This window comes from Mchenga conophoros, linkage group LG8, assembly GCF_057382185.1.
Source record: "Mchenga conophoros isolate Kocher_MC1m ecotype Shallow Benthic linkage group LG8, M_conophoros_male_GT1.1, whole genome shotgun sequence".
Taxonomy (NCBI): domain Eukaryota; kingdom Metazoa; phylum Chordata; class Actinopteri; order Cichliformes; family Cichlidae; genus Mchenga; species Mchenga conophoros.
The window spans coordinates 24,304,274-24,444,899 of NC_140533.1; the positions used below are offsets into that span (position 1 = coordinate 24,304,274).

A 140,626-nucleotide genomic window follows, 5' to 3' on the forward strand; every position below is an offset into this window, starting at 1 on the left:
CTATAACCTTTAATGATTGGGTAATGGTTGGGCATATAGTTGCAATGGTAAGTTGTGATGTGTGTGTGTGTGTGTGTGTGTGTGTGTGTGTGTGTGTGTGTGTGTGTGTGTGTGTGTGTGTGTGTGCATGTCTTGCTTATGAGGCATTAGTAAAAGGTCATTAGGTCGTGTATGGTGCTAGGATCTTTCACCCCATGACCCCACCCCACGTTGGTCACCCTGTGCCGACAGTTTGCCCTTCAGCAGTTTCAGCTCTAGATAAATCAGAGCAAACAGTTCAATTTGTCATTGCCTTTCTCATTAAGTTTTCATAATGAATTATGTTTTCTTAATGGTGACCTTTTGAAATATGAAAAAAATGACTGAAGACCAACCTCAGCGTGACCCTTTTGTTCTTGCGCGTTTGTGTAATTTATATGGGACGGCGTCACAACAGCTCACCACTCTTAAAAATAAAAAATTTTTAAAAATCCTTAAGCCCACAGTGCTGGAAATGGCTTGATACGCTGTGACGCTGCATTAGAAGACCCATGTGGCATGTGGCGCTGGCTGGTGCCGTTCCATGAGGAGATGGCACGAATTCAGATGTGTGAAATGGACCCGACTTTCAACATAAAATCATATAAATCAAATTCAAAACCTCCCTTGCTTATTCCCAATGACGAGTATCATTGGCAATAACTAGTAAGCAAATCTGTTCAGCATTATTCATGAAGCAGTTTTTGATCTTTTCCTTTTGGGCATGCCAAATTTCACAAAAGCATATTTTGTGTTTTACAGGCACTTTTATAGGCACACCTGGAAGTTGCCCCATATGGTCACAAATTGAAATATTACAAGTGTTAAAAACCTGCTCAGCACCTTTCACTCATGCACAAGCACAGTCCTGTTGAAACACTTTCGTCCTCTCTCCTGCTCCAGCCTGTTTGTCCTCACTTTGTCTCTGAATGATCTGAGTGACACAAACAAGATAGATTCCTTCACTGCACTCTGCACATCTACTTGGCTCTAACTCCATGCTATAGTATATATTCTCCATGCTATAAAAAGACAGGGTTATCTATCTTTTTAGTTGGGCCCAAGTAGTTTATGGTCACAGCAGTTCTTCTGGATCTTTGCCACTGTGTGAGAAGCCTGAAAGGCTCCACACTCATTGACTTTTACTGAGTGAGACAGCGACCGAGAGATACCCCAAGAAATGCATGCTGACCTCTTGAATGTCACTTAAAAGTTCTTTGTGCGTTTAGCTTTGGTTCACCGACTTGTATGTATACATGTATAATATATTGTGTTATTTATAGTGCAGCTCAGAAAGCAATCAAAGCAGAGATACCCAATATGAAATTCTGTCTTAATGTTGTCCATTAATCTCCATGACCGGCAAACCTATTCATCAGACTGTTGTTGTCATCACCATGTGTGTACTGTATTAGGCGTAGGGCTCTAGTGTCACTTCACTGTGGGGCTGCTGATGGCTGAGGAATGATAAGTGGAGGGATAAACCCTTTGTGGGGGTACACAACAGCAAATACACCCTCAGCCGTTGGTAAGAATCCAGTTTCAAGACTTCAGGAGTACACACAGACCCATTCAATGGCTCCTTCAGGCATAGGAACCCAAAGAAGAGTTACAATTTCCTTCAAACGCACAGGCTCAAGGCTGGGATGTCATTCAAAAGATTACACTTGTGTATTAGTTAGTTTGGCCAGATTTTCTAGGGTTGATGAAAACATTCACAAAATCACAGTAAAACTGCTGTAATAATTATTAGGTAATACGCAATATATTACTTATAAGCAATTATAAGATGCTTATTAGTATAATTGTGTTATTATATTATTTTCTGACTTACCTATCCATCGTTAAAAATACATTAAATCTTTACATTTTTCAATTCAAATCCAGTTTTTTTAAAAGCAAATAAACAAAAAACAACAACATTGGTAAATGTAAATAACTAATTTAGTTAAATGCTTGTTTAGGCTTATTAGTCTTTGGTAATAACTTTATAAGTGGCTAATTACTTACTAACTGACATTTATTACAGGGGGCTTAATAGAAAGCATTACCAAAATGGATTTTTAAGCCATTTAGTTATTCAATTCCTGAGTTACCTGAGATCAGTTTCCATGCATGTCAAAGTTTTTTATCACAAAGACTGAAAACAAAAGGAAGCTTTCATCTGCTTCCAGCTGTAACAAAAAGTGATATAATTATAGCAAGATTCCCTTTTTCCCTATAAGCTTCCTTTGCAGCTGGGGTTAGTTGCTGAAACATTTCTTTGCATGGCACAGTGGAGTCAAAGTGAGTCATAAAAGTTATCAGAAATTCCAGAAGATATAATATTTAAATAAGCAAGCCAGATGTGTAACGGATCAAAATCTGTCAGTTTGTATTTAGATGGTTAGTTAACCATTAATCAAGAACCTCACTGGCACGCTGTATTGTGTAACCCTGTTCTAACATGGAGTAGTTTTACAGCTTTAGACCATTCAAAGGTTTGCGTGTTTTCTGATATTTCATCGTGGCAGATTTTGTTACATTATGCCATGTTGTTTAGGAATCCAAGATGTCTGATTTTTACCCTGGGACACAAATGCAGCCAAATAATTAAAGTGGATCTGGAACATCGCTTAATCTAACTCTCTGATGCTTTAAGCCAAGGACTTTCAGCCCGCACATTTTCACATTTCCTCTTTTACAAACAAAGAGGCAGATGTGAAAACATTACCTTTTCCCAAAAATGGAGAAATATTTATAAAAAATATCACACTGATTTTTTTCAGGTTTACCAAACAAGAGTGAGTTTCCGAAAAATTCCCATTTTAAGAGATCTTTTAAATTTTACATGTCAGCTGGTGGTTGCTGATAAGTGAGTGATAGATCAAACTCTGACACATGAAAGAGTATTGACAACATCTCTCTAATGGATTTTCTCCAAAGTTCTGTTTGCACTTCAAAGGCTCAATTAAATATTTACATACAAAACATATTTATGCAGCCTGGCATATAAGATGATAGGTAAATATTGCCTTGTGACTCATATTGACAAACAGATCAACACTGCGTACCTGTGTTGGTTTTACATGTGGTATTAAACATGCCAGTTCTTTCTCCTCTACACACCATCAGGTTCAGTTTCTGCTGCTCCCACTTCAGTCTGATGAACAGCTGGGTCTCCCATCTCTGTTCCAATTCAGTCATTCCTTCTCCTACATTTCATTGTTATTCCCGAGACATGCACTTGTCAATTCACTGTTCACAGTGATGCTAACAAAGTCAGCAGAGGAAGCATGTCATCTGTATTGTCATTGTAAGGATGTACATTAGAAAATCATTTAATTAGCATTCACTCTCAACCTCTCAATTTCCACTGCATGTTGCTCAAAGGGCCATGTTGCCATGGCACCTATCTGGATTTTTCATTTGGTGCTTTATCATGTGGCCGTTCTCCACTTTGTGGGTCTGCAGATATAATTTCCTTTTATACAGTCGATTTTATGGTTGGCTTTGCTGTTAGCTTCACCCAGAGGGGTTGTTGCCTCGGAAAGTGATTGTGATTTTGTTTGTTCGCTGGCTATCTCTGAAGAAGCTGAGCAGGCTGGAAAGTCGGTACTTTAAAAAAAATCAATGTGCAAAAGAGGTTTATTGTATGCAGATTCAGATTTCCTTTGAAAAATATGAACCTGTTGACGTATGTTTGTTATTTTCAGTTATTTATTTATTTATTCTTTTAATTTGGTCAAAACCATGGACCAAACTCTACAAAACATCTGTAAAGAAAAAATATATGTAATACCCCCTAATTTGTATAAAATTATAATAAACAGGTACATTGAAGTTCTACAGATAAAAATGGTTATTATTAATAATGTTAACTAATTATCACTAGTACTTTTTTTTTTTTTTTTTTGTAAATAGTTACTGCCAACCGTTTCCAGAGTGTAGACCGCTTATCCCAGTGAGACATATTTCACTCCTAACTCTATGTATTTTGACCTAAATTGCAATCTTTTTAGCAGTTACGTGAATGAAGCAGGACACACCGTGATCTCCAGATTCATGGCTCACTGTGATTTGTTGTCAACACTAAAGAGATTCAAATGCAGGATAGAGATCAAATGGTTTAAAGGGATTTAATGAATGTTTCCAATAAGTGCAACAGAAGTTTAGGTTTAAGTTGAGCTTTCCAAACAGCATGATTTTACTCAGGTAAATCCCCCTCTTAACTATAATTCAGGTAAGTATTTCCCTTTTTCCAACACTGGTTCAATCTTCCAGCTTTTCACAGGCTTGAAGACAGAAAAGTCTCCAACTGAGACAATACCAGAGTTGTTCCCACAGAATTGCCGCAAGGAGCAAGGAGACAAATAAGTAAGCAGACAGCACAAAACAAAGGAAAGCAGATTTTATGCCATCACATGAGTAGAAAAACAACCTGCCATCGACTGGAGATGAGAAACTGGTGTCCCTGCCTGGGTCCTCTCTGGACCACAGCGACTCCTGTAAGAGAGTGGTTAGTGCCGCCCTCGGATATACTCACAGACAGGTCAACACCTGGGGAGTGACACCATGATATTTATGCTATATAACTACTATAACTGCTCTCTTAAACAACTTTAGAAAAGCCATTCAAATAATTTTATTATCTGCACTAAACAATATTTAAAATACATTTGAAGAGTCAGCTTTATATTAACCAATTAGCAACTATTATTAATTAACATTTCACTGTTTGTTAAAAATAAAAGAAAAACACTTAACAAAAGTTTCAGTAACTGTCAATTTACCACTTTCTACCGATTGGGTTTTATCATGTGTTACAATATATCCAGTCCTTTGGGTAAATGCCCAACTTATATATGTATTTTTGGACTTACAAAAAAGGTATACTGTTTAGTATACTTTTTATACTGCCTTGAGTCCTCTTTCACAGTTATAACGTAATGACCCAAGCAGATCCTTGTGCACTCTTTGATGCAGAAAGTGTAACTCAGCTCAGTTATTCAGGAGGGGCTCACACTAGAGTCGCTGCTCATGCACATTGAAAGGAGCCTAGTTAACCCAGGTTGCTCAGGCATGTGTCAAATCTGCCTCCTGAATGACTCCTCGGTAAGATGTTTCAGGTTTGTCCAACCAGACTGGCTAGAGCTGCGACATGCTGGAAAGTTTATGTTTCTCGGGGGATTTGGAGATCCTCCCCCCAAGAAGAGCTGGAGACGCCAGTGAGGACGTCTAGGCAGCTTTGCTTAGACTTCTACCCCAACAAAAATGAAGGAATAGATGGATGGATATGAATTACATGATGACATGCTTCTATAGGTGGTGCAGTGGTAGAGCAGTCACTTAATGGCAAGAATGCTTCTGGTTTGAACCCCAGCTGGGGGCTTTCTGTGTAGAATTTGTGTGTTCTCTCTGTGTCTGCGGGTGGTTCTACCTACAATCCAAAGACATCAATGTCAGGTTAATTGTTGTTTCTGAACTGTGAGGCAAAGTGCTTAATGTGGCTGGTAGTCTAAAGCACTTTGAGTGGTCAGTAAGATGAGAAAAATGCCATGCCAGTGCCAGTCTATTCCATGTGTGCAACATATTGCTTATCCTTGTTTTTGAATGGATCGAGACCAATTGATTGTTGTTTAGTCTTCCTTCGTGTTGTGGTACAAATCATTATCTGCCCTCTGCAAAAGAAAACTGTGCTGTCCTTTCACGCTCTGGGCCCTGTTAGCACCTTTTTCATCATCCAAGGTGTGTTTATATGTGCTGTAACAGCACAAGTGCTGTAGCCACTGACCTACAGCAGATTGTTTACACAGCAGAATGGGAATGATAAGTGATTCTTGTCCTTCACGCTGGTCTTGTATATTGCTCAGTGTGGTTTGATACGTGTTATTCTTTGCCTGTGTGCTCAAACCACATGGATGATGAGATGTCGGTGGGTAATGGTAAAAATAAATTAAGACTGATAAGAAATAATTAAAAAATATATAATTTTTATTGCTGTTGGAGCCATATGGAAGTGATGGCATGTCTGGAAGGCCAATCTGATAAACACTTCTCTTCAAAACTAACGTCTCATCTTGCATTTGAGCTTTCAGTAAAGAGTACCATTTAAGAATGAAACATGAAGTGGATGTGGGACTCTTCCTTTTCAAAATAAATGAAAACCTCAAAAATCGCATCAATGTACATGAAAAGTCTTCAGGGCCTGGCACTGTTCCCGCTGAAAGTGGTAAAAGCCTGAACAGTGAGTACAGGAACCTCCTGGCACAGTCGTGTTATTGTTGCAAAGAATGAAGAGAGTGCGAGCCAGGCATACAGAGTTAGTTCAATAAAACTATAACCAAAATCAGCAAATTGAGCCGGAAAGATTGAGACGAAGCCAATACCGTGTCTGTCTGGGAGTGTCCTTGGATATTTTTTTTTTTCTGTCAGTGTATATTCTGTTTTTGTAGGAATATTTGCAGGTATGCATGCTGATTTACTGCAAATGCATAAACTGTGAACAGACATATGGTCAGCAGTAATTTATGTGCATTTCCATAAAAGCCAGACTTTGCACAATTAAGTCCATGGCACACTCAACACATGCACAATCCAGTGGTGAAATGAGAAGATAGGAGGAGTCAGTTCTCTGCCAGTATCACTACCCGAATCTCAGGTTTGATGGTTCACCCCATCCCAGTCCTTCCTGGAATCTCTTTCTTTCCATGTGGGAAAGCTTTACTTCACATGAGATTTGAAGCATATTTGTTTTCACCTACTGTCACGTTGACGGCTCGCCCATTTGGGATGGATCAAGCGCGACGCCAAGATCCGCTGTCACGTCTTCATGCCACTTGTGAGGAGACATTACCAGAGGTAAACACTTCACTGAGAGGAAGCCAGTCAAATATGGAATATTCACATGCATGTTTGGAGAAATATTACAGGGCGCCTGTTTGTGTGGATATCTTAACATCTCCAGTGTTTTTCACGACACAGTGATCCCAGATGTGGCTTTTGAGTCATCGTCCAGCCCAGCACTTTCAGTCTAACCCGTCTTGGAAGTCTTCCACTGTTTTGGCCCTAAGAATCACGGGTTCCCTTTTTAAGGCAGCAGGGTGTTTATACGGCCTATGCCAACTGGCTCCATGATTGCAGGCCACTGGTTTATTTTAATTAGCCATGGAAAGCAGTTCCGATGGATTTTAGTGTGACTCACCCCTTTTTCAAAACATTAGTCTCCACCACGTCCCATTGTTGCCCTTTGAGGTTGGGTTTCGTTTCAGATTAATAAAAAGCAGGACCATCAGCGATGCTGTGCCATGTACTGTGTACTGTGAGTGTGTGTACATTTGTGCGTGTGCTGGCCTACTGGTGAAATGTTTAATATTAATCAGATGTGACGTAGTAGTTATGCAGAAATGTATTTTGTTTGACTTGCACTGCAGCAGTGTTTGTTGTGTCTCTTAAAATGCAAACCCCACTATAACATAATTTCTTATGTAAGGACTCAAAAAGTACTCAGGGATTTGTTTGTGGATGGCAAAACTTTTCCAAATTTTAGATACAGCTTCTAAGTGTAAATATTCATGAAATATTCTGCTTCAGCATCTCACGTCCTGAACAAAAGAGGCTGTGTGTGCTCTCTGTTTTGAAGAATGTATTGTCTTTTTGCAAGCAAGTGATCATTAGGTTGTCACCGCAGCAATATTTCAACCAATTCATCTCAAAATAATCACTTAATTATGATGCAAAAATCATCTCCATTTGTTTTCTGATGGCCACATTGTGTAATTACAGTGTGCAAACAAACACTGATGCCATTTCATATTATTTTTGGTTTATTTAACCTATTAGTTATACATTAAAAATCTCTTTTGCAAGAATATCAGTGGTTACTAAACAATAAGTCATAACAAAGTGTGCGAAACATGCACGTATAGAGAATATTAAACTGTAAGAATTTCTCAAGAGATCTATAGGGGCAAGCATAACATTTGTAGCCAGACTGCCAGCTCCATAACATTTAGCTGAGCTTTAAGTTCAGTCTAAGCAGAATGAGCCTCACATTTAAACAGCACTTTCCAGATTTCATGTACAGTTTACAGAGTTTTTTTTATATATTCTATTATATCAAATTTTGTGCTAAATAGACATGCTGACCTGTTTTGTATGACAATTTTTTCCCTACTGTTGCTGTTTATAGCTGCTTTCTCCCACATTATCTTAAAGTCATTGTTAGCGAGATAATACAACAATTATTTCCCCATTTATTGGTAAATTCAAGCGTGGGGGGAAAAGCCACAAAGTCCAACCATCAATGGACCATCACAATCTCGAAACTATGAAAGTAGAGCTGACGTTTCCAAGTCAAACCACTGGAATGGCAATATTTTCTTATGTTTTTCTGCTTTGTTTCTTTATCTCAAATATATAATTTTTTATTTGGAATTATATCGAAAATGAAATTTAAGCTCAAAATTATGTATCTTTGGAATTTTGGCAGTTTGGACTCAAGTGTTTATTGTTGCAAGTGTGAAATAAATCTCTGGATGTGATTTTTTTTTCCTTGGATTCCAAACATTTGCATACTGTAAAATCACTGTGGAATGCATTGACCCTGGCAGCTCATTTTCTCTGCCTCTCTGGCAGAGAGGTTTAAGTAAAGCCAGTTTATTCAAAACACATGAACTGCATTCAACAGACTAAGCCTCGGCTTCAGACTTGCAGTAAAGACGTCTTTTGATGTAGCCACATCAGTACACTGTGAATACAAACGTAGACACTTGCAAGAAGAAAAGTGTGGTCTGACATTTCCAACTTATCACATCAGGTATCAGGTTTCCTTTGTGTACACATGCAGTGGCTTGGTCTTTGGAAACAGCTTACTAAAATTGTCATGGACTCTGCTTTTATGTCATCGGCCAAAAGATTGCTTCTGATATCCTTCGTTCCTTGTGTAACCTTAATTTCTGCTCTCTCTATAACTCTGTGCAACCTTCAACATGTTGTTTAGATATTGGGTGAGCATAACAGGGCCATATCATAAACCAGCTTGCGTTCCATTGCAACCACTAAACATGAAATTTAGCTTTGGGGTCCTTAGGGACTAGAAAAGCGCTATACAAATACAGGCCATTTACCATTTACCATTTTTCACAGTCCCTGAGAGGAGTTGTAACTAGATGGCAGTCCAAGCCAACAGACACTCATTATCCCCTGCAAAATGTGAGCTTTTGTGCGCAGCTTGTGTAGGAAAGACAACCCCGGCTATGTCATTCTTACTTCATGCTTTTATCGTTGACGAAAAACACCACACTAACTCGAACGCCTCCACAGAGCACCTTTTACACACTCGTAACTGTTAAAAGCTGCAGCTGCATAAGGATCAGTTACATTCTTTATCTCACCTTATAGAGATTTTCTGAGTGAGAACTATAAACCTTCAGGCTTGTGCTGCTCACGAGAGGCTTCTTGTGATTCTGTAGTCATGTTTTATCTCTTTTTTTGTCTCCAGCTTTGGCTTCAAATTAATTTTCTTGCAGCTGTTAACAGATGTTGAAAGAAAAGGGGGATTGTAATTATTAAACGTCTACAGAGGGGAGGTTACATAAAACACCAACGTAGTGAGAAAGCGGCCAAGACCATAAAGCCATTGTGCTCCAATGAAGAAAAATTACTGGCAGACGGATTTGAAAGCAATGGCCAAGAAATTTCTGGTTAAATCGCTAAATCTTATTTAGTGATTAAGAAACATAAACACCTTTTAAAAGGGGTAAGAAAAAATGATTAATTAGCAATAAAGTTACGTAGTGAACACAAATGAAGGAGAAAAAGAACTCAAAACTGGACAAGAAACTCCTTTGGCTCCTTACTTCTGCTGAATGTTGGAAAAATTTGAAACTTTAAATTGTGAGTCACTAAAAAACCTCTTATTATAACCAAAAGGAAATACTTGAGAAACACATGTGTATCTTGGAGAACTTGTTAATTCATATCAGTCCATAAAGTCGCCATTATTTCTGAGAAAAGTTATCTGTGTTCGCTTCATTTTTACTCCTCCATATCAATTCCAGACTTTAAAAAATGCAAATCAGACATGTGAGTCTTCGCCAAACAGATGTGTCACAGTTAGTCTTGCTGCAATTGGAAGGAAAAAATATTACAGAAATGTTAAACATGGCAGACCCAGGCATGAATGTTTCTGGGTGACTTGTAATGCGTTTTACTTTGCGTCTGTCTATATGAAGCTGTATTTTGTTTTATACACTAAGGAATGTCAGTAGTCAAAAAACCACTTGCCTCACATGGGACAACGGTTTTCGATTCCCGACTCATCCAGCTTGGCACGTTAAAATAACGGCCCACACACTGAAACAATTATGGGAATAATGTGGGGTGTTTTAACAGCTGTAGACTGGGGGAGGGCAGGGCGAGAGGCTGCGGCATTCGATGAATCGAAATATGACAAGAGACAAGAGACCTGTCTTAATGCTTAGCAGCATCTCACTCACTGCTGGCACCAAAAAAAAGGTTCATTTTAATATGGAAAAATTTGGAAATGATAGATTGGTTGAGTTATTTCAACAGGGCACTGAGACATCTTTGGCTCAAAAGAAATGAGGTGGCCTGGATTTATTAATAGTTTTAATAAGTATATAAAGTCTTAGAAGTCTTAGAAGAAGTCTTAAAATACTTAGGGTTATAACCTTCTGTCTGAAGACATATATATGGTATTTTGATGTATAAGCCCTCTTTAGCTTTGCTGAATTTTATAGTGAGTTTCAGTTAAATGTAGAACCGTAAGACTCATAGAATATCTTCCAGTTTTGGTCTTTCGGTCTTGCTAATTCATTTATTCTGGCTTTTGTATTCCTGTAATTTATGTTCAGACCGACTCCAGCCTGCCTTGCACTGAAGCCAGCTGTATCACCTGAGTTCCCTGCCACTCTGCTTTCTCTCTTTTCTTTTGGCATTTTTCTTTTTAAACATGTTTTTACTATATATATATATATATTAAATATAATATATAAATATAATATAATATATAAATATAATATAATATATATATATATATATATATATATATATATATATATATATATATATATATATATATATATATATATATATATATACATATATATATGTATATATATATATATATACACACACACACACCTTTGGCTTTTCACTGTCATTGTATACTGTCTAACCAGACACGGTAAAAAAGTGAGCCTACAGATAGATACATTAGTGGCTAAAGGGAGAAAATACACGATGCTGTCAAAACTATTCACTCATCAATGAATACTACACAATAATGAACAACACACAAATAAACACAAACAAATAGGGTTTAATATGGGAAAGCCTGGCTTGCAGTCTCTGTTCTAATTCTTCCCAAAGGTGTTTTATCAGGTTGAGGTCAGGACTCTGTGCAGGTCAGTCAAGTTCTTCAACACCAAACTCGCTCATCCACGTCTTTATGAACCTTGCTTTGTGTAGTGGTGCACAATCATCTTGGAAAAGGAATGGGCCATCCCCAAACTATTCCCACAAACCAGAAGCTTTAAATTATCCAAAGTGTCTGAGTATGCTGAAGCACTAAGAGTTCCTTTCAGTGGAACTCAGGGGGCCAACTCCTGAAAAACAACCCCACACCATAACCCACCCTCCACCAAACTTTCCAAGTATCCGACAACTGCCAGATAAACGGTCATCTATCAGATAGCCAAAAGCATGATCCACCACTCCAGAAAACACATCTCCAGTGGCAGCGTGCTTTACACCACTGGATCCAACACACATTGCACTTGGTGATATAAGGCTTGGATACAGCTGCTCAGCCATGGAAACCCATTCCATGAAGCTCTTTATACTCTGTTCATGAGCTAATCTGAAAGCCACATGAAGCCTGAAGTTCTGTATCTACTTACTCATCAAAAAGTAGGCGGCCTCTACACACTATGCACTTCACCATCTGCTGCCACCACAACCCAGTCTTTCACAAGTGTTTGTAGAAGTCTACATACCTAGTTCATTTTATACACCTGAGGCCATGGAGGCGATTGGAATACCTGAACTGAATTATCTGGATGGGTGAGTGAATACTTTTGGAAATCATCATTAGTCATCTGAGAGAAAAGTCGAGGCAAAAATACATATTGCACCGGGTAGAGAGAAAGGAAAAATGGCAAAAGAATATTTGCGGATTTAATGAAAAAAAATTCTTAGGAAGAACTCTCATGCATGTATTTATACAGTATTGCAAGTAAGCATTTTCAAGCAAAGCAAATAAGCAGCAGTTTTTTCAAGCGGTTTGCCATTACATGGACATGGAACTAGGATTAACCTTCTCATTATCTTTTAGCAAGAAGTGATAAGGAAAAAATCCCAATATGTCTATTTCTGGCACAGTGCCATCTACACAAAGGCTTGGTGTTTGTCTTATGGGTGCAATGACTCTGCCAGCAAACATAAGTCAAACCTACACTCATTTTCTCAAACAAAATTATGCTTGATGTTTTGACTTGGGGTCTGCAGTGTGTTTCAAACACCAGTGTTAGCATGCAGCATGACAGTTGTTGATAAAACAGCCTTTTTAGTCTTTCACCTCTACCCCTCAAGATTATCCTGACTGGTCTAAGAGTTTAACTCGCTCCTTTCAAGTTGCAAAAGCTCTTCTTTTATCAAACAACTACCCCTCTGGTGGCCATGGTACGCCTCTCACCACGAACCTCTGGGAAAAACACATAATACACACTCGATGACCCAAAACATCTGCTGCTAATATGGGTCAGTTTTATCCCCAGGTCTTTTAAAAAATAATCCCACGCATGACAACTTAGTAAAAAACACAAATGCATGAATCAACTGCCCTGTGTGACATTTTCCAACACTTGTATCAACATGCTAAGGCACCCGCTGAGCTGTGAAGTGTCTAAACTAGAACACCCGTTGCTTCTCCTCAGCTCCAAAAATGGCTCTTCCTAGGCCAGGGTCAAACGAGGAGAGAGTGAGAAGCCCAGAGAGTATTTACTGTACAAACAACAGTCGAGTTATCGTGTCTGGAAAATGGTATTTGTTGTGACTGTTTTTTGCTGGGTTATAGGAAGTGTATTTAACTGCAGGACCAATCATCAGGGATTATTTTACAGGTTTCCTGAACTGCTTCAGTATTGTGGCAATTTATCTTGCTGCTAACGTGAGTTAGAAACGTGTTGCTGTGAAACAACCTCCTATAGAAGAGCCCCATCCATCAGATTTTCCATTTCAGAATCAAAATCCACCAATAAAGGCTCCCCTAAAAGTGTGCTCTCACTACACTGCTGGGGGCCTTTTCTTATCAGGTACCGTAACAGTGAGAGCCCTGTCTCTGTTGGAGAGAAAACATCTGCACTTGACATGACCAAGTGGCTAATTGTTTGTCAGGCTTTGAAGTTGAACTATGAAGATGAAGCACTGATATAGATGTCCATCAGCCATCCCAAACTTTCTGCCGCTGTCAGTGTGGTTTAAAACAGCGGTCCCCAACCCCCGGGCCTCGGACCGGTACCGGTCTGTGAGTCGTTTGGTACCAAGCCGTGAGAGTTGAGGCTCAGGTGTGAAAATGTATGGTTTTCTGGGTTTTTATCGGTTTTCGGCATTCTTTTGTTGTCATTTTTATTGTTAACTCGGTTTTCCTGGGTCTTTTCACATGTGTTATGAATAAATCTTCTTTTTTCGGTACTAGTTTTATTTTGTTGTATTTATCCGAGACACCTTAAAGGCCGGTCCGTGAAAATATTGTCGGGCATAAACTGGTCCGTGGCGCAAAAAAGGTTGGGGACCGCTGGTTTAAAAAATTTGAGCTGTAAATAGAAACAGTTGGTATTGCAACCAGCCACCACTCACGTACTCACTGAAGCAGAACTGCATCCAGCACAAGACCTCTAATCCTCCACTGCAGCTCTGGGCTCACTTAAGTATATTATTCTTCTTCTGTGGTGCATGAAGACCTTTGTAGTCTGTGTTACAATTAATTTTCTATTCGTCTTGTGGCAGGAAGTAGACCCAGATGCCATTTTTCCTAAACTCTTCCTCTGTGAATTGATTTCTTGTTCCAAGGTGCCACTCCACCCCCTCTCCCCAGACAATATTGCGTCTACTGACCTCTAAATAGAGAAGTTTTATGCAGTTGACCTTTGACTTTTACGTCTCTGCATTTATGTCTGAGAAAATAGTGAAATTATGACACTTAACACTGTCGCCTACAAGTGTCTGGAACAGCTCTGTGAAGACTGAGGGCCATTGAGATCGCAGGTCAATTCAAGACACCTTTCACTTTGGTTTAATAACCGTGTACTGAAACGCAATCGCGCTGACATGCAATGTAAGCCCACATAGAAGTGGGCTGGGAATCCTATTCAGTGGTTGCAGAGGCTATTTACACTAATATACACATGAAGCTTGCAGTAATTTAAAGATGTCTCTCATCAGTTCCTTAAGTTAACACAAACCACCTTACCAGAGACTGAGAGTCAGTTAAAAACACACAAATTGACTGGCTGACACACACAGGCTTGAAGATTTCTATAAATGGAGACAGTTGGCCCCCCAGAGGACGAGCGCCATAAATCAGTGGTACCTTAAAATACTAGTAAACGTAATACATGCTATAGCCTCTGCTGTTAAAGCAGTAGTGTGTTTAATTAAAGCTGTTTCTGTTTGTTTTGCATTTGTCTTTAGTATAAAGTAGAACTTGCAGAGGTAAAATAATCTCTTTGCAATTATCACAATACATTCCAGATGTCACGTTATAACAGCAGATGGTCTCGGAGGACAATCAGTCAATTCATAAATGGGAAACAAAAACGTTTCAACTTAATTAGACACACAAAAAATTTAGAGCGAGGAGTGGGGAAAAAAGTATCTGCGTCTTTTACAGTCCAACTGTATAATGACCGTTTAAATGGAGTGACCGGTACATGAGGTGTCGCTCATATCACTGCACTACGACATGTGTTAGCACTGAGCCCTCTGTGAGTAACAACTTTGCACAATCATCTGTTGGGGTTTAGCCTTGTATATGAGAAGCCAGAAGCCAGCAGTAGCCTCTTTGATCATCTTCCTGATGTGCGGTCACAGCGGTTTCACCCTACTCTCTTTTGGCTCAATCAAGGGGGCCTTGATATCCGCATGTTCCAACATCCAGAAAACAAGAACCTGCTTACTGAGGAGGCACCGCAGAGAAGCAGTCAATGAGCAATCAGATTCCCTCTTATCTATTTGGCTTGGCTGGATGCGGCTGTTAATCAGTCCCATATCTCAGTAATGGTGTTCCTGTTAATTGCCTCCCTTCACTGTGGCTGTATTCCCTTTCGCTTATGATCTCTATCTGCAAATGAGGTCAGAAAGGCATATGGATCTTGTTTCCAGCCTGGCTTTGTTGGATGCTAACAGGGGACGGTTGGAAAGAGTGCTGGCCGTGTGGCCTGGCATTTAAAGCTGTCCTGAGATCAAGGCACTTGTCATCGCTCCCATGTGTTGATGTCACTACTCTGTTGGAACTTGAACTTATTCATAAAGATCCTTGTTTAACCCCAAATTTCATTCTCCAACAACTTTTCTTTTCTTCCTTTTTTTTTCTTTAGATTCAGCAGTACATGGTTGTATGTCACTTGGAAACCATTTTCATCATGACTCAGTTCCCCATGAGAATGACGTGATTTGCATATTCATTGAGCTTTTGCATCTGATGCCCATATTGCTAGACTTAGTAACGCAGCGATATCTGACTGGCTCCGGGGCAAGGCAGCCACCCGTCTGAGTTACATGCAAATACAAAAGTAAAGCAGATTGTTATTTTCTTAATCACATTCTGTACCATGACTGACTTGGCCTGCAAAGATGGTACTATTCAAGATGAAGTTGGAAGCTCAAACCTGCCGCTGACACAGCATGACAACATTTGAAAAATTTATTTGACAAATGAACTATGATGCAAATATGCACCTTTGGAGATGCAGATCCATGTAGACTGATGTCAGCTGGGGCACACTGAATTGCCTTTTGTTACCTTCTCCCCCACTTCCAACCCTTCCAACCTTTTTTTTTTCTTTTAACTTTGAGCGTCTTACATGTCATTTCTTTCCCTCTTCTCCTCGTGCATAAATAAACCTGTGCCCTCCTCTCCCCAAGCAAACTCTAGGGCTAGCTCAAAGGTCTGGGAGCATTCCTACATGAAGACTTTTCTCTTTTCTAACTTTGTTTTGATTTTATGCTTGTTATCCACCCCTACAGCTCTGACACTCCTCAACAAGAGGCTCCGTACCTGATGAAACAAAAGGGGGGTTGTGCTGCCTGATGAACCTAAACTCAGCTTGTGGGGGTTCGGTTAAGCGCAGCAGGAAAAACGAAGGGAGCGCCATTCTCCCCAGTTCTCTGCAGACCAAATCAAATTATCTGCAGTGCGCTCATGAAAGAAGAGATTCCCCAAAGTGTTACTAAGACCGTTCTCCTCATAACCCCTTTGTTATTCAAAGGTGCCCAGCTGTTGTGCCGCTGCTCTTAAACCAGAGGGCCTTCTCTCTCTGATCTTCAGCCCTCGTGACTTCCAATGATGCCCTCGAGGCACCATGGCCTAGAGGGCAGGTGGCAGGGTGAAAGGTCTCTCTGGATAGGACAAACCCAGCTCACTCAGCTGGTTTACCTCTGTAGCTTCTGTAGTGCTTCAAAAGACTACAAAGATATGTTGCTTAATTTTATTTATTTATTCTTTTTGAGACAGATAAACTAAAATGGCCAGTGGTGATGTGAGTGACAGGTGAAAGTATAATAAGCTGCTGGAATCTGAGAATTTCATAGTTTCACTGGTTTCTATTCCTTGTAAAAACTAAACTACTATTAAAACGTCTACATTTTTGACACAGTCTAAGTACAAAACCAAATTAAACTTAGAAATAATCCCTCTTCTCATTAACTCAACCTTCATAAAAAGTATGCAAAAACTGAAAATTTTCTAAAGGAAACAAAATGTAATTATTTAAGAAAGTTAAAGTGATGATAAATGTAATTGTTACAAAAAACTCAAGCATACTGCAGAACCATACGCCTTTGTCACTGTTCAACCACCTATCACATGATACAATACTGACCTCTAGTGGAATTTTAATGAAACAACATATTTCAAGGTAAGGTTCATTGGATAAACAAATCTGCAAAGCATGCATTGTGCAGTGCTCAACATTTATTGATGCACATTTTGTAATGTATGCCTCTTGGACAGTTTTTGGTCAGTGCTTTGTGTGACCTCCCTCTTTGCTTCCACCAGTGTCACTGAGCAGTCCGAATCCTTTCCACTTAAAGAGTTAATCCTGGATAAACTGGGACTAGTTTTTATGTAACATTTTGGATTTATTTGTAATCTTATGAAGATGTATTGATAAGTCTATAGCCACCTTTTGATTGGCCTGAGTGTGTAAAGACTATAGGGTTCTTTTTGTGTCCCTAGGGGCAGTGGAAACCTGTCTGCCTTGTGGTTTGTTTGTCATATGTTCAGTGATAGTTCGTTTCACAACTGGGACACAGGTCTTGGCCCTGCTGGGATGACCATCATGCGTTTCCTGCAGTGAGCACATGTGCATGCTCTGTTTTGGAGATGAGTGCAGAGAAGCCTTAGCTGTGTGAGGACCCCACAAATCTCTCAGTCTAGCCTTGCTCTCCATGTTGATGCTGACTTCTTCCGTGCACTGAGACCTCAGGATAGTGTTAACCCGGAGGTGGATGCAGTCCCGTGTCAGAGGATGATGAAGGCCTCTCTTCTTTATCCGTTCAGTTGCAGCCTTCTCGCTAAGCTTCACTGACTGTTTAGCAATCTCACTGCACACTCTGGCTGTGAAGAAAAAAAATCCACTTACAACACAAATCAACTAATTTTAAAGTATATTTTTTCTTCCACCTTGAGCATGCTTACGTTGTATTTGGCATTTAATGGGGGAGGACAGGATGTGGGTCCGGTGAAGCCGCTCACCTCTCTCTGGCTTCATACAGTCATGGCTGTGAATCTTTTGGGTGGTTGAAGGCAACTGTGCCACGTGATCTCCCGCAGGAGCGGAAAGAGGAAACTTTCTGAGAGAAGCTGCAGATTTCTCAGAAACCAAACTATCCTGTGGCATCACATCACAGTGGTCTCCCCGTGAGGAACTGGCATAATCCCAGAACACTTTGGCAAACTGGAAGAGCTTCACGCTGTATATCGTGTTCACTAATATACTAAGGAACATTAGTGAGACAAAGTATAAAATCAAGCTAGAGATCGCACTAAGAAAAATTGTGTAATAAGAAAAAAATAATCAAGCTCATGCGAGTCATCCGACTCACCTTTGGTCAAGGAAGTGCAGGGACAGGAGACGACCTGTTCCGGTCTCTGCTGTGATCTCTCTTAAACAATCACCAGTGAGGAAATTAAATATGCGAATCTTTCCGTCCACACAGCCAGTAATAACACGAAGGTAGAGCAGCGTAAGAGATTTTACCTCCCTGCAGAACAATCAGAAGATCCTGTATTCCTAGTAAGATCCCATTTAAATTGTTCTACATGGCAGCTTCAGAGGTTACATGCTTACTTTTGGTGGCTGAATGTTATAAGACACTCCTCAACATTATGGTTGATGCTCCACACCATGACATTGCCAGTGCAGTCTCCAGATAGAAGGTGCCAGTCGTCAAGGAACAGGCACTTCACTGCACTCCTGTGGGCATCAATTGTCTTGTGGAAGATGGGACATTCATGAACAACATATGGAAAAACGGAAATGTTTCATCAGCTTCAGACAACACGAAGTGTTCTGTATTTGATTTTCCACAAATGTTTCTCACCCGGAGGAGTGCTGCATTTTCCATGTCCCATATTTTAACAAGGCCCTGTTTACAGCTGCTGTAGATAGTAGTTTTGCTGACCTTTACACATAGGACAGGACTGGGGTGCTTGAAATTAAAACCATTAAAAGGCTTCCCGGTCTGCAGACACCACACTGGCAAAGCAATGGTTCATTTCAGCTTGCTTACATATGAAAATGTTAACAGGAAGTTTTTTTTCTGAGGGTAAAAACATGACAATATACATACATTACACTGATTTCAATACACACATTTCCATTCACAGGACAGATGTAAACGATAAAAATAATGGGAGAAAGATTCAGGAAAAGCTAACCTATAAAAACTGTTTTCAGCAGTTCTTTAAAAGAAACCGCAGCTCACAGACCCTGATCAGCTGATCCACTGCTGTTTTAAGGTCTCAGTAGCTCTGCTATGTACACAGCAGCCCAGCCGTGGAAGGTTTGATATGTTATAAATAAAAATTTAAAATGGACTGAAATTCCCTGGAAACTCGTACAGGAGAGCGAGAATGAGAGTGACATGCCAGCGCTGGCTAGCAGCTTAGATGCTGCATTATTGTCCAGTTGAAGATGGGTATAATTAAAAGAAACACTGACAGTATTTTAGATGACATATAATCTTTTCTCCACAAATATGAGTGCAGGTATGTCTTAAATGGTTGGTTTGCATTTGGGTTTATCCAAAATACCTAAAAGAAACTCACTGATTAAGATAAGACATATGAATTGCTTCTTAGAAAAGACAATTTCTCAACAGGAAAATGAAAATATGTGATAAGTGTGTTTTTTGCTTTTTCTATTAAAGACAACGTGTGGTTATATTTACTCATGTAAATGTGAGCTCATGTAAAGATGGTGTATACCGATCAGTGGCCGCTTACCTTTAACTGCACAGTCTTTAGCTCCTGAGACAAGTTTATCAGCATCAGCATCCAGACAGTTGACGGTGCCAGTGTGACCGTACAGCGCCATGTCACACCGGTCTGTCTTCAAGTTCCAACACCTGAAAGTGTGATGACAGGAAAACTTCAAAACACAATCAATTAAATCAGATTCATTCATGCAAATGCATTGTCGTCAGCATCTTCTGCATAATCAATTATTACCTACTCACAGAATTCTACTCATAAATTAGATGATTTTTCACCTGATACTTGTGTCAAAGCTCGCGGTTATCAGCAGATCTCTGTCCTCACAGAGCAGCACTGCCCGAATGCTTCCAACGTGTCCTTTCAGCACCGACACGTCTTCTGTTTCTGATGACACATAAAACAGACGCACCAAACGGTCCTTTGAGCCGGTGGCCAGCAGCAGTCCTCCTCTATAGTCCAACACCCGATAAGGATCTTCGCTGCAAAAACACATAAGTGCACACCTCTGAATCACATCAGCTGTACCAGTAGAAACGTTTTCTCATTCCTGTTTTCAGAGTTTATTTGGGCACTATGAAAAATATAATAAAATAAAATACAGGGAAATCAACACTCACTTGTCCAGCAGCACTTTGGTAAAATATGCACCGCAGTAAACATTTCGCTCTTCCATTTGCACTGCTGTGGTTCTGATGTTTGCATAAGCGGAGTTAAATGGCTTGAGCTGCAGAACCAATCGAATAAACACACAATCACTGTGTTGAATATTCCGGCTGATTCCAAAAGCTGATGTTTACTGTGTAGATGGTACGACTCTGTGAAACCTTGTGGACAGTAGAATAAATATCTTCTTCCTTGTCATCCTTTACTGGTACAGGGATTTCAACAATGTTTGCATAAGTAGGACTCACAAAATTAACACTGCTGGACCCCTGTAACAGAGAAAAAAAGATTAGCACTGATCAGATTTTTTAAAATTATTCTAAAGAAGTCTGATTTTTTTTAAAGTATTTTCATTAATTAAAACCACTATAAATATTTATATAATTTAATGTGAAAAAAAAAATCTCAACCTCTATCATGGGAATAATTTGGCCCTGAAAATTTCTTCTGAATTTCATTTCCTCCATGGTTTCCTTCGCAAGTAGCTCCCAGTATTGACAAACTGCCGTGCAATGAATCAAAGTATGCTCACCTAACATTCCTACAAAACACACATACGGCATTGCACCTTTTCAATTTAACATTTACTGTATATTTAGTAAATGCAGACATAAGTGACATTGAAATTTTTACTTTAAGGACATATCGGCACACTTCACAAATTCAGGCTGCAGTAGTACAGTAGTATGCAAAGACTTGCCTAATATCCTCTTGGACAGATCAACAGGTAGGCAGCTTATGAAGTCTCTGTGTCGGCTGACCCCAGACACAGACTTGGAGGATCCCGGCACTACCATTAGAGCAGGGTCCTCAGACTCCTCCTGATTGTCATGATTGTTATTGTGGTTACTTACTGAAAAGATAAGACATACCTTATAGATCCCAAAAACTAGGAAATTAATTTGTTGGTGTGTCCCAAAATTAAATATAACATAATAAAATAATTAGTTATATCACAATAAAATAAAACACAGTTTTTCAGGATTGGGCTAATCTGAATACAATAAAATAAATAAATAGGTAAAATCTGATACTATAGAAATTACAGTTTAATAAAGTAAATATATCAATAATCTGAAATCCATATAAAATGTAATAACTAAATCTAAATCATCAATAAAAACAGAATTAAATAAAATCAGTATATGATCCAAGAAGATGGCTGGGGGGGGGGGGGGGGGGGGGGGTGCCTATTGTAATACGATACTAGTAACAGTTCAACTCAAAATTGCAAATGGGTTTAATTTCCTCAAGCATTATCAAATCATCTTCTTTTTCTGCAAATCATCTCAACTCTCTCTCTCCGTGTCCTCCTTCACTACAAATATGAATCTCCTCTGTGGTCTTCCTCTTTTCCTCTGCCTAGCAGCTCCATATTCAACATCTTTGTCCAATAAAACCCTCCTCTCTACATGTACATACCCTCTCAGCCTTCTTTTGTTTCCACAGTGCTTCACCTTAGCTGGACCAACCCACCAATTGGCCCAGATGGCATATTTGTAGAGGAATGTTTATTAAATGGCTCCAAATGGCAGTGATGTGATTAGACTTCTGTTAAGTAAGGTAACCCTGAGCTAAATGATAACTATATGGAGACTAACACTGGAGTCATTATGGGAGAAGACAACCCTTGTAACACAAAGCTTATAGAACAAGAATTTGCTTTTACTATAATTGTGTGTGTATATTCTATAACTGTATATGTGTCGTTGGTGGCCTCTAGTGGTCCGTAGCGGGAATTGCAGTGCAGTGGAAACCAAGTCCTTTCCCACTCCTGAGATCTTACCATTAAACTCCAGGAATCCACTTTTCTGTCTGATCAGGAGCACGTTGGTTAAGTTGGCGACCATCCGTAAAAGTTCGGAGTCACACAGTGAAAAAATACGGCAAACGTAGCTTGACTTGACCCAGTCCGGACTACTGCTGAACCACTTCCAGATTTCCTTCACGTTCACTCCCAGGGGTTTTCCATCATGACCTTGGTGGGAAAAGCGTAAGGGGTGTTCCTGAGGTGTGATGGGGCTTCTTGACCTAGCGTAGGTGTGCAGCGTCCACGACGTCGCGCCACGCAGCACACCTTGGATGTTCTCGAGGACTTGGACGCTCCTGCAGCGTAAAAGGAGCGTCAGCGCGAACCTCCTCTTGAACTCATCCGACACCTTCCACAGACACCGACTGGAACCCGGAGGACTGGAGGCAAAGACGCAGGTCGGACATATACCGCACATACTGACGCATCCCTCCGCTTTTTTGGTGCTGAAAGACTTCGAGGCATTAACAGACTTCATGTCGACGCTTTCAGTAGTTTCCTTTACATTCACCACGTCCGCGCCAGGCAACATTTTTTTCGTCTTTAAACATCACAACGAACACAAACATGCAGTGACAATTCAACTGGTTGCCATGCAACAAGTTCAGCGTGTCGGCAGCTGAATGGATGCTCGCGCGGGATTGTAGGCGAGACAGTTTATTAGGTACATAAGGTGGGCACTAAATCCAAGGGCCTTTAAGATTTAAATGCTTAGTGTGTCCTGGACTGATTTACAGAGGTGTTGGATTCTTATTCTTATTCTTATTCTTATTCGTATTCTTATTGCTGTTCCTGCTGTGTTGGTTGTTTTCCTTTCAGAAACATAAGGTAAAATAATAGGATAAAATGTACTTTTCTTATCCCAGACGTTGGCAAATTACCGTTTTACAGCATTCAAAACAAAAATTGGTTAAACAAATTATAACTATTCAGTAAAATGAATTGTAATATGACAAAGGAAATGGCTTGATTAAACATGAAAAGAAGCTCAATTAAATTTGAATATAAAAAACAACAGGAAAACATAATGTGAAATCAAAGTAAAAGAAATAAGAAATGAAATAAAACTCTGTAAAATGCAAATATTTTAGTTTAATAATAAAATGAAGTGTCTTTATAAAGAAAATTAGCTCAAATTAAATCAAGGGTGGTACAGTGACGGTGGCTGGGTGGTTTTGTGTGGAGTTTCTCACCATCCAAAGACATACATGCGATTAGGATAAGGTGATTAAGTTAAGGTGGTTTTAATTTGCGTGTGAAAGGCTGCCTGCCTCTATTTGTTTTGTTTGTTTGTTTGTTTGTTTGTTTGTTTGTTTGTTTGTTTGTTTGTTTGTTTGTTTGTTTGTTTGTTTGTTTGTTTCCAAACAAACACATTCAGAAATAAATAAGCATAATCAAAAAAGTGTCCAAGTGTATTGAACTCTTGTGATAATGTTTTTCACAGTGTCAAATACATCTTCAAAGATTAATAAAGGTAGTGTAAAAAAATGTAGAGAACCCAGAGGGGTATACCACAGAAAAGGAGGAGGGAACCTAAAATTAAAAAAATGTATTTTCACTCTTAATATAGTCTACAGTATACACACACTATATACACACTCGTGCCCTTTCGCACCAGGTTCGGTCACCTGAGATCACCTAGCTGCCTCTATAATTCAAACTTCCATAATATGGCTCAGGATCAAATGTTAATGTCAAATGTTAAGGGCATGAAATGGTTAATCTTAAGGTGAGCTTTGCAGTCTCTTTCAGAGGAAAACAAAAATACTCGTGCGCCGCCCGGGAATCGAACCCGGGTCGCAAGAATGGGAATCTTGCATGATACCACTACACCAGCGGCGCCGTTGTTAGCGGGGCTGATAGAAAGCAATTTATCGGCGTGAAGCTTGGTCGAGTTTTGGACCATTATGTGTACTTTTGTTTATGGATGCTCGCCTTATATATTACTGATATGTGAAAACGATAAAAGGAAGCGATAGTAGAAGAACAGCACATATTTGAAAAACGTTGCCACTTTTATTTAAAAAGAAGGAAACGTTTACTCTTATTCTGAAAGTGTGCTCTATTTTCTTCCGGGGGACCGTATCTTAGGGTTCGGATACTTTAGTTGTGGTTTCTAGTGAAGCGTCATGCGCTAACAGCTTAATCTTTCGTGTTTTGGACGGTAGTTACGAAACAACTCCAGAAATATAGCCGTTGAACGTCAGCTTGGTACAAAAGTTCTATTCTTTATATATTATTAACTACACATGCATTAATGCCATTTGTCATATTTTGTGCTGTGATAGCCACATTTTCGTTATTAGCTATCGGAGACTGATTTGATAGTACCTTTGCCACTGGTCCTTTTTTTTGTCTGTGTTAGTATTATAGCTGTAATGTTAAAGGCTAAAGAGGTTTAACGTGCTGAGATAATGTTAGCTAATGCTAGCTGTAGCTTCATGTTACTATGTTTTTGACAGTGTGCATGCATCCTGTGTAAGCAACTGCCGTAAAGACTGATCATTCCCACCAGCTATCCACAGTTTTTAACTCATGACGGACAGAAGCAGCAGCGTGGAGTGGGTTGAGACAACCGAGGAGGTGGTTGTAACTGAGGAGTGCATTCCCATTGAAAACAACCCCCCTGCAGGTACACTATAATGACATTACAAATAACGTTGACATCCAGTGCTGGGTTACAGGATCTTCTTAATGTCTGTACTGAATATGGTGTGCAATATGACATTGAGTACAATGCTGCTAAAAGTGCTGTTTTGATATGTAGAACCAAGCAGGATAAACAGCTAAATTTCCCTTTGTTTAAACTGGCACAAAAAACTCTTGAAGTTCATAAAAAGGTGAAATACCTCGGTCACTTTATTACTGAGCAAATGAATGATGATGATGACATATACAGACAACGATGTAAGCTCTATGTGCAGGCAAATACTATTGCACGCAAATTCAGCTTTTGTTCACTTCCAGTTAAAGTGGCTTTGTTTAAAGCGTATTGCACACCGCTATATACTGCCCCCTTGTGGTCATCCTACAAACAATGTAGCATGCAGAAGCTGCATGTTGCATATAATGATGCGATGAGAATCCTTTGCAGGATACCTAGAAGTGGTAGTGCCAGTCAGATGTTTGTAGCTGTGGGTGTCTGGACTTTTAAAGCACTTTTAAGAAAGTTAATGTTCAGTTTTAGAGAACGACTGGATGGTTCGAGTAACAGTATAATTTTAGCACTTACAGATCCGACAGTGAGTGGTTCCCGTTACTCATCCAGTCTCAGAAAGCACTGGTTAAAGTGTTTGTGTATTTATTGATTTATTTTAAGTAATTGTGTTTTATGTATATTATGGTTTTATATTTTTACAAATGCTTTATATACTTATTTATATACATATATATATTTAATGGTATACCTTGTGTTGTGTGTGTGTGTGTGTGTGTGTGTGTGTGTGGGGGGGGGGGGGGGGGGGAGTTGTGTGTGTGTGTTTCTTGTCTTGTTTTTATGGACATGTAGTCTGCCAATAAAGATTGAATTGAAAAAATTGAATTGAATTCAGTGCTGTAATATAGCCTTTAAAATAGTTTCTTTGTTCCTCTTGTGATGCCAGTTTTAGAGCCAGCAGACACGCCAATACAGAAGTTACTGGACGCTGTGGGGCAGGGAGAAAACCCAGATGGTGACGATGGCTTTTGTAAGCAAACCCCATGTTTACTCTTTTGCTATTGCAGTTTAGGTACAACTAATATCCAGCCAGAAATATGTCACAAGCCTGTCCATCGCTGCCAAAAGAGACTGGCCGAGCATGTTACAGGGCATTTAACCAAATGGGGGTAGGGATTTATTTGAACCTGTATGTATACTTTTAACCCTTTGTGGATTAGAGAAAATCCAAAATAAACTTGTGCGCCCAATTCTTGTTTTTTAAAGATGTATGCTGTACAATCATTTCACCCTGGAAATCGAATAATTCAAAGAAATGTTAAAAGTCAAAAATTAACTTGACATTCAGGCCCGTGATAAGTGTGTCAAAACTTCTGACCACAACTCCAGGACCATTGCTAAGTAAATATAATACGCTTAAATGAAAGTCAAAGTGTTTTGCTATGGTCTTATTCAGTAGTCTTTAAACTTACACATTTCAGTTTTCTATCCCATTAACCCTACCTCTCTGTCTGGTTATATCTTCTTTAGATTTTAATAGGGACACACCTGTAGATCAGTACATGTCTTTCTGAGCCACACATTTTTGTCATTTGTAAACTAGAGCTGAACTGTAGAATGTGTTAGATGGATGACTTAGCAGTGGTCTTCCCCATGAGGACCTAACCTACACAAATATTTGCAGTGTATACACATTCATTCAAAGATTTACTAATATTTAATAATAATAATGACAATATTTGACTGATAATTTGTCACTGTGGTATGTCCAGTAAAAATTACCCCAGATGAGCTTTTTTCTGTTTTTTTTCCCTTGTTTTTACATTTTTATAGATTGCGAGGAGTGCCTGACTCTCTTCCAGGACCAGAGTGATCCTGACAACATTAATGGCCCATCTTTTATTCTCGATTTTCCAACAAACATGGGCGTCATGCAGAGGGCCCTCCTGACTCTGCCTTTTGGCCTGATGATAGGCAGATCTAGTATTCCCAGTGCAGGGATTGGGGTCCTAAATTATGGGCCTGCAGTGTCTCCTGGAATGCATTTTGGACCATTTGAGGGGGAAGTGACAACAAGGGAGATTGCCATGGCAAGTGACTTCTCATGGGAGGTGAGCTGGGATGTATTAAACCCAAACAATAAAACAAGTTTAAACCTCTTGATGCATATTTTGTTCTTTGTGTGTATTTTGTGACAATATTCCAATTTACTGCAGATTTACAAAGATAAGGATGACTATGACTACATTGATGCTGCCAAAGAATCATACTCAAACTGGATGAGGTATTGAATTCTTTTCTGTTGTTTCCTGTTGAATTACAAAATTAATTTTTAATTATATTCTATAAAATAAATCACAGTTTGTACAGCTTGTACATTATTAGAAAATGCTTTTTTTTCCCTCCCTCCTGACACAGGTATGTCAACCATGCCCGTCATAGAGATGAGGCAAATCTGTTGGCAGTCCAGTACAAAGGTAGCATCCTCTTTCACTGCTGTCGCACCATAAATACTGGAGATGAGCTCTTGGTGTGGCCCAGCAGCAAACTTCATGCCCACTTTAGTGATCCTTGGGCCCAGATGTGGTATTTGAAGTTGAATGCAACAGGTACCCTGACTTTGCTAGTCTCAATAGTCCATAAAAGTGATCGTTGTAAGAGCCATAGTCATGTAAAATTTTCCTGACTGTGTTATTTAAAAATTTGATTTATAGTTTGTTTGTTTTTTTGTTGATGTTTTCGCCTTTTTCTCCTAAAATGCAGAGAGTACTGTATCCGGTACAACTCAGATCTTCCTGTGCGCCCACTGTCAGTTGTCTTTCACCACCAAAGCCTTCCTCCAGCGACACACAGAATACTTTCACACGCAGCCTGAAAGTGCTGAAGTAGCTGATGGAGAAAATAATGCCTCCAGTGCTGCAGGATCACTGGTGGTACTGTCTGTTGATCCTCTTGAATCTAAAACATGTGACGATTGCGGAAAGACATTCAAGCAAATACCTCATCTTAGGAGGCACAAGCTTTGTGTTCACTCCAACAAACGCCCCTATTGCTGCCCATGTTGCAGGCGAAGCTTTAGCCAGGCATCTGGCTTAATCAGACATCAGTTAGTTCATAGGAAGCAGGCTGTAGGAAAAGCTTCCAATCAGAAGCAAGTCCTCAGCAACAAAGAGAGTGTAACACCAGAGTCAGAACTTTTAAAGGCAGGAGATTCAGTTGTATCTGAAAAAATGAATGAAAATGAGAACCAACAAGAAGCTATGGATACAACTGAGGCTCCTGAGTCTTGTGCAGGTGAGTCAGAAACACTCCAGTCAAACTGTTTAGATTGTGGTAAGAGTTTCACAAAGGAATCATCCCTCAAAAAGCATAAGGTGACTGTCCATGAGAGGATACGTCCGTACGTCTGCGCTGTTTGTCAGAAATGCTTCGGTCAGTACAATGACCTGACCAGACACCTGCAGCGTCACCAGAAACAGAGTAAAACAAAAACAAATGAGGATCCAGAGGACTCCGACATATTGCCCTTCAGCTGTGGCGAATGTTCACTGGCGTTTTCCTCAGTGGATGACCTTCAGCAGCACATAAATGAACATCACTCTGATGAGAGCACAGCTGAAAATAACGAAGACGATGTAATGCCTGACGGTGAAAGCGTTGAATCGGTCCAGAATCCTCCCTCTCAGAGGCCTCAGAGATTTGGAGCTAGATTCAGAGTTTCTGCCATAACTAAGCTCATTGCGCCTAAACGAAGAGCTACCAGTCCTGCTCAGCCTGCGAGGAGCTCCGCTGAACCAGAGGCGGCTTCTGTCCGAAATGGGAAGTTAAAAAAATACAAATGGTTCAGCTGCAATCGCTGTAAACAAACATATGGAAACCCAGATGACCTCAAAGCACATAAATGCACTTTGAGGCAGCACAGATGTGGCCAGTGTGGAGCAACCTTTAATAAGTCTGGTTTCCTGAAAAGGCACGAGCAGATGGTACATGTAGAGGCCAAATCTTACAGCTGCGATCGCTGCGGTAAGGTCTTCACTACACCTAGTAACCTTAAACAGCATCAGAAGAGTAACGCTTGTATGAAGTATCACTGCACGTCTGAGCTCTTCCCATGCTCCTTCTGTCAGTTCTCTTTCACCATGAAGAGCTATCTTATTAAACACATTAAAAGGCACCATCCCGTCGAGTATCTTTCACACTGCGAGTCGGACAGCCTAACGGATCAGCTGGAGGAACAAGAGGGGGAAAAAGAATATACGTGTCCTCACTGTGGCATGAACTGTATGACTGCCAAAGCTTTCAAATCTCACACATGCTTCAGGCAAGTGAAGGTTTTGTACTTGTGTAACGACTGCGGAAAGGGCTTCACAAACCACTACGGTCTGAAACAGCACCAGCGCATCCACACGGGCGAGAAGCCGTACAGCTGCCCTCACTGCAGCAAAAGCTTCTCGTACGTCGGTCAGCTCAACGTACATCTCAGGACTCACACCGGGGAGAAGCCCTACCTGTGCACCCACTGCGGGGAGAGCTTTCGGCAGTCGGGAGATCTGAAGAGACACGAGAGAAAGCACACGGGGGTGAGACCGTACAGCTGCCCCGAATGCAGCAAAAGCTTCAGCCGACCGCAGAGTCTCAAAGCTCACCAGATGCTTCACTTGGGACAGAGAATGTTCAAATGCACTCAGTGCGGGAAGAGCTTTTCCCGAAACTATCATCTCAGGAGGCACCATCAGAAGATGCACATTTAGTCTAATCGCATTTTTTTTGAAGACTTTAAATTAAAATGAAATACAGGAGCTTAAATGTGAACTAAATTGCACTTTCCCGCTTGTGTACTTGATGACTTATTGAATGTCCTGTACATAACATTCTTTTATTTTTCTTGTAAAGCATTTAGTTATTTTTTTTTTTAGTTAAAAAAGGAAAAACACCAACAAATACTTGTCTTTGAGTGTCAAACTGCACTAAAAAATAAACAACCAACGTAACCATCACTGTTGACCATTTATTCCACAAAACATACAATGCAAAGCATGTGCACTGTACAAGCCTTAATATTATGAAAATACTCATAACCATGCCTGTTTTTTTTCTTCAATTAAGTAGTCTTAAATTTGTTTTTGTAGTCAGATCTACTACTTTTTTTGTCTTTTCTTGTTTTTTTTACATGACACAGTATAACTTTGTTTATTGGACATTAATTTTTGCATTGCTTTTGTCACTATTTGTCCTTTGTTAGCTCATATTTCCAACTTGACTATATTATAAATATTAAGGAAAATTAAAATATTTCAGTCTGACCTGAACTATACAAACATACTGGTATGACAGTTGACACAAGTAAAACTCAGTTTCATTTAAACTGTGCGTAAACTGAAACAGGTAGAAACCTGGCAGTGTTTTCCATGTGCTACACACAGCGGTGTCAAGTGCAGCTGCTGGTTAGAGAGGAGCTCCTTAAATCTAAAACTTTGCTGCTGGTAACGGCTTCTTTAACTTCCCAGTCCAGTAATGTTTCTTACATCAGTAGTCCTAACTAATTCCAGTTCTACAAGTCCATGACAACATCCATTTGAAGGGGAGGGAAGAGATATCCATTGTTTGTGGCACAGCAGTTGTGGAGGCTTGTTTCCGTGGTCCATTTTTTTCCTTTTTTCTATTTTTTTTTTTCTTTTTGATAGAAGTGAGGGGTTGAAACCAGAGGATTAGTCGCTTGTTCGCGAGTCCTAATGTGTAAAAAATACACAAACACGTCTGAAAGGTAGGCAGCAGTTGGTTCTAAAGGTTATGTGACGAGACCCCTACGAAGGTTGGGATACTGTACAGTTTCAAAGACACGTCAGACTTGTTCCCGTTTATTACTCCAATCCAGTGAAGCACCATGTGTTGTCGTCTTCAGTGCGGTCTCCATCCAATTTACACATCTTTGCCACGCAAAATATATGACCCTCGACTCTCATTAGTTTATATTATGTTAAATGTTATGCACATTAAAATTTTTTACAAACCAAACTGATTGTTAAACCACACAGTATCACATCTGTACAAACTCAGAAAAAAATGTCACAAAACTAAGCGAAAGAAAGAAAGGATTTTTGTTTTGTTTTGGCAATTGAAAAGCAACAGCCTGGGCTTTCACAAGAATCACAAATTAAGGGAGAAAATACTGAAGTCTGAAAATGAAAAAGGAACAGTACATCTACGGAGTCCGTTTGTGATGATAAAACTGCTCTTCTTCCCATAAATGCCAACAGAAAAACATGGTTAAAAGGGTTAAGTGGGTGAAATACAAAGCCTGAGGGCACATACAGTATGCGACCACAAATTAAGCTCAAGTTGGACACACGAGATACCCTGCAGTTCGTTGCAAGTACTTAAAACACTCCTTTGTCGGGTGAAGTTCTATATTTATTAGAAAAGGCTTTTATAATGGTTCAGATTTCAGCTCCTCCACTCGGCACTCCAGATCAGCCACCTAAAAGAGAAGAGAGGAAAATGCACTTAAAACAATGAAGCGCTGCTGGAATGTGACTCGTACTGTTTTTGTATTTTTTGGAGATGATGTGTTCTGCTGTGCATTTCTGCTTTCAGTTGGTCCATTGATCTCCACAGCAGATCATCTTCTTCCATAGCATCCTATCCTTAGCTTCCTGCTTTGTCACACCAACCCTCTGAATGTCCTCCTTCACTACATCCATGAACCTCCTCTATGGTCTTCTTTTTATCCTCCTGCTTGGCAGCTCCATGTTCAGCATGCTTTGTCAAGAGGCACACAGGAACAATATCTCTATGGCTTGCTGCTTCATTGTTACACCCATCTCCCTCTCATTTACACTCATGTATTCTGTTTTCTACTAACAAGCAGGGAAAAAATAGGAACTACAGATAAACTTTAGCAAAAGCTTCTTTCCATCAACGGTTTTAATCCTAAGCAAAATAACGACAGCATTAAAAGCTAAATGACAGCACTATAAAAGGTACAAAGACTCCTCCCTTAATAGTAGAAAACAGTTTTTTTACAGCCATTTTTACAAGCAAATATCAACATTTCAATATTGGAAAATCAGAAGGAGGTCTTGCTTATGAATGAATCTAGTGCAAGTTTTAAATTGCTGGAGGGAGGCAGGAGGATAAACTAGACCGAAGAGAAGCTCTGTATGGGATGTTGGGTTTTTAATGCAATAAAATCAACCTTAACCTCTAAATCAGCAACAAGGTTTTCCGTTGCATTATACTTCTGCTTCAAACCTTTTTGAAATCCTACACCGTAACCTGACATGCACTTTCCTAGTAATGCAACCACACAGCAGCTCAATGATAACATACATAAACTCTTTCAACTTCATCACACTTTCTCCAAATTCCCCAAGACATTTTTGTGGTTTCAAGATTTTCTTGAAACCACAAGCAATTCTGATTAATAGAAGTTTCAAGATCAGATTTGGTCTGGATCAAGCAAAGTGGTGTTTACTCTTGAACACTTTACAAAATGCTCTGCAAACCTACCAGCACACAGTTGTTGTGTGAATATTATATTAATTGCTAGATGTAAAGATTAAATGTGCACACACTGCCTTGAGGCACCTCGTATACCTGTTCTTGGAGTTGCCCTGACTCCTCTTTCAGAAGGTTGGCCTCAGCCCCAACTTGTGCACAGCGCTGGGTCTCCTTCTTCAGATACTCAATCTCCCTGTTAAAGGAAGAGGATAACAACATTGGCACTCTGATCTCACAACTCTCTCGGGCTTTTGTACATGTAGTTAAACGGTCTTACTTTTGTTGATACTCCTTGATCAGACGTTTGGCTTTGCTGTATTTGCGCTCCAGGGCCTGATACTGGGCCTGCGTCTCCTTCAGGTGCTCATCCACTGCCTGGCACAGGCTCTGAGCCTCCATCCAATAGCCCTCCAGCTTCTCCATTCGCTCCTTGTTCTCCTGCAGGGTTTGCTCCAGCTGGGCCTTGTCCATACGCCAGCGCTGCTTCTCCTGCTCTGCGTGGTGCAGCTGGAAGAAAGCGTGATTCATTCATTTCAATCACATGATGATGTAAACGGACACACTCCTCTGACTCTAAAGATAAGAAATGCTCTTTTGCTTATTCTTAATAGAACCATTACATAAAATATCATGATAATATTCACTTTAAATTACCTTTCTTTTCAGTTGCTGGATCTCAGCCTGGGTGACAGCGTGTTTTATTTGGAGCTATAAAAAAAATCCCAGTGTTACTATTCTAAACACATCTCTAAATATAAGGTGCATTAGTGAAAAAAGTTTTGATTAAAGAAGAAATGTTGTAATTACGACATTCATGGCTCACCTCTTTGTATTTATGGGCCAGCTTCTCAGGGTCTGTCTCCAGAGGCGACATGTCCTCGTTCTCCGCCAAGTCAAACACCTCGATCGCAGTGGGATACGGTGGACTAGCTTCCTCATCATCATCCTCTTCCTCATCTGTGCCGTATTCCCCACCCTGCAGGGATATGGTCAAGGTTAGGACCCCGTTCATAGGCAAAAATCAAGAAAAGAAAAAAAAAAAGGAGAGCTTATGACTTATATTTTATATATATAGATGAAAGTGCATGTATAGCTGGAGAGTGAGTGAGATTAAAGTTTGTTGTCCTTCTCCTTTGCAGGTAAACAAACTCTTTCAAGTGATACGATTTACACAGAGAAAACAAAATTTGAATCTGTCAATGTTTCCAATGCTAAAATATAGTTTTTGCACATATTGGTTTCCAGGAGGGTTTTCAATTTATGCAATTCCTGGAGAAAACCAAATATATTTCTTTAAATTTGTTTAATTCATTTTTGGACATAATGCTAAAGGAAACAAGAAGGTAGAGTGTTGATGAGTGTCTTGATGGTGTCGTCCTCTTGTGCTGTGACGCCAAATAGACACTAGATGGTGCACAACTCAAGCAGGCGCCTGTACTTTTCATTACGCAACTCCACACCTAATCTTCTTACTGTCCATGAATGGAGGAACTTCCTCTCTGTTATTCTAATGAAACCATAGACAGTTCCTGAGCCTGTTCCGTGTATGTGAATGAAAAGCGAAACAATCTGAGGCATCATTGACAAACTAAAGGGCACAAAAAAGTCCCTCTGCTTAGTCACAACCCTGAGCGGAGCATATTTTCTGATCATGTTTATAATACACTGGATATCACAGTGTGGCTTTTTCTTTTTCACTGTTCATAAAAATAATCACATATTTTTTAATCCTACAGGGAAACCAATATCCTAGAGGGCTAAGTGAGGATTTTAAGGTAGCACTTTGTGCTTAACTGTGAGGCTGTTTACTGATGTCTTTGCTCTGTTAGCTCAGCTTGTGTGGGACTGTGCGTCATCTGCAGTGGTTAAATAATATCTTATGTCCCATTTTTTTTGTATTTGTGCAGAGGGGAGGGGTGAAGCTGGATTAGTAAGCACTTCACCCTCACTTCTCTACTGTGCATGTGCAGATGTTGCTCCATCACCAGTTAAAGAATGATAAACCAGGCGCAAGCAAAGTTTTTATGCTTTGATCCCTACAGTGATGGGATGTGGTAGCTTTGTTACGCTGTGGGGGGGAGACAGTTTCCTGGCATGGTTTTGGTTCACTTGGCCACTTAAGAGGAAGGAATCCCTACAAATCAATTCAAAGTTGTTCTGAGTGATCGCCTTTATCCGGTGATATAACACTACTACCCTGATGGGCATGCTCGCTTACAAAGTCCACCACCTAGAGCGCAGGAAGGATCACTGAATGGACTGATGAGTATAAAAAGGATGTGAATCATATGCTTTCACCTGATTTTAACTAAGAGGGGATTGGGGAATCATGTGTTAGATAACAGTCTTCACCACCATCATGAAAACATCAACTGAGGGATTATCTGTGGGAAGAAATGTGCCCCCTTCCTCACAGACTTACAGAGATGATAATCAACGTGTTTTGTCTTTAGACGCTTCATTAGTAACCTCAGTAATCTTATTGCCCTCTAACCTCTTGTTCATCCATGTACTGGTTGTAGCGCTGCTCCATCATTTCCCTCTGCCAGCGCTCTTGCTCCAAGGTCTGCTGGATGAGCTGGGCCACTTCGCTCTGTTCACCCGGCTTCTCTCGTCCAATCACAAACCTGCATTTAGGCATATATTATTCCACCTCAGCCAGGAACAGAAAACTATGACAAAACCATATATATATGCTGTGATGCTGTATGTATATGCTAAATAATACATGTTGGCCTCTTCTTTGTTCTGAACACTGAGGAGCACAAACACCAGCTCTTTAGGCAGTGAATGTTTTCATTCTTCAGTTAGTATAGCATAATGTATTAATGTAGCTGGAATGCGCTGGCTCTCTGATAACAGAAAATGGCTTCCTGTTTACACTCTAACAAAGATCTTCTCTACATAGTTACCCTCTTGGGTGCACGAATCAAACCCTCAATTCGTCCTCTCTTTTAGCACATTGTACAGATCATTACAGACACTATATTTTCTCTTGATTGACGCTCACAAATGGTAAACTGGGTAAAGGACAGCGAATCATGACAAAGCCACAGATGGTTGTTAAGCCAGCCACTGTAGCCTTTCAATTTCTGCAGCACTGAGAGGTAATTAAATGCTCATAAACACACTTCCTGTCCCAATCTATTTGTCTGCGTGACGTTTGTTTTATGAATAGGTCGGAGCTCTATTGCCCTTCGCCATCACTGCAGCAGATCTATAATGTATGAGCTATCTATGGAGGTCTCTGATCTTCACAAGTCACACAACACTAGCAATTATCCCAACAGCGCAGACCACTAAACCCTGAATTATGAATGAGCATGGATGACAAAAGAAGCACACGGGAACAGTGAGCCATACCAAAAATCCAAAGCGCAAAGGCTACAAATAGACCCTTGGCATTTTGAAATTATACTTTTGATACAAAGTGTTTTGGTTCCTGATAACTGTTTTCAGTGGCTCTGATGTGGAACCTTTGGACTTTATACCGAATGTCTCTAAAAGGAGCTTTTCAATACTAAAGGGTATAATCACGACCCTGGGAGACTGGCGATATAAATCTAAAGTCTGGTGAAGTGAATGGGCAGGATGTGGTAGAAGTAAGCTTTGTGTGAAAAAATGTGCTGTGGGTAAATATCAAAAGGAAATCATCTCCTTCAGGAAGAATGCTTAATGTCAGGGCAACTAGCAATGAAAACACATATCCTGGTCACTGCTAAGGCATTTAGAAAACCACAAAATAGTAGCTACAAAAATACAAGACCATTTAACAAAGACCACAAATTAAAGTAGTTTAATGTACTTTAAATCTATATTACTTTAAAAGTATGGAAGTACTTTAAATACTAACATTAGAAAGTCAATTTACTGACAACAGTCTGATGTTCAGGAGCTTTCAGTGCGTTACATTTGCAGTTGGAATATCTGAGTTCCTAGTCAGAATTTTCACACTTCCAACTTGGAAATTTAAGAACGCCGACCTAATGATTCAAGGTGGTGGTAATGCACGTAAACCGCAGTAAAACTGTACTACTGCTGATATGTATTTGTGACTCATTAAATAACCCAGTACTCTGTGAATATTCCTCATCTGTGGTTTTAAGGGGCAAAAAAAACATGCAATGCACTGTTTTGACAGTGATGCATGAATGGATCTATCTTGCTAGGGAGCAACTTTATTACCAGAATGCATTCAACTCAGTACCAAGTATGTGTCTCCAACTTCCAGGTCAAGTACATTGCAAATGAGTCAAAAAAAGCCAATAAGGAAATACCCTGCCCCTGCTTTCTTTATAATGGCCAGTAGGGGGCAACTCCATTAGCTGCCACTAGAAAAAGATAGCACATTGCACTTCCTTTTATGACCTCAATATAACATTTCTGGTACATATATGCTGCAGTTCTAAGTTGTATTCAATAAAGTATGCTGTCCTATTTTGTAAATGATGGTCCCATTTGTACTAGAATAGACAATAAACCAGAGTAGGCTGATGCAAAAAGTTGTGCATCATAGTTTGACTGCACCAGTTTTTTTTTTTACTTAAAATGGTGCTAAAAGGGAAGATTCAGGGGACACCCGAAGACACTATAATGGATCCTTTTGTGAAAGTCTTAACAAAATCCATAAAATTGTCGAGATATATCAGTAAAACTGAAATTGATAGCAAACTAGCATTTCTACTTCAACTTCTACTTGTCTACAAAAAAGAAAAAAGGTTTGTTTTGTGATGTAAAAGTGATTCAAAGCAAATTGGTTAGTCAGAGAGACTTACTTAACGGTTCCTGAGGTGTTCCTGAGTACAGAGGCGGCAAAGCTTTGGGTGACTCCCACCAAACTGGTCCCATCCACCTCCACAATCAGATCGTTCACCTGGATCCTGAAGCAGACAGTTTAAAGGCTTAGAATTTAGAGGAACAATAAGGAATCCACTCCTGGAACTAACACTACAACTACTAAGATAACCTCAAGGTGACATTTGATTTACAAAACAAAGGCCTGTTCAACTTCCCTTAATTTCTGACCTGCGATGTTTCAGTTCTGCAGTACATTTTTTTAATCATATCAGGAATATTTAAAGTACGAAGAAACATACCTGCCATCCCTGTGTGCTGCTCCTCCTTCTGTGACAGTCTTCACAAAGATGCCCAGTTTCTCCAGGCCCATGTCAGCCCCTGCACCCATCCCAATAATACTGATGCCCAGGCCGTCACCGTCTGAAAGAAATCAGGCTTGCTGTTACCAAACTGGTATTGTAATCTGTCTGTAACAGACTTGTTGTTGAAGAGGCAACCTTTGGGACTGAAAATGCAGCCAACACAAAAGTAACAGAACCTGCAGTTGTCTGAATGGCCACAAGATAGCTAACATTAGCTAACAACATAACATTCCACCTCTCTTCACTTCTGACTTCAGAACGACGGGATAGCAACAGTCACAATGCTCAAATCGATCTTTTAAAACAGGAATTCATGACCCAGCGCTTGAAGTCAGTGTGGCTATGTCCATGTTTTAATGTACAGTCTATGAATGTGTTATTATGGCATAGCAAAAAGAAATATAGCTGCTTTCAGTGGTTGTAGAAGAGGCTAAATTTTAATAATTCTTCAGCTGTGCGCTAATAAATTAGTTAGTGAACCTTTGTTTGCTATCCTCTATAATTTAAACCCACTCAAAGGTGCACTGTAGTTTTTTATTAATTATATTCGCTTAATTTTAAGTAAAGTTTAAATTAAGTTTAACACAACTCATGTCCTCAAGGCTATACATTTGCTTCCCCCAACATTTGCGGCAGCTTTAATCATATAGAAACCATGTATGGTTACCAGCAAAGTTTACCAGCACGCTCCACAGGGTACCTTAAAATGACTTGCTTACCATAATATATAATAAACCAATATTGTAAAAAATAAATATCAGCTTAAAGTGTTGGATTATAAGTCAGAAAAAAGCGAACACATATTACAGGTGCCTTCTGTTCAAACCTTCTGTTTGTGCAAAGTGAGGGGATAGGAAACCAGAATGGCTCGTTTGAGACTGAGGATTGACTGAGGGGATGCACCAAGGGCTAATATGAGATAGATAATGGTAACGATGAGTCACGCAAATGCACTCTAATAGAGTTCAAGAGTAGAAATATGTAACTGAAAGTCAGAATGAATGCAGGAACAACAAGGAAGGTACACTAAAAACTGTAACTGTAGTTTCTTGATATGTGAGAGGTTAAAAAGATTAGTTGTTGTTTGTTTGTTTGTGTTACCACATAGTTGGGATTTAAGATTTCTAAAGAAAGCCCAATCTATGTCACGATGACGCATCATAAGCTTTTTCGTCTGTTGAATTTGGGGATTTTCAACCTGACATCAGCATTCTGTGCAAACTACAACTGAGTTTTAGTGCATAAGTTTCTTTGTACCTTGAGGACAAAAAAAAAAAAAAAGCTCTGACCTTCATGTGATCTTGAAAAAATAAAACATTAGTTTTGTTGACGTCTGTGACGTCAAAGTTAGATGATAATCAATATAACGCCTAGATTCCTCCCAGAGGCGTTATGTGCTGATTTAGCGTATTCTTTTTTTCAAGCACTGTTTCTTTTTTATTTCAGCTTCTATTCTATCATGATCTAATTAATGTAGAGCGTGCACACCGCAACACCTATAAAGAACACTGCTACATATGGTAACCCACGTAATCTGCCCTATACACAAGTCTTCTACACACATAGAAATGCACTATGATGTTACATGGATACTGCAACTCTGTAAGTCATTGGGGAGAGCAGAAGGCAGCTGGTGAACCCTGCAGGTCTTAAAGCAGGACTTTTTTTAATTGCTTCGGAGATGGGAGCCAAATGGGAGCTTGATCATTCAAATACAGAACCTTACATTTGTGGGTTTTTTGTATTCTCTTTCTTAGCAAGGTGCAAAGAAGCCTCAGGCAAGTCAAAGTACAGTAAATGCTTAGAATTATTTATATGCCCGAAGTAAAGTGCAGATTTTACAGAAAGAATTTGTATAAATACTCGACTGGTTAGAAAAAAAACAGGGTTTAGTTCTGATACCTTTCTCCAGCTCCACAGGGAATAGGTCCAGCCTCTCCACTCTTTTCTCCAGCTCATACTCAGCAGACGCTGCCATTGGATCCACATCTTCATTGCGTCTGTCATAGTCCTCGTTGGAATAGGTGGCAAACACCTGTAGGATGAGACAGGGACAAGATCAGACTGAGAATCACACTTACATCAAGTCTCTGCAAGGCGGAGCAGATTTTTGCTAGCATCTATTCCTGTTCAGAATTTGTTTGTTGTTGAAACGGGACATTTGTGAGTCACAGTTGTTTTGGGATTTTTTGTTTTGAAAAGAAAATGTTCAAAATTATGGCAAATTATTTGTTTTCTTGGCAAAAATTAGATCCACGCTTAGGCCTGTTCGATATAACGATATATATCGAATGACGATATAAAAACGTCTATCTTTCCTATTATGCTATCGTTTGTTTACAGCAATATTTTTTCATCGTTTTGATGGTCACTGTAGTAGCTATATAAATTTCTTAAAGTTCTATCTTTCTCTTATATTTAAAATAACCACACTATGGATGGACAAGTGCCAGTTTTTACGTGTTGTCGTTAGCAACAAAACTGCAGTCCGCTTGTTTGTTTTCCACGTAAGCCTTTCACAATAAAGCTCAAGATCCTGTTGAGACTTTTCAAAATAAACTGAATCACGGGAAAGAGTATGCAGAGAGTTTACGGATGAGAAGCAAAAAAGAGCCGTCAGGTGCTAAAAATAAACATTAGGCTCAAACTTTGAAAGAACTTATGTCTAAAAATGTATAGTTTCATGCATGGTTAAAACACAGGTAAAGGACGCCCAACTGGAAAAACTTCACGCAAGTCGAGATGCCTGAGATTCACAGAATTTACAGAAAATATTACATTTTTGTGATTTATATCCTTGTCAGGACGATAAATGTCTTATATCGGGATATGAGATTTTGGTTTTATCGCACAGCCATATCCACGCTTCACGCCACTGTCATTGTTGCCTAATAAACCTCCTTATAACTGGCCTCTGTGATATAGAGAGATAGATAGATATCCTTTCTTTCTAGACAAGTCTTTCTTTTCCTTGGAGCCATTGTGTCTTATCACTCTTCCTGCACATACTCCAAATATAGTAACTGCTGCTGTCACCAGAATCACTTCCTGTGCACCCTGAGGAGCAGTGATTCGTTTTGGGTTTTTTTTTTTTACTTTTTATTGCATTTGTATATTAACAGGTAAAAGAGTGGGCAGATTGCAGAATGACGTGACTACAGATACTTAAATTCAAACTACTGAACGGTTCAGTTAATATCAGTTACACGTGCTTTGTGGAAGATGACTTACAGAGTCACAGAAAGGCAAGAGAGGAAGTACTGGAGGAAACAGGACCATTACTCACAGGAAACTGACTCTAATCTGAGTATTATTTTTTTTCTCCCCCACATTTCTTGCACCGGTGCTCAAATTCCTTTCTAACAGCTTTATGTTCCACCACCACCAGCTGACTACTATGCCACGTTCATAGCCACTTAAATCACCTTTCTTTCTCACTCTGATACTTATTTGGAGCTCTAAACCATGTCCACATGGCACTGAGCTAAAGTTAGACACACACACAGTGGTCAGTAAGCTTATATATAATATTTCTGTTTGATTTCTTTAGAAAATCCAGCTTAAGCTAACACAAGTTAAAATTAATATGATCTATTCAGAGAAATGACTCTTTCTAAATCACCTTCACTGATTTCCATCATTCCATTGAGGACAGCAATTTAATGGATTGAAAAAAGCTTAAGATCACTACTTAGAGGTTTTGGATGCGTAAGTAGCTGAGACAGACAAGATGGCTTCATGGTTCGATAATAACTGACCAACATTGTTAATGCGGACATAATGCAATTCAAATGTATTGACATTTTCAACTGAGACAGCCACAGCATTTAGTCCGAGCTGTATTGTTTCACAGCAGTCATCTGTATCAAACAGACTAATGAGAAAATAAATAAATAAAAATCAATCACAACCACTGAAGTTGCTCTTATGAAGACAGGGGCCTCTGTTTTCAGGGCTCAACTTCCCACATTCACTCTGGTCTAACAGCATGACAGTTTACATAACCACCCCCAGCATGCTAATGGAGGCCTTCTGCAGCTGCTGCTCACAGGCCTCACATAGACACAAACACACACACACAGGGAGAAAGAGAGAGCCCAATCTTTAAAAGCCTCACTTTCAGTCTTCCAGGGTGATTATGTATGCACCACCTTGCATGCTCCGCTGGCTACACTAATTCAGTGCTGGACCTTCTCCTTTTACACATTCTTTGATTTATTTTATCAACTTTTCTCTCCACAATCTTTGTTCCCTCTTCTGCAACACTTTCACACTGTTTCCTCAAGCCTTGGTTTGCTTTATTCAATGCAACTCTTGCATGTCGCCGGCCTGTTTAGCTTGTCCATCTGTGTTACAGAAGTAGCATCTCGTAGCTTCCGTGCTGCTCTTCAGTCCTACAGTATGGGGCCCCGTCTCCGTGGCAACCCCACAGTAAAGAGCCTGTCAGTTTTCTGACAGCTCCTTTGAAATGTAACCAGCCCCTCCTCTCTTAAATTTATTCAGTATCATTGTATTCTCTTACATCATTGAGCACTGTACAAGCTTCTGCTCCTACTTTTGGGCTGTCCTTACCCATAACAATAGAGTTTAAAATGTAATCGCCTTGAGTTAAATCTCTCCCCATCACTGTCAGATCACGCAAGCAATGACATGGATGATTTTTTCTTTTGATTTTTTTTTTTTTTTGGGGGGGGGGCTAATTATGGCATAAAAATTACAATTTGCTTTAGAGTTCAGTTAGTGTCAATTATTCTATTAGTTTCTCAGGGAAGAATTAGTTCAGTACAAATACTGTCTATAAAAGATGGATACAGTAATTGTGATTTTTGTTTTGTTTTGTTTTTTTGTTTTTTAAGGTGGAAGTGACAATATTTGTTGTGAGGGACTTGTTTTGGTACCAGGCTGTAAAGATGTTACTTTTATAGCTGAAACTAGCCATTTTAACATTGCACTTTATTGGGATTGACTCAGTTTTACAGTGAGCCTGAACCGGCCATCTTAAGATTACTCAGTTCCACAGTAGTTGCATTTTTCATGGAGGTTGCCACTTGTTTTAGTATTTTTGGAAAAACATTGTGACATCTGGGTACTGAATATAAAGTTATGACCAGCAGCAGGTTTGCTTACTTGAACACAAAAACTAGAAACCACAATTATGGCCCCATAATAAAGTAGTAACACATGAATATTTTTAAAAACTGCTTCTTGAGCAGCTGCAGACGGTACCCCAGATAGTTTTTTCTTTCTCTTTTCTACCATTTACATTTATGCTAAGCTAACCAACTCTTGGCTGTGGCTTCATACTGACCCTGCAGGCATGAACGGTATCAATCTACCAATCTTCTCATGTAACACTCAGAAAAGAAAAGAAAAAAAAGCAAATAAGCATAGTTCCCATTGTCCTGGGCTTTTCATTTAACTGACCACAAAACCTATAAATATCCATAAATGCTCATTATTTAGTGGGTCCAACTTCCAAAGTAGACAAATTGCTGTATTTTACACTATTTTGTAAATAAAACACTCAATCAAAAAAGGAATGGAGTAAAGACTAATTAGGTTCAGCAGTTCTAAAACCATTAGATACACTGCTGTTACACTTTACTCTGTGAATCCCATCAGATTTAAACTCACAATAGTTAGCATGGGAGAAGAACTTAAGTCAGATGACTTCTGATTTAGGTTACCTTTGTATTTAGACGGATTAACAGAATGTGGATTAAGCGGCCAAAAAAATACACTATTTGCAAGTAACAGAGTGTAAAACAACAACAGAGACCTCTGAGCACCAGTGTGACACTTTCACGTGGCACTGCATCACCCCTTGAGTTTAAAGATCAATAGGTCACAGCTGATGGTCTGTGAAGCCCTCAATTTACACCCATGATACTGCAAAACATCAAAGACAGAAGACTGAGCGACTCTATTTTACTGCAATTGTAATAAATGATCACCACTGTAGTTGTGCTGTGCGTTGCAGCTATTGGAGAAACTGGCCATGCTATAAGTCAAGCTACAGTATCATCCTTGACTGACAGAATTACCTCTCGCTTCCAGCAGGAAGTCTATCTCCCTCCTTACAGACAGACTAATTGAGATTCTCCACGATACAACCTCTGACCTCGCTTTACCTAAGCTCGCAGAGTTGTAGATGAACTCTACGAACAGTGAGGTGGCTATCTTGGGAAGACAAACATTGGGATTAAAGGCAGTGTGGTGGGAGGGGGGGTGTGGTAGAGAAGGACGCTGTTCCAGTTGTGGCAGATAGTAGGTCAGAGGAGCTAACAGATGGCCAGGAAACTCCCTTCCTCCCTCCCTCTGCTACCAGCCGCCTCGGATGTCCTACAAAAGCTCCATGGGCAGAAAACTACAGCCACTCACCAGCTTAGAGATTGTGTTTGTGTCTATACAGAGCACCTATTTGGGATTGTAAAGGGTATTAAAAAGCAGCCAGTAAGTGACGACAACCATTTTACAACGCTGTTGTCGTGACACCGAAATGGCAAAATGATACAGCTGCCACGCCATGCCTCTGCTCTGCTCCAGTGTGGTTGCATCTTGATGCCCCTCTGGCTACAGTGTGATTGGATAACGCTGTTGTGTTAACTAGCAAGCCCGTAACCCACACCCCACCACCCCCACTGCCCACAGCAGCACGTCAACTGCTGTTTCTTTCCCTCTTGACTCCAAAAACTGTTCTAATTTTGGATGGAGCGAATAGGATGTGTGTAGGTGGTGCCACTGGTTTTTCCTAAAAGAGTGTTTCCACTCTCGTTGCATTCAGCAAAAAAAACAAAAAAAAAGCTTTCCAGCATTTTTTTGCTCATACTAGGCTTTGCATGTGCGACGTACAGTTTTCTCAATTTCTAGCTAAATGCAAAAGTTCATTACCATGCACTGATATATGAATGCCTCAATTTTCCCTGTATACGAATATGTGCGCAGTAATTAATCCATGCTTAATAAAGCTGTCAAAATTAAGCGTATGTTACACTTTTCCTCCTAAAGATTAATGATGCCACTATCTAAACTAACATAGGTTAAACAAGTGGCAGGTAATTGCTTCTAAATCCTACTAAAATTGGGGGTTAATCCACATGCCAGATGTGCACCATGCAGACAAAAAATAAGGATGTGGCTCTGGCAGCGATCACGTTTGACCAGTCTTCTCTTGACAATAAAATGGATATGGTCAGCTCGTCATAGTAATGTTTGCATGGCACCAAAGCCCATCAATTTTGGCAGAACAATTTTTGGTCAGCAGTCATGTTTAGGCTTAGCGCTAACGCTGGAGAGAGGCACGGCAATATGAAAACAAGGTCAGCACAGAGGGCTGAATGGCATTACACTATACAGAAGGATACAACAACTAAACTCTGTAACTATATATATTTTATTATGTTGTGTTTATGTTGGGTATATGTTTTATTATGTTACCATATCATACTGATTACATTTGTTATGACATTTTCTTTTGTATCCCTATGGCTCTTTTTTACATACAGACTTAGTTTGGGTTTTTTTCCCTTTTTGCTAAAGCATATAGTTTAGCCAGATCAGGTGACACTGAATCCTCCCTTAGTTATACTGCGATAGGTGTAGGCTGCTGGGGGATTCCCATGATGCATTGAGTATTTGTTCTTCAGTCGCCTTTTTCACTCACTGTGTATTAATAGATCTCTCTGTATTTAATTATTACTTGTTATTAATCGCTGGCTCTCTTCCACAGCATGTCTTTTTTCCAGCCTTCCTTTTCTCACTTAACCAGTCAAGGAATTGTGAAAAAAAACCTCTTTTAAAAGCATATTAACTAGCAGCATCATTACTCAAGGAGGAAAACCGTTTCCATTCTTCCATTCTATATTTTCTGGTATTAATAAAAACATAAAATAACAATCATCCTAACTACAGGACCAGTAAAGCCTGAGAAAGACAAATATACATGTTCAGCCATCCATACAGCACGGTTGGCACCTCACATGTCACTGTAACCAACGCCTGTCATTTTTTGGACAAGATGATGGCAGGCGGGACAAGACAAAACAGTTTCAGACATCATGAGCGAGACGTTGCGTAATGTGGCTTGTCGCAGTAACCTGAACGAGTGGGCACATCACATAAATGCTTGCAGCCCACCACCAACCAGTGCAGGGCCGAGAAGTGGGGCAGTCTGACCTTGCTGATAATCTGTCTGGTCTTCCACTCCTCCTGGCTGTGAGTAATGCACTGTATGAAATACTGCAGGCCTGCTGAGTCAAAGTGATAGACAGTTTGAGGATACCTTAACATATGGTTACCTCTTCATGGGCAGTTCCCTTATTGGATATCTCTGTGGTGCATTTAGGGTAGTCTGTATTTTGTGTTTTGTGGCAGACACTTTAAAGCAGCAACACCTCCTTCTATGTTTGTCAAAATTCAACACCCTCTGTTTATTACCTTATAAGTACAGTCATCGTTTGTGTTAATAACACAGTGTGAAAGAAAATCATAGGTGTTCTCTGAGCAGGCTGGTGAGACTGAGGAGCATAGGCAGAGACCTAGAAGAAAGAGTCCAGGTTGGTGGTGCAGAAGGACAAAATGTTTAGGAGTAGGTGAGGTGAGGGGTAAGCAAGGTGGCAAATAAATCTGCTTATTCCTGGATTGGAGGAGACACAGCCCAAATCTAGTGGAGATTATCTCTCTCTTTTTTGAGGGGCAAAAAGCTCCCCCTGCACAGTGGGATAAATAATTAAAAATCACAACAAGCTAGGGGGCTAAGTGGTCAGGCTAAATACACCGAGTAATATAGAATTGAGTCAAAACAAACAAGCTAAAGAAATAAATAAGACATGAGAAGCAGCTTCCTGTGTTCGACAAAAGAGGCGGCCCTGAAAAGCGAGGCAGGTCTGTGATGATAACAATGCTGCTATTTTTACTAGCAGCAGCAGACTGGTGACAAAGAGCGAAAGGGAGAAAAGAAGGAGCAGGAGAAAGAGTGTGAGGAGGAGCAAACAAAGAATGCAGTGTGAACTCTACCCGAAGCAGATCTGCTATTTTTGCCACTTTGAGAGGACACGGACAGAAAGACAGACAGATGGAGGGGAACAATCAGTATGAATCGGAGACAGAGAAAGGCATGCATGCAGACGTCCAACCGCTGTCACCACAACAAGACTTAATTGTGACCAAAAGCTGCACTGTTGCTCAGACGAGAAATATGCGCTAAAAATGAGCACTTCCTGTTTGGCAGTGAAACTAAGTGACAGTGTGACTTAAGAGCTGGCTGTTATGTACTCGCATGACATTTGAGCTGCATAATAACGCCCCTCCCATTTGACCTCGCATCCCCCTTACTCTCATCCACCCCTGCATCAATCTCCATAACAAAGGCCACACTGATACAGTGTGAAAGGACTCAGTAGGAGGTTTTTTTTCTTCACTGACCGCTGCAGGGTCACAACGAAATTCTCCTCTTTATCAAAGTCGTGACTTACAGCTTTTATCACACCGTAGATAATGCCTCCTCCTGGTAACCACGCTTGATCTCATGAGGATAAAATAATGTTGAAAGTGTGTTTTCTTCTCTATTGCACTTGCATGACAGGCACAGCAAGCCCACAAATGACTTGTATGTGATTTATGGGACAAAGCTGATTTCTAGGCATTTGCTCAATATATTAGAGCTTAATAGTGACACATAATCACACATCACTATTGGTATAATTGCTGTTCGGGAGTAACTATGTAATTTAATGTCTCAATTAATGTTACTGTGATTGGTTACAATATGTAATGAAATTACAGTTACCAATCAAATTGTCCATTATTACTAAGGGTTATATTCTTTACACAAGAAGGCTTACTCCACATGTAGAATATATCATTATTCTTTACTGCTTTGCACTTTATTCTCAGTGCATTAATTCCTTCTTTTGACATATGTCCAGAAAAAGCCAGTCAGCAAATCCAGTGCAATGCCATCTAGGATAACATAGCTAATAAAGCACTGTCTCTCCAGACAGGCTCCATTCCTCTCAAAGTTTGAGCATTGTTTTTGATTGGTTCTTCTTTTTGAATGTGCACTGTTTCAAATCAGCCAGTCTAATCAGTGTGTCTGACTCTGACCATTCCAAGGTGGGTGGATATGTCCTTGGAAAAGAATCTTTAGTGCTGGAAGATTAACAAACCAGATCAGGGCTCTAACATTATAAACGAAAGCTTGTTTTCTACCATTAAAATGTTAGGCCTAATTTCACCTTTAACAGAATAACTAGTAATTTGTAGACAATCAGATTTCACACTTGTGTCAGTTACCGTACATGAAAAGACGTTCTCCAAATTTTTGGAATGTGCATAAAACACTGCATTACACACAGAATTATGCTTCACTGAGTCTTTCTCACTGGATCACAGTGCATTGTGTGCATCCTTGAGGCCTGACAAACATCTGCAGAGCTGATTTTTTTTTTCAAGTATATTCCATAACTTGTGTTGTTTATATTCTTCAGTAATCTTCTCTTCCGTTATCTGACAGATTGCTACAGTTTTGGGTTCATTACCACGAACAACTGTTTCTCGATGAAATGGTTTGAAACCACTGGATATATTTAATAATGTCACTCGTATGAGCTTGTGAAGGTAGAAAGCAGGTGCAAAAACAAAGCTTCCAGAGCACCACTGGTGGCCTTTAATTGTACACTTTTTAATTTTATATTGTCAATATTTGTCATTATAATCCCAAAAGCTTATTTTCTCAGTTTGTTTTCTTTAGCTTATTTAGCTTAGAAATATCTGCATTGATCCAACACATATATGTGCAGTCCTTAGCAGTCTTTCATTAATTCCAATATTTGATGTATATGTTGTTAGTATCTATGTCAGGTTGGTTTTTAAACTATAATATTCAAATGTCAGGGTGCAGAAACTGGATGGTTCTGGACAATGTGCAGCGATAAGAGAAAATTTGGACTTGACAAGCTATGAAATGGTACAGGAGAGCCTTTCTGTGAGAAGTAATGTGTGTGACACAAAGTGTCAGGGCCCACTTTAGCTTGCAGAGTTGCTGTATGCCTTGGACCTCAAGGCAGAGCAAAGCAGCAACACTGAACTGGAGAGAGTCTGATGCTCCTCTCCGGATCATTACACCGCCCCCAGACAACAAGAGACACTTCAAATCAACTCGTCCTCCTCCTCCTTCTCGTCTGTCCTATTCTCTCATTGCACCGGTCCAAGAAGAGATTACAGTGCTCTTTTTTTCTCACTTCCTCTGTCTTTATCTCACACACAATCACAAATACAGCATCCGATGACCTTTCATTTTCCACAGTACAATATCCACTTCTCTAAAAATGGGGATAATTATCCAGGCCTGCCAGGTCTGTTTTACCCCCCCCCCCCCCCCCCCCCCCAAAAAAAGGCAATTATTTACAAAAGCAGCTCCTGCTGCATTTCAGTTGAGGCACTTTTGGGGCCCGTGTCAGCTGCACAGTAGGAATGCAGGCCCATCCATTAGCAACTGGCTGCTGGGGAGGAGGGTGTTAGTAGTGTGCAAAGCCCTGTGTTGAAACAGGCTAAAATCAAAATGTCAGCACTGGTGTGACACTGGCAGAGGCTGAGCGAGTTCATTAAAAAAGCTGACAGCGGCACTGGCTATGACTGTAACACAGCAGATAAGCTTTAAGGTCAAGTTCAACAAGCCTCTAAAGACACAGGATGAAAAGAAAATCCCACACCACAACATAGTTACAATTCAGAAATCAGCACACAAGCCTGATTAATAAACAAGGTTCGGGGGTACAATGTGACAGCAAACACCTCCGTGTTCTAGCTACAGTTCTTTCTGTTAATTCAGGGTGTTTTTACACTTCACATTTCCTCACCTGGATGGACTCTGTGCTGAAGCGAATCTTTCTTGAAGGGGGTGGATCCTCTTCCACAGGCAGCCCTGAAATCTCCACACAGCTGGACTCTGGCTCATAGCGGTCATCGCCCTCGTCTTCCTCCTCATCCTTCTGGCTTCCTTCAAAGTCCTCCCCCACCGCACTGTAGGTACTGATATCCACAGAGTCCCGGCCCGACTGTTCTTCTCTGAGAGTCCTGTCTTCCTCCTCCTCTGTATTTTTGTCCCCATCCTGCCTGACCATGTCGGCACTTTTTGGAGAGCTTCGCTTCTCTGAGGCAGTTTCTCCATTCTGCACCGACATGTGGATGTCACCTTGCAGTATTGTGCTGCTGGGCTCGCTGGTCCCAGAGTGTTCCTCAGGTTTAACATCAACTTTGGCCTCGACACCTGCATCTGAAACGGTCTTTTCTCTCTGTTCATTCGGCTCTCCTACATTACTGTAAAGTTCAGTAGTTGGGGCACACTGGCCACCATTAACGCTTTCAGATGGAGGAGTCACCCTTCCTCTGGAGCCCCTTGGAGGTGTCTCCTGTCCCTTCTGAATGCTTATCTCATCCCCTTGGTTGCCTGATGCAAAGGCACTGACCCTCTTTGTGATTATCTTGGAATTCAACACGCCTACCTTGGTGCTGACCCCTCTGGAAGGGAGTGGTGGTGTAGAGGAGAGACGGTGGAGGTTGTTCCGGAGCTCGGCTGCCCGTTCAAACACAGCACTGAGCTGGCTGACTGTAGGGGACACTGCTTCACTAGTGTCCAGGCTGTCCAGGGACTCTGTGCTGCCATTAAAACGGGCCACCATATCCAACCTGCCATCCTGAAAGCTCGAGGCCTTATCTGCCTTCAATAACACCCTGGTTGTAGCCAGCTTCTCCTGCTGCAGTTTTTCCTGCTGCAGCTTCTCCTGCTGCAGTTTCTCCTGTTGCAGCTTCTCCTGCTGCAGTTTCTCCTGCTGCTGCTTCTCCTCAAAGATGCGGCGGGTCTCCTGTAGCTTGGAGTAGCTGGGCGAGGAGGCCCGCTGGTGCCCATTCTCCGGTTTTGTGTCGAACTTGCTGACGCGCTCGGACACGGTGGATCCGAGCTTCAGCAGCGCGCTGTGATCCACGTTCTCGTTCAGGCTACCGGCTCTGGGCAGGGAAAGGCGCACCGATTTGTCGGCGATCCTGGCGTTGTCCTCACCCTCTGCGTCGGCCGGGGATGTGGTCTGCATCTGCTGGAACATGTTCTTGATACGGTGCACATTAGAGCCGTACCTGCGCCCTCGGGGGCCCTCCTGCATGTCCCCATTTGCAGCATTGTCTTTAACGGGCTTCAGGGCCTGCATCCCCGCCTCGTACGCGTTCCTGTGCGGGGATGGGCTCCTGAGCGTGGAGCCAGAGCCGGTGCTCTTGGATGTGGATTCGGTCTTCATCATGGTCAGTCAAGCGTCGCAACTGATGCTCAACGACGGCATGTCTCCTTTCTCAACTCCCGGTGGCAAATCTGTATTATCCACCAGCAGCCGATCCCAGCGAGGTGGCGCCCAGACTAGACCGGCAGATGGAGAGAAACAAAAACAACAGATCGCATTAAAGGCCTGCCTGCATCCGCTGCAATTCTCGTCTAGTGCAGCGGAGAAAGTGAGCGCGATGCATCTGTCAATAGCTCGTTTGCAGTTACAACAATGCGAGCCTGACCTTCTCAGATAATTGCATTAGTTACTGAAAATGTTTGCACAGAAAAACAGAAGAGTAATGAGCCGCGGATTTACCGCAGCTGACGACAGATTGCTTACGTTTAATCCCTTTTTAGAGGCAGCATCATTTTGATCTCTTCATTCTGTGAGCTGCAGATTTCTGGTCCTCTGGTAGCGGCAGACTGCTGCTGCTGCATGGAGGGGGGAATGCATGGGTCATAGTGCCCGTCTGCTCCTAATTCTTTGACCATTAAACGAATACGATCTTCATTTACAATATTTGGCGGAGGTGCATTAATTGTAGCTACTATGTTACAGTGAGTGGTGTGGTTTTCATTCCCGCTACAAAAAAAGCAGTCATTCCAAGGAAGAAGCGATACGCAATGCTACTCTAAGGAAGAGGAAGAAAAAAACATAACATATAATTTTAAAAAATATATTTTAAAAAAATTATGATTTCTTTTTAACCTAATGAGGCTGTGGTGGCACACTATACAAAAAAGACGGACGCCCCGAATGTTTTTTTTTTCCGTATTTTTTAAACCCCTCCCCCTCCACTAAAAGGAAATCCCTAATAAAGCAGTCCAGAGGCAGCTTTTTACACTAAATAAATGTATCTGTAAAGTATAAAATATGGATACTTACCGTTTCGTTACGAAAAATAATAAAACTGAAGTCGCGGTCTTTTTCGTTCAACCAGCGATAGGACCCAGTGACACCTCACTCACGTCAAATCTCCTTGGCCAATAACACATCCGTTATTTGCAGGACACATTTCTGCTTCCTGCATTCTACATCTGCGCCGATAGATATTTTAAACGTTATTACCGAGCGTAGACAAAGCATTTCCTTTTTCTTTTTTTTCTTTTTTTTTTTTTTTTTGAAGGCTTTGAACTTGCCCACGTAGTCTCGGTTTCAAAAGTCGTTTGGGGTTTGTTTTGTTTTATCTGCAAGGCCGACCCATTCATGCAGCTGCCTCAATACATAGGCAAGAAGAGTGTAATGTACTTGTTTACATGGGTTAACTGTCATGGTGAATATTAGTCACTGAAAAAAGGCTGAGGCGATGTTAAACAAGGCGGTAGTGCCACCTAGCCAGTGTTCTCATCTGACTGTGTTACTGGGGTTTTGCAAAGTAATGACCAGCTGAAGAAACATTGACACAAATAAACTCAGTACATAAAATTAAAATATATTTAAAATATATTTAATTCTGTCCAATGTGTTAAAAAGCTTTTAGTTGTGTACTTTTGTACTTTTAACTTTTGATTCATTTTTAACCCAACCCCTATTTCCCATGAGAGACTTTGCCTTTTACCACCCTACAAATACAACGTGTTCTTAATGACTCGTGTCTTTTTCGTGCTTTTGCATGAGTGTCACATTATGACTGTAGAACAGTCACTGGTGTCACACAGACCGTTCGTTTGCAGACCGTCGCCTGCATATTGTAGCTGTTTACTGTCACCAGGGGGCAGTGTCACAAACAACAGATCTGTGAAATCACAGGATACCTGGCAATGCAACCTATGCACAGCCCCATCCGTGATCCATGATGAGCTGGGTGCTCTTTTGTTGTTGTTTTGTTCGTTTGTTTTTATTGCATACTCTTCCACGTAGGGTCTGTGTAGGCAAATGCCCATGCAAAAGAATGCTAAAACATGGGCTTTACCTGGTTAAGTAAGGCATATACTGACCAACTTTTGGTTTAAAAAAAAATAGTATTTTACACAAAAGTACAGCCATGTCCTAGTTCAGCTTCAGTTGGAATCTCTTCAAGACATTATGTAAACATTTTAAGCATAAAATCCTTCCTTTACGTTCTTCTAACATTTTTAAATATTTTTTAAAAGGTTTTACACGGTCTTCAAAAAAAGGAATTCACAATTAAGTGGCTTTAAAGTTACTCAGTTATATACCAGTGTCCTTTCTCCTTATTACATCAATTCATCAATTTTCTCTCCATTTGCGGTGTCTAGAGCAGAGGGGGGCAATTAATTTTCCCAAAGGGCCACATGAGAAACTGGGACTGTTTAGAGGGCAGCACCAATAAGCTGAAGTCAATTATATTAATTTTACCTCTTTATCACATTGGTGAGGGACCTCCACAACACACCCAGTTTCTCATGTGACCCCCTTGGGAAATATAACTGCCCACTGGCCCCATGGTGTAAAACCAATCCTAATTGATAGAGGGTGAAAGGGGGTGTACACTCTGGATATGATGCTAGTCTATGACAGAGCAACCACAGGGAGAGGCATGAACATCCAAACTCCACACAGTAACATGCTGGTTGATCAGAAGGTTCAAATTCCAAAACGAGCTGAGCTGAGTTAAATTTGCATTAAACTCAGTTTATTTATATATATTTTCTCGGTAAGAAAATAATGTGTAAATTTTCTAGAAAAAATGAAAGGTAATAATGGTATTTTTTTTATTAATCATATCGCCCTCATATGAATTGAAAATCTAATCACACACTTTTTGAAATTAAAGAAACAAAATAAACTTTGATAAATATACCTAAAGTGTTAAAACATTAGGTAGCAAAATCACTCTAAGCTTCATTAGCCTATTGCACTATTGCAACAACAGTGTTTGAGACCTAAATATATTAGTGGAGAAATATAAGGCAAATATTAACTACTAAAGGCAAATGGATACATGTGCGAACGTACTGAGCAAAAATGGATGACTGTATATGACTTATATGACTGTATATCAACAAAAAGGACATAAATATCCCTCGAAGGCCTACTGTTCACAGACTCACAGTCACCCTTCCGGATGTTATTAGGTAAGTGAGACAAAAATAGTTTTGACATGTCCTTTGCAGTGACCAAGCCCCTCTCCACTTGGTTCTGTCAATCAAAACCCAAAACAAGATGGCAGGCTGTGGGAGCTGGGTCTTCTTTTTAACAGGCAAGTTCACTCGTAAAATTATTTAGCTTCATCAAAGAACAACTTTCGCTGACCTTCCTCAACATTAATTATCAACTCTGTGTTATTTAGTAAAAACACTCGCCCTTGATATCAGCTTTTAAGGACTGTGCGTAGGATTCTAGCATCAGGATGTGTGTGTTGTCATTTTTTAATGTCAGATTTAAGGTTTTGTTTGCCTTTTTTGACCCTTCTTATAAACTGTCTGGTGTGTTTTTTACACTTCCACACAGTGTGTTCTGCCAGTTTGTTTGAGGCCAGTTCTGACATCAAAGTTACCATTCCTGTGGGGAAGTTTTTTACACATGAACTGTTTAGAGAGACTTTCCAGAACGACTTTGAACCTTTGGGCAAAGTCTACGGTGAGACAGAATGATCTAAATTCAGTTAAAAGGATAAGACATCCACATGTGTTAATGCTGTTTTTCTCTGCTCTTTTTGTGTTTTGCAAATCAGGCATATTGTACAACGACCCCATAATATTTAAGTGCAACAAACAGAATTTCCCAGACCTCCCAGAGTGGTTGCGCTTCACCCAAAGGAACCCCTATGACAACGGCTTCTTGTATGGCACACCAATGTCTCCAGGAAAAAGTATAATTGAGGTGTGAAATCATCATTTACACCAACATTGGCACAATATTCTTCCATGCTGCACATCTAACATTCACCTCTGGCCTTACTTTTGCACATTCTTCTGTCGTGATGGTAGGCCAAACAAAGATAACATTCCAGCGCAGCTACAGTGGAGACAAATATGAAAAATATGCGGCTATCAAAAACAGCTGTCAGGATTTGTTGTCAAATCCCCAGAGACAAAAGCCTTGGGCCTCTTCTCTTCAGCTGCTATTTTGAACCAACGTTAAAAATTCAGGAAGTAAGCTGTCTTTGAAGAAGAAGAGATACAAATGTCAGAAGTAACACTTTAGTCTCAACCAAACAGAATTTATTTCAGTTAGAAAACATGCTAAATTTTTGGTGTAAACACAGAACACAGCTGTATTCTGATTCAAAACTTTTCCCATTGTAACAAACTACACGCCATTTTTTAAGTGCATTAATTTTTTGCTTTTGTTTAAACAGTTCATCCTGTTTTTGTTTTGTTTTTTCGCTTTTCTTTTTACAGAACAGTGAACATAAAGTATTAAGCAGCTATACAGCAGAAAATGTAAGATATTAAACTAATCTTCACCGCTTTATTTTCTTTATTTTCGTTTTAGTGTAAGTCTTAAATTATTAATATATCTCTAGATATATAATAACGAATTGGTTTTGAAACAGATACTTTTTGTTACTGTAAGCAAAAACGTTTTTCATACACTAATGAGCAGACAGCAGCTAAAGGGAAATTGACAGCAAATGGAAAAGCGGACATTCAAGTTTTGCAAAAAGTGCTCCTGGAATGCATATGAACTGTCATAATCTTAATAATATTACATTTCATTCTGACAGATTTATGCCACCAACCAGCGGAGCTATGACACAGTCAGACACCTTCTCATAATCAAAGTCGTTCCAGGTATTTGCGATGAATCCGTCCCATTACGTTTAAGTCCCAAAATAATAGTTATAATGAATGAGGGTGTGTCAAATGTCGAAACTCGCCGGTGTATTTACAGACAAGATTCTGCCCTATCAAGTCGAAGTCTTCATCAAGCTGAGAGAGATTGAAAAAGTGCTGCCCTCTACTGTTCAGGATGAGATAAAGCAGGATTTGCAGAAGCTGTGGGACACAGAGACCCTGGAAATGATCAACATCACCAACGCCCTCGATCGTGGTGGCAGAGTTCCACTCCCTCTTGCAGGGCACTTTGAAGGGTAAACTTAGATCTGTACATTCTTATACATACTGGGTTTATTTAAAATTATGTTTTTTTTAGTACTACTACTTAAGTTTGTTGTATTTTATTAGCACCGTGTTTGCTGCTGTAACAGAACTTGCTTTGGAAAAAAATGCATATTTAGTCAAATTTGATTTGTGACAGTGTGTATGTGAAGGTAGGGTCAGAGGAGCATTTCTCCAAATGTCTCCTGAGGGTGCTGACACCGGAGAACAAAAAGCAGTGCAAGGAAGAGGCCAAAATCAAAGTCCCTGGAGAATGCCACTTCTGCATAAATCCAAGCAACTGTATCACCTGGTGCAAGACGGAGCTGGTGAGGCCAGAAAAGATGCACGCCCAAGAAGGAACATATATATAAATATATATGATCAAAGCCTCAATTGATTATTTCATTTTGTCTCATTAACTACTAAGCAGAAGCAAACAGCATAAAGCTGTTTATCTCATCTGCTGCTCTGTGCTTCATTTTAATGCTCTTCCTCCTCCTGCAGTTTGATCTGACAAAGATGAAGCCGAAGCCACCTGCTCCCACTATGGGTTCAGGGATTTTGGAGGCTGGAGAGGACTTCAAACCTCTGGAGTCTCCCCCAAACAGAGACTATTTCCCAGACTACATCGTGACAGTGATTGTGCCCCTGATCCTCGCCATCATCCTGTTTCTGCTGCTGGCTTACATCATGTTTGGCAGAAGGGAAGGAATGTATGTATCTAATTTTAAATCTAATCTCTGAATAAATATGTAAAGGCTTTGGATGCCAAACTATATTTTTCCCTCTTCCCTCTACTGGGATTTTATGTAGTCATCCAAGTGGGATAAATTCCACCAAGGATGGGAATCTATTTAAACATATTTAGACTTTTGATTGATCCAATATTAAACGGATATTTTACTCTTTTTCTATAGTGGCAAAAGGAATGCAAGAACAAACCAGTAAGTACTTTGTTTATAACAGATTTTGAAACCTGATTGTTGTCTTTCAATTTAAAACATGATCTGATGGTTAACTTTTTACTACCAGTCAGCTAAGACAGCATTATAAGTGATATTTCACAGAATGAATCTGAAATATAGTGCAGCAAAAATATTTCCAAGCTTGCAGAAAAAAAAATCTGTATGTGATGTGTGCTGCAGAATTCAGCTGTACCACCACTACACCATCCATGAGAACACTGACGAGCTGAGGACCATGGCTGGAAACAGAGGGGTGCCTCCACCCCTCTCCACACTGCCCATGTTTAACAGCCGGACTGGAGACAGGGCCTCCCCGCTGCAGTCTGACAGCATCCCACTCATCATGGCCCAACAGTAAGCACCACACCCATTAATTCCTATCAGTTATGTGCACTGAGCTGCCAGTCTATTAGGTACACAATAAGAACCTAATGTAACACCACTCTAATGTTGCTCTGATGATGCACTGGGTTGTTCTGATCAGGTATGCTTCTCCTGTCATTTTCCAAATAGTATCGCAGGGTGGAAATTTGACAGCACTTTTCTATTTTCTCAGTTCTTTCAATTTTGCAAACACCACTTGTTGAAACGCATCCCCAAACCTGCTGTTTCTTTCAGGTCATGTGTAAGTTCTTTGCTAGATTTCCAAAAAGATCACTTTAAATATTTACAAAAACATCTTCCTCCTCAGAAGCAATACATACTGTATGTATATGAGGGGTGACTCAAGTCTTTTGCTCAGTATTGTAAAACAAAGGAAGCTTATAATAAGTTACATCAAAAGTCATTCTTGTGTCCATGAATCAACACCATTTCAATAGAAATTGTAACCAAACAGCCGTCACAAATTACCAAATGAAAATCTACATACTCAAATATGTTTGTATGACCAGCAGTTTACAATCTGAAGTATTTTGTTTATGAGAGTATAGCATATAAAGAATAAGTACTAACATCTCATCACACCTGCCATCTGCTGTTGGTGAAGTTAGTGTCACTATTACTGCTGTGTTGCATGAGTTATTCTCCAACAGTTGTAATAAATCATAATAAATAAAGTAGTTTTTAATTGTATTTATTTTCTTACTCTCTTGGTAGAGATCCATACAGTGACACACTGCCCAGGTAAGCCCATTCACAGGATTCTCCTCCGCATTGATTCTGCTCGGTGTTGCTGATTATTCTAAGAATATTTTTTTGTGTGTGTTTACAGGAAGTGAGAGCAGCGATGGATAAGATATAACACATGGAGTATTATTAATAACCTCTCTGAGACACAGTTTGTGGATTATATTTGCATTTGGATATTATAATTTCTTCCTGTTTGGGTTCCATTAAAGTAAATGAATAGTATACTAATAGCTCAGATGTTGTGTATATCAAACTAATTATTGTCGCACGTTGTAAACTAATACATGGGTCATTTTATAAACACTGAAGCATGTTTTGTGGATTAAATATTTCTTTGGTTCATAAAATATTTTGTTTATATTTATTAATTTCTTAAAGGGTATGTGATGACTAGTTGGACAAACTTTGGAAGAAATCCATTTGATTTGGTTAACCCAGGCTGCTAAAAATGTATATTATATGAATTATTATTCATTCACGTATTATTATATTCCAGCAAAAAATCATGTTCTTACTCTGGCATGTTCTATGACTGACCTGAAAGATGCTCAATATCCATTCTTTATATTCATCTTATCCTTCTTTAGTGGTAATACAATAAAAAATAAGAAGGGACAGCTTCAGTTTAGATATGCTTTTAAACACAGGTTGTACATGCAGTAGATGTCAGGCAGAGGTAGGGTTTGAAAGTTGGCATTCAGCACCTGCAGCACGCATGCTCTGCTTTATGAGCTCAAAGTAGAAATGCTTTGTTTACACTTTGCTTTAGAGAATCAGCAGCTGTAGCATTAAGGGAGCTAGAAAGGATAAAGATGAGCTCAAATGTATGTTTAATTTGGATCTGTGTGTATGCTGTATATACAAAAAAAAAACAGGATATTTTTTTATTCTTATTTCTTACTATAGTTTTGTATACACTCACTGGACATTTTATTAGTTACACCTTCATAATACTGGTTTGGTGTCCCTTTTGCCTTCAGAACTGCCTCAATTCTTAATGGCATAGGTTCAACAAGGTGCTGGAAATATTCCTCAGAGATTTGGATCCATGTTAACATGATAGCATCACACAGTTGCTGCAGATTTGTTGGCTTTACTTCCAGGATGTGAATGTCTACATCCCAAAGGTGCTCTCTTGGATTACGTTCAGGTAACTGTGGAGGCCGTTTGAGTACCAATGAAGTCATGTTCAAGAAATCAGTTTGAGGAGATCAGAGCAACTGTGACATGGTGTGTGATATCCTGCTGGAAGACACTGGGGTCATAACGGGATCAGCATGGTCACCAACAATACTCAGATGGGCTCTGGCATCTAAACAGTGATTAGTTGGATATGGAGCTCATTCCAGGCGATATATTTCCACTCTTCTACTGACCTATTCTGGTGATTCCATTTTAATTGTAGCTTCACTTTCCTGTTCTTACCTGACAAGATTGGCACCTGGTGTGGTCTTCTGCTGCTGTAGCCCATCTGCCTCAAGGTTCAACATATTTCTTGTTCAAATATGCTCTTTGAACGTGATTGTAACAAGTATTTGAGCTATTGTTGCCTTCCTATCACCAAAAATCAGTCCAGCCATTCACCACTTTCTCTTTTTTAAACATTCTCTGTAAACCCTGGGAAAGCTGGGAAAATCCCAGCATATAAGCAGTTTCTGAAATACTCCAACCAGCCAGTCTGGCACCAACAACCATGCCACATTCAAAGTCACTGAAATAGCCTTTCTTACCTAATCTGCTTGAGTTGAAGGGGATTTATTTCACCATGTCCTAAATGCGGTGAGTTTCTGCCAAGTGATTGGGTGATTAGATATTTGTGTTAATGAGCAGTTGAACCCTAACAAAGTGGCCGTGAGCAGAGAGATACATGTGGGTTGTCTCTGCTATGCAAGTAAGCTGTGATGTTCTGATTCACAGCATGATTTTGTTTTGTTTTCTTTCTTTTGTTTGCTTCTTATCCTGACCGGCTTTACACGAGTGATGTTGTTTTTATCTATAAATATCTGTTTTCTAAGTCACCTCATCATCCTCATCATCATCACCTCGTCACATTCGGTGAGTTGGGCTGTGACAGTATGAACCACTAATCAGTTTTGCCAGTAAATTGTCTAGTGACAAAGCAAACTATGAAGAGGAGATCAGTTCAACAGTTTACAGATCATTCATCACTTATGGCTGGATCAAAAAGAGGTTCACCCTCTTCTTAAAGGGTTGCAGCTTTTATCTGGTTTTGCAGGATGAAAGCCTATGAAGCCTGCAAATAATAGCAGCTTTGCAGTGCACTGCAGCAGTAATTTTCATTCCAGTTTGCTTCTGTGCTTTGCCTGCAGGAAGCAGCCGTTGTTGCATTAGACATCCAGAAGGAGTCGCTGGTGGTGTATCTTCATTTGGTATGGGCGTTTTCTCTTCTGAGACAAGCATTCATTTCTGCAAAGTTAGCTCCTTGTTTTTCAGTGTGACAAGGAAACAACTACGGCTGCTTCACTGATAATTCAAACTGCATTTTGCAGTATTTTAGGTTTGGTTTCTTAAGAAATTTAGCTAAGGAGCCAATAACTTTTTTAGGCACAAAAAAAAGCTAGAGTTTGGTATATTGGCCTTGTTTTCACTGCTGCTTAACAAAAAGTAGTCAGTGCAACTGTTGTGGAACAGTTGATTTCTAAACACATGGACAAAATTGCTTCTGTATCTCTCGGCCAGAGACCTAGCTCTCTAAAAAAATCCCAAAAAACAGCTTCAGCGTGAGCTATCTTCTCTAAAACCTCAGTTTCACAACAGTTGCAAAACAGGACAGTGAAAACTCTGCCACTGAGTAGACCACTTCACATGCTTTATTTCAGCACCCAAAATAATTAAAAACATCTTGATTTATTATACATGTACAAAATAAGTACAGAATCTCTCTTTTAAACCATGAAAGTGGGTCTGCTTCAAATTCTTTTTTAAGAAACCCTTCGCAAGAAAGACATCAACAAACAACATAAACAACAGGGTGGGAGATGTGTGCTGTTTGGTTTTTGTTTTTTTAGTAAAGAGGAGTTTTCCACAGGGGCAAACAGACAGAAAGATCAACACTGAACACATGGGCAGGGAAAATGATATTGAACCAGACATATTTGCATGCAATACAATTGCAGTGATCACTTTTTCAGAGGACCTCTGTTATCAAACCAACACTTAAGAAGAAAACAATTGCACTGCATAGACAACAAGACAAGGAGTCAATTTAGTAGCACCAAAGGTTCTGCAGGCATTAAGTGGCAATGATTCCAGTACGACAGTGTGAGTTTCACCATCAAACACCACTAGCTGGACCTCATTGAATCGGTAATAGCACCTTTGAATGGTTTTAGTGTTTCCCCCAATAGACTTGTGGTGTGTGACATAGCAAAAAGTGGGGGTGATGTCTTGTTATGAGGTAGCCATCTAGATTTTGCAATGAAGTGAGCTTTTTAGTCTTGCTCTTTTGCTGGTGTTTGCTTTGTCTGCTCAGCGTTCAGGTGTTTTTCTCATTAATTTAGAACAAGAAGACACTTCACACTTTTTACAATTTATTTAACACCAGAAAAATGGTACATATCATTTGTTGTTTTCAATGTCCTTCTGCAGTGGTAGAAAATGGCAAAAGTCACCTGTGTTTCATTGCATGTGCAGATCTGGGTTGTTGTTTTTTTTGTTTGTCTTAATCTCCGGGGGGAAATTTTACACAAGCATATATTATTTTCTTGTTGCCAGTGAAAACAAAAGATTCTTTTTAAAGTGTCCTCGTAGTTGGTTTCGTTTGAAGTAGCAGTCCCAAAAAAAACTTCTCATGATTGGAAAGACACAAACACTGTCTTCAGTAGAGTGGTTTTAAGCATGTGGACCAATGGCAGCCAAATGAATGCATAGAAAGAGGATTTAGAGATGACTGCTAGAAAAAAAAACAACAATGTCATGTCCATATTTCTTTCATTTTTACAAGAAGCAAACAGGGCCAACTTGGACGCCAAATTCCTGATCAGGTGCACCAACATCCATAGGAGCAATGTCAATGATGGGCAGGCGGGATGTTTTTGATGTCTTGTAGTCAATGACTGTCTTGCCCCATGTGCCAGTGTGTGACTGTAGAGAGAAACAGAAAGGAGACATTGTAAGAGATTAGTTTCTCTTTTCTTATACTTGGATCCTGTGTAAGTTTAGCCCTGGGGCAAAGAGAGAGCAAACTCACCGTGCAGCCATCCTCGCTGACACTGTATGTGAAGCGGCTGTTGCCCTCCGCTCTGATCTCGACGTCGTTGGATCCCTGGAGAAGCAGAGCCTTCTTCAGGTTGCCGGTGGCAGAATCCATGTAGGCGATGCTGTTCTTGCAGTGGTATGTAACGTTCTGAGAGGCCTGGTTAGACATCAGGCGCATGAAAGTCATCTGGATGTTGACATCCTCGAGATCAGCTCCATCGCTGCCATACTGGAACTGCGTGACGGAGAGAATAGAAGCACGCATAGTGTCACAGGCCTAATAGTAAAGCATGAATACTGTCCAGGTTTGTTCATTTGCTCTGTTTTCTCACCTGGAATCCACCGGTCATGGACTCGCTGAACCAGACGTGCTTCTTCTCTCTGATGTTCTTGCTGAGGTACCAGTTCTTCATGGGGATGGTGGACTCGCTGGGGTAGACACAAGTCTCACCAGTCTCCATGTTGCAGTGGACCTTGACGGCATCCAGAGGAGAGCCCTGGTTGGGATCAATCCAGTACATGCCTGTAATACAGGGACATCAAAAAAAGAAAGTCTCACGCTGAGCTCACCCTCGTGTTATACTTTATCTAAAGGCTGTGTCAGAGAATTGATCTGCGCTCACCGCTCTTCCACTCAGGGTGGCACATCCTCAGATCACGGCACATGCGGGCTGGGCTCTTCTGGGTACCGTCTGGGCTGCGGATCTTCTCAACCTTCTGTGTCAGGGTCTTAAGGGTGGTGTCAACCTCCATGTCACGATCGCGCATGACATTAGGATCATCAGCGCGGTAGTGGCCACCACGCAGGGGATCAGGGGCCTTCTCCTGAACAGGCTGGCTGATGAACTCAATTCCACTGCCGGGAGGTCCAGGAGGTCCAGCAGGTCCGGGAGGTCCAGGAGGTCCCTGTTTTGAGACACCAGGGGTTGCTTAACTTGTCTGAAGGTGTAAGAATATGGATAAAGTAATGATAATTGCTCAACTTACAGCAGGTCCCATCTCTCCATTGCGACCACGAGGTCCAGGAGGTCCAATGGGTCCAGGCAAACCGTTCACACCATCCTTACCAGAGGCACCGTTTGATCCAGAAGGTCCCTGTGGAGGAAAACCAAATGATCACCTTTTGCCTTGAACTGATTGACAAATTTGAAGGAAAACTTTAAATAAAGAAAGTTTTGTGTCTGTTAACAGTAGTACTTACTCTAGGTCCAGCGGGTCCAGAAGCACCAGCAGGGCCTCTCTCTCCAGGGGGTCCCTAGAGACAGATGAGGATGCTAACATGAACTATGGTATAACAAAATATAGTAGAATATAGAAAATGTGATAAAATCAAGTTTAATAAGTCCATAAGTCAATTTTAAAAAGTGAGACTGATTAATGTTGTATTTTATAAAACTTGATGATGGATGTAACTAGCAACTGTTTATAAGACCTTAATAAACTCCAGTAAATATCCACCTGAATCTTAAATGCAAATCCAGCTGTGGGTAACAGGATAAATGCAGCTATCAGCACAAAGTTTTTATTTCTTCCAAAGTGCTAATGTGGTAACTGTTACTCACAGAAGGTCCGGGCAGACCAGATGCACCAGTGAATCCTCTGTGTCCCTTGTGGCCTCTCTCTCCAGCTTCACCAGCCTCTCCTCTGTCTCCCTTAGCACCAGCTGGACCCTGAATAAAAGAAAAAGAAGATCCAGATGCCATCTCATCATTAGACAGTAATCAGTCTTCTTGAATATGTAAAATTTACGTTTCATATTAATAATACATATTATACAATGAAAAACGTACAGAAGGACCACGAGCACCAGCAGGGCCAGAGGGACCAGCAGGACCAGAGGGACCCTAAAGGAAAGAAAGATATGAACATATGAATTCAGAAAAAATCACAAGTGTGTTCATTTTGTTTAAATGTGCTCAAGGTAGCTACAAAGTGGACTTACACTCTCTCCACGGTCACCAGTTTTGCCAGAGGGGCCAACTCCTCCAGGAGCTCCAGGAGCACCAGGAGGTCCAGGGGGACCACCCAAGCCAGTCTCACCACGGTCTCCCTATGAGTGCACATTTCCAGTGAGAAGATAGTTTCATGCATGTCAATATTATCAAATTAGCCAAGTTAAATAGGGTTACCTTAGGGCCAGAAGGACCATCACGACCAGGTGCACCATCATGACCAGGAGATCCCTGTGGAAGTAAAGCAGTAAAGATGTTCGCCAGCGAAACTGAATTTGTGGGAATTGTGAGTGCATTTTTAATTGTACTACCTGAGTAGCCCGATTAGCCCAATTAATGGTTAAAGTACAGAAAAAAGGGACTTCTTACCTCACGGCCAGCCTCTCCAGTTGGACCAGACAGTCCAGGGGGTCCAGCAGGTCCAGGGGGTCCGCGCTCACCGACAGGTCCAGATGGTCCCTGCTTTCCAGGCTCACCCTAAAGAAAGTGCATAAGAAGTCAGTCCTCTAGATTCCTGTGGATGCTCTTTGCAGAGCTGAACCTTTCTAAGCACCACCCAGAGAGAGAGACGCATATGAGAACCCAAATGTCCAATGTGATCAAATCAGATATTAGCTGGTCTTTCACCTTTAGTCTGTGTGATGTCAGATGGACAAAAGGAAAACTGTGGAATATTTCCCAAGGAATATTGTAATATTGCCATGTCCTTACACAAGGATGGTTTATTTAACATTGTATGTGTCCAAATTTCTTTGCTACTAATTATATATTTCATAGTGAGTTTGCTCTTTGCAGTACTAGTTATTATTCCTTTAGCCTCAGTATTCGACAATGCATTACAAAAAGTTGTGTCCAAACAAATGCTGAAGGTTACAGGTCAAAAGGGCAGAGCATGACAATATAGACTCCAAAATATATTTGACCTAATAATTTAATTGGATAAGTGTATTATATATAATGTGTGTTTATCACAACAAATGCATGCTGTTACTTTGATCTGTCATGTTTTAAGTGATGTAATTAACAGACTCAAGAAAATGAACCAAGTAGTCTAAGTTTTTTTTTTCATCTTCTGGTTGAGCTCACTGTATTGTCCCCTACACAGAATCCCCTATATAAGTAGACATAAAGGATTTCAGACACAAACTCACAGATGGTCCAGGCAGACCACCGAAACCACGCTCTCCACGCTGTCCAGGGAGACCTACAATACCACGCTGTCCAGCAATACCTTGGGGTCCAGGGATACCAGGGGCACCCTGCACATAAGGAAATAATGGTTAGTTATGTTTTAGACTTTCAAAAAACACATAGAATATCTATTATGGACCAAAAGGGTAACAGTGACTTACAGGGGCTCCATCAGAACCAGCAGATCCTTTCTCGCCACTAGGTCCTGGGGGTCCAGCAGCACCAGCCTCACCAGGGCGGCCAGCAGGGCCAGTCTCACCACGAGCTCCCCTTGCTCCATCTTTGCCAGTAGGTCCTCCGGGTCCAGGGGCTCCAGCAGCTCCCTGGAAACAACATACAATGTTATGGTAACATAAAAATCACTGATTGCTGTTCCAATATAACATAGATAGATCGCACTAAAAATGATCAGAAACTCACAGCAGGGCCAGGGGGTCCAACTCTTCCAGCAGGTCCAGGGAAACCAGTAGCACCCTAGCAAGACACACAACCAAACCAAATACGTGATCAATGAAGCTTTAAAACACATAAGCAACTGTAACTACAAATAATCTCATTGAGTTTGTAAGTCAGAGTGTCAAAAGAAAAATATGAATGAATACTTACAGGGGAACCAACACTACCACGAGCACCTTTGGGTCCAGGAGCTCCAGCAGGTCCCTGTTGACGGAAATATTTGCAAGTGAGGCATCTAATACCAACAATGCTAATTAAAATAGGAAAAATATGAATGTTTATGTAAACAGTATATGCAATTTCTTATGAACACAATAATGAATCTACGGTGCAAAACCCCCCAGAACATTTTATTCCATTTATTCTATTCCATTTACTATATATTCACCAGATGTATACTACAAATCACAATGAAGGTCAATCTACCTGAGGACCAGCAGCTCCAGCAGGTCCGGTAGGTCCAGGAGGACCAGCATCTCCCTTGGGTCCACTGTCACCACTCTCGCCCTTAGCACCAGGCTGACCATCAGCACCCTGAGGTTGGAGATGAAAAGAAGAAATGCATCAATGCATGGCTTTTTTTGCGTCTCAAATGTTATCCAAAGTCAACAAATGTGACTTTTTTTTTAAGCATCTAAATTAGTGAAAAAAAGGGGCTTACAGGAGGTCCAGCAAATCCGGCAGCTCCAGGAGGTCCGTGCTCACCACGGTCACCCTGTTGAAGTAATAAAGAAAGGTCATTCAGTCATAATAATGTGCATATCAGAGTTATAAATATTTTGATTGTTTTTCCCCAGGTTTTAATCTGATTTTGAGTTTAGAAAAGAACTTACAGGGGAACCACGAGGACCACTAGGTCCAGCAACTCCAACAGCACCAGGCTCACCCTAAAACCAGAGGTGAAGGAGAAAAAAGGAGGTCAGTAGGCACATTGGTTGCTAATCCCAATCACGTATTTTATGATCAATGACACTTGCAGATAATCCACATTAAAGCCAAAATTAAGTAAAGCACTGAATTTCTATTTAACTCATGGTTGGTCTTATTATCTTTTAATATTGCATTAATGTGGCATGCTATTCATCATGTTTCATATAATTATGACATTGACTTATGCATACTGTAAGTGTGGGTAAAAATGTTGTAAGACTACTAACAAATTTCACTCCAGACATGAAAATTGAATGAAGAAAAGGTCCTGTAAAATTATTAAACTCGAACAGCTAATATTTGAAGGCCAAAACCAATTTTTTGTCCAATCTCACCTTCTCACCCTGAGCACCGGGAGGTCCGGGGACTCCAATAGGACCGGTCAGACCACGTGGGCCATCTTTGCCAGGGGCACCATCAGCTCCCTTGCCACCAGCCTCACCCTAAAAAGAGAAAGGTTACAAAAAGTTACTTGTGTTGATATAAAAATTACACAGCTACAGTTATTTGAATCATTACAACATTTCTAGAGTAATTAAATCTTTATTAAATATTGGGAAAACATGATATAAGATTTCACATGATATAACAGGTATAATACATAAGATATTTTATCTTCACTGAGCTTAAAAAAATTTAATGATGAGAAAATCGAACTGTGCACGCCTTTTTCTTTATACAAATGGGATTGGTGTGATACTCACATTCTCTCCTCTGGCACCGGGGAGACCAGCGGCTCCACGTTCACCAGGCATTCCCTGCATACCGGGGGATCCCAAACCACCGGGGGCACCGGCAGCACCAGGCTCTCCCTGGGTACACACAAAAACAGGAAGACTCACATTGTTATCCAGCTAATACAGGTCACTGGAGCTCAACAAATGAACCATGTTGGTAGATTTGTTTCTGTTATGATAAGCACAATGAGTTTAAGAAAAGGAGAATTTTGCTGGTCCTAAATCTTATTTTAGTTATTTGCACCAATGCCCAGTGATTTTAGTCTTGAGACATTTGTTGTTTTGCAGCATTTTCTAGTTTCTCTAACTCATGGGTTAATTAGTTTTGCACTCAAACCTGCAAAACTAAAGTGAAGAATTATCTTTACAGGCGTGACATTACAGGCTGATTACCACCAGGTGATGGGTGTTAATGTGTTTTTCTGGATCTCTGATATTGCTTTCTGTTGAATCTGAAGCTCAGGTTGTTTCTGTCATAAAAGCAAATATAAATTGTCCACAAAGTCACCTGTGGATGAAAAAAACACCTTTACTGCTACTGTTTTGCTTGTACACATTTATGTTTAGCAGTTTCTTTAAACCTTAAGCATGTGAAGCCATAGACTAATGACAACATGTTGAAGCAGAAAGCTTGCTCTATATGCTCTAAATATATTATTGTTTATTCTTGAAATGAAAGAATATACATACAAAATGCTAAAATTACCTTTTTACAAGTACAGAGGAGGTAAAATCTATTGGCTTTATAGTGTGGCGGGTTACACCTTTACCTAACAGGCAAAAGATCCCTAGTTTAATCCCAGGAGAAGATTGGGGATGCAACAGGAACCCTGCATAAGGATCTACCAATCAAATATGTAGTGATAAAAACAGACCTGCAAACTAATCTACGATATACAGGAGTGTGTTTTTAACATATGAGTTTTGTGATGGTTTAATAGTGTTGCACAGCAGCTACAAACACTAGATCATTTTTATATGCGATCCAGGTGAGGTCTGGGTTGAAAAATGTGTCCTCTATCTTTAAAATGCAAATAAATAGGACTGTGACAAACATTTCTGAACTGAAAACCTTACAGTTCCTTTGCAACATAAATAACTTGCTTGCTACTTTTAAGTCTTTATATAAATATGATTATTCTTGGTGCCATATCCACTCTGAACATCTGATTTTTAATGAATGTGTCGTTTAAATGTCCAGGCAGGCTGGTTTATACTATAAAAGAAGAACTTAAAAACAAAGGGCAGAAATACTGAATAGTTTGCTCTCCTTGTTTTCTGAGAAAAGCTGGGAGTAGAAACATACCTGAGTAAATATGTGTTTAGTTTTTGGTGGTTTACAACTTGACATCAGGTAGATTTTTCAATTTTATTTCTGTGCCATTTCAAAAAATGGACTGGATTTGACACACAGCAAGAAAAAAAAAGGAATCTCAAATGCCAAATCAGTAAAGTTTCTTCATCGTTTAGACGTTTTTCTGACCTACCTTAGGTCCATCGTTACCAGCGGGTCCAGGAGCACCACGGGGTCCGGTTGGGCCAGCAATTCCAATTCCACCACGCTCACCAGGGAATCCTCTGTCACCCTGAAGGAAAGAAGGAACTCATCAGCCACAAAATGTTTTGCCAGTAAGTTGATGTCTACCACAGGAGCTGAAAATGTTTTGCTTCTGCAACAGAGGGGATACTCACTCTTGGTCCAAATGGGCCAGAAGGTCCTGCCTCACCAGGAGCACCCTGAATAAAAGAAGGAGAAGGGAGAGGGTTATGACGTCTGACTTACTGTGTCAACATGAAGACAGAAGGGGGGAAAGCTGGTTCTAGTGTGTCCTTTGTAACTGACTACATACCTGCTCACCAGGCTTGCCAGTCTCACCAGTAGAACCTTGGGGTCCAGGAAGTCCCTGCACAGGGATGAAAGGTACAATGTTTTAGGGTTATCAACTGACGTTATAACACAACAATAGATATGAGAGTGCTGTGGCTGTTGGAATAATGTCTAAAGCCCACCTGGAATCCAGGAGGTCCAGCGGGTCCCTGCTCTCCTTTCTCTCCAGCAGGTCCCTAAACAAAAAGACGAGAACAAAATGATACAATGCAAACTCTGATTCACCATAAGCATCCATGTCAACCACATAAAAGATACAACTATGGCTTCTGTCCTCTGATACATCAAACTACTCAAATGCTATGCAAACATAATTTCTGTTTAATAATGCAGATAAGATACATACACCGGGGCCAGAAGGTCCAGGAGCACCAACATCACCGTCTTTGCCTGGAGCACCCTGTGATTAAAAACAGCCAAATGCTCGACTGTTACACTCTGTTTCCACTATTATATTAATATATACAGTCTTTAATGGTGGAACTTGTTTTAAGTGACTGTTTAAGTGGGAAAAGTATAATTACTTACAACAGCGCCAGCAGGTCCAGTTGCACCTCTCTCACCAGGTTTACCACCATCACCCTAGTAAAAAGAAATAAGTGCATATTTATATCTGCCACATGGGGAAATTCTGCTCTATTATTTCTATTTAAACTCATTTCTATGGGCTAAAAAGAAAAATCACATCCATGACATCTGGAAAGACAATGAGCAGAAAAGCTCTGTAAACTCACAGAAGCTCCCTTGGGTCCGGGGAATCCCATAACTCCAGGCTGTCCTCTGGATCCACCGGGGCCAGGAGGTCCAGAGCGACCATCTTGTCCAGGAGAACCCTAGATATAAAAAAAACAAAACAAAAAATGAAGTTCTAAGAGTGATGTAACATATAACATATGTTTATTTGATGCTCAATACTTACAGCAGGTCCAGCTTTGCCATCAGGTCCAGGGCTTCCAGGGCTACCAGTCATACCCTGAGGAGAACAGTTAATGTGTAAAATTCATGACCAAAACATCACAGAAATGTTGCATTTGAAGAAGTACATCGTCGTGCTAACCTTCAGTCCAGGGGCACCAGGAGCACCAGGGCTTCCAGACTCACCAGTGACTCCCTGAGCTCCCATTGGGCCAGGGGAACCACGCTCACCTGGGGCACCCTGTAATATAAGTTAATAAAAGATCTAGAAGCTGTGATACTGGATACAATTTATGACTTAAATGATCAGTAATGGCTTGTTTAGCTATTCTGATAGGTTTGAATAAGTTGGAGTAAGGTGGCTAAGTGATTTTAGTTGACTAACTCACCTTGCCACCAGCACCTCCATCAGCACCAGGGAAACCACGAGCACCAGGGGCACCCTAATGGAAGAACAGAGACACCGACCAAGTCATTAAAAGGGAAGTAGGTGCTGGGCTCCAACTACTAAGATGAATCCCCGTGGGAATTTAGCACACTGCAATTTCAGAACACTTTGTAGAAAAAGAAATCAAAGGGTTTCAACATGGACATTTTCAATTAAAACATAATGAGTGATGGTGAGAGTGTTGGCTATTTTAATGCTGTTTTCCATAAGGCACACAATTTCACATGGTCGAAGATAAAGAGGGACAAACATACACGCTCTCCAGGGGGTCCACGGGGTCCAGCACCACCAGGCTCTCCACGAGCTCCTCTCTTTCCCTCCTCACCAGAGGGGCCAGCAAGTCCCTGAACTCCAGCGGGTCCCTGCAAAAGAAAGGAAATTTCATTAAACCAAGCATGAATTTATTATCTTGGCAAGATGCAGTGGAAACTGTTCAGGATCATTGTATTTTGAAACTTACAGGCTCTCCCTTGGCACCAGGCTCTCCCTTAGGACCAGAGGGACCAGGGTCACCCTGTTGGCAGAAGCATACACATTTTATTTAGCTATCAGGTAATCTAGGATCTATAAAATAATGACAAAAACATTAAAAAACACTAAATCAATTGCCAACGCACATTGTTACCCTTAGGGCCAGGAGAACCAACAGCTCCCTGAGCTCCAGCAGGACCACGACTACCGGGGAAGCCAGGAGCACCAGCAATACCAGCAGCACCCTACAGATGGAAAATGTGGGGTGTAAGCACACTTCATGTGCAGGACTGAAATGGAATAAATGTAATCATTGTAAATGATACTTACAGGAGCACCCTTAGAGCCAGCGGAACCATCAGATCCAGGAGCACCCTGTTAAAAGAGGAATAATATAAAATGTTGAAATTGTTCAGTGTTTTTTTATTATAACATCTGAGATAGACATGATGGTATGTGTAAGTTGAGCATCTACTCACAGCAGGTCCAGCGGGTCCAGCAGGTCCGGGGTTACCAGGCTCACCACGTGCTCCCTGGGGTCCCTCAGATCCACGGCCTCCTGGAGCACCAGTCTCTCCCTGTGCACAAAGACAAAAATATTTCATAAATCTGCACTGCCAATATTATGTCTGTGCTCTGATAAAGGAGAAGGAGACCACACTGAACATCAGAAACATAATTTAAAGATTAAATATTATATACACACTAAATATCACTCAAAAGACAGGCAATTTTCTATCAAAGCTATGGTGTATTGCTCTTAGCTATACAAGTGGAAAATAAAATGTATTTTGAGCGTAACACATGCACCTAACAATATTATTTATGAAGGAATTTGAGCACAAATAATGTGTGTTTTTAGAGACATAACTGTCCCCACAATAATCCTAAAGTGATTTATCTAGAAAGAAACTTCAAACTGCATGATTGTTCTGTCATCATGACTGTTTTTTTTATTCTCCTCCTCTTTATTCCTAAAATAAATCAGGAATTTGTGACATCATAGTAGGTGAAAGTTACAGGATATTTAAAATAGCTCCTTCGGTAATGGCATCAGGAAGGAGAGGCACCAGAGATTAACGTGCCATTAGAAGCCTACTGATGCCATCTGGTGGTTAGACTGTTCACCTGAAGTATACAGTATTAGGCTAAATACGCTATTAGCAATTTTACTGCTTGGGTAATAGGCTACAATCCATGCTAACCTTGGAGTATATTGTAATTCAAATGGCCTGAGGGTGAAATCTGACCAGTGCCAAGAAGCTTTAGGCATTCAAAGAGCTTTACAGACCAGATGTGTAAGAAAAGATTGAAGTGGGTTAAGCCGAGACCTTTCTCATGGGAGAGGAGAGATGCATGACATTGGACACAAATTTCTCATTTTGGGAAATTCTGTGTTTCTTGAGTTAGATGTATGTAGCTTCTACACAATTCTTACCAGGAAGTTTGCTCATTTTAAGTCCAAACAAGGCATAATCACACAGAGTCCCCGTAATGTTCTACTAATAAGCTACTAATACTTGGGGAGTTGATGAGACACCTAGTGAGGGATTAAGGGGATAATAAGCTAAAATATTGTCATGGTTCTCCAAAGCTTTCCTTGGCTACCTAAATTTTGAGATTAGACTTGAGAGAGCTTTACTGTCAACATTATCTAATGGTTATAAATATAAAGGTCAATCAGGAAAGCTATTATGATATCATATGTACTCTTGAACTCTTTTGGGTGACTTACCTTAGCACCAGCACCGCCAGGGAATCCAGAGGGGCCAGCAGATCCAGTAGGTCCCTGAAATTTAATATAGAGCATATTAAGACACAATGCTGAGCCACAAACATTGTAATAAATTGATTGGAAAGCTGAGGAAGAATCCCTTCATTTATGGTATGAATCTCTTACTAAAGCATTTTGTGGACAGATCTAAATTATAGTCTCGAATGAATTTGAAATGAACAATGCAAAATTCAGTACTTACAGGAGGACCAGCAGGACCGGTGTTGCCATCATTACCACGAGCACCCTGCAGAGGAGAGAAGAGATTACATCAAATATTTTCAGATCCAACCAATAGTAAGACACGAAACATGAGAGAAGAACACAACAATCTCCCAGCTTTTGTGTTGTTTTTCAGTAGTAATTATGGGTCTTTTAATAAGTGACTAAGGAGAGGAAAAGTGCTTACAGCAGGGCCGGGAGCTCCAGGGCGGCCTCTCTCTCCGGGAAGACCACGAGCACCCTAGAAAAGACAAAAACAAACCAAGGTCACAAGAAGGTTTGGCCTAGTTTTTGAAGATATGCGTTGGAAAAAATTGCAGTGCTGCATCTAATCTGAACTGTTATTACAAAACAGTGTTTAATCCTTAAAATGATTCATATGTCAACAACTTGATTAATGGGAGCAAAAACATACCATGGCACCGGGGATACCATTCTCACCAGAAGCGCCAGGCTCTCCCTGTAAACAAATACAGGAAAAAGACAAGAGATCAGCTTTAAATTGTGGTTTTATAAAGATGCAGATTAATATCATTTCACAATGAAATGCAATCATTGTGAAATCTTACCTTAGGGCCAGCAGGTCCAGAGTCTCCCTTGGCTCCATCTAGACCGCTGAAGCCCTACAAAGAAAATTAGCGAGCATTTTAAACTCAATCACCACTCATAACTGTTTAAAAGTGATTTTTTTTTCTTTTTATTACTATTCAGACTCACTCTGTGTCCCTTGATGCCTGGAAGTCCAGGGGTGCCAGGGAATCCACGAGCACCCTAGATGAGAAAAAGAAGAACGATGTGAATAACTTCGACTGCATTTGGAAGGTAGCACAATGAGGCCTGGAAAACTAAACATAATGGATAAATATGTGGAAATGAATATATTTCACAACAACTTGTTTGCCCCTACATACATGCTGAATAACAGCTTTTCTCAGTTTAGGTTTCATTTTTGGCCTACCATCTCCTGACCTTTGCCCTAGTGGGAACCACTCACCTGAGGTCCAGCAGCTCCGCGCTCACCGGGACGTCCAGGTTTGCCAGCCTCACCCTGTTGTAAACACACAGAGACGCGATGAGGAATATGAAGTAAGCTCGTGCAAACAAACAATCAACAAAAGCAATTACAGACCTCAACACATTTAAAAGAATAGCATATTCACTATTTTAAGTGAACCAATATTAGTTATGTGTCCCAGTTAGCTAGGCATGACATTTCTGTATGAAGTGTCCCAGCAAACAAGCATAGACATGAAATAAAATTCTCAATAGATCACTTACATCATCTCCGTTCTTTCCAGGGGGACCAGCAGGACCACGAGAACCCATTGGACCCTAAAAACACCAATAAATTACTGGATTAGCAAAACACACTGCTGACTATTTTAAGCAAGTGTCTGAATATGCTCTGTGCTGCTCTAGGTACAGCACAGGGAATTGGTTGGCATGAAAAAAGTGATTTGTGTCAGTAGGTCAGTGATTAAAACAGGAAGTAGAATGAATACAGGAAGTATTCTGTCTAAAGACTTTCTGGGGTTCACAACCAACTTTTACACTAGCTCGAACTGGAAAAAGGCACAGACAAAACAAGGGAAGGTAGAGGTTTAGTAGAACGTCATGTATACTCACAGAAGCTCCGGGCTCACCAGGCTCTCCAGGAGGTCCAGTGAAACCCTGAGGACCCTGAGGGACAACGAGAGAAACATTTCAGTGTAATAGCTTCTTTAAAGTATTCATTTTCCTGTTTTACATCTAAAGCAAGAAAACATGTAGGGAAGAAATCTCTGGCCTATTGTAATTGCATGGTTTTACAAATGCATGGAATACTTGGACTACCATTTATTTAATAGAGAAATACTTACAGGGGGGCCGGAAGATCCAGGAGGACCACGGGGACCCATAGGACCCTATTGACGAAGGCAGAGAAGAAGCCAATAAATACTTGCACCTATACATAATTATCAAATGAGGGTATTTTGAGAGAGATAAAACCTACTTACTATTGGGCCAGGAACAGGTGGGCCACTAGATTTTGAGGGGTCAGAATATTGAGGAGAGAAGTTCTGTGGGAGGAGCACACAAAGAGTTAATCACCAAACACCTCAAGGTACAGTTACTGTAGTGGAAGACAATAGAAGAGCATGAAAAACTTTGCACAGCACACCATCTTCCCCCCTACTGTTAGGTCACTGTTGTATGTTACATAGTCACTTGCTAACACACACCCTATAGTGTAAAGACTCGTTTTCTACGGTAGGAATAGGATGTTCTGTATGGAAATCAATGTGATCTATTCAAACATGGAGATTTTAAAATAGTAAGAATCCTTTTATGTATCAGTTCAGGTCACTAGATAAACTTCGAGCACTCTTCACTTTGAGACATTAATGTGAGGAGAAGGGAGCTGTCAGTACTCTCAGTGCTGAAATACACATGGAGGAACTGTCCCAGCTTTGAAGTGAAATCTTCAGCACCTTGATTATTAAATTGGCGTTCAGTATAGAACTGAAGACAATCCATGCCAGATAGCAGAAGTAACATGGAAAATGAGATGGGTCTCATTTGTCATCAACAAAACTCAGTCCCTGTCTTGGATGTTCTGATGCGATGATACTTACTCCGCCAAGGCCAGGGGGGCCAGGGGGGCCAGGGGGGCCAGGTGGGCCAGGATCGCCAGGGATTCCATTACCGCCAGGATAACCAGGAGGACCCTGGGGGAAAAAGATTAATTAGCAATATTCAGGGCTAGTTATTTCAATTATTTTTCTTAATTTCACAAAGCTTAATAGCAAATATAAAGGATCTTACAATATAAAGAAGTGATGCAGATGTAGTTTTAAGTACTTAAAAAAGCTTCAAAGTTGGCCCTAATGTTTCTCCTCCTCCTCCAATTTGTCTTTAATCACTTGTGAAGTTTGCAATGACCTTTTGACCTTCTGACCTAATTATCAAAGGTCATCAGTAACAAGCAGCTTCATCAGAAAATCAGTTCATCAAATCAGTTTGTGAGGGCTCACTTAGCTGATGCATAGTGATTGTGTCTATTTTGACATTTTTAGCTAGACAAGAATATAGGAAACAAAACATCCTCCTTCTAAAAACAAACACAACCAGCCACCTGTTATGCACCAATTATGGTGATTCAAAAGATTTGGAACTAAAGCTGAATAAAATATTATTATGTCTCATGAGAACAGCAAAAAACAACCATCTTTGTTTCAACACATTTCAGAAGAAAACCATATTTCTGAAAGAGATAAACAGACCCTTTGTCAGTTTTAAACAGACAAATGGCCATATATATATATATATATATATATATATATATATATATATATATATATATGTAAAAAACTTATCTGTCACTTGTACTGACAGACAAACAGAAGATGTCTTCAATAGTATGAATGTTTTTAATAATTTAAATAATGCAGCACCTACCGGGTCTCCCTTGGGGCCAATGGGTCCATCGGAAGTTGGCTATGGACAGACAGAAAACTGGAGTTATGCTAATTCATATACAACATAATTAGATATAATAATAATAAGACTAATAAAAATAATCATCATCAAAAGGGAAAGGTACCTCAGGATAATCTGGAACTGGAAACAAACAGAAAAAAAATGTCAGCACCTCTTTAATGTTCATAGGAGACACATTTATTCATATTTAAAGATAATGGAAAAGGCGAAAGCGATGGGTAACTGTAAGCAATAAGTTGTCTGTAGTTACTTGTGAGTGAAGGCTGAATCATCCATGAAATGCTGGATTTCTCATAATTATCAACTCCAACCCAATCTAAAACGTTACTGCTAAGTAAGTTTTGCAGTGGAAAAAATAGGAAAGTAGGTATAAGTTCAGCAGAACCCTCTACTTTCACTGCATATGTGGACTGAATGGGAAATTATATAATCATTGCCAAACTTTGCCAAAGAGCAGGGATAATCCATTGTTAAAAGAATTCACATTTAAAAATTTAGGGATCAAAACGTAATCCAAAATGATTCGGTTCTGAATGAAAAATCCTTAAACAAGCAGGCAGATAGGCAGGCAGGAAGGCCAAGGGCATTGAGTCCTTTTGAGGGCAGAAAGCCATGGCTGGTCAAAGATGGAGCAAAAGGGAAAGTGGGTGGTGCCAAAAAGCTAAATAAAGCTCGGAATTGGTGAGCAGTACCATCAGGGCAGATAGGGCAGCACTCTCCGTCTGGAATAATGGGATCGGCGCAGTCGGATGTGTCCTCACAGATCACCTCGTCGCACATGACGGTTCCGCTGTCGCAGACGCAGATCTGGCAGGGTTCTGGTTTCCATACATCCTTGTCGTTGTACAACTGTCCATCTAATGTGCAGCTGCCAAATGTTCCTGAGACAAGAAAATCACGATGAGTTAGGCGATAATGTGATGAGAACATAAGTTCTAGAAGTTAGTACAACTAATTTGTGTTTAGATTGGATAGTTTGGAATTGCTACACCTGCACAGGTGTACATTATGGTGGATGGGCTTTTGCTTAAAGACTGTATCAAATTCATATAAGAGATCAAGGGAGCTAGTACCACGTAGACCAGACTCTAAATAACACAAACACAAAGCTGGCATATTTTACATAAAAACTGTGGGCTGTTATTGACCTTAGAAAACTGTGTGTTTGGTGACTGATGTGTGATCAGGAAAGGAGCATGTAATAAAGTCTAACATCCAGGCACATCTACAGGAACTACATATAATTTGAGCCTGTCAAATATAGAAATTCTGGCTGCAGAGAGATAAGGGGTAGTAATGGTCTTGTCCAACTGTCCTATGTAGATGTTCCCTCCTGAAACATTTGATTATAACGCTGAACGGAAACTTTCGTGGGGCCTACGCAGATGTCTGGCAGTGGATATGAGGTTGGGCCAGAGAAATGGGAGGATGAATGCACAGTTCCAGTATTTGCCACAAAGCGGCGCTGTTACCCTGCAAAAAAACCACCTTCCGCGCCCAGGCTGCTTTGGTGATTAATTGACGTCTAGACTGGCGTTTTTAACGGTCGACGTCAGACTTAAGCGATTTTTCCATTCTCGCTTTTTTTCAGGTAACCGTGTCCAGTTTTACACAGCCTGAAAAAACGTTTAATTCGGTGTGCTTCTTAGACATTAGACATGAAGTTTTGCCTTTTCAACTGAAACAGTAATTTCTCACACTTGATTACCAAAATTAATTCTGTCTGCTCTCTCTTGATGCGTTTTTGGTGAACTGTTGATTAAAGATCAAGTCTTACAGGCTTTGACGCATGCTTATCAGCTAGAACGCAAACTTATAAAACTAGAGAAGACTGCTTTCCAGACAAAACAGATATAAACGATTTGTTTTATCAGACTCATTCGCCTATCTAAATTTGCTTCAGATCTCATGGAACCATTGTCCTGTCACTGCGCATCAGACACAATGCAGCTGCTCCCTTCAGGTTTGCACTCCAGCAGGAGGACGCACACTGAGCATGTATCTGCATGCCAGTGAAAGGAGCAGTCAATAATGGAAAAAATCCAGTCTATAAATTCCTACTCGCTTCCAAGTCTCCAAAGAAACCACCAAAGCGCCTCACTGTGTAACAACTTTCACCATGTCTGCCCACTGGAGTCGGGTATCCCGCAGAGGACGATCAGCACCAGCAAACTGCTCAGCATCCTTTGCTGGCTATCCACATCCTGAGGGTGCCAACGCTCCAAAAACAACTCAAATCAATGTTTGAAAGTGATACTTACTATCATCCTCGCCTTGACCTCTCGCCAAAAGCACTGTTGCGCTGAGCAAAAGCGCTAACCGAATATCCACAAAGCTGAACATGTCTAAATATTAGACATGTAGATTCTTTGCGGAAAAGGGGAATCCTCTATCTCCTCAGACACCACTCATACACGGTAGGGTCCGGTCTGTGTGTAACTCCAATCCAGACCCTAGCAGAAACTCCCTACTGCCTAAACAAATGAGTTAACTTGGCTTTTATATGCCTAAACTTTTGGGGAGGTCCTGTGCGCAGCAGATAACTTGTACATGTTCAAGTCAGAGGCCCTCCTTCATCAGAGAGATGGGCCGTCTTAGAACATGTCAAACAAGTTCACGTTTCAGCTCAAACGTGGATGATGAGGAAAGGCATCATTTACACGCAGGCTCTCCACCGCGCAGACGTGTTTTATCTTCTTAACGCTCCGTGGATTTTCTTAATTGACACTCGTGTTGAGGCGTTTTGTCTTTCCCGTGTTCATCGATATGCTGAGCAGCTGTTTGCTTTCAGATGTGCAGGAAGTTGAGTTCTTTTTCACAGTTTTATTTCATGACGGGAGTTTTATTTTATTTATTTATTTTATATATGTAAAGGGTTCAACGCAATGTTTGAGGAATTCAGCCGAAGAGAAGTTTGCGTAATTTACGCACGAAGAGTAACAAGATTAAACAGGATATTTTGGGACTCCTTACATGTTTGTAGAGAAACATTTTGTGTATGTATATGTAAATGTATTCAATTCAAGTAAATTTATTCAAACTTAAGCTGAAAAGAATTCATTTTATGGTCTTATGGTCCATTTCTTTATTCTTGGGGCCTAAACACTTTCGAGTATCAAGCATCTGCAGGACATTGCAGATTACACCAGTGTTCTGTGTGTACAGAACATATGTGTTCATATTCAAATAAAGTATTTTACATAGATTTATTAAATCCAGTTACAAGTATAAGTAACTGCAAGTTTGATGCCTTCACAAAATATTAACATATTATAACCCATTATGTTTCCCCTAATTATCTTAACTCTTCCTCAATCACCAATAACATTGCTTACAGATTTGGTGTTTTGTTGGCATTAGCAACAACCAATAAGAAAGATTGACACAGTTTGAAAACATCCATGTTTCTGTTTCAAAAGCTCCCATTCCCCAAAAACATAGGACATCCCATGATGTTAGAGATGGAGAAGGAGGGAAAGAGAGAGCGCGAAAAAAAATCTGGCAAGTCCACAAAGCAGTCTGCTTTAACTGTGGACACGTTGCAGCTTCTGCAACTACAGTGTGGCCCAATCTGACCTTTCATTTACTCTGCCTCTTTCTGCTTCATCTTTTTTGAGTTTTGTTTTTTTACATTCAAGCTATCTTGTCCTCCATTAAGTAGAAAGAGTGAAGATATAAGAAACAATATTGACGATACAATGATGATGTATGAGACTCCATCAGGAACTGATCAAAAAAGGAAAAAAGCATGTTAGATAGTCGATTCTGCATTGGGGGAAAATAATTTTTTTTCAGTTTTGTCATCCCAAAATTAAAGGAAATCTTTTAATTTTAAAAAACCTCATACCAACATAAAAAGTACAATGCATACTGCAGTGAAGGTAAGTCCCACGGCTATATACTATACAATATTTATCATTCTACCTGGAGCAATAAAGACAGAAGAAAAACATAAAAACAACATAATAGTACAAACAAGGCCCAAAACCACCATGTCAGCTATTGTAAAGAATTGTTCCTATGGTAATTTATTACATCTGAAATTTAAAAGTTTTTGTATGTTTTCCTATTCATAGTTAGGCTAATTCATAGTATCTGCCTCAAAAATAAACTTAAATTGTAGTTTCATACAAGCTAGTGACGACACTGTAAACAGAATAAAAATCATCTTGAATATTTACAGAAGCATTACTTAAGCAATCAATATTTTTAATGCTACTCTGAAGAAGTGCATATTTACATGAAGACAGCATTAGATAAATTGTCAGGTTGCATAAATCTTCACTGTTTTTATATTTATTCAGCCGTCTGGATGATTGAGGGGGAGTTGTTTAGTGATTTTGTATCAAGTAAACAGATCTTTTATAGAATTTGTTCCTTGTGTATTGAAATCAGGTTATGCACTCAAACACCTGCTAATAAACATACAGCGATCAATTTTACTTTCAGAGCCAACCTAAAAGTTTTCTCTTTTTTAATCCCAGAAGGTTGTTTGTTCTCCTAAGTTACAGCTTATGTTATGCATTTGTGCAACATCCACTGGCTTTCTGAGGTCAAAGATACTGATTTGTGACATAAATGAGAATACTGTATGAGACAACAGAGTAATTTGTGCAGCATATAAATAAATCATGAATTAGAAATGGCTCCAAGTGACAATTTTGAATGTGCACTGAAGGAGCTTCAAGACTTTTAGTGTGGGAATGCTTTCCAGGGGTTGTAAATGAAAATAGGGAAGTCCTGCTGTTAGTCTGAGAGGAAATTCATTTGATAAGCTTTGTGCCTGTGTGCTGCCTCTGTGATTCTAACCTAGAAAATACAACTGAAAAATGTCATCATTTGAAATTTTCTGAATGTGAAATGTGATGTGAATCAGGTTAGATTTATGATAAATCTTTAAGGCAGCACTTTCAAAGAGACTTTCCATGAGTGAAATGAAGTTGAAGCTCACAGGACAGTGTTTAAATAGAACTGGTAATTTTCTAGTGTTTGCCTTGGACTCAAGTTGCTGCAATCTATAATATATAGAGTCCAGACTGGTGGTTTGGGTGGAAGCGCTCAGAGTGATTTTATGGCATTTTAGCTGCCTTCAAATATTCTAGCAGTGCAGCTTGAAGCTAGATGTTTTTTCTCACTGTAAGATAAGATGTTTGAGAAAAAAATAAATAATTAAATGACACTGCTGTTAAGAGAAGCTGAAACAACACAAACTCTCTTTTCTGCCAACGCAGGTAACAGCTTGAAATCCTCCCATGTAAGACAGTCTTTTTTTATCACAACACAGGGAGTGAAAAAGAATTGAATTGCAGCCACCGTGCTTTGTCGACTCAAGGGAGGAAATTCCACGTTTGTCACTGGCAGCTTGTTGAACTTCATGAGCCCAAGATGTAATAAATTGTGGGAAAAGGTGTCTTCATAGTTGCAGCTGCAAAGTTTTTATGTCTTGCATCTTAATATTTAGAATTCTGCAACTGTTTTCTTTAATGAAAACTAACAGGCCTCACAAGGACAGGCATTTGTGAACAGAAACCGAGGGTGTTTGGGGAAAAAAAGATTGTGTTTGTTAAAAGCTATGCGGCGTATCCGTAGGGCCTAGGTCAAACAGCTGTGATTTGAAATAAGACCTATACTTATTTTTGGGGGGCTATCCGAGCACTCACACGCCTCACGGCAACTCAGACTAAAAAATTAATTTAAAAGGAGATGTATTTTGGAGATGTATTTTTGTTCCATTCAGCATTAAGATGTCACAGAGCTTGCGATGCAACTAAACTGTGCATTCCACAGCAAGCCTCTGAGCTATAGCCAGCAACACGTAGCATTGCCTTTGCTGTCCACGTGTTTCTACTTGTACGTCTTCAGAGCCTTTGCTGTTCCACACTCAACAAAGCCAAACCCCTTCTCCGACTATCTCTCACTCTGTCTCTCACTGCTTTCTATCACTTAGTGCCTGAAGGTCTTTCTTCGACTTTTTTAAGGTGCCAGGGGGTTATTTATAAGTTTTTCCTCTTTGTTTTTTTTGTTTTTTTGAAAACTATAATATCTCCTTTGACTTGCTGCCTGACTGCCAATTTGCAATAAGGCCACTATTACTTGGTGTTAAGTCTTTGTTCCAGGCGATTATGACGTTTGTTAATTATTCTCAATTACAGGTTTAAGCACAAGAATTTTCATGCTTTGTTTAGGTGGAAGCCCATTCTAGGCCCACCTGCTTCAGACAAATTACAGGGTATGATGTGGAAAATTGTACAGTAATGTAAATTAAAATCAGTCACTGCACAGTATATCTTTAAATTTCTGAATGGCTGTAATCAAGTGCAAAGGCGAGCAGTAATGCTGTTTGTCTTTGAGCATCTTCAAACTTTAAATGTGCTTATTTACTTAACATTAATGATAATAATATTTTCTGATACTTTTAAGATGATGCAGTATATTTACATTTGCAATGTAGAATGTTAAAGCACTGCTGATATAACAGGTTCGAATTAGATGAAAGAAATATTCCAAAAACAGAAAGCTTTGGAAGTGTGTTTAACATATTCAAAAAGCATCATGTTGCATTCTCTTATATATACAGTATATAGGGATATATGGATCCCCATTAACCACTTTTAGTATGGTCATATGTATTTCTTATGGCACTGGATATAAAGCAATGGTTTTTTTAAATCCTAAAAATGTGTGTTTTTGCTGTGAAGTGAAATCTATGTTATGGGCTAACAAGAGTATTACCACTCTAGGCAAGTGATTTAGATTTCACTTTCCCTCTTTTTTTGTTGCATGATGGCAGTTTACTCCAATTAGTGGCCATTTATTGTATACATTCCTCTTCAAATTGGAAGATTGACTCCATTATATAGGGTATAATAATTCTCTGTTAACATTTGGATGACAGTAAAAAACAACAAACTGAATATGTGCAGTAGTGGGCTACAGTTCATTGGGAATAACTGCATACATGGGGAACAGTTTGGGTTTCATCTTTTACATTACAGACCATCAAATAGGCTGAGAAACTTAGCCAAAGCATTATTGCAGATTCTCACTCAAGTCAACTCTTTAAACTGTAAGCTGCGTTCAGTTTCAGGAGAGCTAAAGTCTGCCGTGTACGTGTACAGACGGGCAAATGACTACTGTGACTACAGCAGTCGCCTCCATGAAAATAAACCTTCCAGCTCTGGCCCAGACTCTGCAGGTTTATTCAAAGTAGCAGCATCAGTTGAAAAAAAAAAAGGATTTCCACACAGCATCATGGGTAAATGCTCAATTACAGGGTGAGCGTCTGATCCCACTTCTGCCTGTTACTTCAAGCAGAGCCCAATGTGAGATGCAATCATCTCATAAAGGCCTGCTTTCTGTCTTTTTAGCCTCAGGATGGTTTGTGCTTGCTACTGAGCACTACTCTCAGCACTACACAAGTCTGTGCCAAAAAAAAATCTTTAAGGTCTGCTTGCTAGATTTGATCTGATATGTGACCTCAATAACAAGCAACTTTCAGCAACAAGTCGAGGAGTATTTTTCGCTAATGACCTACTGTTGCAAGGGCCAACCAACCAATGGTTGTAATGGGGTCGCCAAATAGTCTTTCTGCATGTATGACTGTTGCTTCAGTATGACAAGTGGGTCACATTTTGTCTTGTGCAACATTAGCTTGTAAAAATGACACTTTAAGCAGGCAACTGTTGTTTTAATCTTATTTGTAGCCAAAGTTAGCATCCCTTTTAATACCACACTACATTACTAACCAAGTTAGCAAGCCAGTGCCAGTATTACGCGCATCATTTATATACTGGTACAAAGATCACTCATTAAAATGTAGTTGGTGTTATCTTGATAGTTAAATATAAAAGTGATCACAGTAAAACAACTTACTAAATAGTAAATGGATGCTAACTATTTAAATAATTCAAAGTCTCCTTTTTTCAAAGGTTCAGCTGCCTAACAAATCCACCATCTCAAGAGCTCCTCCCATCATGGCATGCCACATCCTCTTGAGGTGTGGAACAGAATGATGTGGGACCCACCCTTACAAACCTATAGCTACATTTTTAATCAGCCTATCTTAAAATAACATTTTCTGATAAAAGATAGTTGTTTTCCTCTACATTAGGTGTTTTCAAGGATTTCATGAACAACATTTATCTCTTGACTTTGTTTCCCTCACAGAACACACATTTCTGTAAAGACCTTTTCTGGGTCTGGTTTTCTTTTCATCTCTGCATCTGGTTTTCTCCAGTGTCCCAGCCCCCATCCAAACTTCAGCTCTCCATCCCTCCCTCCTTCTCGCCCTGCCTCCTCCTTTTTCCTCCCATCCCTCCACTCCCCCCACCGGTGCAGACATCCAGTCAGACTCAGCGAGTGGATGGAAAATATGACTGGATCCTTCCCTGACTTCAGATAATGTGCAAGACTGCTGGCGAGCGTGGCACCTCTAAAAACAGGGAAGAATAAGAGCATACCGGACAGTGAACAGCTTATCTGAAAGGGAGCTCTTTGTATGTCATTAACTAACTTTTGTGGTTAGTTTGTCATTTGCAAGTAAAAGTTCAGTCACTTTACACCTGAAAACATGTTCCAACAACTTAAGGATTTACACAAACATCACAACAAATGTGTTGTCTTTATTTTTAATCATAGAAAAATCACAGACCCTCAAAGTCCCCCCCCTTATCTGACAATGCTTATGTTGGTTATCTTTATGTTAGCACAACATCAGAGGCCACAAGACAAAAACTAAAGAGTCCCCCTGTGCATGTGGGTGTCATATTTCCCAGCCACAATAGCTCAAACTGGGAGAGAGCCTGCTGCAAAGCAGAGGAGACTCGGCTCAGTATTGTTGGGATGGGCTTTGGATGAGACAGACACATACACAAACACACACAAACAGGAAAAAGTGACACACAACTCAGCTAAAACTGCTTCATGAAACTGTTGAAATCTGAGGGATTCTAGCTTTCACTGGTGAAGTTAAAGTCTTCTTCCTCTCTGAATGGTCTTTCCAGTTGACCTGCAATTTCTTCAGGGTGGTTTGACACTGGTCTTTTCCAGCATCTGGGAAAGTTAGTTAGTTATAAGAGAGTCCATTCCTTCCCTTTTATCTGTAGTTTTCTTTCTTTTTTTGCTTTTAGCTTTATCTCCACGTCAATCTGTGCCTTACTTTATGGCTAAATTCCATTTTTATTTTTACAGCATTTTGAGCTGTTTTGGCTTTCTTAACTATCTTCAGCACGTCGCTTAGTCATTGTGAGCACTTTAATTTCTCCTCTGCACCACCAAGTGTTAACATTTAACTTTTAAACAGCGTCTCTGAACCTTGCTTTGAGTTTTGAAGTCAGCCTCTGTCGCAAAGTGAGTTTGAAAGGCATGACTGGGGAAAAATGAGCTCAGAGATCCCGTCTGGAAACATCGTTACTCCAGCTGCCTTCCACTCCTCTGCAAAGGCTCATAAATACTGTGGCCTGCAGAGATGTTCGCGTGTGAGAAAAATGAGGGGAAAGTAGGAGGTACGGCTGAGTATAAGAGTGGAAGACGAAAAAGACGAGCAGGAGAGACAAACAAAGAAAACCAAGAGAAGAAATTGAGGAGAAGAAGGAGGAGACATTAATTGGGAGTTTAGTAGTTATATGAAGCAGTCGATTCGATTTTATCTATATAACTAACAGATGCAGAGAAAATGAGTAGAATACCCAGTAGGTAACCTCAAACTGAGAGACACTGGAAATGGAAACAGGGAGCCCTGTAACTATGCAGGGGAAAATTCCCATCTGTCTATGAGTCATACTCTCCCCTCAGCCACCAAAGCGAAATTTAACAACTCTAAAGTTTTTACACTGCTGAGACGATGATATTCGAAGAATGTTTTAGGCACATTAATTATGTCTCATCTTATATAAAAGTATTAGGATACATTCCTGATATTATGTTTACATTATAGGAGTATTGTTGTGAGCAATGTCAAGTTGTGTACAGATCATTTTCCAACGAGTACATTTTGCTGTCTTGTTCTAGTTAGAAAGGTTTTTATTGCAAGATAGTGAAATTCAAGCTGCAATGTTATCACAGCATTGGCAGTCTTATATTTGTAGATTTATCCTGATGCAGATAAGCAGAAGTTAAGTGCATTAGTTTGCCTGGCGACAGTTCTTAGATTTTACTTCAGAAATTAATTCAGAGATACTTACAGAGTCATGTGAATTGCTAGACCTCTTTTTGTGGAGCTCATGCTGCAATATTGCTCTGTTATACCCCGGTAAAATCTTAGATTTGAGTTTTAACATCAGTGGATATTGTTTGGCAGTGGATCAGTTTAGGCTGATAGTAATCTAATCCACAATTCAATTTAATCCCCTGCTACAAGTTTGGACTGAACATGCAATATACTATGCTTAAGCTTTCTGTAAATAACATAAAATAAAAACTGAGGTGTCATTGCAAAACATGATTGTTGAATCCCAGTCATATCACTGTCTCACAAAAACCTTAATTTGAAGTCACAGACAGTAGACTGAAGTAGGCCTATATATGATGTCCATGCACTTCACCATAAGGTCTCACATTTTTGTATATTTTCCAAAATAATTTGTTACTGTTATACGTATTTTACAATATTAAGTGTTAATCTTATGCTTCTTATGCTGACTCATACATTTTCTTTTACCACCACCACCACAGCGTTAATGCAAGTAGGCCTATAGGTAGGGGACCTCGTCTTTTGACTGCATTTATATTCATGCTAATGCCTTTGAGTACAGTTAGTCACTTAAGTGTCCCACTCTGAGACACTTCCATTGAGCTCTTTATTTTTCATTGCCATTTTATTTTATTTTTTAACCTGAAGACAAAGACGTTTTCTCCTTTCGTACCAGGTAAGGAGTATAGCCTACCTTAAACATCGGAAGCAGTATAGTCCCATCAAACGTGGTTTATAGCTCTTTTAACTGTCTATTTACACGATGTGCCGTAACCAAAAAAAAACCCAAAACTAAACTAAACTAAAAAACATGTACCCCTTTTAACATATTGGCAAACTGACAATGTAGTAAGCTCATTTAAAAGCACGAAATTTACAAATTTCAATTGTTTACTACCCAATCACACCGCTTCCTGTGATTGAAAGCAGCATGTCTGAAATCCTTCCGCACTACAAGGATAGCAGGTATGTTTGTGCCTGTAGCTCATTGTTAAGTTAAGTAGTAAGGCTTGTGATGGATTGTTTTGGATTCTAAGTAAGCTAGAAGACAAATTAGCTGATCGCTTCCTAACCACAAAAGTACAGTATTTAGCTTTATAGCAAATAATATGTAACTAGTCACCTGCAAAGAGCTGCTTGATGTATTTCTCTGTGCTTAACTTGTGTTAAGCTTTGTTTTCAAATCAAACACATCCAGCTTCACCGTTATTAGTTTGGTTTCCAAGAAGGCAGCAATTAAAACAGAAGCTCACTTGAGTGTAAAAGTTTTAACAGTAAATTATACTGTGTTTAAATAAAACCAGCAGGTTTGAATAGTATAATTGATACCAAAACTGAGCAAAAATAAAGTCTAGTTAAGATAAAGAGCGCCTGTGAAAGTCTTTAACATTACATGAAAAGACTGTTTATCAGTTGGAAGTAAAATAGCATCTAAAACCCCAAGAACTGGAGGTCAAACCTGTGAAGTGTGTAATTCTGAATATTAAGAATCAGCATAAAAGTCTGTATCTGAAAGCTTTACTTGCTTCACCACCTTGACAAAAAGACAGATGATGCAGTGTGGTGTAAGAATGGTAAATGGACTGGTTCTTATACAGGCCTTTTCTACTCTATCTAAGCACTCATTGCGCTTTACACAACTTCCCCGATTCACCCATACACACCGCGCTTTTTTATATGTAAGTGTTTTCTATCTAACATGCACACACATCAGAGAGCAAGTTGGAGTTAGTATCCTGCCCAAGGATACTTGGCATGCAGACTGGAGGGATTGAACCACCAACCAAAGACAAAGCCTTTCATTTAATATGAGCCACTTTCTTTGAAATAAGGTTTGTCATCACAGTATCTCATTAATAAAGAAAGATGCCCTTCATTTACTTATAAATGCAGCTGCCTCAAGCATCAATAAAACATTGTATTATTTTGTTCTGTATCATCAGAAACATTGTTGCAAATTTTCTCCTAGTGTAGTATGTATGTATGTAAAGTGCATCAAATGATGTACAGTACTGATGTAAGTATATTTAATCACTAAAATTTGATCTGGATCCTTTCCCCCCAAAATCTACTATGGTTTGGGCTCAACTTTAAGCTCTCTCGATATTCAGTATAGCCACAAAACCTTATTTGTGTAAGTCTATCTTCTCATTAGGAGTTAAGAATTTGGGGCAATTTGGGGCATTATAAACATGTATGTTATAGAATCCAGTGTAGTTACAGGAGCTATTAACTTTGCTTTTCAGAGCTGCTGATTTAGGATTTGGGACTGATAATGCTGTCTGTTTCGGAAAGAGGAAACACCAGTATTTGATATCAGTTTTGAGCATGTGCAGTAGCTCCCTCAGTGCCCTAGTGTAACAAGCCTGCAGTCCAGCCCAAACTTTGCTGAGTACTTCAGAATGGTTGAGAAGAAGAAGGTGACCTCAATGCAGAAGAATGCAATGTGGTCTGTCCTCCCTCCCCTAACATTCAGCACGGGTAAAAATTACTTCTCTTAACCCGCAGTTTAGCAGAGGCAGTGTATACGACTTGAGACATTTAAATAGCCACAGTCTCCTTCTCCTCCCTCCTTACTCTTCTCCCTGCCTTATTTTCACCTCCTCTTTTCATGAAGAGGATATGTGTAAAGTTGCCACGTTAAATGCCTTCTCTCCTTCCCATTGTGATTGTTCTCACTCTGTAAAGAGATCTTTAACAAAATGAGCACAGTCGTTATTAGCAGACGTGCATAGAGAAAAAAAACGAGAAAAAAAAACAAAAACCAATTGAACATAAGGATGTGACTGCTCCAGTGTGCATTTTCTTACGCATAGTGAAGTTTTGTTGACTTTCAGTTTTTTTTTCAGTAAAGTAAACAAGCTCTGATCACATCTAATAATCACAGTTTCTCTTCTTTTTGCCATTCTTCCTTTCTACATGACCTATTTGAGCATGTGTGATTATTTGAGTTGTGGAACTCGTGCTTGCCTGTCTTATCTTATTTTTTACAGAAAAGCAAACAAATAGAATGTAAATATTAAATCTGTTCCCTCAGATTGTTATATCTTAATATAGCTAGAAAAAATATGACCACACAAGATAGACAAGAGAGTGGCTGAGGAGCTATTTGGGATATTATGGAAATCCAAATGAGTTCCCACTTGCTCGGTTTGCATCTAAAATGCCTGATTTACTATAAATTAACCTGATCCTCACTGTTACTGTGGCATTATAAACTCGTGTTTTGCCTCCTCGACATTGTTTACCCCTTTCAAATTTTATCACAGAGACCTCAGAAGAAGAAATTTCATGCTTGATAAGGTGGTGCCAGCCACATGTTCAGAAATCAGCGCTGGTGCTGAAGGAGGAGTTAAGATTTATGCCTGCCTTCTGTGTCACCCTGAAAGGACTAACAGCTTTCAGATGTTGACTGCGGAGGAAGTATGGAGAATGAAAGTGGTAGCGTAGGAAGGTTGCACTGTAAATGATCTATAACAAAACAGGCATTTAGGCGTTCATTGAATGGTGCAGAGTGGTTGCAGGGTGAGGGAGTGTTTGGAGTGATTAGCCTGATCTTGAGTCTTCTAGCCACATATTGCACTGTGGTCTGTATTATGTATTCTCACTCAAGAGGAAGCTCCAGTCTAATTTTGGTTAGGAGTACTACTTTGGTTGTGTATTGAACTGTTAGGCTTTAAGACAGCACTTGGTATCGCTGCCATCTGTACTTTCCGTACTATAACAGCCTCCGTTGAGCAGGAGGAAAGATTCAGTTGAGTTTTGTTAATACAACGCCTAGTCACAACAACAGTTGTCTCAAGGTGCTTTATGTTGTAGTGTAAAGAGCCTATGATATTAGAAAGAAACTGTAACAGCCACATGACCCCCTATGAGCAACAACTTGATGACAATGGGGAGGAAAAACTCCCATTTAACAGGAAGAAGTCTCTGGTAGAAACAGGCTGAGGGAGGGGCATCCATCTGCTGTGACTGGTTGGAGTTGCGGGTAAAGAGAACAGACGAGAGAACGACGGGACAAAAGGCAAAGAATTAGAGAAAGAGCCACAGTTTAACCTGCATATAAAGCCAGATGGACAACACGTAAACTCCACACACGTGGTTTCAGTTTCAGACACAGCATTTAAGTTTTAGTAAGGTTCACAATCTTACTTTAGCATAGTAATATGCAAGCATTTGTATTCAGATAGTATTCAGATCAGTATATAGGTTTATAGGTTTATAAGTAAATATTTGACAAATAAATATTTTGACCCAATGAGGGTGATTCCTAAAAGTGCTGCTATATATTTACAATATAAATCATTGGCTCTAAACCAGAATCCGAATGGAAGTGCTAAAAAAAACTCATTATGTCATTAGCATCTAGCCTTTGGGTATCATGAATGTCTTTACAAAGGTGTGCACTGCTGAGATAATTGTGACTGAGGAAAAAGTGCCTGACCAGCTGCTACAGCAATCCCTCATTTGTGAGAATGAATGTAAAATACATCCAGGTGTTATTGTACAGTGTGCATGAATGTATGCATTCTTTAACAACAGCTGTAAGTATGAAGTATATAAAATGAGTGAATTACAGTGAACGACGGCTCCAATAATACTTCCTCCTATCATTGGTGTTCAATGACAGTAAGGACCAGTCAGCCCCATCATTACAACACGAAACTATAATTTTTCCACTCATTCTCTTTACCTGAATGTACAGTTATGTTGCATGTACACCTGGATCGCTTTGGAACAAGGTGAGTTTGCTGAAATTCCTACTGATTGTTTATGTTCTTTACAATCCCATGTACCAACTGGAATTTTAACTGAAACGGCTGTTCTCCCTGCAGTTCTGCATTTAACTGCTTCCATTATAATGCCAGATAAAAACAAAAAAAGTGTCTTCTTTGGAGCCCCAGATTCCAAAGAAGTGTGCAGTGGGAGATCATGTGATTTCACAGGGGAAAAAAGGAAAAAGCCAGTCTTTTAATGTAGTTGTTCACCTGTCATTTTCCACATTCCTCTATCCCACACTAGATTTAACTTTGACACCATTTCCTCAGAGACGTTGCAGCAAAATCATTCTGCCCTCTGATCAAAAAGCCATAGATGAGTGGAGAGGGCAGTGAGTGTCACAGTGACTCCCAGGATTTTGGCTTTGCAGCCAGACTTGAGCTCAATAAACTTTCATCCTAAAATAAATGCGAAATTAGAGGGTTATAGTATGGAGAGAAAAAAAGGGCCACTGGGCTTGGTTCTTGGCCCCACGCACTCAGCTGCTGTGGACTTTTCTTTCCTGTCTCCTATTATACTTGGTCTGCTGCCTGGATGAGTCAAGAGAGTGAGAAGAAGAAGAAATGGGTGGAAGAGGAGAGGCAGACAGAAAAATGAAGAGCACTGAAGGAAGGAATGGTAAAGACTTGCTTTACCGTCTCCTCCTCTGTCTCATCTTGCTTAAATGTTAGGGTAATGTAGACATTTGGGGACACTTTTCGATGAGTGGGATTCAGTTGCAAGGAAGGTGCTTCACCAAAAACCTGCTTTGGTTCCTACCATACTGTCCCAGTTTTACTTTTAGTTTTTCATGTATTTTCGCTAAATACTAGCAGTGCCAAGTGCAAGCCAAACTGGAAATTAAAAAGGTTCACCTTCAAAGTAATGTTTCTAGTTGGTGATGCACTTTTCACAGTTTCACTGCAGCTTGGAGATGAGCTGGCCAGTGCTTGTAGACAAGTCTTCCATTCAAACTACAAATGCAATAATATGCTTGCAACCAAAGCAATCACAAAATGGTCTTTTCGAGGCATTTTGGGAGTACACATTTCTGGTTGCAAACCAGTCTCTAGGCCTGTGTCACTGAGGCTCTATTCACTTGAATTGTCATCACCATGAGTTAACATCACATGGTTGGTGGTCACGTGTCTAAAATGGTTATCTACAGCAGTGTTAGCCTGCAAGAAAGGCATCAAAGATTTAAGTTTGAATCTGTGAGTTCATACCTCACATTTGTTATTGTTTGAGATTTTCATTGATCAACACTAGAAGCCACCTGACAGACTTTGAAAATGGCAAAAAAACAGACACAGTGCTATAATTCGTCAGCTAAACACAAATTTGTTCCACCTAACAGCAGATATGTCCAAATACAGGTACAGAAATCCCCTCAAACTTTTCCAAACACAGTGTTCTTTTGCTCTTCTACAGTGTCGTCTGCCTAATTTCTTTTCCAGTCATAAAAGATGTGTTTTAATGGCTGAGCCACGACTGTGTCCAAGAGTGACAAATCCAGATGTTTTTGGATGCTGGTGCTGCAACCTGAGCGAACATTCTCAGTGTAGAAGCCAACTGTCAGATCGATAGCAGACTAAAACAAGTGTCTAGCTGGAAATCCTCCTAGCTGAAGACAGATGTGAAATATTCAGTTTGTGCTGCTCACAGTTTGACAAAGTTATCTTTTCCTCTGTATCGCTTTTGGATACACATTTAATATATTTTATTATATTTGGGAATTTGGGAACCTCTGCTTTCAAACACATCAAAAAGCAGGCTTGTTTGAAAGAAAAAAGCTTTTATTAAAGTGTTTATTAAAGCAAGCAAGCAAGGGCCCTCACAGTAGCAAGCCAGTGTTTAAGAGAGGCTGCTTTGCTGCCATCATTAATTAAGAACTAAGAAGATCAAGGGCTTTTTTTTAGGTATTTCAGTACCCCTGCGTGTTTTACAGTAGCTTCAGGTGCTTCTGTTTTTTAATTAGGAGCCTTAAACCACTTTGAGGCCCTGGCAAAATGTGTAGTAGGTGACTAAAGGTCTCAAAGGCCCCTACTGAAGACTAAATATGGCTGCACTGTAGGGGTTTGTTTTTGTTAGTGGAAAACTGATATAGAAATCTGTGGCCCCTTTCATCGCTCTTGCAGATGTGCTCTCATATAATGTCTACATTGATTTTTTTACTATGCACCTACTTAGAAAAGTGGCTTGGGAAGTTTTGGTAAGTGTGTTCCACATTCAGTTGTTTCATGTGTAAATTAAGGTTTAATCATCAATTGTTTTAGTCCCCCTGAAAAGTTAACACCCTGTAGCATAGAACTGCCTTTAGCAGAAGAAGCTTGAAGTAATTCTTTTCTATATGACTTTATCAGTCTGGCACATCATTGTGTAGGAATTTTTGCCCACACTTCTTTACTTTGCTTCAGTTCACTGAGGTTTGCCAGACTTTAAGTGAGCCATTTCAGCCACTCTCTCATAGATTTGCTGCTGTGCTTGGGATTATTGTCCTGTTGCAATTTGGGCCAAGATTTAGTTGTTGGACAGATGGTCTCACATTTGACTCTTCAATACTTTTGTATAAAGAGGAGTTCACGGTCGACTCGATGACTTCAAGGTGCCCACATGCTGTGGATGACAACCAAGCATAAAATTTTACCTTTCCACCACCGTGCTGACAGTTTCCTAAAAGTAATGACGTGAATAATGGCCAGTCATCTCTAGTTTGGTCTTGTCTGTCCAAAGGACATTGTTCCAGACGTCTTGTGGTTTGCAAACATGAACCATTTTGGTGTGCCCTTTGTGGACTGGTGCCAGCAGAACTACCTCCAGATCAATGCCAGTAAAACCAAGGAGCTGGTGGTAGACTTCCGCAGGCACAAGCATCCTCCACTGCAACCACTGAACATCCAAGGTATGGACATTGAGGCTGTGGACAGCTACAGGTACCTTGGTGTTCATCTGAACAACAAACTGGACTGGACTCATAACTCAGAAGCCCTCTACAGGAAAGGGCAGAGCAGGCTGTACCTGCTGCGGAGACTCAGGTCGTTTGGAGTGGAGGGCCCACTCCTGAAGACCTTCTATGACTCTGTGGTGGCCTCAGCTATCTTCTATGGTGTGATCTGCTGGGGCGGCAGCATCTCTGCTGGGGACAGGAAGAGACTGAACAGGCTGATCCGAAGGGCCAGCTCTGTTCTAGGATGCCCTCTGGACCCAGTGGAGGTGGTGAGTGACAGGAGAATGGCGGCTAAGCTGTCATCCCTGTTGGACAACATCTCCCACCCCATGCAAGAGACTCTGACACACTGAGCAGCTCCTTCAGTGGGAGACTGCGGCACCCACGGTGTGGGACGGAGAGATTTCGCAGGTCTTTCCTCCCCACTGCTGTCAGACTCCACAACAAAGACTTTTGCAGCTGATCAAACCCTCACACATGCAATAAGACTGCTGCAATTCTATATGCTATATGTGCAATTCTTGTAATTCTTCTTCTGACGAAGTTGTACTTTTGTATTTTCTTACTTAGTTGTATATAGCATTTGTATTTCTATTTTATTCTATTGTATATATTATTCTATTTTATTTTATTCTATTGTATATAGTATTTTATTTTATTTTATTTTATTGCATTCCAGTGTTTTCTAATTTCTGCTACATAACTTTGCACTTTTGCTGTAACAAAACAAATTTCCCACCTGTGGGACTAATAAAGGTCATCTTATGTTATCTTATCTTTAACTTGTGACTGACAGGTTGCTACCGTACAAATGTGTAGCATCTTTTGGTTTCTCAGTTGGAGCCAATTTTTGCTCATTATTCTTTTTTTTTCTTGAGCATTTTGATTGAAATCACCAAATTATGTTTTCTAAAAAGCACACAAGAATAAAAAGACCCATAACAGACAGGCTCTAAAGAAGGCTGAAGCAGGTGAGGTGGGCTGTGATCCACAGTTTCACTGCAGCTTGGAGATTAGCACATTTTAATGATACTGGTGGGAAAAAAATTTCAGTATTTAAGATGGAATTAAGCTTATCGCCCTCGAAGGAGTGTCTGACTAAATGTAAACTGATTTGGATTAAACCCGGAATCGTGTTTGGTGTCTTTAGTACCTGAGCTAAAGTGCTGATTGTTGCCACGGGCCTTTTTCTGGTTATTCAGCTGATTAAACGTGGTCAAGATCAGACTCCCCAGTGGCACGGCTCCATTAAGCAGCCTGCTTCCCCTCAGCTAATGGGTAGCATATGGCAGGTAGCAGGGTACAACTAACAAAGATGGGGCAGCAGGTTTTACATGCACTTAAACAGGAGCAGCTTGTTGTGTTCTCAGTCAAACATGAATGTGTAAACCCTTACCCCCTGCCTGTCTGAAGCCTTTCGAGTGCTGGGGCTGCAACACCACATGGAGAACACAGAGAGGGGGCAATTAAGCTTTATGAAATGCTGACAGGACTGCATCCTTGCAGCCAGGTGCTATATGTTATGTGCTTTAACCATTTTCAAAATGACTGTGCCCAAATGGGTATAAACACATGACGTTTTTAAAACCAACTGTTGGTTAATAAGAAAGACAAATTTAACGTGATGCTGGCTGCTATTCGATCTTATCAGGGGAGCATTACTCAAATTTAACAGGAGTAAACAAAAGAAAAGCACACGTTGCAAAATTTAGCTCCAGTTCGACCGATGAGAGTCAAGGTTCCACGTCACAGCTCAAAGTAAACATCGACATATTATTTACTGTAGCAGCAAGTTCATGACTGATTTCTAATTTATTTTCATTCTATAAACAGTAGCTTTAATTTCTGATGATGAAAATTAATACAGAAAGGTAAGCTACATAAAGATTTGGGTTGAAGCGTCTGGTGCAATAGAAGAGCCTCTCAGCTGTGATACAGACACTGACTTTTTTTGGAGGAAATACCATGAACTACTGTATAGTCAAGAAGAGAGACTCTGAGCCAAAAAGATTAGGGATGGTAAGAAAAAGCAGCAGCGTTTGAGGTCTCCACGTCATGTGTTGAACTACAATGAGTGCAGGGAGATGAGGGTGAGTCGGGAGTGGGTGGGTAAAAAACGGATGGACACAGTCTGATTGGCTCCAGTCGGTTGCCCATATTTAGATTAGCGTCATGTCCCTCCCTGGTTTGTGTTCAGCTGTGCTTTGGAATGAAATGTAAGATGTCTGGTTGTGCTCTCCCTCTTTCTCCCTCTCCCCACATCACGGAAACTCACTGAAAACTAGTTCACTGGCTTTGAAAAGCACCTTGCTCTGTCATTTATTAGCTGTCGCTCCCCTGGATGAATTCACATGCTGGCAGCTTTGGAAGTAAAGTCTTGTCATTTTTTCCTGGCTAATGATTTGTGCTGTAGATGGAAATCAGATCATATACTGATAACATTTAAGGATCAGTTTTTACTGATAGCCCCAGAGAGTTAAATTTGTAAGACTGTTTCTGTCTGCTAAACTCAAATTGGTGTCCTTTTTTCTTTTAGATAAAGCCAAAGATGTTCAAATAAAGAAGACCAGACACAGACTTTGCTGGTGCGTAGCTCATATATGTTGGCCACCACGAACCGTCTCCTAAACCTGACATTTTGTGTCATTGTGGTAGCTTACCAAATGATCTATTTCTTTTTTCTTTTCTGTCCACGTTTGCAAGCAAAAGAGGGGTGGAAAAAAAAAGGAGAGGAGGTGCTTGTCTTTGCCTAACATGAAGCATCAACTCTTCATTTCCCAGGCCTGCCACATCAACAAAGGGAGTATACTTGGCTTAGGAGCAAAGAGGAGGAACAAAAAACTAAAATCTTAAAATCGACCAGAGGGGGTGAAGAAGGGAAGGAGGAGCAGTTCGGGCAGAACTGAATTTGATCAGTTTATGGTGATGGGGGATAACTATGTGCCTATTTTACCCCCTGATGCCCGAGTTTCTAGTGTTAGTTCTGCTTTGTTATTGATGCAGTACTACACCATTTAAAAAGAAAAGGTATATGAAAAGAAGGTGCGTGAAGAGAAGAACAAATTATGCTTTAAAATATGCTCCTTAGCGCACGATCGCTGAGCAAAGGAAACCTTTTGTGAGGGAGAGTCTGAACAGAATGAATCATCTTTGCAATGCATCGAAGATCTGGCTTCATTTAAAACAGATGGTCCTAGTTAAAGCACATTGTCTAACCCAGGAAAGAATTTGATGGTAGTTTAACAGGATATAATACTCAGATGACATTTATTAAAATGTGATGTCACTTAGTGCTAAGGTAAAAGAAACTTAAATGTTAGAATAAAAGTGGGTGCGTCAGCTTCAGGTGGTGGAATTACATCAGGGGAAAAACTTTTCATTAAGTTTAATGCTTGTACTTAACCTGATAACGATGGTGGCCACCCACATCTATCCAAAGCTTCCTGCGCCTTCAGATTTTAATTACTGTTTTAGGCTGAGCCTTTAGGACTCTTTATATTACAATGTGTGACACCATAACAATCTGGGTCATGTAAATAAAAATCTTGAGATTACGAGCTGGCTTCTGTGATATCAAGGAAGATATCATGCTAAGACTTTTAAAAGCTTTTCATCCGTAGAGATCATAGACATAAGATTCTGGAGTGTGTAAAACTCCAGCGCTGGACTCCTCTCCGTCCACTGCTGCTCTCCCTCTCAACATGTCGAGACACTCAGCAGTCTGCATTCCTCCTTTGCACAGTTTTCCTGGAGCTCAGCCGCTTTACAAGACACCATTACTGAATGCAATCTGCTTTCCCTATCATCTGCAATAGAAAGATTGATGTAGTTTAATATCATATTCTGCTGTTTCTTCGCTCTACTTGCAGTTGTAGAAGCACAGGCATGAAGTACCAGTAAACACATATTGTAGCTCAAGACTTTATTATTTACACCTGATCTGTTTGTCTTTTTCCACCATATATATCCTCACTCTTGACTTCGACAAACACATTTTGTAGTCTCTCTCTCTCGCTCCCTCTCTCTTTCATTTCGGTCCTGTCTCTACCTGTCTTGTGCATTGCTGAAGTTCTTGATTTCTCTTCACTCCCCCTCCCGCTTCCCCTTTAACATCAGTGAGAGGAAGAGGAGCACCCAGTCAAAAAAAAAGTAGCCACCCTGGGGCATCATCAGAGTTCACGAGGTAGCAGTGCAGACCTAGTGTCGGACTCCACCTTCTCCCACACATTAAACCCAGCCTCGATCCCACCCAACTCTGTTTGACTTGTCAATAGGACTTTTTTGCAGGCAGACATTCGCCACACCATGAAATCCTACAGTTTGTCTTTGCACTTCGAAGCAGGGCTGTCATTTTTTATGCAGTGCAGTTCTGGTCACGTGCAGAGGTTTTTATTGTGTCGTTCACAGCAGTAAAGTGTAAGAAAAGATTATAGCCCTGCAGCACTCCTCCCACTTCTAACCAGGATTCTTTTTTATTTCAAAACCTTTCTCTTGATATCTCTTCTGATGTCATTGCTTTAGAAAAGTGCTTCTTCTTTTTACATTTTAATGTCTAAATGTTATGTTCTACAAATGTATTTGAGAAAAGCAAAAGAAAGGGGACGGCAACAGGGGATAACTTGGATAAATGAGGGAAACATCTTTTTGTTCTGTCCCACACATGAGTTCAATTCTTTAAGCATCTGGAAGCACTTACAGCTGCAGGGCTGGCTGTACTATGCTCTGAACTGCGACTTCAGCTTCGGAAACAAAACTTTAAGGAAAAAAAAATGAAAACAGGCTCAAGGATTTTTGGTTAGTCGCACAAAAACATTCTATATACCAGTATAGATGCATTCATCGAAGTTATTACATTATCTTCTATGCAAAGCACATTTTAAAATATAATTTATCTCAAAGCTCAATTAAAAGCAGCATACTAGCATATATTCACAACCTCTGTGATTCTATTTAAGTGCACGCCTGTGCATCCTGAGACGGACAGGGTTTCACATATCAGCCGGTCAGTAGTGCAGTGTCAGGTAAAATGTTCTAAACAACAACAAGTATAATCAGTGTTTAATTGTTATAAATATTACTGCAAGCTAAAAAAAAAATATCTGTTCACATTCTCTGGTTAGGCAGTCATGTTACTGTAGGAAGAGAGCTATTTAGCAGTTTATTGGTACTTGATCTGAAACTTCTGTGTCTCCTTGAGTGTGACAAAGTTATGTGAACGGTGAGTGAAGTCCTGACTGCTCCGCATCTACAGCCCTCAAGACTAGATGTCCTGAATATGTGGCAGCATGTGAGGCAGCAGTTTTCTCAGCAGCTCTCTGTTTCTTCACCAGTTTATGGTGCCTCTGTGAAATATGGTCAGGACTAGGATGGGGAGATCCACCTTCTTCATCCTGCAGAGGGAGTGAAGGCGTTGTTGAGCTTTCATGATGACGACTGTGTTGTCATCACTGGAGGTTTGCATGAATGTCAGATGAACTCCCAAGGACCGTCTCCACCTGAGAGCTCCAGATAGCCAGTGGGACATGTTGCTGATAGCTAGTCCTCAAGGCAATTATAATCTCCTTGGTTTTGTAAAGAATACCCTTTGAAATTTGCCCGTGGGACATGTGGGGAGCATCATCTCAGCCATCAGCTGATACTGTACTTACTTATGCATGCAACATTTTCTGGATCATAGGAACATATTGTATTTCAGTATAGTAGTCTACGTTATGACTAGTACCTTTGAAGATTAAATTAACCATAACAAACAAGTAATTTTACTCTATAGTGTGGCTAACCTAAAGAAAACTTTGACAAAACAGGTCTCATTAAAATAATGCACTCGCTTCTTCTGGAGTTTTAACCACATTTTTGTTTCTCTGTTGTTAATGTTACCATTCTTAAACCCATGTCCAACCTGATGTAGATCAAAGGTAAACATATTTCACTGTTAAGTGAGTGAGTGTCTATGCAAACAGAGGGAAAGTGATTCCTGCACTCCTTGTCTCCAGCACCTTCGGGGCATTACAAGCCATAACAAGTAGGCTACCTACTCCTTTATATCACTTGTAGCTATCCTTGTGTTGCTAATCAATTTTTTATTCATCTGTTTAGTTTTCTATTTTGTTACCAACTCTAGAGGCGCAACAAATGATTTCTTAAGCTTTTATTCTTGTTTACAAGTCTATTTTTATCTATTTTCCTTAATCTTTTGTCATAGAAAAGTGAATCTTTTAGAGGTTTGGCCAAACAAAAACAAACCTCTAAGCGTTTTAGCACTTAGTTTAGTTGAATTGTTAATTAAGGATGTAACAGATTATCCATAATAATCATTACTTGTAGTCCTTTTCTCCCGTTATATCTTGTTTTTGTTATATAGTTTTATTCTATGTGTAGGCTGAATGGCCCAAGACAGGGGAAAACTGATAAGAGAGACAAATATGACCTAATATGATGCAGAAAATCTTAAATACGTGCACAACTACAGGCACTCAGTGGCATGAAGGATACAAAATGTCCTGAAGTGGCAACTTACTTTGCAGGAAAAACTATAGACCAGAAGGCTAAAGGTGGAGTCGCTCATTGTGGTCCCAGTGATGTCTTTGTCTGTGGTGCAGCGTTTGCAGTGGGGAAATTTAATCACACTCATCTCGCTGGAAGACCAAACACATGAGTTCAATGAGGGTGAATCATGAGCCAGAGCATCTCGTCTGTAATAATAACCTCCAGCTTTGCCTTAGTCTTTATCTCATACTGAAAGAGGAAAAGGTGATGGTAGAAAACCTTTATGAAGCCCCAAAATTGTCTACATGCTCCTTAACCCCTTTAGATGTTTAAACTAATCCTGCCTTTCCACAGTGCCTGAATGCCAAAGTAAAAACATGTAGGTACGACCCCTCTGGGGTCATTAATTTGCACGGCTTTTTAGTTAGATCTGGGACCAGTGAGTAGAAGCCAGAGAAAACACCCCCTCCCAGTAGGAAAACAAAATCTACACCACAGAGGAGATTAAAACTAAGCACCTCAGCTGGAGATTGAAGTGGAGATGTAATTAATTAGAGGACATATTTAATTATAACAGTCCAGAAGTTTTTGTACCACATGCAAAAATAATATAATAATAAATTCAGTTTAAACTGTTTATGAAGGTATTAAGTCTGCCACCTTCTGGCCAAATGTTTCCCACCTCTATGTTAAGTACAAAAGTAAACACTTGGTGTGCATGCAGATCACGAGCTAAGCATGTCTCAGCAAACTGTGTAACACGTTTGCAGGGATGTGGAAAGGGTATGTTGTTGAGGTGAGCTCAAGAACAAATCTATTTTTGTTCCTTTTAATTTTAAATGTGAAAAAAAAGTTAAATTAAGTTTATTTATACTTCCCCGCATCACAGTGTGCACCAGAGGGTTGCTCAGCCTGCGCAGCATTTAACACTTTCTGTACTTGGATGCCTGATTCACAAAGGGAAAAACGCCACATTAAAAAAAATGACTGTCTATAATAGTCATGTGTTGAGGAGTCATCGCCTAAGAGGGCTGACTGGGATTAAACCCACAGAAGAGCCCCATCTAGTGCATAAGCTCCCCTGAACTTTAGAAGCTCCCTCATGGTGTAAACATGAGATGACGAATGCGGATGCATTAGGGAAATGAGCATTAGTGGAGAACGGGCTTGGAGTGACGACCAAACGGTGAAATATGAGACTGGATTGTGTCCGAAGCAGCCACTGGAAGGTGGAGCTGCAGTCACATAGTGCAGATGGGTGTGAAAGAGCAAAGAGTTAAATTCTTTCATTCAAGCAAAAGGATAACATCTTTTTTCTATGTTACATTGCTCAGCTGTTAGAAATTGCTAATAATGGATTCAAGACAGAGATTCATATCATCAGTACAGCTCAACACATGGTGTAATTGAGGGTGACTTTTTAGTCTGCCAGATAATTATTACTTTAATTTTCTTTAAGCAACGTGGCGCCAACTCATTCTGTTTGAGTTTTAAATAAATGGACACAAAACTCAGGACTGGATAAAGACGGTCCAGATGTTTTCTATCTAACCGATATAGAGGTAATAATTACAGGAATAGACACTTGACTTTAAAAAGTGCGCTGGATGAATACCCAAAATTACCCTTTCATAAAAAAAGAGATGTGAACAAAGTTAGCCTCCAGTGTTCTCCTGTCTTTGGGCCCCTCTGGCACTTGGTCCTCTCTCTTCCCTGTTCTCTCTTGCTCACTCTCCCAGCCAAGCTCCAAACATGCAGCAGTCTTACATCAAATACATCAAACAGATGAAAAGGGAAAGTATAGGCCTGCCAAGACACATTCATTTCTGCTGTTAGGCTGGGAAGGAGAATTTTTGTGAGTTTAAAAAAAGGTGTTGTGCTGAATTTAAATCCACAGAATTAAATTGTGCATGAAGCATGCACTGCCTACCTGATATTATCATAACCTGTATGTAAAAGGAAGACGTGTCATCATGATGTCACATATTCATTTCTGGAGTCTAGATTTTAAAGCCTAAATGTTTGTTTTTTGGTCTGAGAAGTGTCCAAATTTGGTGAGATCCACTTGTGTCAAAGTGAGATATGGGGGTAAAATAGGGTATTTTAATGTGGCATTCCACAGGGATTGATTCACTTTTGGAGCTAGCTTCAAGTGGCCTTGGAGGAACTGCTGGCACTTTAACCCTATCAGCCAGCATGCATGTCTGGTGCCGTCTGGTAGTTAGTTTCTTGATTTCAATGCAAACATAGGCAATGTTTTAGTACAAGTAAAAGGAAAACTGAGAGTGTGAAAGGAGTCATTTTTGTAATTAGCCAACATGGAAAGCTCATTGTTCAGCAGCTACCCTGAGATTTACTGCTTTGGTTCAACACCATTGTTGAACCCTACTTGTAGAGCACTTGGTAGCTAGATAGTGAAGCCAGTGTAGCTTTAATCAAATAAAGAGGCAGATATTTATCCAATGATATAGTATGTACCTTAAACTGAGACTTTAAAAATGATTAAGCTGATATTGTGAGCTCTAAGTGTAAAGACATAACAACTAGTTTCAGATTGTGGAAGGCTTTTCATGCAGACAAAAGAGAGTTTTGGGAAGCTGCCATTTTCCTTGGATTTTCCATTTAGCTCAACAGAGAGATGGCCCCAAACATCAGCTTTTTATCGAGATCACAGAAGAAGTTTGTGATCTTTGCAAAGCAGGAAAACAACTGATTTGAAGGAATCAAGGAAAAAAGACACGACAAAAAATGTTTTGTCTTTACATATTAGATGGTGGAAAAAAAGGGTGTATATATAATGCAGCTTACAAAGGTTTTAAAGAACATCAACTATGATGGGTTAGTAAAGTAGGAGTGACCCTAACTCGGCTGGCTCTTTCTTTTTTTTACCTGCTCTTGCCTTTAAACCCAGTCTGATCCTAAGTGCAAACTTCAGACTGGGTCTTCCTCTCCTCTGTGTCGCCTAAAACTTTCTTCTCAGAGTTCTCATATTGGTAGCAGCTGTGGTTGCTGGCTGAGTGCAAGCTGTGGGAGGCTGTGGCCGGCCAGCAGGGAGGAGCTCCAACATCTGGAAAAGAAGAAAATCTGGCTGAAGCACAGAAACGAGAGCCTGGTAACATGACTACTCGCTGAGCCAAGCCTGCTGCACAGTGTTTGCAAGTTTGCTGTCTGCTTTATGCAAATGCTTTTTCTTTTTTTTCTAAAGGTGGTTGTGTCGCTGGACTGCCAGTCAATCACAGACGCACTCATTTAACAGTGTAGATCTGCAGAGTAGTCAAAGCAGTGGAAAGAACGGACTGCTTTTGTTAAAATTTGACCCTCTGGGCCTCTCCTGGTGCAAGAGCATGTCTAAACATGTGGGAGCCGTCTGTGAGAGGAAAAAAGAGAAAGGGGGTTGAGGTGGTGCTTGTGCTGGTCAAGAAAACCTAAAATTTCTCCTATGATCTGCCCACTTTAGGTCACATAATTTTCTTTTCAGAATGTGGTTGTATTTTTAGTGAAAACTGAGAGGAAACAACCCCTTTAGTTTTTGTTCTCTGTTATTTACTTTTTGGATTTACATACGAACAAACTTTTACTTGTGATAAGTTGAAAGTAGGTGTAAATTATTAGAATTGCGTGAACTGTAAAACGTCCAAATAAAGTAATCTGTATCGGGGCGATCGTGGCTCAAGAGTTGGGAGTTCGCCTTGTAATCGGAAGGTTGCCGGTTCGAGCCTGGCTTGGACAGTCTCGGTCGTTGTGTCCTTGGGCAAGACACTTCACCCGTTGCCTACTGGTGGTGGTCAGAGGGCCCGGTGGCGCCAGTGTCCGGCAGCCTCGCCTCTGTCAGTGCACCCCAGGGTGGCTGTGGCTACAATGTAGCTTGCCATCACCAGTGTGTGAATGGGTGGATGACTGGATATGTAAAGCGCTTTGGGGTCCTTAGGGACTAGTAAAGCGCTATATAAATACAGGCCATTTACCATTTATTGGTATTAAAGAAGATGAGAACACCAACTCTAGTTTCAGGTTGGGTTAGAGATCTAACCATGCGTAGGCAGCACTAACTGAGATTTTCATTGCAGGAGAACCTGGAGGTCCCGAGAGAAACCTGCACTAACACAGGGAGAATATGCAACTTCACACAGAAAATTCTGAACCTACAACCTTCCTCTGTGATCTACAGCTTATGTTTTGCAGGTGTAACGTTACAAAGGCTGCCAGTTTAGCATTAATAGTAAGAAAAGAAAGTATAGCATAGGTTGATGGACATTTAATTACTTTTGCAGGTCATGTGGTATAGTTTAAGTTCATGTAAATTAGGTCATGTTGGACAAAATAATGAAGGGGACATAAACATGTTTCAGTCCAGTGGTTTTTGTCATTCAAAACAACAATGTACACTGTTGGAAGAGTCTTTCTCTGGGAACCTTGAGCTGCATCCAGTAGTTCAGCCTGGTCCAATTTAATGGACAGGCCAGCCATCCGACAGGCTGTCTCCCGTGAAGCCACGTCACTAAAAAAAAAAAGGATGAGTTAACTTGATTCCCGAACTGAAAAAAGGGAAAAACTGAATTCAAGTTGGTCTGTGAGTCAGTCAGAACTCAGTGTAGGAAAGTAATAGTTATTTCGGGTGATGTTGTGCACTTTATCATGCCATGGTAATTACAAGTTTTGGTGTACTGAAGTTCCAGCAACACACAGTCAGTATAATTAGCTCCTCATTCCTTGAATTTAATTTTGGCCCTTTTTATTCTAAAGCATTGTATGAAAGATAGTAAAGCTTGCAGCTTTTTTACTGTAACTTTAACTGCAGTAGGAGCTTATCCAGGGTTTGTAGAGCAGAGGGACTGGAGGCTGACAGGGAAGGAAAGAGGTGCTGGCATACCACCGTCTGCCTGGACAGAGGGGACATTCTTCTCCTCGGATCCCCCCAGTCGTCCTCTACAAACCACAGCTTGTCAACCAATCTGCCCACCGTTTACTAAGGAAATGTTCACTTGCTGCAGGAAGTCTGAGGTTTCCCCTCATATGTTTGATTTCAGCAGTTACACAAACAAAACGAGGGTTTGGAAGTCAGGTCAGAACAACATAGGTGGGAACTAAACCCACAGGGGCCTTATAATCTCAGTTCACCTGTAAAAGATCTTTAAATAAACAGCAAAAATAATAACCTATTTGACACAACACTATAAAATAATTATTGTTGAAAGATTGATACGATAATTTGTGAAAATCCTGCATCTTTTTTTTATGTGCACACAAAAAAGTACGAATATATACCCATTTCTCATAAAACCATCCCAACCCCTAAGAAATATTGATTTAAATAATACAGCGTTGCAGTTTACTTAAAATTGCTTTCAGTATTTGTTAACAGCACAACAACCACAACTGAAAACATCTGTAAGTACTTGATGGATTATTAAATATATTGTTAAGATAATTTGTGATTAGCATATATGAAAACCTTAAAGCCAAACAAGGTGAGAAATGGATGTGTTAGTGTGACAAAATATGATGCAAAATATGATTTTTATGAGTGAACCAGCAGGCTACAGACTTTATTTTAGTATCTGCCGCAGTCATAATGATCATTTCAAACACAAAAAACAACAACAAAAGAATAAAAATTTATTTAAATTTGAGTCTTCATTGCAAGTGGATTATTTCCCTTAATAAAAACAAGACATCCTATCCATCAAATAAGTGAATTCTAATGTAAAAAATTAGGATTTGAGAATTTAAACAAGTGTTGTGTTCTCGTGAGCTTCCCACAATATTTCAGGGTCCTGTTATACCCTACTTGTGTAGTTCCGTTTTTGTCCTGCAGGGGAAGAAGAGAGCAATTTCACTGCAGTTTCTTCTGAGCCAGCTTTGCCAGTTCTCTGGCTTTCCTTCTCTTCAGCTTCTTCTTGAGGAGGAGCAAGTCAATGTAGATAATGCGGTCCAACACAGCACAGGCACAGAGGAGTCCACCATGCAGAGCACCAGCTATCCCATTGCTGAACACATCTTGGCCTGGAAGACACAGCCACACATGCATACCTCTGTATGAGACGTTACTTGGAAGACAGATTCAAATCGGTGTGTTCTTTCTTCTGAAGCTTCTTAAATAAATGGTAAATGGCCTGTATTTGTATAGCGCTTTACTTAGTCTGTAAGGACCCCAAAGTGCTTCGCACTACATTCAGTCATCCACCCATTCACACACACATTCACACACTGGTGATGGCAAGCTACATTGTAGCCACAGCCACCCTGGGGCGCACTGACAGAGGCGAGGCTGCCGGACACTGGCGCCACCGGGCCCTCTGACCACCACCAGTAGGCAACGGGTGAAGTGTCTTGCCCAAGGACACAACGGCCGAGACTGTCAAACCGGCTACCTTCCGATTACAAGACGAACTGCCAACTCTTGAGCCACGATCGCCCCCAATAATATATCCGTCTCTGCTTTGGGACTTTTTTATGATCATGTTTTCATAGCACCATTGTAGTCACCAGCAAAAGACGACTTATTTGCTGCTAACAGATACAGCGAAAGTAAACTGTCATATTTAAAAGCATTATCTTAGTCAATTACTATCCTTCCACTTCCTCTCGAACCTTTCATTTAAACAGGAAAAGGCGCTGAGTGCATGAAAATACAATAAAGCAATAAAAGCCCATAAAGTTATCATATACATAATACCAAGAAGGCAAGGACATCAGCATGAAAAATGTCAGTTCCAAGAAAACTGTACATTGTTCACCAAAAGGGACTTATATTGATTAAAAGGGATTAGCCTATCTAATTTTACAAGCTTCTGCAGATAGCTGTAAACGCTATACTCAAAAGCCAATTTCCCAGTCCCTCAAATAAGATGATGGTTTTCAAGAACCAGATAATCTTGGAACCAAGTGCGGTTATTATGCTTTTTCAAAGAACAGCTCATCATTAAGCCTGAAAAAAAGATAAGCTTAAGAGCATTATATTCTCTATAAAACTAGTATTTCCTTCAGCTTAAATCAAGTTTTATTATTCAGTTATCTAGAAAACAGCTTGCATTCTGTTATATCGCAGCAACAGTTTAAGATTGGTTAAACTTTGCTGTACGGTAAATCTGTATGCATTTTTTGGGGGGAACTTGAGGACCACGGGTCACTTTTGTGTATAAAGTTGCTCACAGTTGCTCACAGCTCAGTGTTGCTGTTTCTACCTTTCATTTATGAAATTTATTATTTATTTGTGAAACTGAAAAGTGGTCTTAAATTAAAGTCCTGTCAATACTCATAAAGCTAACTATTAAACCAAAAACGCTTGGTTTGATTTCTAGCTGATTCAAAATAATTTGATGATTGGGAATATATCTACAGTATATACCCTTCCTTTACTCTATCCTAAAACCTAATTGATACGATTTAAATTCTTGCAGATGATTTTTAGCATAAAATCCATATTTTCATACCTGAGATGTACAGGTTCTTGACTGGGGTGTTGCATCTGTTTTTGGCTACGGCCTCAGCATGGAAACGCTCCAGGTTGTGCTCAGCGGAGTACATGGCTCCATGCTGAGCACCCAGGTAGTGCATGTTTGTCAGTGGCGTCGCCACATCCTGGAAAACCAACTGAAAAACACAACACATGCAGATTTAACAAAACCCTTCCTACTTGATGTCAACAAACAAGCATTAATAGTTTGTATACATTACCAATAGCTTTTGATTTGTTTCTTTATTCCTTAAAAGTATATTTTTTTATTAAATTTAACATACAGCAGAAAAAACAGCAGAATCACATCTAAACATGACGGATCCTACCTTGTCTTTAATTTTAGGGAACACAGTGCAGGCCCAGTCAAAGAGGTTCTTAGCAAATCGCATTTTGTAATTGTAGTATTCATCACCCCTTTTGCGTACAGTAGTGTCTTTCCATTGCTCAAACCATTCATAGTTAACCATGGTGAGTATTGTCATGCAGGATTTTCCTGTAGAAATGAACAGCAAGTCACCACTCTTAATTTGTGTGGACTTTCAGTTCTGTGTTAGATCGTATAAAATATGCCAAAGAATATATTTTATTTTAAAGCTAAATACTTGACGTGCTCGACGTTTAAAATTTTGAGGTCAACATATGTTCATGTAAAAAGCTGAGACCTCAGACTGCCCTCAATGCCCAGTTTTTGACAGTTTTTTTCTTCTCCGGGCTTTCTCAAACAGAGAGGATGTCCTTATATAGTCATCGAGCCAGCCTATCAGAAGAAGATGGCTTAAAGAAAGGGGGAAGGGCGCTAAAACAGCTTCTTTCAGGCAGAGGGATGGACAGTGTTATTTATTCAAAATCATTCAAATCTTGCAAAGAGTCTTGAGAGTATAGAGCACTTTAATCCTCATTTAAAATATGTTTTGTTAGATCTCATAAATATCCTTTGGAAACTGTAGAAATAGTGAGTAATTGTTATTAATATGTACCAGGATGTCTTATCTTGGCTTCAGGGTCTTTAGAAGATGGCACTGTGATGAAAATCATGGGGATGTTATCAGGTGCTTCCTCTCTGCTCAATCCAAAGTAGTCCTCCATCCTAAAATAAAATAAAAAATACAAATCATAAATCCCATAAAGAGCAATCTTAACTCCGTTTCAATTAAATTAAGGTTTATTTAGGTAGTACCGGTCATCAACAGTCACCTCACCTGTAGAAAGTCCTAACAATCAAGTGACTCCCTATGAGCAAGCACTAGGCAACAGTGGGAAGGAAAAACTCCCTTTTAACAGGGAGAAATCTCCAGCAGAACAAGGCTCAAGCATGGCCAGTTGGGTGGGTAAGGGAAAAGGTAAAAAAGAGGGAAAATAGAGCACACGGAGACTGGACAAAACACAGACGAAAGGAGATGAACATGACTGATCTTCTGCCCTATGTAGCGAACAAGAAAGGACCTTTAACTTTAAAAAAAAAAACAACATCATAAGCCATATACTGTGTTTATTTAAATAAAATATTTAGCATAATGTTCAGCTATGGTGTTTTTTCTTTGTTCTGAAATAAGATTGTATCTATAAAAATGTGTGAGACTTGAGCAGGAGAGATTTTCTTGTTTATTCTGATACAGCAGCGCCCCCTTGTGGTTGGTTAATGCTGCCTTTCTCTTCTTTGCAATCGGTGCTCTGCAATACTCACGACTTGTCCATATCATTGTCTTTGAACAGCCAGAAATTAGTGGAAACGAGGTCCAGTTCCTCCTTTGTTCCATCAAAGCCAGAGAAGACTAATAATGATCCTCTGCCATGTTTCATCATGTTCAGTCGTTGCTGAATATCTATAATATAGAAGCATTACTTAGACATTATTTATCACCTTGTATCGTCTTCACTTCACCTGCATTTGTCGCTCTGGCCAACTTTACCTCAGTTTCAGTAAAGTTTCTCACCTGGTTTGGCTTGTATCTCAGGGGGTAGAAGTTTCTGGAACGTATTGAAGATTCCACAGTTTGAAACCACCACAGGCGCATGAATTTCCACTTCCTCTTGACCTTTCCTCACCTTTACACCTATCTCAAACAAACACACACTATTGACTTGACAATAACTTAACCTTACACTGATTTTAAAAATGAGGTGGATTCTGCTCTCACCATAAGCAGCTCCCTCTTCATTAACCAGGATCTGGGAGACGGGAGCTCTCACCAGGCAGTTTCCTCCATATTTCTGAATGGTGCGAATGATGTGGAAAGGAATCTCACTGGCCCCGCCTTTAGGGTAGTACGCTCCTCGTTTGTAGTGATGAATCATGAGGGCATTCATCAGGACACTGGAGTCCTTTGGTGGCACACCTATATACATAAAGAATAAGTGAACTAAATCTGCCGCAGGGATGAAATTGGCCTTTTTTTACAGGGGTGACAGCAGGAAAGGAAGGGAATTACTGCAAAACAGAATGAGGCACAATATTTGTTATTTTCTTGTTTGATTAATTGCTAGAAGACAAAATTGTAACTGAATTTTTAAAAAGTTGATGAATTGCATACCCCTATTATACAGTACATATTGCGCACAGTAACTTTTTATATTTATCTCGGGGTTTGTAGTCTTATTATTGTGGGCCCCTGATAATATTACAGCCTCTATTTCCCTTACCTAGAAGTCTCACTGCAAATCAATACAAGTTCGGAGTAACCATGTCCACCTCGAGGACTGATGTAAATCATATGCTATGACGCTTTTACTCATTAGAGCCTCGATGAGAGATTTTTTTTGTTTTTTTTAACTGCTCTCGACCATTAAAAAAAAGATCTTCTGACAACTGGTGTCCCAACACCTGATTCCAGACACCTTATGATGGTTTTCTCTTTTAACTTGTCCCCAAATATGTACCACATATACAGTATATGATTTCTAAAAACTAATGGGAAACCCAAGCTCCCACCCATCTTCGGGACACATTGGATCTACACTTCTGTGATGTGGCAAGACATTACTGTTGGTATTGATTTAACATAGCAAGGCTTATGTATGTGTGTCTCTCTCTCTCTTTTTGTTTGTCTTCTTTTGTTGTGTGTCTCATGATATGGAACAATTTTCAACTTAACTCAAAATCCATCCATCCATCCATTCGCTTATCCTTTTCAGGGTCGCGGGGGGCGCTGGAGCCTATCCCAGCTGTCATAGGGCGAGAGGCAGGGTACACCCTGGACAGGTCGCCAGTCTGTCGCAGGGTCAACACACAGGGACAGACAACCAGTCGCACTCACATTCATTCGCACATTCACACCTAGTGACAATTTGGATTATCCAGTTAACCTATCCCCACAAGCTGCATGTCTTTGGACGGTGGGAGGAAGCCGGAGTACCCGGAGGGAACCCACGCAAACACGGGGAGAACATGCAAACTCCACACAGAAAGACCCCAGCCTGATGTTGGAATTGAACTCAGGACCTTCTTGCTGTGCGTCAACAGTGCTAACCACCATGCCACTCAAAATCAAAAGTTTTTTTTCAGGTTGGAGTTCAGTTGAAATTTTGAGATATCTGACTCAAGATTTGATATAACAACCTTAAATTTTGACTTCTAGATATCCAAAAGCATTTTATTTTCAGTGGCAAAAATAGAAATAAATAACTATATTATATCTTATGTTTTCTGTTATTACGATAACTTTTTGAGTTCATACCATAGAAAAAGTAAGAAAAGATGGTATGGAGATCCTTGTTGCTGGTCAAGGTGTTCACAAAATCTGTTGCACATGTGCCAGAGAGGCGGAAAACTGGAGAGATGAGGTCTGCAATGCCTGACTTCAGCAGGAATAAAGACACCCACTGCGGGATAAGCTTGAGAGTTGCCAGGTAGTGCGTCTTCTTAGCTGAGATCTGTTGAAAAACCAGGGGAATTTGTAAGCATTTTATTTTAAAGCTTCCGACAGTTGAGACTGAAATATGTGTGTAATAAGTGATGAAGTAACAACAGCACCTTCATGATTTTAAAGAACTTGTCAATGGCTTCTGTGTCATCAGGAAACTGCTTCATCAGGTGAGCTTTCATCTCAGTTTTCCCACAGTAGATGGTGTACTCTCGTTTTTCGTTGCCCAGGCCGATTTGAATGGTGTCAAAATGTTGATCGAGCTGGTGAAACTCCAGCTGGCCCTCTGAGATCTGGTCAAAGGCGATACGCAGCAGACCGTTCTCATGGAGCTGGCCAATGTAGTGAAGCCCTGAAGATGAAGGAAGTGAACATTTTTAGATAGAAAAGAATGATTTTTAGGACTGTAGGGTTATGATGGCTGAGCGCATGCCTTTATTTGCTCTTTCTCTGAAAAAGCAGCTGTCACCCTAGACAGACCAGATTATCATCAGCCTATTGCTTTAGTTGTATCATTATTCTTTCTGTGTCAGTTATTTTTTATGTAATTCAAGCTGTTAGCATGAATCTCTAATGATTCTCCAAATGACTGTTCTGGAAAATGTAACAGTTCCTTAAAAAGAGTGATACTTATGTGTCAGTCATAGAAGATTTCTCACCGACATCAAACTCAAAGCCTTTCTCTATGTAAGTGTGGCAGCAGCCTCCGGCCTGGTCATGTTGCTCCAGCACCAGCACTTTCTTTCCTGCTTTGGCCAGTGTGGCTCCAGCCGTCAGACCACCAATACCACTGCCGATGACGATGACATCCAGGTTCTTGGGCACTTTGTCAACGCTGAAACCTGCACAGAAACATACAGATGGTGGTGTTAACCTAGTAAAGATTTTTGTTCCAGTTCACATCGTTATCATAAAAGTCCATTATAAATTTTATCGTGTCCAAGTGCTGAAACTGGGACGTCAAAATGCATCGTTTGCAACCTGTGTTACATAATACAGGCTGAAGGTTGTGCACTTCTCTTGTCATAAACATTGAACTGGTGCTGGTATCTGTGTTTTCCCATTAGCAATAGCTGTAATCTAATTAAGATAAAACACACACATGGAAAAACTGTTGGTTTATTTAGTGACAGTTTTCTCATCTCTAAGATCACTAAGATAACAGTATCAGCACTTATAATGACTATAGCAAATTCATTTCAGATATCTATATTCATTATCTATGTATTTATTTAATGCATAGATAATGCATTAAATAAAAGGTAAAATCTTTACCTCATCAGACTGGTGTCACAGAAACCTCTGTTCAATGCAAAGTAAAGGTTTTTAAAGTAACAGTAACTTTGCTTAACATAGAAACTGGAATTTTAGTTCACTAAAATACTGTGTGCTTTCATACAGTGCTTTATTCTATATCCTTCTAGCATCCATGTACAATTTAGAATCACCAATTACATTTACGGGCTTGTTTTTGGACTGTAGGAGGAAACCCACTCCAGCTAGAGCATAAGCCAGGAATCTTCTTAATGCGAGGCAACAGTTTGCACCAGTGTTAACAAACGTGCTGCCCCCATGTGGCAATTGTACTTCTTTAAATATATGGTTTATTAATAACAGAATGTGTTTTAATTTTTGTTTAACTGATTTTTAACAGTTAAGCTTTTGAATATTTTTGCTTTTTATAATTTGGCCTAAATGTAAAACTTTTCGTACAAAATAGATATAATATAGAACTCTTTATTTGTTAAAAATCATTTTATAAAAAGAGGAGCATAATATAATAATCACACCCTTAAGATGAACTTTTTGAAGAAAGATTTGAATTCGTTCTTCCTGTATGAATGACTCACTGACTTTTTTTTTAAAGTTAGGCCATAATATCTTGAAGTGATATAATAAAAATAAAAAGTTGTTTATGTTCCCCTCCCTTTCTAGGCTGGGCTAATTATCCAGGAATTCTGACTATCCAGGAACAACTTTATTCTGATGCTGCATGCAGCTCTTTTCACCTGCAGGCAGTCATTTTACCTTGCTTGATGACTTTGTCGCGCTTCTTCTGATCAAACTCCCGCGGTGCAGGCGGTCTCACTGAGTTGAGCGAGAAAGGGCTCGGTTTCCCAAACAGGTACCAGTATGTGCTACCTGCACATATGAGCAGGCAGACTAAGAAAATCAAGAGCCACATCTCAGAGACTGTCAATTTGCTGATTCTGGATCTCGATCTGCAGCAGGATTGTTCACGGCAGCAATTGCAGGTGTGATCTAAACACTCGCCTCCCTGAGGAGGCACCTTTTACCCTGCTGAATGCCAAAGGTCTGGGGAAAAGGGGGCAAGAGATTGCTATGTAGTGATATATGTGTTATGACAAGCAGTAAAGTGGCGAAAGGCCCATTTTTCCTGTGATAACAGATTACAATAACGATGGTGTGTAATGCTTTTTTTGCTGAGCACTCATTTAGGGCAAAGACAAAAACATCAAAGGAAAATTAGGAACTGGTCTAATTGTTTTGTTGTTGTTGTTTTTTTGAAGAAATTCCTAAAATGTTAAAGATACTGAAACTGTGTAGGGGAATCTGAATGCCAATTGTTTTAAAGAATAAATACTAAAGATATTAATTTCAAATCAATAACCTATTTTATTGCATAAACTGCATTTAGTCAATCTAGAGCGTTCACGGCAAATCTAGATAGAGATAGTTGTAATTGCTTGTATCTGATAAGACAATTTAGATAATATTGTATTGAAGTCTTCTTGGACTTCATGTCCAATTTTATGTTTTTACAACAGGGCATCTGAGGGAACTTGCTTCAGTAAATTTTAGCATTTTAAGAATCATTACTGGTGAATATAAGAGTCAGACTTCTTACACGATAGAAGAAAATGAGCCTAATAACACTGAAATTAGACCTGCTGCACCAATGTTATATTTCTCTTAAAAGAAGCTATATATGGATTGTAGCTGATCTAGTTTTATTAACGTAATCCACTCATGAACTTTGCACTCAAGTTACACATTCGTTCATTCGACTTTGAGCTACAGATTTAATCTGCAGCCACAGATAGGGTGAACCACAATGAAGCAACAAGTTGCTACGATGGTCGAAAGGAATTTGAAATTGTGGCAGACAGAAATGTAGCCTTAAACTTCAAGTGGGTTTTTTTAATATTAAATGCAGATGTAAATATTTGCTACATGTTGATGGTTTTGTGTAACACTGTAACACTTGTGAGATGTGTAACGGAGACTTGTGAGATTTTGCTCTGTCAAGCTTACCTTATTCTTTCAGATGCACCTGTACATCAGTATATGGTGATCTTTTTTTATAACAGTGTTCGAACAGCATCCTGTGACCACAGCAGATAACTTGTAATGAACATTCTAGGCTTACAACCTTTCTTGGTCAAAAAAAAAGCATGTCCATATTTGAACCCTTTACAATGGTTACAAATTCATAAAGCCAATCTGGTTGTCTCAATTTATTTCAGATTCCCATAAAGGTGGTAATTTAAAGGTAACATGCTATTTTGTTATTGCAACCAACTCACAGGAAGCCCATATACATTATAGCAATTCTGAATATCTGTAATCTGATAAGGCAATTAAGATAATACACTATGAACAAGTTGCGTTAGACTTTATATGCATGTGTCATGTTTTATGCCTTTACAGTTCAGCAGGCTGAGTAACTCTTGTGGGTTTAAGACATTAAGAGTTGTTATAGCATTAGAAATGCAGGTGAATCTAGTTAACATCTGAAATACCAATGAAAATATGTACAGTGTTTTCTAATAATATTACTTCAGGGAAGCACAATGTAAAAAGTATTAGTGCTGTTTTTGTGCTATGGTGTGCTCAAAATCCTGATTGAAGCTTTTCAACCATTTCTTTGCAAATGATACGCTTACCGTTTTAAAACTACTCTTTTAAGAATTTTTGAAATGCAAAGAAGGATAGAAACTGTTCTATAGTTAGCTTACACAGCTGGATCAGGTAAGGCCTTTTTAAGTAATGGCTTTATTGTCACCACCTCAAAAGCCTGTGGTATGTAGCCAGTTAATAAAAATAAATTAATCATATTTCAAATTAATCATCTTTCAGCAGTCCTATAGGAATGGAGACTTAAAGGCACATTGTTGTTTAAGAAGAAGAAATGATTGATTAACTCAAAAAGATCGATAGGACAGAGTGGGTCCAAGTAAACCGCAGCAGCTATTAGGGTTGCTGTACTTAAGAAGCTTGCACTCCAGCCCACAAGCCCCCAAGCCCGGCTGCTGGTCTCTTCTGACTGCAGACTCTGATGAAGACTCTACTGAGGGTCCCCGGGCAGTTGATTCGTACACACTTCACCTCTTAAAATTGTTCTTTCTTCCTTCTAGGCAGCATATACAAGATGAATGTAGCTGATTTGCTGAGATTTTAGCTTTTTGAATTCGAACATTGCAAGTGAAAGTAAAACTGACGCTTATACAGTCATGAGTACACCCTGATTTAGTGTCCATCTGGACATTAAAGGTGACAAAAATTTACAAATAAATATCATATTGTCTTTAGTAAGTACAGATTCAGACCATAAACTCATCAGAAAAGTATTAGCTGAGATCAGAGAGCATGGCAGTCTAGGGCTGTTTAACCAGACTTGACTAGACTTGAAAAAATAAGTCTACTTGTCTTAAAGTGCCAGATTTACCCCCTACTGGCCATTAGAAAGAAAACGGGTTTATGGCACTTTTGCATAGGTTTCACATTTTAGACTGAGAAGCTATGCCCCTATTTTATACATTATCTAAGTGTTTATCAGTTTTATTTGGATTTGGTTCCACTCGTGCTGACCTGTTGATTTCTCTGTTTGTAGACTGAAAATACTAAACAGTTTTGATTATTAGTTGAGACCCAGCCAAGCAGGGAGTGACTGATTGGTTTGATAATAGGCAGAAAAACTCCGGTTACCCCACACCTGTGTACTTGATGTTCAGCAATGTTGAGGCTTTTCAAAATGCTTTCACTCTCCCATTTTACATTACACTAAAATTACAGCGAAAACTTTATTAGACTCACAATTGGTGCATTTAAAAGTGATTCTTCTTTTGATCTTTTGATCTTACTTATTCTTTATAATAACACTTATATAAACAAGTCATCATGCAATAATTTGTTTACTATTTACTGGTAAATTATGTGATAATTATATATATTTATAGGTTATGTTTCAAAAATCCTTTTTTGCTCATTTTTTGTATTTTGTTTTAGTTTCTGTCTCTATACTCTGATTTGTAATCTGTACCCAGCAGCCCCATCATCTATCTTTTGTGTTATTATAATATTCTTACAATATTGAAAAAATTAAACCTCTTTAAAAAGCTATTTGACAGGTAGATGTTGAGTTCTTTGATGATTCAGATGTTGAGTTCTTTAATTGTATTTCCTGATGCCAGCACTGAAAGCGTCACTAATTGGATGGAGAGCTCAAAATGGAAGTCAGGATGAAGTGTGGAATAAGCTTAAAGACTTTGATACAGGAAGCGGCTCCGTGTCAACAGACCCGTGTGACTGACTCTACCTCAGCAAAGAAATCCGATTAGTAGTACTGACTCTCTTGGGACTTTGACCCCCTTCTGTACAGTAACATGGGTGAGATGTTGACTTACAGTCAGGGATATTGGACGCAAATCAGTGAGTAGTTATCACTATTTAATATTAACCAGTGTGATAAAATGAGATTAAAGTACAGTAGGAGCTCAAAAAAATCACATGTGTTATGTCTTTTCAATAACAAGAACAGCTACGTCAGGTTGAAGCTTTGCACAGCTATTTGGATTTAATTATAAATTGACAAAGAATATCCACAGGTGCATACAGAAATCCAGTGATGGAATTATCCATTACAGATTTCAGTTTTCTTTCTACTGTACATTTTATCCACAAAGGCTACAGGAATATCACAGCAATGCAACCAACTCTCATAAAAAACTGTGTGACTTTTCCTTGGATTTCTATGTGCTATGTTATTATGCAGCCGCCCTTGTCTCCCTTGTAAGGGTTCTTGTCATCGGGAACACCCTTAATCAGCGGATCATTCGGGGCCAGTCCCTCCACAAAAGCAATTGTGTCTGTACAGTTTGCATTCACCTGTTAATTATCGGAAAGATGAAAACAAAGAAGATCAGGGAAGTCGCACAAGTCATTTAAAATTAATCTTAATTAAATGTTTACAAAAGGCTTTGGTGGATAAAGTTAAAGCTAATTGTACTAAAAGAAGAGGCACTTACTGGTGTCCTAGGTGTGCTAACTTCCTTCTTCAACTGGTCTAGCTCCATTTTCAAGATTTCCTTATCTGACATATCCCGAGCCATCCTGGCTGTGAGAAGAAATTACAGATCAAAATATGTTAAATGTCACAACAGATTGAAAAAGTGTACTTTACTAACTATCGTAATGTCTTTAGATTTTTCTAATGGTCAAAGTTATGTTTAAATCCTCAATTTTAAAAAAAGATTTCAAAAAAAGAAACAGTGTCGTTACCTGTTGAATGGCGGGGTCCCCAACAGTCAGAGAAATGTGCTGACCCCTAAGAGCTCATCAACTGTGTGCCTCACTGTAGTCCGATCGCTTCTGCTCACTGACTGATCTGTGCTGCCCCACTGCTCTTCATCCCAGCTGATCCCCGGTGCTGGCTTTTGGATGAGGTCGGCACAGGATTGGGCCTGATGTCACCAATCCCTCATGATGAGATTAAACAATCAGGAGCTGTGACCCCTAAACAGGAAGGAGGAAGGCAAGGGAACACAGATCCTTTCAATTTGTTGACGCCATGCTGGAGAAAGTGAGATATGGACATAGAAATGATAGAGTTGGGAACAGCAGATCCTTTGCAGAGGATATGCTCTGAGATACATGTGGTCTGTCCCCCAAAGAGGTTTTACCCAAAACTATTGTTTGTTTAAACTGATAGTTGTGATTTCAGGTAGTTGGGAATAACAATACAGTGCACAGAGTTGTGGTACCACAGACTCATTGCAGATATACTTAAGGTCGATCTTGCAAAATAGACCATGGTGGAATCTGTGAAGTTATTATAGAATCATTATTCAATACATATTCATGACAGACTCATTAGTTCAGTTTTAACTCGTTTGAGGAAAGTTATTGATTATGTTTACATCACTGCATGCTTTTCTGACATCAAAGTGATTTAAAACAAAATAGCAGGAATAAAAAGGCTTCTTATTGGTTTATCTATCATCTGTGCTTATCTGCATGATTCATAGAGAAATGTAGAGAGAAGAGAGATGTATAGAAAAAAAGGGCAAAAAAACATACGCAGTACACACAAGTGCAAAGCAAAGACATGCTTTTGACAGAAGTACAGTTAGTGGCATCACTTGTTAGCTTTGCACAAAAATAGCTGTTAGAAATGTCCTTCAGAGAAAGTACAAGAAAAAAGTAATATGTTTTTTGTTCACTTATCTGCATTGCTTCAGTGAAGAATGTGTGGATATTTGCATATTTCTGTTATCATTAGTGTTAATTCAGTTAAAGTACTGACAATAGTTTTACTTTGGAAATAAGTTACAGAAGTGAAAATAAATACAAAGGTGGGTGAGATTGCTGATCATCATAAAACAATAAGGAAGGGTTTCTGATCTTGCTGTTTCTGTAGAATATGTTTTGGTGAGTAAAGCATTTTTGTTCAAATGTGGGTTTATTTTCAGCTTTGTATTGGCAGTACTTTATTAATTTATTAAAACAACACATTGAACATTAACTGAAAGCCATTCATTTCATTTAAAGTGATAGCATTTAGCTGCCGTCACTCAATCTGGAAGCATTAACATTTTCACCGCTTTGTTCCCATCACCTCCAACTGACATCTGACAGACATGGAAAGCTAATTGGCCTCCACTAAACCTTCAGTAGGACTCACACTAAGCCATTATCAGAATCTGGGTTAGTCTCATTTACTCAAGATTAACCTCACTGTGGATTAGCAGCAGAGCAGAAACACTCCTTTTCATTGTGAAGAGGCTTTTTCCCCACCTTGAGTTCATTTTTACTGCAAAACAGCTGTGCTAAATGTCATTTACAGGTATTTGTTATTGTCACTGGTGGCTTTGACAATTTATTTTATTGTTTTTTGAATATTTCTTTTGTTATGAACACTTGTTAATGAGCAGGACCGTCACTGGTGTGTTCATAGCATTTATATGGGATTGGAAGAGTTTTAACAAACTGCCAATTTATATTCCACAGTTACACAAAAAATACATGAATTATAAGTTGGAAATTAAGTATCAAGTTTAAAAAAAAACAACTGTAATTGAATGAAACCAGAATCAAGTTTAAAGATATTTTAATTTTTGATTTTGGCTACCTTAGTACAATAAACAATCAAGAGTAAAAACAAAAAATATTCAATTCAGTTTATTTATGTAGCACAATTTACAACAGCAGTTACCTCCTGGCACTTTATATTGTAAGCTACTGACCCTACAGTATTAGAGCAGTATTAGAGTATTAGAGCAAATGCTTTATTAGGATAATATGATACTATGAAGTCTTTAAGATGCAACAGGGCCTGATAAATTGACAATATAAATTACTGAGGCTTTTATCAGAGCCAAAGAGGTTATATAGAATATTTACTGTATTATATATAAATAAATATTTTAGTAAGACTCGCACTAAATATTTGCTTTTATATTTTGAATATAAAAAGTTAATATGTGTAAACTATACAACTATACAACATAAAACTTAATGCTTTTAAGCAACACCGTTAATCTATTAAATACAAGCTTTTTGGGGGTGTATACAAATTCAGTTTTCAATAAAAAGAAAAGAAAAGAAAATATTTACAAATATTTTTGCATAGTTATTGTTAAGGGATACTAGATGACTTGACGTTAAGTCGCCTAATCTTTCTTGTTTTATTGAAGAAAAATTAATGAATGCCTTAATGAATTCACTAAAAATGAATCAATATTAAAAGACGATCTTTTTTAATTGGAGAAAGATATCCAAGCCTTTTCTATTTAGAGCAATGGAGGTCAACTATCATTTCCTCTCATGACCTCTAAACCTTTCTGTAATTACGAATCATTTCCTGCAGATGGAGCTGTCGAATAGCTTTTGTCCCGGCAGTGCAGTGATTGGGCCACCCACCTGTTTGTCACATCAGCCAATAGGAAGACAGGAAAAAAATATTTTCAAAATAATAGCTGAAAAATATGCTTTTAGTTCGACACGTGAACATATTGTTACCCGGAAGTTAATGATGTATCCGATACTGTATCGCTGGCGATTAGATGTGCAGCAGCAACGATGGCGGGTCCCAGTAGGAAGCAGATGTTGAGGTTTCTAAGCCAAGTGGGGGCGTTTATTTTGACCCGGTTTGGATTTTGGAACTGCTTCAGCATGCTGATGCTCTTTGCTGAACGAGCGGACTCGAAAAGGTAAATAAAGAAAGAACGAGAGAGCTAGCTCAAGTTAGCTGACGCGCTAACAACCTGCTACTTTAAGATCGAGTCAAACTTTGAGGGAAAAAATAGTCTAAATATTAAAACATGTTATTGGAGAAGTATTAGCTGAAAATTGTTATGGCTGAAAAGGTTGAGTTTAAAGGATAAAGTTACACGAAGCAACCTTTTTTCTTTTATCTTAAATGTGGGAATGTGCTTGCTAGCTAATGTGAGTTGAATTGCAGAAATTACTCCCATGCCGAAAGTTGATGGGCTGAAGAAGTGGTTTAAATTAAGAAGCCGTGTTATATTTGGCCTCGTCTGTAATTTTAGATAGGGTAGGCTGTAATTTTCTTTCTTGGTCGTCGTTTCAGTGTTGATACTGGGTGTGTATTTTTCAGTCTATGGTGGACAACCACACCCCTTTGAACCATCCTGTAATTACAGCTGCTTCACGGAAAATGTATAAATATAAGTGTAAATCTATAACGTAACACAAAATTTTATTCTGAGGCGGGGTAAAACTGACCCACTGACACGCTTTTAATTCCCAACAATCTACAGGAAGCCAGATATCCACATACCGTACCTGTATGTGGACATGGGCGCTGCGGTGATCTGTGCCAGCTTCATGTCATTTGGGGTGAAGAGACGGTGGTTTGCTTTGGCTGCTGCCGTACAGCTTGCCATCAGTACTTACGCATCATACGTTGGAGAGCAGGTGTATTATGGGGAATGGCTTAAGGTGAGTGACGTCCTTTGATAGAAAAGTCAGTTCTGTTCACAGATATAAGTTAAATTGTCAGCTAAACAGATTAACTTTGATTTTAGTGTTATTTAGTGAATATGCTACCTGAGCTAAAAAGAAAAAAAGACAGCTTTTTGTTATATTTATATTGTTAACTAAAAGTAGAACAGCAATAACTAATAAGTGTTTAAATAAGCAATCTCTAACAAACACTGAGTGGATAAAAATAGTTCAGAAGATTGGTGAAATGGAACAGTTTGGTTTGAAAAGGAATAAATTAGTCTGTGATAGAGAATACTTGAAAACCCAAATTTTTCTTTTTTGTTATGACTGTATCATTGTCTCTTTCTGTGGAGAGACTGGAGACGGGATTCTGCTGGTTCTCCCACTTTCTGAAGAATCCTGTCTATGAATAAAACCTATGAGGACCCTCTGAATAATCTTTTGGCTGCTCCCTATAGTATTTGCCATAGCAGATCTTCTGCGTCACCATTGCCTGCCAGATTTTATTTAATGTAATATCTGACACCAGTCTGAAGTGATAATATATAACATGCATGGTGTGAACATGCAGTAATATGTTCTTCGAGATGTTTATTTTTGGGTTGTCTTTTTGCACTACACATGAACTCTAATACTTTTGAGCACATATTTGTTTATGTCTGATACTCATTGAATGTAATAAATTTCATTTTTTGACCACTGATGGAGGTTAAACTTCTACTAAATCAATCAATGGCCCGGATCAGTCTTTGAGCTATTAATCAAAAGTGGATCTGTGTCACACATGGCGGTGAAATTGGATCTGGGCCACCACTACAAGTCAGAGTAGATTGCTTTATCAGAGCAACTGTGGTAGGAACTTGCCTCAGATTGTGACAGCTTGAATCTTTTTCACTACAGGTGCGAATGTACTCCAGAGCGCTGGCCATTATTGGAGGCTTTCTGATTCTGGCCAGCGGCGCAGGGGAAGTATACAGACAGAAACCTCGCAGCAGATCCCTGCAGTCTACTGGACAAGTTTTTCTTGGAGTCTATCTCATTTGCATGGTAAGACACATTTCACTTCTATAGATTTTAGAGCTAGTTGGGCTATAGTCCACTTTGGGGAGATTAGGAATCTCCAGGTCTTGCTCACAAGTATGGGAGAGTGTAGCAGGAGATTGACACATGGAGTGTGTTCAGTGAGGGAGAGGCTGAGTGTGAAAGCAAAGCAGTTTATTTAGCAATCTACTTTCCTTTCCTTACCTTACCTGTTCATGAGCTGTGGGTAGTGACTAAAGAAATAAGATTGTGGATACAAGCAGTGGAAATGAGCTCTTTCTGAAAGGTGTCTTGACTTGTTCATGAGACACTACGAGGAGACATCAGTGTCTCTAAGGCGATGAGTTGATGTCGTTCAGGTTTTTGACTAGGATATCTTCTAGGTGAGGTGTTTTGGGCATGTCCTACTAGGAGGAGACCCCAGGGCAGACCTAAGACACACTGGAGAGATAATGTCTCTTAGCTTGTTAGGGAAATCTTGGTGTCCTCCCAGGAGAGCTGAAGGAGTTGGCTGGGAGAAGCAAGTGTGGGAATCTTGGCTTAGACAGCTGCCACAACGACCCAGACCTAGATTGTTAAGTGTGAGGTTTTGTTATTTTCACTCAATGCCATTGTGAACTAAATAGGTTTTAAATATAAGATGTTCCTTATTTTCCCTAGTGTCTTTATAAACTAAGTGTATATCTTTTTAGTCCTGCTTATACAAAACTGTGCGTACTGGTCATTTTTGAATTGATCTGTTTTATTCAATTAGATTCAGAGTCTGACCAGAATTCTTTCTGTGATCAAATAACATGAAATTAGCTACTTGTAATTAATTTCTACAAACCAGATAATCATTTATATGAAATAATAATAATATTCCATAAATTTCTGAGTAACATTTTATTGATCAGACCTTGTTTTTAGTTCAAATACTGCAGTGCTATTTTCTCCCCACTAGGTTTACTCCCTCCAGCACAGCAAAGAGGACAGGCAGGTCTATCTGAACCACATCGTTGGGGGAGAGGTCACTCTGATGCTGCTGGAGGTGGTGTTTGGCATCCTGGCTCTGGCCTTCCTCTCCGGCTGCTACATCCGCCTGGCCGCTCAGATCCTGGCCACCATCCTTCCTCTTATTATCTTGCTCATCGATGGTAACATTGGTTACTGGCACCACACTCGGAAGGTGGAGTTCTGGAACCAGATGAAGCTGATAGGTCATAATGTGGGCATCTTCGCCGCTGTACTGATCCTAGCCACTGATGGCTGAACAGTCACACACTCAGACAGCTTTTACAGACCAAGGTGTGTGCACCAGAGGAAGATGTCGTTGGCCTTTTCATCGTGGCCCAACTCTGTACTCAAAGCTGCCGTCACTCGATGACGCCTCAGGATTAAAAACAGTCACTGCTGAGACGGTTGGATGTAAGCGGCGTCGATTATCCAGTTTGTAACTTTGCTTTTGCAAGGAAAAAGAAAAAACACAACCTTGCTTTTTAAATGTTAATAATTTATTTGGGATTTATGTTTACATTTTTGTTTCTGATATGCTCTGAAGCTTGACAGGGAGTGTTATTACAACAAGCCTACTGGGAACTTTTAAAAGAGGTCTTAATGATTGCAATCACTATTTACAGTGGATGGTTTAAATACGTGATTTTCAAAAAGGGAAAAATTGCTGGGTGACAAATTAAAGGAAAAAGCCATCATGAAGCAACAGCTTGATTGGGGTTTTAGAGAGGGATGAAAGTGCACGGCTGCAAAGGAACAACACAAACAAATAGTTTTATGTCCATTACCTTGTTTTTGTAATTGTTAGAAGCCATGTTTGTAACAGAATTTAAATTTGACTTAATTCCAAAGTCCTTCTTGACCTGAAGAAAAGTTGAGATGCATTATCCTAGGTGGTTCTTATCTTAGTTGTCAACAAAAGCATCATTTTAGATAAATTCTTCCACAACCAGCAGTACTGTGCAAAATACCACACAGCAGTGAGACCAATCCGAGAAAAGGCCAAAATGATAACTGAAAGTATAATTTGATTAATTGCCAATCTGTGCTTAGCAACATGCTGAGCCAGAACAGCTTCAGTCCAGCTGTCTCTGTAATAAACAGCTTTAACCTAAGAGATTATTCACTAATTTTGTGATTTGGTTTTTGCAGAGCGCCAACTTAAAACATCAGCTCTCCTGTACGTACATACATACAGCTGTCTTTCTTAACCACCAACCAGAGGTTGGAACTGGATACTGTCATAGCTGACTTTGGGTGAGAGCGAGGGGCGGGGTATGCCACTCACACCTGCAGCCAATTTAGAACTCCTATAAAAAGTTTAATTAACTCCCACCCCTCACTGTAGGGGAAGGGTCAAAGGTTCAGGTTTTTCCTTTAATTTGTTGCACGTCTTATGTGATATTGCTTTTGAAGTGGAATGACTATGCTGGCCTATTGGGAATAAACACCATGTTTAAAGCAGTCTTTCAATGGGTAGTCCTGTCTGACATCATAGATGGTGTAAAAGGTGGGCTTGGCAATGTGATGTCTCCCGCTGGCTTTAAAGCTTCCAGATACGCGTTTTTACCTTCACCATTGTGTTATTAGAAGCAGCAGGTCTGACTATGAAACAGCACTCTCATTGTTTAATGGGTTGTCAATCATAAGCCTTAACAAATAAGTGTACTCATTATTCTCCTTCCGAAATTTACAAACTCAATTGGCTTCACTTTTTAGACCCAGTCCGTCTTTTATATGTCTACAGCTGTAATACTTTTTAACTGCTTACATTTTATATGAAATAACTGTTTCGTTACATGGGTATTCAAGTCACTTCATTTTACTGAAAGTTGCAGTTTGTTTTCTATGATGTGCCCAATTTGGCTCAACATTCAGTTAACAAGGAAGAAAGGCTGAATGTAACAGATCCTTCATGTCCAAGACTGTGCAGTGTGTTTAGGAGGCATAATTACCAGGATGAGTGATTAAATATGCATAAAGCCTTTTTGGAGGATTTATATTTAATGTGTGGCTTGTGTCAGTGTCTAAACCAACATGTAGTTCAACACAAAGAAAACACCTGAATGTGTTTTTATACTTAGCTAAAGAAGATTCACCTTTGAGCTTCCATTTATTCCATTAATGACTTCAATAATTTTTTTTTAGTCATATGTTGGTTTTATGTTTTTACTAATCTCACTGAATCACTTCCAACCTGCCAGACTGGTCAGTCTGTTTTGTTTTGTTTTGTGGTTTGCTATGAACTTTTGCAATAGGTTTGGCCACCATTGCTAAAATAAAGATTTCTTCATACAATATTTCATATTCCATCAACAATAAAACCAGTGTAATATGACCATAGTGTCACATCCCATATGGAACATGTTACATGTTTTAGCTCATTTAAAAAAGGTCAATGACAAAAAGGATAGATCAGGTACTGGAGACCAACCAGTTTTCAAAGGGGTTGAGATGTGGCTGTGTCGTAAGACCAGTAAAGGGAATTTCAAAAATGTTCGGCGGTAGCCTGATGTTGAATGAGTCCTACACGCACCGGAATAGTGCTCAGGCTTTTCTCTAGGCCCTACTCGCGCTCTTTTGCTGTAATCTGTAGATTAAGACAAAGTTTGCGTCTCATTAAAAAGTTATTTAGGCAAGTATACAAGATGACACTTAATGTTCATGTTACCCAGAACATATGGGTAAATTTGGATTGTTTACTATGCTACTACATGAGCCATTTCCACTTTGATTTCTCTCCTTTTTCCTACAGTGCCTGCTTCATAAGTATAAAAAGCTTTAAAGAGCATTGAAACAGAATAGAATGTGATAATTTGTACTTGTCTGCTGCTCAGCATCCAGAATCAGGTCACATATTAGTCCTAGAGTTCCTGTAAATGAGTAAAAAGTATCACTTTTCTTGTCCCTGGGACTCTGCTTCACTTGAGGCTTGTTTGTTCTTACGGTTGCGCTCCGCTTTTACCAGAGCACCAATCACAGCGAGCATCACGGTGATGGTGATGACGAGCACTGAGGCAGTCTCAGCTATACACAGCTGGCTGTCCATCGAAGCCAGGAGACTTCCGGCTAGCTGAGCGGGAGCGTGACAGATGATGTCCTTGTAGTCCTCTACGTGCAGATGTCGCACATGGTTGATCTTGCCGAAGATGCGCTGCAGCTCGCAGTCACAGATCCAGGGGTTGAGGGACATCTGAAGGTAGGTGCTGGTTGTCTGGAGCTTCAGGAAGGTCTTGAACCTTATGTGCTCTAGCTGGTTTCCCTTGAGACCTAGCAGAGAGAGCCTTCGCAAGGGAGCCAGAGATTCGGCCTCAATCTTTGAGATGTTGTTGTAGTTGAGCAGCAGGACCTCCAAGGTTTGCTGCCTGTTCAGCTGGCCATCTTTAAGAACATTCAGCCTGTTTCCCTCCATGTTGAGGAAGCTCAGTCGAGACAGGCTGCTCAAAGCCTTGATGTCCAGTCCTCGGATGTGGTTGTAACTGAGGTCCAGTTTCCTCAAGCTGCCACAGTCTTCCAGTGATTTGGAGTCTAAGTGCTGCAGCAGGTTGTTGCTCAGCCGGAGCTCCTGGAGGGAGTATAGGCCCTGAGAGAAGTCCTGAGGGAGCCACCGCAGCCGGTTAAAACTCAAATCCAACTTCTCCAGAAACTGCAGGGATGACAGAGACTAAAATGGAAAAAGAAATTAGAAACAACACGTTACTCAAATCAGCTGAGTTTGAATTGTGGTTTAACTTAAAACGTGGTCAGTTATCGGGTGTGTTTTCACAGCAACTTTTAAATATATATTGCATCTCATCTCAGGAAACCGGTTCCAGAGGGAAATTTAAGGGTTTTTTTCCGCCAAGCTAAAATCCCAAACAAAGCTGTGCAGACTTTTTTTTTTTGTCTCTGTTTAATTGAAATATTTTATTTTTGAATTGATTGGAGAAATAGAAATTTTAACTCTTCCCTTTAAATAATCTTCTAGAGTTAACCCATGTTTCTGAACTGGTGGTTTGTTTTATATTTCATGCATCCTTGTATAAGAAAATAACCGGGTGTGGATATGAAAAGTTAGTGAGGTCATCAAACCACATCTTTACTGATATGAACTGATGTATCAAAACTCGTCATGAAGGGAACACGAGAGGTCAAATGTTGTCTTTATGAGGGGGGGGGAAGAGTTAAATATTATATAGTAGTGAAGCTGTTGACTTACTGGTCAACCCTCACCTATGGTCGTGAGCTCTGGTTTTGGATACAAGCGGCAGAAATGAGCTTCCTCCAAAGAGTAGCTGGGCTCTCCCTTAGATATAGGGTGAGGAGCTCTGTTATTTGAGAGGGCTTCGTAGCAGAGCTGCTTTTCCTCCACATCGAAAATAGCCAGATGAGGTGGTCTGACTAGGATGCCTCTTGGACACCTCCTAGGTGAGGTATTCTGGGAACGTCCTACTGGGAGGAGGCCTTGGGGCAGACTAGGACTTGCTGGAGAGAGTCCCAGCAAGTCCTAGTCTTGCTGGGACTTGCTGTCTCTTGGCTAGCTTGGGAACGTCTTGTTGTCCTACCAGAAGAGCTGGAGGCGGTAAGTGAGGTAAGGGAAGTCTGAGTTTCTCTGCTTAGACTGCTGCCCCCGAAACCAGATGAGCAGCAAAAATGGATGGATGTGCTAAAGTCAAGGTTATCTTTGGGCATTGGCTGCTTTTTCACGCATCCGTGTACTTTTATCATTTTTGGAAGTATGTTTGTTTGTTAAGACACTTAACACTGACTTATTAATTATTAAACATTAAAAAAAATGCATCAAGGGAGTTCAAGTTGAAAGAGTGTTGTGTCTACACATCGACAATTTAGCAAAGAACCATTTTTTAAACAATATCTTTTGGCACTTTGGTATTTGCAGCCTGGTGACAAAAACACATTTGCTCCCCTTTCTTTTGTTGAGACTATGAAAAATGTTAAAATTTACACAGTTTGAAAGACATGAAATTGTATTTTGCACCAACATGGTGATTTCCAAAGACCAATTAGTTCTTTAAAACTTGGCATGGTGTGCAAAATGAGGAAAATGGACAAGTGGAGGCAAAAAGAATAAGTAGATGGTGTGACAGTCATCTCCTTTAAAAAAAAAAAACAACCAGTAAAAAAGTCCAGCAATGACCTGGCACAGGAAATTGGTGATTCATCAGTTCCTTCAGCCTCATTAAAAATGATCTCAGTGGAAGATTGGACGTCAAGAAGCCATTCTTAAGGAAGGGAAATGGAGGAAAGGTTGAGGTATGCCAAAACTCACAAGAGCTGGACTGAAAATCAAGGACAACAGCTCTTACGGACTGACAAATCCAAGTTTTAATTTTTTTGGTTTAAATTGTCATCAATATGTATGGAGGTGGCGGCACGGTGGTTAGCACTGTTGCCTCACAGCAGTTAAGGGAGTCTTTCTGTGTGGAGTTTGCGTGGGTTCTCCCCGGGTATTTCGGCTTCCTCCCACAAGCCAAAGACATGCACTTTGTGGGGATAGGTTAATTGAAAAACATCTAAATTGCCCGTAGGTGTGAATGCGGGAGTGAATGTGAGTGCGAATGGTTGTCTGCGACAGACTGGCGACCTGTCCAGGGTGTACCGCGCCTCTCGCCCTATGACAGCCGGGATAGGCTCCAGCGCCCCCCCGCGACCCTGAAAAGAATAAGGCTGTCTACATCCATTTGTAAAACACAGCGAAGGCTCTTTCCTGGTTTGCATTGTAGCCAGTGGAGGTTAGAGATGAAAAGTAAAATACCATCATACTGTGCAATATAATCTAGGAAGTGTCTTAAATTTTTAGCATGACATTGATCCCAAACACACTGCCAGTGCAAGCATAGAGAAAGTTTAGGTGGTGCAGAAGATTAAAAGCTGGTCCTACCAAATCTTGACTTTCAAGTTTGTTAGAATTGTACAAACTCTGTTTACCTTATTTACTGCATTTCCATGTATGTGTGCACACTCGAATAAAGTGCACTCGTTTCCCATCTTCCTAGCAACATATTAAGAAACGAATTTCAGCTCGTGAATTTTGCACAGTACTGCATATACTAGTGATGGGACGTTCTGTATCGAGGCTTCGGAGCGTGTGTCGAGTAATGGAGGGGGCGTTTCCGCGAAGCGCGTATCGAGGCTTGCTTCATTTATGGGAGGAGCTGAAAATGATGACGTCCGAAGCCTCGCTGCCCGGCTGTACCACGTGACTGGTTCATGAAGTGGTTCGAACTTTGCCGCGAGATATGACAGCGATATAAAGCCCTCAGACTTCATTCAAAAATGTAGGTGTTTGATGGAGAGTTGCGGTTAGTGAGAGTTTGGAGACAGTTTGGAGGTTTATGAGAGTGAGGAGAGAAAGTCAGGAGAGAATGGAGCCAGCTAAGAAGAGGAGGATGTCCTCCCCTGTGTGGGAACATTTTGATCTTATTCCTCCCAACAAGGTATGTAAATTTCTACAGAAGATGTATTTTCATGATACTGATGGTGCAATACAATTTATGTTAAGCTGTCTTTACTTTTGTACAAGGTGAAGTGTTTGCTATGTGCCAGGGAACTGGGCTATAACAACAACACCTCATCCATGCTTAGGCACTACAGAGCTTTGCATGAGAATAAGGGGGACACCAATTGTGGAGCAAGACCAGGTGAGCCATCAAATGCAATGATAATATAGCATGCAGTAATGTTACTAAATGATATAACAATATTATACAACTGTTATAAGTTACGTGTGTGATATTTATATTTGTGCTTTATCTTTATTGTCTTTCCTCAGGAGAACAATCTCAAATAGATGAAGACCTGGTCAGCATGGTGATTGAGGACTCCCAGCCATTTAGCATTGTGGAGGACAAAGGATTCAAAAGATTTGTTAAATCATTAAATCCCAGCTATGTTCTCCCCACTAAAAAGGTCATAAAAGCAGTGAAAATTTAGTTTTTACAGAATAAAATGTGAACAGGCAGGACTGAGGCTCAAAGCCTCAGTGTGTAGCTGTCCATACCTCAACGTTACAAAAGCACAACTACTGTCCACACCCCAACCACACCTCACCTCACAGTAAATGATCATTTCCATTTCAAGCATTTCCAAATGATCATTTTCCATACTGCCACTATAAATATACACAGTATACTGCCATCACTACAATATACATGTTTTACACACTCCTTTTGTTGTTGACATTTACAGGCTGTGTGCAAAATGCCACACTCTTCAAATTCATGCCAGCTATTATTTTTTACGTCCAGTAGGTGTCCTGCTAGAGCAAATGAAGCTTCATGAAGCTTCGCGTTGGGGTGAACCAATTGGATGAAAAGCTTCAGTGCTTCATGGGGCTTCATCTGCCCATCACTAGCATATACTAATGCCCCACTGAAAATCTAAGCAAGTTTCTTGTAGATAACACATTTGTTAGGTTACTTGCTGATTCTAACTTGGCTGTATGTTAATGTGAGTGAACGGGGTTTTTTTCTTCATTTCCTTGTGGTAGCGTAGACTTGGCCAGGATATACTCTGCCTCTCATCTCATCGGGTTTAATACGTGATAACTCAGATAAGCTCCAGCTGCCCTGTGCAACCCTGAACTAGATAAACCATTCAGGATTGAAAGGATGGATTTTAGTTCGCAGAAATAAAATATAGAGCTTTTGTCAGTTTGGTTAAATTTGCTTTGCTGGTTGTCCTGGAAAAATGTCTGCATTTGTTTATCGAGCTCAGGACATCTGCATGACTGTGTGCCGTCCGCATTGTAATATCAGTTCTAAACCTCTTAAATATGCCTCTGACAAAATCCACCCACAATCTAAATTTATAATAACCCCCTAAGACCTCAACTAAGACTACAAACTGACACTAAATACTGACTTTGAAAGAGAACTTCAATAACCAGTTCATGTTAAAATATTAATTAGAAAATTGCAGTACTCCTTTTTAAGTGTGGTTATTTCTTTGATGTAAGAATCTAAAGACTTCTACAGCTGCACTAAAATATCAAACACAGAAAACACACAATAACCAGCTCTTACTGACGTACCTGTGGGTGCAGAATATGGATGCTGTTGTTGGACATGAGGAGGATCTTGAGTGACCACAGTCCTATGAAAGACCTGGTGTGCACCTCTGTCACCTTGTTCGCACTTAGATCCAGCAGCCAGGTGCCGTGGGAGATGCTGGATGGGACCCGGGTCAACCCACGAGACCTGCAGTCCACCAGGTCTGAAGATTCATAGCACAAGCAGGGGCTGGGGCACAGTTTAAAGCCCAGCACGGCATTCAGGAGGAGAGGGAGCAGGAACATCGTGGCCAGCATAGTGCAGCCAAAGCCAGGCATCTTGCTGGAATCTGAGTGACCTCACTCCTGCTGAAAGGCATGGTTACCCTCTTGTAGTCCCCCCGAGAAATACATGTAGAAACCCAGAGAATTTGTTGCAAGGGCACGATAACGCTGTCATTTCAACAAATTCTCCATGAGCAAACATCGAACGGTTCCCGATTAGAGAGGGATTAATGGCTTAAACAGATGATCACATAACCACCACATCAGGGCAGGAAACTTGGTCCATTTTGGATCCTTTCCTAAAGTAAGGATTTACATCTGCTCTTCTATATGGATATATTAAGCTCTTTTTCATCATAGAACTCCCATATCCCTGTGATTTCAGCAACATGTTACATAAGATTGTATGAGTTTTTATAATCTCTATTATGGTAAAGGTAGCACTGGTAGTAATGTAATGGAAAAGCCTCTTTAAAAGTAAATCTTCAGTACAGCATTCAGCATCAGGACCATTATATTGGAAGCACCGAGGATCAATCAGCAAAAACAATTCAATATTTAAAGACTGCCCCAAAGAAATTAAAAATTGACTATTACGTATAATGTTATTTTTTAAAAAATACACCTTTCTATAAAAAAAATAAAATAAAATCGACTTCACCTTTGGGAGCATTTTTCACACTTTTCTGACATTTTGGAGTTGAAATAATTCATTAAGACAACCACAAGATATCACTGAACAACAACCATCAGCCTACCTGAAATGTAGCCATACCTCCACCCAGAAAAAGGAAAAAAAGAACATTTTTTCCACATAACTGCAGCTCCATTAGTGGTACTCATTTAAAAATTCACACTGATTTACTGAGAAGTTCGTTGCTGCCCACAGGATGGAGGCAAATGTCATCAACCAGCTTTAGAGTAACCCAGAGGCTTAAAACATTTAAATAATTAATTTGAAAGAGACATGGCGTCAGTTTCCTGTAATTACACAGATTACAACGCTACCAAACAGGACAGAAAGTGAAACCCGAGTGTAACCCGTATCTGATTAAAACGTCCTTACTGAGGACAGCTGATGGTCAGTCTGAGTTCACGTGACACAAGTGAAGTGGTTCCTCAGGAATGCAGCCAAATGTATTCCGAGGATGTCATATAAAATCAGGGTTATGACAAGAAAAAGACAGCACTCTGGCAATTAAAAAAAACAAAAAAAAACAAAAACAAAACAAAAACAAGTTGCTCTCAAAAAAGTCGTTGAAAATTACGGTATTACAGTCAGAATTTTTGTTACTTTTATTTTAGAAAATGTCCTTTAAAGTGTGGCATTTCAAGTCACATTTTGTTTAAAATACAGAAAATACAGACAGTAGAACATGGATACAGCAAAAAAAAAAAAAGAAAAAAAAAAAGAAAAGAAAGGAAACAATGACAGAAAATAAAGCTAACAAGCCTTTCTGACTGCTCTAGTTTTCTCTTTTTTGAAATGGAACTGAAGGCAAAGGAAGGAGGGCGGGAAAAAGAAAAGGCTTCAAGGACAAGAGGGGAGGAGTGGGGGCAGAATGAGACAAGTTAGTTAAGGAAACTATGGTTGGTTTATGGTTCATGTTTAAATTATTCTTTATAAAGTCTAATTTAAGATTTAATCTTTCCTCTTTCTTTTTTTGTCTTTTTCATTTAATGGTATTTTGATCTTCGGGATCCAGGGCCCTCAACGCTCCTCCTGGTGGTCTCCGACTGTGGAGAAGGAATGCCGACTTTGTCTGGCAGTGGGAACAAAACCACCCGCGTCGCCTTCTCCGGCCGACCCGCACCGCCAACTCAAGAAGATAAAGTGGAGTCCTTCTGTGTTTGCTGTGCTTGTGAACGTTGCATGGACTTCTGACTTTCCACGTCTCTAAAATGTTTCTCAACCTGTGAGGGTAAAGCAAAAACAATAAAGAAAACATTATTAATAGATAAAATTCCTATGGTGAGACTTGAACCAGCTATGGTTTACAGATAGAACATAGAGACACCAAATTGACAGAAACGAGACAAATCTGAACTTGTTTCAGCCTGGAAAAACCAAAGATAGGAATAACAACAAAATTGAGTCACAACTGACGTGAAACAAAACAAGTCACCGGCTCCGAGAAGCTCAAACATTTTCCAAATATAAAAAGCAAGTCTTATGACGAATTACTGTTACGGCCCCCCAAACACATGCTTATCTTTAAGTTCCCCTCACTGGGACCATAGCTAAAGTTAATAGCTAAATGAATGTGGTCTTGCTCAATTCAAATCGTGTTTAGCCATGACCATCTGGTACCCATCAACAAAGTGTCTGTCAAGTTCTGGAGTGTGATGGGAATGGGTGTATAAAAACTAGAGAATGAGGCCTGAGGCCACCGAATGCAACACCAATGACTGGCATATTCAAGAAGCTGCTCTCAGCTCCATGGCATAAAAATACACGTGATTTCTGCACAGAGGACCGAAAGCCAGAGATACACACCCCCCCCCCCCCCCTTTAACTTTTTTTTTTACCGAAAGTCAAACTCACAAAGTCTCCATATATGAACCTGTGTAAAGTGCTATTAGTGGTTCTCTTGATTGCTCAGGGTGTCTCACAACAGTTCGCTTTCTGTGGTGCCTAACAGCTGGCAGTCAGCTTAAGCTCTCCATCGCTCACCCTGTTGCTGCCATGCAGGTGCTCCAAGGTCCCCATCCCTGTCTGCACCCACCTCCCTCCAGCAGTTGACCTGCAGCTTATTCACTGGTCATCCCCCTTCGAGATGAGACTCTTAAGTTTACGAATGACTGTGCTAAATAATCCTGATAATAGTTTGTAACGATTGAGCAGCTTTATGTGACAGACACACACCTACTGTATACACTTGAATGTGGAAGTCTTACACTGCGTTGGGTGGGGGGGAAAGTGTCTAATCGGGGGAACATTTGCACTTTCCATTTACACCGTTTTCTGTCTGTGCCCAAAACAAGACAGCACAGATTTACAGGCTTGAATTTTCCTAGAAAAGCGATCAAATCGTCAGCGAGGAAGAGGCTAAGAGTGGAACTGAACTCATTCAATAAGAACGATTATATGCCTTCAGGGAATTAGTGACGCATGCTACCAAGAACAGAACATTCAACACAGAGCACAGCGATCATATTTGCATACAACTTCAAAAAACTGTTGTTAAAAATGAAGCATATGGGGCACTCATCACGGACAAAGGTGAAGTAACAGAGGTCGAGGGATTTGCGGATTTATTAGATTAATCCAAACTTGCAAGCATGTGGAGATGAGCACATGCTCACACACAAAAAAGAGGAAAAAAAAATCAAGTCTGAAAATGCCACTCATCTCTAACCCCCCCAATCAAGTAAAAGCAAAAGCTGAAGACAAAGTCATCATGAAATAAACAGTTACACATGTGAAAATAGAAAGTGTAGTAGTACTTACTATTTTGCGTACATGACTTAAAGCGCTTCCCTCTTTGCCTTTGCAGTTCTCAACCTGGTAAGGCGGTGAGATTATGACGTCGTCCATCACAATAATGTTCTTCTCCTGCCATTTACAGTCTTTGATGCTGTAAAGAAAAGAAAACGACCTTTTAGCCACAGCTGAAAATGCTTTTTTGTTTTCTTTCTGCAAATTTCATACTAGTGTTTATGACATCTATAGCTCTGTTTCTAAGGTAACCAGTTTAAGCAGGTTAAACAAGCAGCACATTTGTCATACGGAGAGTTAACGACCTGAAAGTGAAACCAGAGCCAACAATGGACAGGTTTCACGTTTCTGAGTGAACAATTCTGTGGGGCATCTGGTCTCCTGTGTTTTTGAAAACATTTTAAATCAAAAACTATGTGAGCTGCAAAAAAGATTTTATTCAAAATATGACCTTTGACTAAAGAAGACGGAAAAGGCTCAGACAGGTATCCAATTACAGTCTGATTCAGGGCTAAAACATGGCTGGATCAGATATCTGAAACTTCAGCCTGATTCCTTCATGTCACAAAGTGTAAAAGTTAAATTATCAAGAGGCGCATTCATCTTCATGAATCAGCTCAAAGGGAACAAGATGAAAATACATTTCGGTTTCAATTTACAGATTATAGTAAATTGAAACCGATTTACTCCTAAATCTCAGACATCAATGACTGGGTTTAATACTTTGCATTCCTTTTCCTTTATCACACAACTGAAGGAAATTCTTGCTCGAGTGGGTTAAGATCAGGTTATTGTTGAAATTCAACATCTCTGCCTTCCAACAACTTTCGCTTTGTTTTTGTAGTGCATTCTCAGTAAGTTTCAATTTGCATTGTAAAGCAGTCAACCTAGCTGCATTTGACTGTCCAAATATTGCTGTTCCTAAACAGGTCTGGCTTTCCCCCCCTTTTTTTTGTTCCTTCTTCCCACTAACCTGACCTTGTGACTGATCAACGATCGCCATTTTGCAGCTTGTCACAGAGTATTCTCTCTATGATGGACATATGATGGGGGTGTTTCTTATTGACTATAGAAAGGATCCTGTCATCACCTACCACTGTTCCAGGCTTCTTCTTCTTCTTTTTTTTTTTTTAAATTGCCAAGCCCAGCAAAGCATCCATCTGTCCCCATTACAATTACAAAGATCGAGATTTGACTCTGCAGCCTAAAGCAGGGCATTAAACACCGTTATGGACTCAGACAAGTGAAGAGCCCACAGACAACTAGTCATTGCTGTTACTTCATCCAACACTGCATGATGGCCAGGAGTAGTTGCTGCACTGTAATCTAGAGTCTATGATCTCTCAGACACGTCGTTCTGGCCTGCATTGACAGCTCCTTTCATCACATATCGTAGATTCACAGAAACAGCTTCCAAACTCTAAAGCCACGATGATCACCAGACTTTTTACCTGCTTAATTTATAAAAAACTGCGATCAGACTGAAACTGAAGGACTGAAACTAGCCCACTGAAGGAACAATGGGCTGTGAGGTCAGTTCCTTGATCATTAGTATTTCAGTCACTGTGCAAATGTACTGTTTATAAAGTTGGGGAGACCTGCAGTCAGCTAAGACTGAAGAAGTCACTTGGATGAGTGATGAAATGTTTCTCCCGCTGAAAACCAGTCCAGATGAACAGGATCAACTTTTTGGGAAAGCCAAGAGTTATACACCAGTTGTATAAATGTAACTTGAAGCAGGTTTCAGTGTAGCTAAAATTAAAGTTGTCATTGTCCATTCTGTCCAAATAAATACGGTCATAACTGTATCTGAATGCTGGCAAGAGCTTCACTCTGATGCAACTGTGAGGTTATTAAACTATCAAGAAAATCCCTGAAAGTTTTGGCAATGGGAGAAAAAAAAAATCTATGTATTTAAAATTCAATCTAATTCTTCAAACAGCAAGTTCACTGGTTTGTTTTCACTGTTGTGTACACATCTGCACAATGTACAGATGTGTACACTGTGAATTTTTCATTTTTAACATGGCTAGAGAAAAAATTATATTAGTTCACATTTCAAACTTTCAAAGTCAGCTTTTTTAAAAGGAAAAAAATGATGTCATTGCTTTCTGTTTTCTAAATAAGCAGCATGATTCTGCTGAACTGTTGGGTTTTCTTTTGAATATTTTACTTCCCTTTTTGACATGACATTAAAAATCTTTGTTGTTATAATCTCTTTGTAGGATTCAAGATGGTCAGTGAGTGTCCTTCCATTGATTTTGATTGAATGATGAAGATCTTTAAGTGATTTAAGCCACTAGTGGCATAAAATACTCACAAATTAGTGGTCAATGATACATATAGTATGCAGTGAGAAATTTGACCCGATCAGGTGAACATTTACCCCCATCTGACCTGTGAAGTGAATGAACAGTAGCATAAAGTTCTTACGTTTTGTGAATAGTCTGGAATAGCTGTTGGCCCTCCACAGAAACCCCAGCACTGATTGCATAGGCTTGGGACAGCTTGTCCTCTTTTTCTGTCCGTGCTCGATTGGCAAGCTGTAAAGATTAAAACAGAACACACAGCATTTTTTTATTTAATTTTTTTTTTTCTTTAGGCACATCAAATATTTGGTCTGAAACAAGAACAGCTTATTCTTTTAACTGCAAAAACTAAATTTCAGGTTCCAATTGTGATTTTAGGTTCAGCACTCCAGCAGTGAACTTGGTTTATATAAAAGTACATTTCACTTTCCCGCATAGGATTACAGAGGCAGTGTTTATATCTCAGCATTTAAACACCCTCGACATGTCTCCATTTATTCACGGCCTCAGTTTGGGCTTACTTTATTTAAGTGGGGGGAGGGAAATAATCTATAAACACTGACTTTTATTTCTGCTGTGTTCCAATTTTCCAAATCAGGGTCTCAATCCTCAGAAGTCTATTTCTAGACCTACTGACGATGCCAGCCCCATTTCACAGCCTCTTCAAAACGCAGCCGAAACGGCAAATGCATTTTGGCCAAAAGAATACAGTATTTCACTGAGGGCCAAGTATTTTTGGAGCATTCAGGCAATCCTCATTGTAAAGTTAGGAGATATCCTGGCCCATTCACCAACAGCGCCTGACACCCACCACACTTGATGTAACCCGAGGCATAAAAACCAATAAATGGTATAAAAAGAAAATAAATTATTGGACTTACCTTGCTAACATTCAGTGATGCTAGAGGGGGTGGAGTCTCAGTGCGGTCATTTATAATGTCCACATCAGAAACATAGGCTAAGTTGATCAGGATGACGTCGTTGAGGTTTGGCTTACCACTGGAGGAAGCACATTCTTTGAAGGCACTTAGGTCAAGGCAAACAACTTTGTGACAGTGAATGACAGAACAAAAATGACTATTATCTGTCCCCTTGAAGAACTTGGGACATTGGTTTTCTGCACAGAGAAGCTCATTATTCAGAGAACACTGGCTGACAAACACTGACAGTGAAAGGTAGTGCCAGTTACAGCATGGGACTACCGAAAGCATTGCTGCCACCTGTAGCATCTATGAATGAATGAAAGAATGAATGGAGACGGCTAAAATGTGTTATGAGAGGAAAAACTGCAAAAAAAAAAAAAAAACATGTACTGATCCACAGTCACGAAGCACCCATAACGAGGTCAGCAAACCCAGTATCTACAACTTACCATAACGGCTTTTAGCGAGTGAAATTGCTTTATCACCACTCCACTTTAATTTATTATTACTGCATTGATTTATTTATTACCCGTCATATCAAGTTTATCCAAGTTTTTCAGTGTTTACTTGCTGCTGTTACCATTTTACCTTCTCTTGCTGATTACTGATTGTGAAGCTTATTGTAACAAAGTCTCAAAAAGAGCTACATTACTAAAGTGTTATTATTATTGCTACTTAATACAGGGCTGGCTCGCTCTATGACTGACCGGAAATACACACATTGTTTGGGCTTTAACACTGCCTGTTTGTTATTTATTTAAGTCATAACACGTAAAGTTTCCTCTCACTGTACAGTAACTAGTTATAACAACTCTCGGGAAATTTTACTTAAACAGTAAACTGCTGACTTGGGAACTCAAGCGTAACATAAGAACTAGTCTGATTTTTGTTTCGCTCTGGGTTCTATATCACAGCAGCAGTTTTCAAATGTTTTGTGCACCTAAGAGCAAACCAACATTTCATGGCACACATGAATTCACATCTGCATAGAACATCCTCCATGCAATCAATTCTTCTTTTGACTATACACTTATGATAGCACGCCTGTAGCAAAATAGCCCTTTTGCACTTTGCAGTAAGTTCTACTCCCATATAGTTTCCCTCCACAGATA

At 39.9% G+C, this 140,626-nt stretch overlaps 10 protein-coding genes and 1 non-coding gene across 20 annotated transcripts in view; 3 read left to right on the forward strand and 8 right to left on the reverse strand.

Moving 5' to 3' along the window:
• Window positions 1-16,752: 16,752 nt before the first annotated feature.
• On the reverse strand, window positions 16,753-22,798 carry fbxw10 (F-box and WD repeat domain containing 10). Of its 2 annotated transcripts, none has more exons than XM_085283430.1 (12): window positions 22,188-22,798; window positions 21,102-21,254; window positions 20,812-20,942; window positions 20,563-20,670; window positions 20,356-20,462; window positions 20,014-20,217; window positions 19,748-19,869; window positions 18,844-18,998; window positions 18,591-18,733; window positions 18,346-18,504; window positions 17,996-18,237; window positions 16,753-17,857 (listed from the first exon to the last, which is right to left on the reverse strand). In XM_085283430.1, exons 1-12 carry the CDS (start codon window positions 22,741-22,743, stop codon window positions 17,451-17,453), a joined length of 2,487 nt encoding a protein of 828 aa, XP_085139556.1. In that variant the 5' UTR covers window positions 22,744-22,798; the 3' UTR covers window positions 16,753-17,450. The 2 variants fall into 2 exon arrangements, with proteins under 2 accessions (XP_085139556.1, XP_085139555.1); XM_085283429.1 differs by having other exon boundaries at window positions 17,939-18,237.
• A 1,184-nt stretch (window positions 22,799-23,982) lies between these two features.
• Window positions 23,983-24,053, reverse strand: trnag-ccc (transfer RNA glycine (anticodon CCC)). The gene has a single exon. It is a non-coding gene; the product is annotated as a tRNA-Gly (tRNA).
• Window positions 24,054-24,266: 213 nt separating this feature from the next.
• Window positions 24,267-29,864, forward strand: LOC146568820 (histone-lysine N-methyltransferase PRDM9-like). Of its 2 annotated transcripts, none has more exons than XM_085285124.1 (7): window positions 24,267-24,422; window positions 24,727-24,843; window positions 25,814-25,897; window positions 26,701-26,978; window positions 27,084-27,151; window positions 27,286-27,476; window positions 27,631-29,864. In XM_085285124.1, the coding sequence occupies exons 2-7, from the start codon at window positions 24,747-24,749 to the stop codon at window positions 29,616-29,618; spliced, it is 2,706 nt and encodes a 901-aa protein (XP_085141250.1). In that variant the 5' UTR covers window positions 24,267-24,422; window positions 24,727-24,746; the 3' UTR covers window positions 29,619-29,864. The 2 variants fall into 2 exon arrangements, with proteins under 2 accessions (XP_085141250.1, XP_085141251.1); XM_085285125.1 differs by having other exon boundaries at window positions 24,287-24,422; window positions 24,674-24,843.
• LOC146568821 (neurabin-2-like) lies at window positions 29,862-51,381 on the reverse strand. 2 transcript variants are annotated; one of them, XM_085285128.1, is made up of 11 exons: window positions 51,179-51,377; window positions 49,385-50,931; window positions 39,429-39,561; window positions 37,464-37,584; window positions 37,143-37,247; window positions 34,862-34,994; window positions 33,191-33,343; window positions 33,022-33,075; window positions 32,645-32,874; window positions 32,464-32,560; window positions 29,862-31,345 (listed from the first exon to the last, which is right to left on the reverse strand). In XM_085285128.1, exons 2-11 carry the CDS (start codon window positions 50,816-50,818, stop codon window positions 31,295-31,297), a joined length of 2,511 nt encoding a protein of 836 aa, XP_085141254.1. In that variant the 5' UTR covers window positions 50,819-50,931; window positions 51,179-51,377; the 3' UTR covers window positions 29,862-31,294. The 2 variants fall into 2 exon arrangements, with proteins under 2 accessions (XP_085141254.1, XP_085141253.1); XM_085285127.1 differs by lacking the exon at window positions 29,862-31,345 and adding an exon at window positions 31,362-31,626 and having other exon boundaries at window positions 51,179-51,381.
• A 2,570-nt stretch (window positions 51,382-53,951) lies between these two features.
• sgca (sarcoglycan, alpha) lies at window positions 53,952-58,291 on the forward strand. 4 transcript variants are annotated; one of them, XM_085283431.1, is made up of 12 exons: window positions 53,952-54,002; window positions 54,254-54,382; window positions 54,477-54,625; window positions 55,147-55,188; window positions 55,473-55,539; window positions 55,640-55,838; window positions 56,006-56,174; window positions 56,353-56,561; window positions 56,766-56,792; window positions 56,994-57,167; window positions 57,912-57,938; window positions 58,027-58,291. In XM_085283431.1, the coding sequence occupies exons 1-12, from the start codon at window positions 53,966-53,968 to the stop codon at window positions 58,031-58,033; spliced, it is 1,236 nt and encodes a 411-aa protein (XP_085139557.1). In that variant the 5' UTR covers window positions 53,952-53,965; the 3' UTR covers window positions 58,034-58,291. The 4 variants fall into 4 exon arrangements, with proteins under 4 accessions (XP_085139557.1, XP_085139560.1, XP_085139558.1 ...); XM_085283434.1 differs by lacking the exon at window positions 55,147-55,188; XM_085283432.1 differs by lacking the exon at window positions 58,027-58,291 and having other exon boundaries at window positions 57,912-57,942.
• Window positions 58,292-60,753: 2,462 nt separating this feature from the next.
• On the reverse strand, window positions 60,754-79,101 carry col1a1b (collagen, type I, alpha 1b). Its single transcript, XM_085285129.1, has 51 exons — window positions 78,888-79,101; window positions 77,319-77,507; window positions 76,730-76,746; window positions 76,585-76,623; window positions 75,762-75,854; window positions 75,144-75,206; window positions 75,006-75,050; window positions 74,773-74,826; window positions 74,425-74,478; window positions 74,141-74,194; window positions 73,864-73,917; window positions 73,716-73,769; window positions 73,562-73,606; window positions 73,334-73,387; window positions 73,127-73,171; window positions 72,886-72,939; window positions 71,630-71,728; window positions 71,481-71,525; window positions 71,297-71,395; window positions 71,140-71,193; window positions 70,934-71,041; window positions 70,621-70,674; window positions 70,374-70,472; window positions 70,236-70,289; window positions 70,051-70,149; window positions 69,845-69,898; window positions 69,663-69,716; window positions 69,439-69,492; window positions 69,279-69,332; window positions 69,121-69,165; window positions 68,916-69,014; window positions 67,396-67,503; window positions 67,027-67,134; window positions 66,595-66,648; window positions 66,423-66,476; window positions 66,188-66,295; window positions 65,912-65,965; window positions 65,726-65,779; window positions 65,467-65,628; window positions 65,266-65,373; window positions 64,484-64,591; window positions 64,292-64,345; window positions 64,105-64,212; window positions 63,953-64,006; window positions 63,725-63,832; window positions 63,364-63,417; window positions 63,150-63,257; window positions 62,786-63,068; window positions 62,495-62,685; window positions 62,155-62,397; window positions 60,754-62,048 (listed from the first exon to the last, which is right to left on the reverse strand). The coding sequence occupies exons 1-51, from the start codon at window positions 78,967-78,969 to the stop codon at window positions 61,902-61,904; spliced, it is 4,335 nt and encodes a 1,444-aa protein (XP_085141255.1). The 5' UTR covers window positions 78,970-79,101; the 3' UTR covers window positions 60,754-61,901.
• Window positions 79,102-105,279: 26,178 nt separating this feature from the next.
• LOC146568824 (inactive all-trans-retinol 13,14-reductase) lies at window positions 105,280-117,983 on the reverse strand. Of its 2 annotated transcripts, XM_085285131.1 has the most exons (12): window positions 114,354-117,983; window positions 112,985-113,167; window positions 112,436-112,677; window positions 112,140-112,335; window positions 110,604-110,801; window positions 110,400-110,519; window positions 110,150-110,288; window positions 109,443-109,552; window positions 108,792-108,958; window positions 108,440-108,599; window positions 106,795-107,009; window positions 105,280-105,504 (listed from the first exon to the last, which is right to left on the reverse strand). In XM_085285131.1, the coding sequence occupies exons 1-11, from the start codon at window positions 114,508-114,510 to the stop codon at window positions 106,840-106,842; spliced, it is 1,842 nt and encodes a 613-aa protein (XP_085141257.1). In that variant the 5' UTR covers window positions 114,511-117,983; the 3' UTR covers window positions 105,280-105,504; window positions 106,795-106,839. The 2 variants fall into 2 exon arrangements, with proteins under 2 accessions (XP_085141257.1, XP_085141256.1); XM_085285130.1 differs by lacking the exon at window positions 105,280-105,504 and having other exon boundaries at window positions 106,610-107,009.
• Window positions 117,984-118,117: 134 nt separating this feature from the next.
• On the reverse strand, window positions 118,118-119,005 carry gngt2b (guanine nucleotide binding protein (G protein), gamma transducing activity polypeptide 2b). The gene is made up of 3 exons (XM_085285132.1): window positions 118,848-119,005; window positions 118,595-118,683; window positions 118,118-118,454 (listed from the first exon to the last, which is right to left on the reverse strand). The coding sequence occupies exons 2-3, from the start codon at window positions 118,676-118,678 to the stop codon at window positions 118,326-118,328; spliced, it is 213 nt and encodes a 70-aa protein (XP_085141258.1). The 5' UTR covers window positions 118,679-118,683; window positions 118,848-119,005; the 3' UTR covers window positions 118,118-118,325.
• Window positions 119,006-121,597: 2,592 nt separating this feature from the next.
• Window positions 121,598-126,868, forward strand: tmem101 (transmembrane protein 101). The gene is made up of 4 exons (XM_085285151.1): window positions 121,598-121,777; window positions 122,348-122,528; window positions 123,435-123,581; window positions 124,519-126,868. The coding sequence occupies exons 1-4, from the start codon at window positions 121,647-121,649 to the stop codon at window positions 124,825-124,827; spliced, it is 768 nt and encodes a 255-aa protein (XP_085141277.1). The 5' UTR covers window positions 121,598-121,646; the 3' UTR covers window positions 124,828-126,868.
• On the reverse strand, window positions 126,846-133,990 carry LOC146568827 (uncharacterized). 3 transcript variants are annotated; one of them, XM_085285148.1, is made up of 3 exons: window positions 133,602-133,990; window positions 132,601-132,924; window positions 126,846-128,232 (listed from the first exon to the last, which is right to left on the reverse strand). In XM_085285148.1, the coding sequence occupies exons 2-3, from the start codon at window positions 132,895-132,897 to the stop codon at window positions 127,462-127,464; spliced, it is 1,068 nt and encodes a 355-aa protein (XP_085141274.1). In that variant the 5' UTR covers window positions 132,898-132,924; window positions 133,602-133,990; the 3' UTR covers window positions 126,846-127,461. The 3 variants fall into 3 exon arrangements, with proteins under 3 accessions (XP_085141274.1, XP_085141275.1, XP_085141273.1); XM_085285149.1 differs by having other exon boundaries at window positions 132,601-132,927; XM_085285147.1 differs by having other exon boundaries at window positions 132,601-132,947.
• A 125-nt stretch (window positions 133,991-134,115) lies between these two features.
• Window positions 134,116-140,626, reverse strand: part of lsm12b (LSM12 homolog b) — an 8,491-nt gene continuing 1,980 nt past the window's right edge. The window contains exons 2-5 of the mRNA XM_085285152.1: window positions 139,473-139,606; window positions 138,716-138,825; window positions 136,295-136,421; window positions 134,116-134,757 (exon numbers count right to left, since the gene is read on the reverse strand). Coding sequence (XP_085141278.1) covers window positions 134,665-134,757; window positions 136,295-136,421; window positions 138,716-138,825; window positions 139,473-139,606 — 464 coding nt within the window. The 3' untranslated portion in view covers window positions 134,116-134,664. The remainder of the gene's footprint in view (window positions 134,758-136,294; window positions 136,422-138,715; window positions 138,826-139,472; window positions 139,607-140,626) is intronic.

Coding starts and splice junctions, on each gene's coding strand:
- tmem101 (XM_085285151.1), top strand. CDS start 121,647: ATGGCGGGTCCCAGTAGGAAGCAGATGTTGAGGTTTCTAAGCCAAGTG. Junction 121,778..122,347: donor GAACGAGCGGACTCGAAAAG/GTAAATAAAGAA, acceptor AACAATCTACAG/GAAGCCAGATATCCACATAC. Junction 123,582..124,518: donor GAGTCTATCTCATTTGCATG/GTAAGACACATT, acceptor TCTCCCCACTAG/GTTTACTCCCTCCAGCACAG.
- gngt2b (XM_085285132.1), bottom strand. CDS start 118,678: ATGGCTCGGGATATGTCAGATAAGGAAATCTTGAAAATGGAGCTAGAC. Junction 118,455..118,594: donor TTAGCACACCTAGGACACCA/GTAAGTGCCTCT, acceptor GATAATTAACAG/GTGAATGCAAACTGTACAGA.
- LOC146568820 (XM_085285124.1), top strand. CDS start 24,747: ATGACGGACAGAAGCAGCAGCGTGGAGTGGGTTGAGACAACCGAGGAG. Junction 25,898..26,700: donor AGATGGTGACGATGGCTTTT/GTAAGCAAACCC, acceptor ACATTTTTATAG/ATTGCGAGGAGTGCCTGACT. Junction 26,979..27,083: donor CAAGTGACTTCTCATGGGAG/GTGAGCTGGGAT, acceptor AATTTACTGCAG/ATTTACAAAGATAAGGATGA.
- sgca (XM_085283431.1), top strand. CDS start 53,966: ATGGCAGGCTGTGGGAGCTGGGTCTTCTTTTTAACAG. Junction 55,189..55,472: donor GCAGCTATACAGCAGAAAAT/GTAAGATATTAA, acceptor TCATTCTGACAG/ATTTATGCCACCAACCAGCG. Junction 55,839..56,005: donor CTTGCAGGGCACTTTGAAGG/GTAAACTTAGAT, acceptor GATTTGTGACAG/TGTGTATGTGAAGGTAGGGT.
- LOC146568827 (XM_085285148.1), bottom strand. CDS start 132,897: ATGCCTGGCTTTGGCTGCACTATGCTGGCCACGATGTTCCTGCTCCCT. Junction 128,233..132,600: donor TCCATATTCTGCACCCACAG/GTACGTCAGTAA, acceptor TTTCCATTTTAG/TCTCTGTCATCCCTGCAGTT.
- LOC146568824 (XM_085285131.1), bottom strand. CDS start 114,510: ATGTGGCTCTTGATTTTCTTAGTCTGCCTGCTCATATGTGCAGGTAGC. Junction 113,168..114,353: donor CGACAAAGTCATCAAGCAAG/GTAAAATGACTG, acceptor GTTTCTGTGCAG/GTTTCAGCGTTGACAAAGTG. Junction 112,678..112,984: donor AGGCTTTGAGTTTGATGTCG/GTGAGAAATCTT, acceptor CTTCATCTTCAG/GGCTTCACTACATTGGCCAG.
- col1a1b (XM_085285129.1), bottom strand. CDS start 78,969: ATGTTCAGCTTTGTGGATATTCGGTTAGCGCTTTTGCTCAGCGCAACA. Junction 69,493..69,662: donor CTGGACCTTCTGGCCCCGGT/GTATGTATCTTA, acceptor CTTTTTGTTTAG/GGACCTGCTGGAGAGAAAGG. Junction 65,374..65,466: donor CTGGTTCTGATGGAGCCCCT/GTAAGTCACTGT, acceptor CCTTATGTGCAG/GGTGCCCCTGGTATCCCTGG.
- fbxw10 (XM_085283429.1), bottom strand. CDS start 22,743: ATGTTGCCTGGCGCGGACGTGGTGAATGTAAAGGAAACTACTGAAAGC. Junction 21,255..22,187: donor TGGATTCCTGGAGTTTAATG/GTAAGATCTCAG, acceptor TTATCTTTTCAG/TAAGTAACCACAATAACAAT. Junction 19,870..20,013: donor AGCTTTGACACAAGTATCAG/GTGAAAAATCAT, acceptor TCACACTTTCAG/GTGTTGGAACTTGAAGACAG.
- LOC146568821 (XM_085285127.1), bottom strand. CDS start 50,818: ATGATGAAGACCGAATCCACATCCAAGAGCACCGGCTCTGGCTCCACG. Junction 33,344..34,861: donor AGTACATGGATGAACAAGAG/GTTAGAGGGCAA, acceptor ATATCCCTGCAG/GGTGGGGAATACGGCACAGA. Junction 32,875..33,021: donor TCCAGCAACTGAAAAGAAAG/GTAATTTAAAGT, acceptor GCTTTCTTCCAG/CTGCACCACGCAGAGCAGGA.